The 141,380-nt window shown below is 40.3% G+C and overlaps 11 protein-coding genes and 6 non-coding genes across 21 annotated transcripts; 10 read left to right on the top strand and 7 right to left on the bottom strand.

The window, feature by feature from the left end:
* Positions 1-28,674: 28,674 nt before the first annotated feature.
* LOC141011766 (solute carrier family 35 member F2-like) lies at positions 28,675-36,252 on the bottom strand. Its single transcript, XM_073485036.1, has 9 exons — positions 36,020-36,252; positions 34,438-34,698; positions 33,115-33,290; positions 32,768-32,895; positions 32,405-32,564; positions 31,320-31,476; positions 31,175-31,227; positions 30,797-30,951; positions 28,675-28,950 (listed from the first exon to the last, which is right to left on the bottom strand). Exons 2-9 carry the CDS (start codon positions 34,536-34,538, stop codon positions 28,675-28,677), a joined length of 1,206 nt encoding a protein of 401 aa, XP_073341137.1. The 5' UTR covers positions 34,539-34,698; positions 36,020-36,252.
* Positions 36,253-37,760: 1,508 nt separating this feature from the next.
* On the top strand, positions 37,761-53,728 carry LOC140992245 (cullin-5-like). Its single transcript, XM_073462540.1, has 19 exons — positions 37,761-37,873; positions 40,343-40,452; positions 42,157-42,256; positions 42,946-43,122; positions 43,752-43,893; positions 44,470-44,615; positions 44,784-44,864; positions 44,987-45,080; positions 45,198-45,328; positions 45,638-45,745; positions 45,972-46,036; positions 46,164-46,296; positions 46,382-46,513; positions 46,739-46,862; positions 46,986-47,161; positions 47,598-47,759; positions 47,964-48,082; positions 48,334-48,457; positions 49,561-53,728. Exons 1-19 carry the CDS (start codon positions 37,850-37,852, stop codon positions 49,753-49,755), a joined length of 2,343 nt encoding a protein of 780 aa, XP_073318641.1. The 5' UTR covers positions 37,761-37,849; the 3' UTR covers positions 49,756-53,728.
* A 67-nt stretch (positions 53,729-53,795) lies between these two features.
* On the bottom strand, positions 53,796-79,440 carry capn5a (calpain 5a). Its single transcript, XM_073462553.1, has 13 exons — positions 78,755-79,440; positions 74,130-74,289; positions 68,497-68,628; positions 59,824-60,032; positions 59,318-59,510; positions 59,013-59,206; positions 57,974-58,051; positions 57,493-57,688; positions 57,264-57,386; positions 56,823-57,019; positions 56,451-56,572; positions 55,616-55,752; positions 53,796-55,529 (listed from the first exon to the last, which is right to left on the bottom strand). Exons 2-13 carry the CDS (start codon positions 74,283-74,285, stop codon positions 55,353-55,355), a joined length of 1,914 nt encoding a protein of 637 aa, XP_073318654.1. The 5' UTR covers positions 74,286-74,289; positions 78,755-79,440; the 3' UTR covers positions 53,796-55,352.
* Positions 61,807-65,583, top strand: ompa (olfactory marker protein a). Its single transcript, XM_073462564.1, has 2 exons — positions 61,807-61,904; positions 64,407-65,583. The coding sequence occupies exons 1-2, from the start codon at positions 61,836-61,838 to the stop codon at positions 64,836-64,838; spliced, it is 501 nt and encodes a 166-aa protein (XP_073318665.1). The 5' UTR covers positions 61,807-61,835; the 3' UTR covers positions 64,839-65,583.
* Positions 79,441-84,391: 4,951 nt separating the features above from the next.
* dcun1d5 (DCN1, defective in cullin neddylation 1, domain containing 5 (S. cerevisiae)) lies at positions 84,392-90,620 on the bottom strand. The gene is made up of 10 exons (XM_073486069.1): positions 90,542-90,620; positions 88,776-88,822; positions 88,552-88,594; positions 88,314-88,416; positions 87,388-87,550; positions 87,084-87,175; positions 86,745-86,853; positions 86,366-86,470; positions 86,067-86,169; positions 84,392-84,510 (listed from the first exon to the last, which is right to left on the bottom strand). The coding sequence occupies exons 4-10, from the start codon at positions 88,382-88,384 to the stop codon at positions 84,455-84,457; spliced, it is 699 nt and encodes a 232-aa protein (XP_073342170.1). The 5' UTR covers positions 88,385-88,416; positions 88,552-88,594; positions 88,776-88,822; positions 90,542-90,620; the 3' UTR covers positions 84,392-84,454.
* A 1,526-nt stretch (positions 90,621-92,146) lies between these two features.
* On the top strand, positions 92,147-97,414 carry rps3 (ribosomal protein S3). The gene is made up of 7 exons (XM_073484349.1): positions 92,147-92,221; positions 93,510-93,640; positions 93,863-93,956; positions 94,598-94,692; positions 95,677-95,864; positions 95,993-96,196; positions 97,340-97,414. The coding sequence occupies exons 1-6, from the start codon at positions 92,192-92,194 to the stop codon at positions 96,190-96,192; spliced, it is 738 nt and encodes a 245-aa protein (XP_073340450.1). The 5' UTR covers positions 92,147-92,191; the 3' UTR covers positions 96,193-96,196; positions 97,340-97,414.
* Positions 93,163-93,310, top strand: LOC140992386 (small nucleolar RNA SNORD15). The gene has a single exon (XR_012178036.1). It is a non-coding gene; the product is annotated as a small nucleolar RNA SNORD15 (small nucleolar RNA).
* On the top strand, positions 94,219-94,368 carry LOC140992393 (small nucleolar RNA SNORD15). The gene has a single exon (XR_012178038.1). It is a non-coding gene; the product is annotated as a small nucleolar RNA SNORD15 (small nucleolar RNA).
* Positions 95,255-95,402, top strand: LOC140992379 (small nucleolar RNA SNORD15). Its single transcript, XR_012178035.1, has one exon. It is a non-coding gene; the product is annotated as a small nucleolar RNA SNORD15 (small nucleolar RNA).
* LOC140992371 (small nucleolar RNA SNORD15) lies at positions 96,747-96,896 on the top strand. Its single transcript, XR_012178034.1, has one exon. It is a non-coding gene; the product is annotated as a small nucleolar RNA SNORD15 (small nucleolar RNA).
* Positions 97,415-98,913: 1,499 nt separating the features above from the next.
* Positions 98,914-103,093, top strand: kctd14 (potassium channel tetramerization domain containing 14). Its single transcript, XM_073491850.1, has 4 exons — positions 98,914-99,028; positions 101,582-101,806; positions 101,934-102,068; positions 102,417-103,093. The coding sequence occupies exons 1-4, from the start codon at positions 98,975-98,977 to the stop codon at positions 102,726-102,728; spliced, it is 726 nt and encodes a 241-aa protein (XP_073347951.1). The 5' UTR covers positions 98,914-98,974; the 3' UTR covers positions 102,729-103,093.
* Positions 103,094-107,299: 4,206 nt separating this feature from the next.
* On the top strand, positions 107,300-110,890 carry LOC141015936 (uncharacterized). Its single transcript, XM_073490162.1, has 3 exons — positions 107,300-107,384; positions 108,097-108,577; positions 109,826-110,890. Exons 1-3 carry the CDS (start codon positions 107,327-107,329, stop codon positions 110,172-110,174), a joined length of 888 nt encoding a protein of 295 aa, XP_073346263.1. The 5' UTR covers positions 107,300-107,326; the 3' UTR covers positions 110,175-110,890.
* A 439-nt stretch (positions 110,891-111,329) lies between these two features.
* Positions 111,330-120,713, top strand: ints4 (integrator complex subunit 4). Its single transcript, XM_073485121.1, has 24 exons — positions 111,330-111,465; positions 112,414-112,608; positions 112,861-112,978; positions 113,423-113,529; positions 113,650-113,764; positions 114,017-114,102; positions 114,232-114,282; positions 114,573-114,661; positions 115,036-115,156; positions 115,272-115,343; positions 115,444-115,618; positions 115,812-116,017; positions 116,436-116,578; positions 116,742-116,857; positions 117,177-117,310; positions 117,426-117,580; positions 117,865-117,958; positions 118,244-118,324; positions 118,443-118,573; positions 118,659-118,718; positions 119,015-119,174; positions 119,294-119,437; positions 120,007-120,127; positions 120,241-120,713. Exons 1-24 carry the CDS (start codon positions 111,412-111,414, stop codon positions 120,438-120,440), a joined length of 2,928 nt encoding a protein of 975 aa, XP_073341222.1. The 5' UTR covers positions 111,330-111,411; the 3' UTR covers positions 120,441-120,713.
* A 2-nt stretch (positions 120,714-120,715) lies between these two features.
* Positions 120,716-126,867, bottom strand: aamdc (adipogenesis associated, Mth938 domain containing). 4 transcript variants are annotated; one of them, XM_073485153.1, is made up of 5 exons: positions 126,768-126,867; positions 123,549-123,599; positions 122,657-122,822; positions 122,462-122,557; positions 120,716-121,333 (listed from the first exon to the last, which is right to left on the bottom strand). In XM_073485153.1, the coding sequence occupies exons 3-5, from the start codon at positions 122,786-122,788 to the stop codon at positions 121,193-121,195; spliced, it is 369 nt and encodes a 122-aa protein (XP_073341254.1). In that variant the 5' UTR covers positions 122,789-122,822; positions 123,549-123,599; positions 126,768-126,867; the 3' UTR covers positions 120,716-121,192. The 4 variants fall into 4 exon arrangements, with proteins under 4 accessions (XP_073341254.1, XP_073341262.1, XP_073341237.1 ...); XM_073485161.1 differs by having other exon boundaries at positions 122,657-122,775; positions 126,768-126,849; XM_073485136.1 differs by having other exon boundaries at positions 122,462-122,822; positions 126,768-126,849.
* LOC140992361 (U2 spliceosomal RNA) lies at positions 124,335-124,525 on the bottom strand. The gene has a single exon (XR_012178029.1). It is a non-coding gene; the product is annotated as a U2 spliceosomal RNA (small nuclear RNA).
* LOC140992462 (U1 spliceosomal RNA) lies at positions 126,266-126,430 on the bottom strand. Its single transcript, XR_012178053.1, has one exon. It is a non-coding gene; the product is annotated as a U1 spliceosomal RNA (small nuclear RNA).
* A 1,715-nt stretch (positions 126,868-128,582) lies between the features above and the next one.
* LOC140992304 (pannexin-1-like) lies at positions 128,583-138,451 on the bottom strand. Of its 2 annotated transcripts, none has more exons than XM_073462612.1 (8): positions 138,302-138,451; positions 134,870-135,089; positions 134,656-134,771; positions 133,092-133,279; positions 132,637-132,915; positions 132,287-132,509; positions 131,704-131,959; positions 128,583-130,709 (listed from the first exon to the last, which is right to left on the bottom strand). In XM_073462612.1, the coding sequence occupies exons 2-8, from the start codon at positions 135,048-135,050 to the stop codon at positions 130,624-130,626; spliced, it is 1,329 nt and encodes a 442-aa protein (XP_073318713.1). In that variant the 5' UTR covers positions 135,051-135,089; positions 138,302-138,451; the 3' UTR covers positions 128,583-130,623. The 2 variants fall into 2 exon arrangements, with proteins under 2 accessions (XP_073318713.1, XP_073318721.1); XM_073462620.1 differs by having other exon boundaries at positions 130,531-130,709; positions 134,870-135,069; positions 138,302-138,387.
* Between the last annotated feature and the right edge of the window lie 2,929 nt (positions 138,452-141,380).

Raw genomic sequence — 141,380 nt, 5'->3', positions numbered from 1 at the left:
CGCTCTCTCACTCTGATGGCAGCCGGGACAAGAACATCAAATATCTTCCTAAAGTTCAGAAATGACATTAATTGTCCTATCACTAAAGATTTGCATAAATACAGAAGTAAATCTGGGTTCAAGCTGTGAGTAGAAAGTAGCTTCCCCTCAATGTTGCATTAATTTAATCTAAGTTGATTAATTTATACACATTGATCCAACATGATAGAAAACATTTGCATTAAATGTGACACTTTACATTGAACTTGTGAAATAGAATTAGATGTAAAGTTTACATGTATTCAAAATACTTAAAGTCGACCTTTTAGGCTTTTTTTTAGTAAATAAAATCTTTAAGCAGCATTCAAGGATGAGATGTGTACCACTGTTTTCATTTGTTTTTGATGAAGCCGATGAGGATGACCACCAGTGAGACCAGGTAGAGTCCAGAGAACTGAGGAAAAGGATATATTTAATTATATGAACTGAGGTGATGCAGTCAGGGGGAAACACTTTATGTTTTACTTGCTGATTAATTTAATCGGTTGACATGTTTTTAAAAAAAATCTAAAATCTTAAAGTAGCAGTTCACTGAAAACTGAAAATTCAGTCATTGTGTACTCACCCCCAGCTGATGGAAAGTAGTAAAACATTTTTGAAGACGTGACGTCACAAACTGATTTGAAAAGACTTTATTTAAACCCTCGATGTGCAGTGGAACATGTGAACCCACTTCAGACGGGGTGAGCGCTAACGCTTTTTTTTTTTTTTTTGTTTGTTTTTAAACACTTTATTTGTAGTTTTTTCAATTATCATACAAAACAATCATATTCTGTTTTACAAATAACCACAGAAAAACAATCCCGACAACAGACATAGACTGAACAAATCCAAAATCAACATGACAAAATTCGTCACAGGAAAAAACAGGAGAGAAGAGCAAAAACAAAACAAAAGCAAAAAAAAAACAAAAAAAAACAAAAGAGAACACACAAGACTAAACAACCACAGCAAGTGCAGAGCGCTAACGCTTTTAGCTTAGCAGCTACGGTGAAGATTTCAACTTAAAGTGTCACTCTCGCCAAATGCAACCTAGGCTTTTTTTGTGAATGTACCCGAGTCAAACCTTCATGTAAAAGCATAATTCCGACAAAAAAGCCCCTTTTAAGATATAACGTATTTTTGTTTTCGGGTGAAAATCATTTTCAGTGGCATGTTAGGGGCAGCTGTATGGTAGCATCAAATGAGTTATTTTTAAAACACTAAGAAGACTCGACACAACATGAAACTTTGCTCGTAGCATCACCAGAGTCTCTACACATGAACAGGAGCATTGAGAACATTGTTTGTGTACACAGAGTTTACTAAAAAGAAGGTCTTTGAACAACTCACACTAGCAGTAGCTTGTTCCGCTCGCCACCGTCCTGCCAGTCGAGAAGCATCGATGTTTGTGATGTGCGTCAGTGTTGCAACATCGTCCTTCTCAGAACTCACTATCTGAAGATTTGTACCTGATAACAGAAGATTTCCTGAAAACATAGCGGTGCTGTCCAGTCAAAACCACTTATCTCCAAAATCTGAAGGTTTCATGAGCTAAGAAAGTTCATCAGTGACAAATAAAAAAACATCCTTCTCTCATGTTTTTCCTCACCCCTGGCCCTAATACTCCTCCATATAAAACAGCCTGTTTTCAGCTTTGTGGCGATGCATTTTTCAGGTGATTCAGTGACTTTGTTAAAGGTTTGTTTGGCTTCAGAAATACGAGAACCGTCTCAGCTCATAACGGAGCACTCCCTCCTTCAGTTTGATCAAACAAGCTTGGAGATTACGTGGTTTCGACTGTTCAGCGACGATATATTTCTTCTGACCTGTATTCAAACAGAAACATCCACCTGTAACATTTGAGCATCTTCAAGCTGTGGTACAATCTGACCAATCACAGCTCTGTTAACTGGTGTCAGAAGTCTGTGGTTAGTCATGTTTGGACAGGATGATAAAATAAATGAGCTGTTCTGAATTTTAATGTCTACAAGAAATACAGTTGTATAATTACACATTACTTTTGACAGCTGATGAAGCTCAGTGTTGCTGATGTTTTATTGATGCAGTAATTAAGCAAAGCAAACTAACACTTGTCACACATGTCTGATCACATGTTACAAGAAATAATGCAAATAATGAAACCTCTCAGGAGCCCTGGTGTAACAGCATGTCACTAGTTTGGGGACTTCTGTTTAGATGAAGTCACTTCACAACATGTGTCTAATCTGTTGAGGTTAGATTTCTTGGTACAGAGCCTAATGCGTCAACGTTTCCTATGATGATGAGATAAAGAAGTCACCTTCCTCCAATCATAAACGACAAGCTGCTGATGAGGGTTGATGTAATGTAGAGATAATCAGGTGAGAGGTGTCAGTGTTTGCTTGTCCTCAGAGCAGAATGGCTGCAGTCACAGAGCTCTCCTTCCTGCTGTTTGCTCTCATCAACAACATTCATGCAGAAGAACGTATCGTCGTCAGACAGGAACGGGACTCTTTCACCTTCAGCCTCCCTGAGGAGGCCAACTCCTGCCTGATCTCCAGATTTGTTGGTGAGGAGAAGCTCGTCCTGTGGAATACCTCTGCCCTCTGGTCCCAGAACTCCACAGTACCTGAAGACTTGAAACATCGACTGTCAGTTGTCAGCAGAGACAATACTTCTTCTTACAGGATCCAGAACCTGACCCACTCAGACTCCGGCCAGTACCAAGAGGAGTGTTGGGGCAATGTGACATATGAGAAAAACATCACTATCATTGTTTGTAGTACGATAAAATTTTACAGAAGTGTTTATGTGACAGTTGGAGAAACAGTGGACCTGCCATGTGAGGGAGCGGCTGACAATCTGGACATCCAGTGGCTCAAGAGTGAGTCTGAATATGGGAACATTTGGACAAGAGTTTTTGGGGACAGTGTAACATCGGTGATGGACAATGTTAAAGGAAGATCCCAAGTGGTGAAAACCTCATCAGAACTTCGTATTTACAACCTCACGTTAACACAGATCAGATGGTACAGCTGTCTGGTGATGAACCAACAGCAGTGTGTCAGCAGTCACATTGTAGAGTTATACCTACCATTGGAGAGGATCCTCCACACAGTGGGAGAGACAGCTGTGTTACAGTGCCCTGCCGCTGATTTCACTGTCGACCAGCCCCCACTTTGGACAATGAGTAATAGGATAACCTCCAGCTCTGTCTCAGAGGTGGGCAGAAACTACTCACTGGTGCTTTCATCGCTTCAGTTAAATCACACAGGTATATACTATTGTCGAATCTACAACCATGTTCAACGGTATCACCTGTTGGTGTGCCCCAAATCTGGCCCATCTGCTGTCGAGCTCTTCTCAGAAGGAGACAATGTCACTTTCAGATGCAGAGGTTGGGAAGAGGGTGAGTGGCACTACTGGTTCATCAAGTCAAACCAAACAGAAGGCAGACGCTTGATTGAATTTGATTTAGCATCTGATTCTGATCTGAAGAGCAGACTGAACAGATTTAAAGATGATGGCTTGTTGATTCTCTCTAATGTCTCACTGGAAGACACAGGAGAGTACTGGTGTGCTGTTATTGACCCAGTTGACCAGTGTGTGTCATCAGCCAAAACTCTTCTGAAGGTCAGAGAGCCCTCTGGGATGGACTTCACCCTCTACACGGTGAGGTCCTCACTGCTCCCTGGTCTGCTGGTGATCCTCTGTGTTGTTGTGGTCGCTGTGAACCAGAGGACCAGGAGAGGAGAGCAGCGTTCAGCTCAGACAGACAGTTAATAAACAAACTGTGTGTTCATACTTACTCATCATCATGGTTTATCACCTATTGTAGATGTAAGTACTCATTTCTCTTCATCTTTAATACAGGATGTTCTATATTATATTATATTATATTATGTTATATTGTGTTATGTTATATTATATTATATTATATTATATTATATTATATTATATTATGTTATATTGTATTATATTATATTATATTATATCATGTTATGTTATGTTATATTATATTATATTATGTTATATTATATTATATTATATATGTTGATTCATGCAAATTGAACATATGTGAATGTGAGAGAAAGATGGAGACAGATTATTGTTATTATTATTACTATTAATAGTAGTACCAGTAGTATTAGTATCTGATTGTTAGAAGTATTGTTGTTGTTGTTGTTGTTGTTGTTTAGAGGTGACATAAAATATAAAAATAAATAAAAAGAGGGGTAACACTTCATAATAACATCATTAAAAAGTGATTAAATTTATAGTTAATTAAACTTTAGTTAATAGTTATTTCACTGCTAACAAAACATGCTTTATTAACAACTGTAATGTTGATAAACATCAGTTGCAACTTTATAATGTCCATCCAAATAATGTTTACAGATGAACTGCACAGTATTTATTCACATTTACAAAGTATTATCAACATCAGTTGCCACGTAACAATAAACAAGTGCTTAATAAAGGGTTTGTAAAACATCTGATTGTTTGTCAACAGTGGAATAACTATTAACTTCACTTTAATTAACTATACATTTACCATTTATTAATCACGTTCATTACAAAGTGTTTCCAAAAAAGGTCGTCGCAATAAAGAAAACTAAATGTAATAATGTTATTGATATTGATAGCATGGGAATAAATAGCTAACAGTTATATTATTAATAATGATAATAATAGAAATACTGATGGTAGTTTTAAGGATGTCCCCTCAGTTTCTGTATTAGTTTGTGTACAGTGATGTATAATAATAATAATATGTATAATGTATATTAACATTATGTTTTTAAGTCATTTTTAACATGTATGCAAGTAATCTTTGAACATTTCACTGAAGGTATATTTTTTAATCTTTTTGCTTAAAATAAAATCTTGTTCTGATGATTGTGTGATTTTTGTTTTCAATCACATGTGAAGGAATCTGAGTTGGCTTTTATGCATATATATATAATAATAACTGTATCTTGTAGTGTTTTTAGTGCTATATAATTGTTATGATACCTTGGTCTATATCAGTCATCTGTATAAATAAACAATACATGTTGATACCCAGTTTCTACTGTGTTGATTGTTATTTCTGATTGTAATTATTATAAGTAACCCATCTCTCAGTGTGCAAAATATATCTTAAAGTCAGATTAACTCCAACGTTCACAAGTATAGTTTTTATCAGTGCCTGTAGTGTTTCGTACGGCAGCGTGTTGCCGCCACGCCACAAAAACACAAACAGTTCAGTATCATGTTATAACGTGAAAAGTTTATTGTTATAATAAAAATGTTCATGTTTTAACATGATGATGTAAAATATCTTTTATAATATGAAAATATCTTGTTACTACATGAAATGTTTTATAACAATAAGTTGTCACATTATAACAAGAAGTGTTTGCTGTTATAATGTGATCAGTTTGTATTTCACAATATGAAAATGTCTTGTTATTATGTAAAAACATCTTGTTATAGCATCAAACTTTTCACGTTATAACAAGATACTGAACTGTTTTTCTTTTTGTGGCGTGTCAGCAACACGTTTCTGTAGCTCTGAACTTTGTCTTTTGTATTTAAACTCTTTAAAAGTGTTCAGAAATAGCAGAATGGAAATATTCATCTGTAATATTTTATAATAACCATCATTAATAAATCAACTTTCATTCATAATTCTTTCACTGTTAACAAATAATGAACTGCTTCATAAACAATTTAATGACAAATTGTTGCAACTGATGTTTATAATAGTTTGTAAATGATTAATAAAGACTGTGTAGTTCATCTGTAAACATTATTTAGATGATATTATAAAGTTGCCTGATGAACCTCTACAGTTGTTTGATAAATGATGCATAAAGCATCTCATTGTTTATCAGCAGGGAAATAATTATTAACTAAGTTTTAATTAATTATACATTTACCATTCATTAATGATGGTTATTATAAAGTGTTACCTGTTGATCAAACAATCATTTATATGAAATAACTGATTAGAAATGACAAATATAATCAGGTTAAAAAGAGCTGTTATCATTTTAAATATAATTGGAACATTTAACTGTTTTTATTGTTTTTTTATATTTCATAAATTAAATTAAAAAAATTTAAAAAACGTATTTGCTGCATTTTATTACTCAGTATTCGTCCTTTTAATGTCCACAATAAATATTGTTTTCTAAATGCACAAAATAAAAGTGACAGAAGTTGTGTGAACAGGCCGGATAGCAGCTTCAGTCGAGGAAAAAGCTGAAAAAAAAGGAATTGTCTGAGTCACAATGTGAGGTCAGAGGTCAGCCTGATTCAGTGTGTTGCTGTTTGGCACTTCAGTGGATCTCTGATCAAATGCAGCAGAATAGAGTGGTGTAGCCAAGACGTGTGTTTGTAGGCTAAGGCTGAAGTTAGCATCACTCTGGTTCCCTCCACAAAAAGCCTACGGGATCTTTCAAATGGATTTTGAATTATTGCAGAAAATAATCTCTGTGACTCTGACAGGTTTTGTTAATCAAGATAATCTTCACAGATAAACACCACTTTTGTGATTTTTGAAGCGTAAGTTAAATCTCTAGCAGTAAAAAGCTAATGTTAGGCTACAAACGGACGACATCACGGTCACATGATCATGTTACGCGGGGTCGAGGTGTAGTCTGAACAAGCGAGTCTTGAGTCATTTGCGGAAGATGGCGATTGATTCTGCTGTCCTGACATTGGTCGGGAGGTAGTTCCACCACTGAGGCGCCAGAACAGAGAAGAGTCGTGACTTTGCTGGGCGATCTTTGTTTGCTCTCAGCGATGGCAGTACCAGCCGGCCAGCTGATGTAGTGGAGCAAAGTGCTCGCGTTGGGTCTTGTGGTCTGACCAGTGTTTGAAGGTAGATGGGTGCAGTTCCGTTGAGTGGCCAGCACCATCAACTTGAATCAGAGCCGGGCTGCAACAGGAAGCCAGTGGAGGTCACGGCGGAGGGGGTCACATGGGAGTACTTGGGTAGTTTGAAAACAAGGCGCGCTGCAGCTTTCTGGATACGTTGCAAATGTTTAGTTGCAGAGGCTGGAGTCCAGCCAAGAGAGAGTTGCAGTAGTCCAGGTGGGAGATGACCAGCACTTTGACCAGGAGTTGCGTTGCGTCCTTCGTGAGGAAAGACCGGATCCTGCGGCTGTTGAAGAAGACAAGTCTGCAGGATTGGGCCACAGCAGTGATGTTGGGGGTTCGGGATAGTCTGTCGTCGAGGATTACGCCCAGGTTCCTCGCAGTCAATGATGGCGATACTGTGATGTCCTCGACAGTGACTGACAGGTCCATGGCAGGGCAGTCTTTCCCCGGGATGAAGAGGAGTTCAGTTTTATGAAGGTTGAGCTTGAGGTGGAGATGTCTGCCAGATATTCCAAGATGTGCGTTGGGGAAAAAGAGAAGAACAGTTGGGTGTTGTCAGCATAACAGTGGTAAGAGAATCCATGTGATGTGATTGCAGAGCCTAGTGATCTGGTGTATAGTGAAAACAGAAGTGGTCCTAGTACTGAGCCTTGAGGGACACCAGTTGCCAGAAAGCAGGGTTTGGACAAGGAGCCATTCCTTATGACCTGAAAGGTGCGATTTGTCAGGTATGATGTGAACCAGGTTAGAGTCAGCGATGCCAAGTTCAGCCAGAGTGGAGAGGAGGATTTGGTGGCTGACTGTGTCAAACGCAGAAGATGGGTCGAGGAGAATGAGGACGGATGGGTGGGACGAGGCTCTGGCGACACGGAGGGACTCAGTCACTGTGAGGAGGGCCGTCTCAGTGGAGTGAGCAGTCCTGAAGCCTGACTGATTGGGGTCAAGGAGGTTGTTTTGTGAAAGATACCAATTAAAAAAACCCCACATAGACTTTTAGACGAGGGAACCAAAGTGCAGAAATGCAAACTGATTTCCAGGTTTTAGGACTACAGACTACACCACTCTATAGAGTCTCTTTAGGTTTGTATAGCCTACATAACAAAACACAAAACAAAGGAACAAATGTTTTCTGTTTGTGACGCAGACTAAGTGAAATAACTGCAGCTCATTTATGGAAATGAAATGTGACACTGCTGCCCTGAGGAATGACAGCAAGCTGACTTTCTGCAACAGCCATCTGACACTCAATATACAAACTGCGTAGAAACAGTGTTTGTGATGTGCGGCAGTGTTGCAACATCGTCCTTCTCAGAACTCACTATTTGAAGACTTGTACCTGATAACAGAAGATTTCCTGAAAACATAGCGTGGCTGTACTTATCTCCAAAATCTGAAGGTTTCATGAGCTAAGAAAGTTCATCAGTGACAAATAAAACAACATCGTTCTCTCATGTTTTTCCTCACCCCTGGCCCTAATACTCCTCCGTATAAAACAGCCATGTTTTCAGCTTTGTGGCGACACATTACTTTTGACCGCTGATGAAGCTCAGTGTTGCTGATGTTTTATTGATGCAGTAATTAAGCAAAGCAAACTAACACGTGTCACACATGTCTGATTACATGTTACAAGAAATAATGCAAATAATGAAACCTCTCAGGAGCCATGGTGTAACAGCATGTCACTAGTTTGGGGACTTCTGTTTGGATGAATCTTGCAGTAAACTCAAGTTAACACCTTTAATGTGTCTAAAAGTCATTTCACAACATGTGTCTAATCTGTTGAGGTTGGATTTCTTGGTACAGAGCCTAATGCGTCAACGTTTCCTATGATGATGAGATAAAGAAGTCACGTTCCTCCAATCACAAACGACAAGCTGCTGATGAGGGTTGATGTAGAGGTTATAGGGTGAGAGGTGTCAGTGTTTGCTCGTCCTCAGAGCAGAATGGCTGCAGTCACAGAGCTCTCCTTCCTGCTGTTTGCTCTCATCAACAACATTCATGCACAAGAACGTATCGTCATCAAACAGGAACGGGACTCTTACACCTTCAGCCTCCCCGAGGAGGACAACTCCTGCCTGATCTCCAGATTTGTTGGTGAGGAGAAGCTCGTCCTGTGGAATACCTCTGCCCTCTGGTCCCAGAACTCCACAGTACCTGAAGACTTGAAACATCGACTGTCAGTTGTCAGCAGAGACAATACTTCTCCTTACAGGATCCAGAACCTGACCCACTCAGACTCCGGCCAGTACCAAGTGGAGTGTTGGGGCAACGTGACATATGAGAATAACATCACTATTATTGTTTGTAGTACAATAAATGAAGACGATTATATTCGTGTGACAGTTGGAGAAACAGTGGACCTGCCATGTAAGGGAGCGGCTGACAATCTGGACATCCAGTGGCTCAAGAGTGAGTCTGGATATGTGGACGACATTTGGACAAGAGTTTTTGGGGACAGTGTAACATCGGTGATGGACAATGTTAAAGGAAGATCCCAAGTGGTGAAAAAATCCGTGTATCATTCGTTCATTCGTTTTTCAAAATAAAACCAAAAATAAGAAAACGAAAAAACAATTCCTTTTCTCAGTATTCGTTTCCTAAACTAAAATGAAAAAACGGATAACGACTCGTTTTTTTCAGTTTTCGATTTTATGCTCAAATGAATAATGGAAAAAACGGATAACGAGCGTTTCCCGTTTCATGTTGCAAGCATTTGACTGCGGTCAAGCCAGCCGTGGTTCGCGTTCGCTTGGTCAAATCAGCCGCACGTTGTTTTCTAGTGCGCGAATATACGGACATTTACGGTAATCGTAAAGACACCGCTCTAAAGAGCTGCTGGTAGTGACAGTGGGGCGGACTGAAGTCACACAGTCAGACCCGTGAAAATTACGATACTTTTTCAGTAATTATTCCTGGTAATATACTGAAGGTATCACGGAGGTTTGCGTACGGATTTCAAAGTAAAGGACGAAAGTCAAAACGTAAGGATATTTCACCCAACTTTTACGTGGAATAAAAAGCTTATTTTCCATCAGCATACTGCTGAACTTAGTACTCCCCAGACTACCTTCATGCATAATATCAAGTACTTTTACTGTGTACTTTTTGAGTAATCCTCTGTCAAAGTCCTTAACAGAGGACGAGAATAAGGACAATTTGCCCAACTTTGACAGGGAATAAAAAGGTTATTTTCCATAAGTAGTCTATGATTCTTATACCGCTGAACTTAGTACTTCCTAGACTACTTGCATGCATGATATCAAGTACTTTTACTGTGTACTTTTTGAGTAATCCTCTGTCAAAGTCCTTAACAGAGGACAAGAATAAGGACAATTTGCCCAACTTTGACAGGGAATAAAAAGGTTATTTTACATAAGTAGTCTATGATCCTTATACTGCTGAACTTAGTACTCCCCAGACTACTTGCATGCATAATATCAAGTACTTTTACTGTGTACTTTTTGAGTAATCCTCTGTCAAAGTCCTTAACAGAGGACATGATGAGCACAAGGGTAAGACAGTGCTGCTAGCAAGACTAGTTGAGAGCAAGCTGGGTCCTGTGGAGTACCAAAGATTTCAAACAAATGTTTCTGGCTTTTGATGTTGAACTTACTTAGGGTTGCTTTGGTGTTACAAAAAACACACACAAACACAAGCATCTCTTAAATTAGAATGATCTATTTCACATCTATAATACTACTTACATGTTAACCTTTTTATTCCACATCAAAGTTGGGTGAAATGTGCTCATCATGTCCTCTGTTAAGGACTTTGACAGGGGATTACTCAAAAAGTACACAGTAAAAGTACTTGATATTATGCATGAAGGTAGTCTGGGGAGTACTAAGTTCAGTAGTATGCTGATGGAAAATAAGCTTTTTATTCCACGTAAAAGTTGGGTGAAATATCCTTACGTTTTGACTTTCGTCCTTTACTTTGAAATCCGTACGCAAACCTCCGTGATACCTTCAGTATATTACCAGGAATAATTACTGAAAAAGTATCGTAATTTTCACGGGTCTGACTGTGTGACTTCAGTCCGCCCCACTGTCACTACCAGCAGCTCTTTAGAGCGGTGTCTTTACGATTACCGTAAATGTCCGTATATTCGCGCACTAGAAAACAACGTGCGGCTGATTTGACCAAGCGAACGCGAACCACGGCTGGCTTGACCGCAGTCAAATGCTTGCAACATGAAACGGGAAACGCTCGTTATCCGTTTTTTCCATTATTCATTTGAGCATAAAATCGAAAACTGAAAAAAACGAGTCGTTATCCGTTTTTTCATTTTAGTTTAGGAAACGAATACTGAGAAAAGGAATTGTTTTTTCGTTTTCTTATTTTTGGTTTTATTTTGAAAAACGAATGAACGAATGATACACGGATTTGAAAACCTCATCAGGACTTCGTATTTACAACCTCACATTAACACGGTTCAGATTTTACAGCTGTCTGGTGATGAACCAACAGCAGTGTGTCAGCAGTCACCCTGTAGTGTTAGACCTACCATTGGAGATTATCCTCCACACAGTGGGAGAGACAGCTGTGTTACAGTGCCCTGCCGCTGATTTCACTGACGACCAGCCCCCACTTTGGAAAACAAGTAATAGGATAACCTCCAACTCTGTCTCAGAGGTGGGCAGAAACTACTCACTGGTGCTTTCATCGCTTCAGTTAAATCACTCAGGTATATACGAGTGTGAAATCTACAACCATGTTCAACGGTATGACCTGTTCGTGTGCCCCAAACCTGGCCCACCTGCTGTCGAGCTCTTCTCAGAAGGAGACAATGTCACTTTCAGATGCAGAGGTTGGGAAGAGGGTGAGTGGCACTACTGGTTCATCAAGTCAAACCAAACAGAAGGCAGACACTTGAGTGAATTTGATTTAGCATCTGATTCTGATCTGAAGACCAGACTGAACAGATTTAAAGATGATGGCTTGTTGATTCTCTCTAATGTCTCACTGGAAGACACAGGAGAGTACTGGTGTGTTGTTCTTGACCCAGATGACCAGTGTTTGTCATCAACCAAAACTCTTCTGAAGTTCAGAGAGCCCTCTGGGATGGACTTCACCCTCTACACGGTGAGGTCCTCACTGCTCCCTGGTCTGCTGGTGATCCTCTGTGTTGTTGTGGTCGCTGTGAACCAGAGGACCAGGAGAGGAGAGCAGCGTTCAGCTCAGACAGACAGTTAATAAACAAACTGTGTGTTCATACTTACACATCATCATGGTTTATCACCTATTGTAGATGTAAGTACTCATTTCTCTTCATCTTTAATACAGGATGTTCTATATTATATTATATTATATTATATTATATTATGTTATATTATATTATGTTATGTTATGTTATGTTATATTATATTATATTATATTAAATAATATTATATTATATTATATATCTTGATGGTGGCCAATTCATGCAAAATTGAACATATGTGAACTTGAGAGAAAGATGGAGACAGATTATTGTTATTATTATTACTATTAATAGTAGTACCAGTAGTATTAGTATCTGATTGTTAGAAGTATTGTTGTTGTTGTTGTTGTTGTTGTTTAGAGGTGACATAAAATATGAAAATAAATAAAAAAGAGGGGTAAGACTTCATAATAACATCATTAAAAATTGATTAAATTTATAGTTAATTAAACTTTAGTTAATAGTTATTTCACTGGTAACAAAACATGCTTTATTAACAACTGTAAATGTTGATAAACATCAGTTATAACTTTATAATGTCCATCCAAATAATGTTTACAGATGAACTACACAGTTTTTATTAACATTTACAAAGTATTATCAACATCAGTTGACACTTAACAATAAACAAGAGCTTAATAAAGGGTTTGTAAAACATCTGATTGTTTGTCAACAGTGGAATAACTATTAACTTAACTTTAATTAACTATACATTTACCATTTATTAATCACGTTCATTACAAAGTGTTTCCAAAAGAGGTCGTCGCAATAAAGAAAACTAAATGTAATAATGTTATTGATATTGATAACATGGGAATAAATAGCTAACAGTTATAATATTAATAATGATAATAATAGAAATACTGATGGTAGTTTTAAGGATGTCCCCTCAGTTTCTGTATTAGTTTGTGTACAGTGATGTTTAATAATAATAATAATAATATGTATAATGTATATTAACATTATGTTTTTAAGTCATTTTTAACATGTATGCAAGTAATCTATGAACATTTCACTGAAGGTATATTTTTTAATCTTTTTGCTTAAAATAAAATCTTGTTCTGATGATTATTTGATTTTTGTTTCAATTACATGTGAAGGAATCTGAGTTGGCTTTTATGCATATATATATATAATAACTGTATCTTGTAGTGTTGTTAGTGCTATATAATTGTTATGATACCTTGGTCTATGTCAGTCATCTGTATAAATACACAATACATGTTGATACCCAGTTTTTACTGTGTTGGTTGTTATTTCTGATTGTAATTATTATAAGTAACCCATCTCTCAGTGTGCAAAATATATCTTAAAGTCAGATTAACTCCAACAAGTATAGTTTTTATCAGTGCCTGTAGTGTTTCGTACGGCAGCGTGTTGCCGCCACGCCACAAAAACACAAACAGTTCAGTATCATGTTATAACGTGAAAAGTTCATTGTTATAATAAAAATGTTCATGTTTTAACATAATAATGTAAAATATCTTTTATAATGTGAAAATATCTTGTTACTACATGAAATGTTTTATAACAATAAGTTGTCACATTATAACAGAAGTGTTTGCTGTTATAATGTGATCAGTTTGTATTTCACAATATGAAAATGTCTTGTTATTATGTAAAAACATCTTGTTATAGCATCAAACTTTTCACGTTACAACAAGATACTGAACTGTTTTTCTTTTTGTGGAGTGTCAGCAACACGTTTCTGTAGCTCTGAACTTTGTCTTTTGTATTTAAACTCTTTAAAAGTGTTCAGAAATAGCAGAATGGAAATATTCATCTGTAATATTTTATAATAACCATCATTAATAAATCAACTTTCATTCATAATTATTTCACTGTGAACAAATAATGAACTGCTTCATAAACAATTTAATGACAAATTGTTGCAACTGATGTTTATAATAGTTTGTAAATGATTAATAAAGACTGTGTAGTTCATCTGTAAACATTATTTAGATGATATTATAAAGTTGCCTGATGAACCTCTACAGTTGTTTGATAAATGATGCATAAAGCATCTCATTGTTTATCAGCAGGGAAATAATTATTAACTAAGTTTTAATTAACTATACATTTACCATTCATTAATGATGGTTATTATAAAGTGTTACCTGTTGATCAAACAATCATTTATATGAAATAACTGATTAGAAATGACAAATATAATCAGGTTTAAAAGAGCTGTTATCATTTTAAATATACTTGGAACATTTTACTGTTTTTATTGTTTTTATTATACTTGATAAATTAAATTTAAAAAATTTACAAAACGTATTTGCTGCATTTTATTACTCAGTATTCGTCCTTTTAATGTCCACAATAAATATTGTTTTCTAAATGCACAAAATAAAAGTGACAGAAGTTGTGTGAACAGGCCGGATAGCAGCTTCAGTCGAGGAAAAAGCTGAAAAAAAAGGAATTGTCTGAGTCACAATGTGAGGTCAGAGGTCAGCCTGATTCAGTGTGTTGCTGTTTGGCACTTCAGTGGGTCTCTGATCAAATGCAGCAGAATAGAGTGGTGTAGCCATGAGGTGTGTTTGTAGGCTAACGCTGAAGTTAGCATCGCTCTGGTTCCCTCCACAAAAAGCCTACGGGATCTTTCAAATGGATTTTTGATTATTGCAGAAAATAATCTCTGTGACTCTGACAGGTTTTGTTCATCAAGATAATCTTCACAGATGAACACCACTTTTGTGATTTTTGAAGCGCAAATTAAATCTCTAGCAGTAAAAAGCTAATGTTAGGCTACAAACAGACGACATCACGGTCACGTGACTTAAACGTCACGACCACTGAGCATCTTACTGCACAATTACTATGCAGGTTTTCTATAAACTGATCAATGTACAAGTTGTAAAGTCAGAGTTAGAATAGTGTGTAACTAAAGTGGGCCTGTGAAGACGGACTAGTGAGTAGACGAGTCTCGCTGTGATGACGTTTAATGTCCCCGACAACCTCTGTAGTCTCGTTCAGACACTTGTTAGTAACCGCCGTTGTTAACACACGTAAGAGCTTTATAACTAAATTGTGGCACATTTAATGATGTATTTTATGTTGTACAACAAAAAGTGTAAATATCTTCAGCCTCCAGTAACCACACACCTTATTTCAGGCAACCAATTAAAAAACCCCACATAGACTTTTAGACGAGGGAACCAAAGTGCAAACTGGTTTCCAGGTTTTAGGACTGCAGACTACACCACTCTATAGAGTCTCTTTAGGTACTCTGAGGGAAATTCTCTAAAGTCCCTTTTATTATTTTGATGTGTTATTGTTGCTTATGTAACTTAACAAATATAGATATGTGTAGACTTAGACTTTTCTTTATTGTCATTCAAAAGTACCCCTCACAGTGCAGATCAGAACGATATTTTGTTGCATTTGGCTCAGTATAGCGCAGGATAATGACAGCAGCCAGTATTTACAATAAATAAATAAAATAAAAACTGTAGTCATAAATACTATAATATAAAACATAAAAATATATATTGCACAATGTGTATTATTATATTGCAGTCAAGTGAAGCAGTCCTGAGTGGGTGTGTGAGGGAGGATTTTAGTTTGTGTTCAGCAGTCTTATTGCTGTTGTAGAACCTGGCTGTTCTGCTTCGAAGGCTGCAGAACCTCTTTCCAGAGTCCAGCAGCGAGAACAGTCCATGGTGGGGGTGGGAGGTGTCTCTGCTGATGTTATGAAGCCCTGATCGGGCAGCGTTTCTTTGCAGTGACTTGGATGGGAGGAAGAGAAGTCCCGATGATTTCCTCTACTGTCCTCACCACCCTGCAGGGTCTTCCTGTCAGAGCACTGCAGGCTCCTGACCAGACAGGGATGCAGCTGGTCAGTATGCTCTCTATAGTGCCTCTGTAGAAGGTGGTCAGAATTGGAGGGGGGAGGTGTGCTCTCTTCATCAAACTTCACAATGTGGTTAGTGGTGGACCTGGCACTACAGTTTTGCGGGGTGAGGACGCAGTCTTGAGGGGAGCCGGTGCTGAGGGAGATGACACTGGAGGTGTTGTTGCCCACCTGCACATGCTGGGGTCTGTTTGAGAGGAAGTCAAGCAGCCAGTTACACAGGGGGCTGCTGAAGCCAAGGGGGGGCAGTTTGCTCACCAGATGCTGCAGGATGATGGTATTGAATGTCGAGCTGAAGTCCAGAAACAACATTCGCACGTGTGTTCCTCCCTTCCAGATGTTCTAGGGTGAAAACTTGTGCCTGTGGGCCTCCTGCATGGTTTCTGTCTAGTGACAGTTATATGGTCGCAGAGCATGTATGGTATAAGGCTGTGAAAACTAACCTAAGTAGGAACTCGGTTAAGGAGTTCATCCTGAAGGTGTTCGTGTCACTTCTTCTGTGTATCTTTGTTCTGACAATGGTTGATGTATGACACATAAACTATGGAACGTACATGTATGCTAAGATTATGTTTAACCTAATCTGGATGTGGAGATGTTGGAGTGTTATTTTAAGTGAGCTCACTTGTAACCTTGTGACTGCTGCAATTGTGTGTATGGGTTCTACTATTATAAAGGATGAGGAGAGACTGCCTCTCTTCAGTCATTATCTACAGTTGAAACCAGAAGTTTACATACACTGTATAAAAAGACACATAACCAACATAACACAGAAATGTGCGTATCAACCCCAGAACAAAAGCAAAAGACCTTGTGAAGATGCTGAAGCTGTCAAGAGAGTGTCATTATCCACAGTGAAACGAGTCCTGTACCGACATGGGCTGAAAGGCCACTCAGCGAGGAAGAAGCCATTACTCCAAAATCAACATTAAAAAGCCAGTTTGCAAATGCACACAGGGACAAAGACCTTAATTTTTGGAGACATGTCCTGTGGTCTGATGAAACTAAAATTGAACTGTTTGCCCATAATGAACATTGTTACATTTGGAGGGAAAAGGCCTGAGAACACCATCCCAACTGTGGAGTACGGGGGTGGCAGCATCATGTTGTGGGGGCGTTTTGCTGCAGGAGGGACATACTAATGAAATTTATGTAAACTTCTGATTTTGAAGAAGGTAATAAAAAATTGTCTTAAAAATGATCTCTCTCATTATTCTGGCATTCAGCAAATAGAAATAATTTTGTTAATCCTTCTGGTAAACTTCTGGTTTCGACTGTATGTGCCGCTGATGTGTGACTCTTGCTTGCAAGTAATAAAGAACTTCTAGAAAAGAAATATTGTGTCAAACTTAGTGTTTGACCAACTCTCATCTGCACTAGACAAGCGACTGATTTTCAGTTGCCACAACAGTTCGTACAGCCTACATAACAAAACACAAAACAAAGGAACAAATGTTTTCTGTTTGTGACGCAGACTAAGTGAAATAACTGCAGCTCATTTATGGAAATGAAATGTGACACTGCTGCCCTGAGGAATGACAGTAAGCTGACTTTCTGCAACAGCCATCTGACGCTCAGTATACAAACTGGGTAGAAACAGTGTTTGTGATGTGCGTCAGTGTTGCAACATCGTCCTTCTCAGAACTCACTATCTGAAGACTTGTACCTGATAACAGAAGATTTCCTGAAAACATAGCGTGGCTGTACTTATCTCCAAAATCTGAACGTTTCATGAGCTAAGAAAGTTCATCAGTGACAAATAAAAAACATCCTTCTCTCATGTTTTTCCTCACCCCTGGCCCTAATACTCCTCCGTATAAAACAGCCATGTTTTCAGTTTTGTGGCGATGCATTTTTCAGGTGATTCAATGACTTTGTTAAAGGTTTGTTTGGCTTCAGAAATACGAGAACCGTCTCAGCTCATAACAGAGCACTTGTTACACTATGTTAGACGAGGTGAGGACCCAAATGCAGACAACACACAGGAGGCAGGAAATAGGGGAACCAAAAGTGAGCTTTGATAAAATAAAGCTGAAAATACAAAACACAAGAAATCTATAAAAACCAAAGATGAGTCACTAGGACCAAAAAACAAAGTAGCAACTAAAAAGCTTAAACAAAGTGCAACAGAAAAGCAAAGTTCAAATCAAACGAGAAACAAGAAACCAAACTCAGAAACCAAAACGGGAGGCAACACATGGGAAGACGGACCAAGACAGAGTAACATTTAACAACACGGAAGGCAAAGATTTACACAGGACACAGAACACGGATATATTTCTTCCAACACGTGTCACACATGTCTGATTACATGTTACAAGAAATAATGCAAATAATGAAACCTCTCAGGAGCCATGGTGTAACAGCATGTCACTAGTTTGGGGACTTCTGTTTAGATGAATCTTGCAGTAAACTCAAGTTAACACCTTTAATGTGTCTAAAAGTCACTTCACAACATGTGTCTAATCTGTTGAGGTTGGATTTCTTGGTAGAGAGCCTAATGCGTCAACGTTTCCTATGATGATGAGATAAACAAGTCACGTTCCTCCAATCACAAACGACAAGCTGCTGATGAGGGTTGATGTAGAGGTTATAGGGTGAGAGGTGTCAGTGTTTGCTCGTCCTCAGAACAGAATGGCTGCAGTCACAGAGCTCTCCTTCCTGCTGTTTGCTCTCATCAACAACATTCATGCAGAAGAACGTATCGTCATCGCAGAGGTACGGGACTCTTACACCTTCAGCCTCCCCGAGGAGACCAACTCCTGCCTGATCTCCAGATTTGTTGGTGAGGAGAAGCTCGTCCTGTGGAATACCTCTGCCCTCTGGTCCCAGAACTCCACAGTACCTGAAGACTTGAAACATCGACTGTCAGTTGTCAGCAGAGACAATACTTCTTCTTACAGGATCCAGAACCTGACCCACTCAGACTCCGGCCAGTACCAAGAGGAGTGTTGGGGCAACGTGACATATGAGAAAAACATCACTATTATTGTTTGTAGTGCAATAAATAAAGACGATTATATTCCTGTGATAGTTGGAGAAACAGTGGACCTGCCATGTGAGGGAGCGGCTGACAATCTGGACATCCAGTGGCTCAAGAGTGAGTCTGAATATGTGGACAACATTTGGACAAGACTTTTTGGGGACAGTGTAACATCGGTGATGGACAATGTTAAAGGAAGATCCCAAGTGGTGAAAACCTCATCAGGACTTCGTATTTACAACCTCACATTAACACAGATCAGATTGTACAGCTGTCTGGTGATGAACCAACAGCAGTGTGTCAGCAGTCACATTGTAGAGTTACACCTACCATTGGAGATTATCCTCCACACAGTGGGAGAGACAGCTGTGTTACAGTGCCCTGCCGCTGATTTCACTGACGACCAGCCCCCACTTTGGACAACGAGTAATAGGATAACCTCCAGCTCTGTCTCAGAGGGGCGCAGAAACTACTCACTGGTGCTTTCATCGCTTCAGTTAAATCACACAGGTTCATACAGGTGTGAAATCTACAACCATGTTCAACGGTATGACCTGTTCGTGTGCCCCAAATCTGGCCCACCTGCTGTCGAGCTCTTCTCAGAAGGAGACAATGTCACTTTCAGATGCAGAGGTTGGGAAGAGGGTAGGTGGCACTTCTGGTTCATCAAGTCAAACCAAACAGAAGGCAGACTCTTGAGTGAATTTAATTTAGCATCTGATTCTGATCTGAAGAGCAGACTGAACATATTTAAAGATGATGGCTTGTTGATTCTCTCTAATGTCTCACTGGAAGACACAGGAGAGTACTGGTGTGCTGTTCTTGAATCAGATTACCAGTGTTTGTCATCAGCCAAAACTCTTCTGAAGGTCAGAGAGCCCTCTGGGATGGACTTCACCCTCTACATGGTGAGGTCCTCACTGCTCCCTGGTCTGCTGGTGATCCTCTGTGTTGTTGTGGTCGCTGTGAACCAGAGGACCAGGAGAGGAGAGCAGCGTTCAGCTCAGACAGACAGTTAATAAACAAACTGTGTGTTCATACTTACTCATCATCATGGTTTATCACCTATTGTAGATGTAAGTACTCATTTCTCTTCATCTTTAATACAGGATGTTCTATATTATGTTATATTATATTATATTATATTATATTATATTATATTATATTATGTTATATTATATTATATTGTGTTATATTATATTATATTATATTGTGTTATGTTATGTTGTATTATATTATGTTATATTGCATTGTATTATATTATAATATATTATATTATGTTATGTTGTGTTGTGTTGTGTTGTGTTATGTTATGTTATGTTATGTTATGTTATGTTATATTATATTATATTATAATATATTATGTTATGTTATGTTATGTTATGTTATGTTATGTTATATTATATTATATTATATTATATTATATTATATTATAATATATTATATTATATTATGTTATGTTATGTTATGTTATGTTGTGTTGTGTTGTGTTATGTTATATTATATTATATTAAATCATATTATATTATGTTGTGTTATATTATATATGTTGATTCATGCAAATTGAACATATGTGAACTTGAGAGAAAGATGGAGACAGATTATTGTTATTATTATTCCTATTAATAGTAGTACCAGTAGTATTAGTATCTGATTGTTAGAAGTATTGTTGTTGTTGTTGTTGTTGTTTAGAGGTGACATAAAATATGAAAATAAATAAAAAGAGGGGTAACACTTCATAATAACATCATTAAAAAGTGATTAAATTTATAGTTAATTAAACTTTAGTTAATAGTTATTTCACTGCTAACAAAACATGCTTTATTAACAACTGTAAATGTTGATAAACATCAGTTGTAACTTTATAATGTCCATCCAAATAATGTTTACAGATGAACTACACAGTATTTATTAACATTTACAAAGTATTATCAACATCAGTTGCCACGTAACAATAAACAAGTGCTTAATAAAGGGTTTGTAAAACATCTGATTGTTTGTCAACAGTGGAATAACTATTAACTTCACTTTAATTAACGATACATTTACCATTTATTAATCACGTTCATTACAAAGTGTTTCCAAAAAAGGTCGTCGCAATAAAGAAAACTAAATGTAATAATGTTATTGATATTGATAGCATGGGAATAAATAGCTAACAGTTATATTATTAATAATGATAATAATAGAAATACTGATGGTAGTTTTAAGGATGTCCCCTCAGTTTCTGTATTAGTTTGTGTACAGTGATGTATAATAATAATAATATGTATAATGTATATTAACATTATGTTTTTAAGTCATTTTTAACATGTATGCAAGTAATCTTTGAACATTTCACTGAAGGTATATTTTTTAATCTTTTTGCTTAAAATAAAATCTTGTTCTGATGATTGTGTGATTTTTGTTTTCAATCACATGTGAAGGAATCTGAGTTGGCTTTTATGCATATATATATAATAATAACTGTATCTTGTAGTGTTTTTAGTGCTATATAATTGTTATGATACCTTGGTCTATATCAGTCATCTGTATAAATAAACAATACATGTTGATACCCAGTTTCTACTGTGTTGATTGTTATTTCTGATTGTAATTATTATAAGTAACCCATCTCTCAGTGTGCAAAATATATCTTAAAGTCAGATTAACTCCAACGTTCACAAGTATAGTTTTTATCAGTGCCTGTAGTGTTTCGTACGGCAGCGTGTTGCCGCCACGCCACAAAAACACAAACAGTTCAGTATCATGTTATAACGTGAAAAGTTTATTGTTATAATAAAAATGTTCATGTTTTAACATGATGATGTAAAATATCTTTTATAATGTGAAAATATCTTGTTACTACATGAAATGTTTTATAACAATAAGTTGTCACATTATAACAGAAGTGTTTGCTGTTATAATGTGATCAGTTTGTATTTCACAATATGAAAATGTCTTGTTATTATGTAAAAACATCTTGTTATAGCATCAAACTTTTCACGTTATAACAAGATACTGAACTGTTTTTCTTTTTGTGGCGTGTCAGCAACACGTTTCTGTAGCTCTGAACTTTGTCTTTTGTATTTAAACTCTTTAAAAGTGTTCAGAAATAGCAGAATGGAAATATTCATCTGTAATATTTTATAATAACCATCATTAATAAATCAACTTTCATTCATAATTATTTCACTGTAAACAAATAATGAACTGCTTCATAAACAATTTAATGACAAATTGTTGCAACTGATGTTTATAATAGTTTGTAAATGATTAATAAAGACTGTGTATTTCATCTGTAAACATTATTTAGATGATATTATAAAGTTGCCTGATGAACCTCTACAGTTGTTTGATAACTGATGCATAAAGCATCTCATTGTTTATCAGCAGGGAAATAATTATTAACTAAGTTTTAATTAATTATACATTTACCATTCATTAATGATGGTTATTATAAAGTGTTACCTGTTGATCAAACAATCATTTATATGAAATAACAGATTAGAAATGACAAAAAAAGTATCTTGCTGCATTTTATTACTCAGTATTCGTCCTTTTTAATGTCCACAAGAAATATTGTTTCTAATTGCTCCAAACAAAAGTGACAGAAGTTGTGTGAACAGGCCGGATAGCAGCTTCAGTCGAGGGAAAAGCAGGAAATATCAGTAAACTGGATTATAGCTCCCAAACTTTTATTTTAAGCGTCAACATTTCAGCTTTAACATCCATCTCATCAGGACGGCTTAAATCCCTCCATCACTAACATCTGCTGTGATAAACATACAGGTCCTGATGAGTAAAACACTTTGAAAACCAATATATAACAGAATATTATAGTGATTATTTTCTAAGGGAACTGTCTGTCTGAGTGTGTTTATTTCTCCTCATTAATCTGGGTGCATCTTGTGTTTACTCTCTAATGAGGTTTGTGGATATGATGGGGACACATAAGAACACAAGCAGATGAGCTGCATCTGTTATCAGTCATCTAAACATATGAATATCTACAGTCAGTGCACTTAAAGGATGTGAGCCCATGGCAGCATCCACACACCAGTCAGTGATCCACAGACTGGTTTCACCTCGGACCAGTTTGAACTGGTTGCACAGACTTGTTTGCTGCTCAAAGCCATTCTGTTTTTTGGACCCCGCATCCTCCGGGACAGAGCAGCAGCAGCAGCCCGGCACAGCCGAGGCTCTCATCCACCGGAGGAAGCGAGATTCCTCGGTACAGAGAGAGACAGAGGCCTGGAGGAGGCAGCAGCTGCTCGGGGCACAGCGGAGCCTCTCAGCGGCTGAAGGCGCAGACAGTCCCCGACAGAGAGCGCGGACCTGCCGCCAGCATGACTGCAGACGTGGCGGTGTCTCTGGTGCTGCTCGCGGGGACGCACGAGCTCAGGCTGCTGTCCGAGGTGGGCGGGATCGAGCCTCGACTCGCGCTCACCTTCACGTACCTGGCAGCCGTGATCCACGGGCTCACCTTCAGCGGGGCCATCGGCGACCCCACCGGTGCGCTCGAGCACGCGTACCACGCGAGGCTCTCGGGCTCGTGCGCCCTGCGGCGGATCGCGTGCCAGTTCGCTGCGGCCGCTGCCGCGCGAGCCGCCGTGCCTGTGATCTGGGGTATGGGGTTGTCGGGACTGCACGCGCGCCACAAGCTCCTCGGTTACCGGTGCATCAGCCCCATTCACGCGCCACTGCCCAAGGCCGCCGCAGTGGAGCTCGCGTGCGCCTTTGCGGTTCAGACTGCTGTCACGCACACGCGATCGGTGGAGGAGAAATACCGCGTGCACGCGGTGGCTGCAGCGATCGCAACAGTGGTGTACGCAGGTATGACTGCTCTGTGTTGTTTGTGATGACGTCACGTGAATAATTAACAATAACCTTCATTAATAAATGTTATTGTAGAGTTAATTAAACGTCAGGAGGAGCTCCATGTAGTTTTAGAGAAGGAGTTAAAACTCAGAATTTTAATATTTACAATATTAATGAGGTAATAATACAAACTCAGAAAAATAAGGTCCCCACAACACTGAAGCTAGAAAGGTGGCAGGGTCCGCCACAGATAAACAAGGTAAAGCAGTATAAATTGTGTTGTCCTTTAAGGTCAGTTTGTTTATTCAGTTTGTTCGGTCATGAAAACAAAGAGAGTTTGATTATTTAGTTTGTTTAGGCAGAAAAAAAATCAGCCAATGAAGAACTTTCTCTTCTCATTAACATTTCTTCCCTAAAACTACATAATGCTCCTTTAACAAACAATTGAATGCTTCATAAAACATTTAATAAGCAACTGTTTATTGTAAAGTTGCAAATGATGTTAATAATACTTTGTAAATGTTATTAAACACTGTGCAGTGAGGTTATAAACATTATCTTGATGGCCATGAGAAAGTTGATGTTTAAAAAGATAAATAACTATTAACTAAAGTTTGATTTACTGTAAATTCACCATTCATTAATGATGATTTTTATAAAGTGGGACCTTGTTTTCATACTCTTCTTATACGGACACAGTCTGAGTCACAATGTGAGGTCAGAGGTCAGCCTGATTCAGTGTGTTGCTGTTTGGCACTTCAGTGGGTCTCTGATCAAATGCAGCAGAATAGAGTGGTGTAGCCATGACGTGTGTTTGTAGGCTAACGCTGAAGTTAGCATCGCTCTGGTTCCCTCCACAAAAAGCCTACGGGATCTTTCAACTGGATTTTGGATTATTGCAGAAAATAATCTCTGTGACTCTGACAGGTTTTGTTCATCAAGATAATCTTCACAGATAAACACCACTTTTGTGATTTTTAAAGAGCGTAAATTAAATCTCTAGCAGTAAAAAGCTAATGTTAGGCTACAAACAGACGACATCATGGTCACATAACCAAAGTCAGATCGGGGGGAAACCAGGAAGTCGGGATGAGGGGCAGTGGCCTATCAGGAGGCCTGCGGTGAAGGCGGAAACCCTCTGGGACTGCAGAAGCCCTCTGGAGTCTGTTGGCAACGGTGGCGATGGCTGGAACCCTCTGGAGGCCGGCGGTGATGGTGGAAGCACTCTGGACTCGACCGGACCGCTGACGGAGGAGCAGGAACAGGTGTCGGCCAGGCTGCCGACGGAGGAGCACAGGGGCTGGTCAGCCGGACCACTGCCAGGTGTCGGCCACATAGTCGAAGGAGAACCACTGGCAGATGTTGGCCGGGCCGCCGTTAATGGAGCTGGGGTGCTGGGCAGGCCTGGCTCCAGGGCACTGGGCAGCAGAACAGCTGGACCTGAACAGCAGATCAGGGGGCAAGGACGTGGATGGGGACATCATTTTCTTGGCGGGAGCACCTTGTAGGCCAGGCGGGTTCCCAAAAATGGGTCCACTTTGGACTTGTCTGGGGCTGAGGCATGGGCTTCAGCTTGGGCTGGTAGCTGGGCTGGGGCTGAGGCATGGGCTTGGGTTGGTGCGCTGGCAACTACCTGGGAGTCGCTGGTGTCCAGGTTCTCCAATAAAGCCCTTTGTGGTCTGACCAGTGTTTGGAGGTAGATGGGTGCAGTTCTGTTGATGGTCTTGAAGGCCAGTACCATCGTCTTGAATCGGATCCGGGCTGCAACAGGAAGCCAGAAGAGGTCACAGCGGAGGGGGGTCACATGGGAGTGTTTGGGTACATTGAAAACAAGGTGCGCTGCAGCGTTCTGGATATGCTGTACCGGTTAAGTCGCAGAGGCTGGGAGTCCAGCCAAGAGCTAGTTGTAGTAGTCCAGGTGGGAGATGACCAGCGCTTGGACCAGGAGTTGCATTGTGTCCTTTGTAAGGAAAGACCAGATCCTGCGGATGTTGTAGAGGGCATATCTGCAGGATTGGGCCACAGCAGTGATGTTGGGGGTGCGGGATAGTCTGTCCGTCATTCCTCCCAGTCGATGAAGACGATACTGTGACGTCCTCGACAGTGACTGACAGGTTCATGCAAGGGCAGTCTTTCCCCGGGATGAAGAGGAGTTCAGTTTTATGAAGGTTGAGCTTGAGGTGGAGATGTCTACCAGGCATTCCAAGATGTACGTTGGGGAAAAAGAGAAGAACAGTTGGGTGTCATCTGCATAACAGTGGTAAGAGAATCCATGTGATGTGATTGCAGAGCCTAGTGATCTGGTGTTGAGTGAGAACAGAAGTGGTCTTAGGACTGAGCCGTGAGGGACACCAGATTACAGAAAGCAGGGTTTGGACAAGGAGCCATTCCTTATGACCTGAAAGGTGCGATTTGTCAGGTATGATGTGAACCAGGTTAGAGCAGCGTCAGCGATGCCAAGTTCAGCCAGAGTGGAGAGGAGGATTTGGTGGCTGACTGTGTCAAATGCAGAAGATGGGTCGAGGAGAATGAGGACGGACGAGTGGGACGAGGCTCTGGTGGCACGGAGGGACCCATTCACTGTGAGGAGGGCCGTCTCAGTGGAGTGAGCAGTCCTGAAGCCTGACTGATTGGGGTCAAGGAGGTTGTTTTGTGAAAGATACCAATTAAAAAAAACCCACATAGACTTTTAGACGAGGGAACCAAAGTGCAGAAATGCAAACTGATTTCCAGGTTTTAGGACTACAGACTACACCACTCTATAAAATCTCTTTTGGTTTGTATAGCCTACATAACAAAACACAAAACAAAGGAACAAATGTTTTCTGTTTGTGACGCAGACTAAGTGAAATAACTGCAGCTCATTTATGGAAATAAAATGTGACACTGCTGCCCTGAGGAATGACAGCAAGCTGACTTTCTGCAACAGCCATCTGACACTCAGTATACAAACTGGGTAGAAACAGTGTTTGTGATGTGCTGCAGTGTTGCAACATCCTCCTTCTCAGAACTCACTATCTGAAGATTTGTACCTGATAACAGAAGATTTCCTGAAAACATAGCGTGGCTGTACTTATCTCCAAAATCTGAACGTTTCATGAGCTAAGAAAGTTCATCAGTGACAAATAAAAAAACATCCTTCTCTCATGTTTTTCCTCACCCCTGGCCCTAATGCTCCTCCGTATAAAACAGCCATGTTTTCAGCTTTGTGGCGATGCATTTTTCAGGTGATTCAATGACTTTGTTAAAGGTTTGTTTGGCTTCAGAAATATGAGAACCGTCTCAGCTCATAACGGAGCACTCCCTCCTTCAGTTTGATCAAACAAATCAAAAACACCCAAAAAATCTCAATCTCTCCACCTAAAGAAAGATTGATGTAAGAGCACGTTCAGCTTCGGTTGTAAACCAACAAACAGTGGCTCCAGTTTTGGTCCATCAAGGCCCCATATTGTCCAGAGTGAGATTTACATGTCTGTTTTTATTATAAAGCAAGTCAATAGGCAGAGGTGTGAGGTAACAAAGTACAAATACTTAGTTACTCCACTTAAGTAGATGTTTCAGGTATCTGTACGTCGCTTGAGCATTCATTTTTCTGACAATTTCTGACTTCTCCTCTCTACATCTGAACACAAATATCTGAACTTTCTCCTGCTCACATTTTCAAAACAGGCTCGTTGCTTTAGTTTGATGCCTTTGAGGTGAATTATGGATTATTTTTATTTGGCGTCATCGCACGCCGCCTTCACAACATCACAAGACTGATTCAACTTCTCAGTGCACATCACACACAGCAGACGCAGCGAGACGAAACAAAGATGTAAGAAGAAGTAAACAGACAGAGAGGGAGGCTGGAATGGGGAGAAAAGGCTTGTTAGTGTCTCATATCTGCAGACATTTTCTTATTTTCTCTCTTTGTAGCTGCTCGGGACGCTTTACCAACCCAAAATGTGGCTATTTGACGTCCTGGGAATGAGACTCAACTATCAACTATGTTTGTGGTGCATTCAGGAACCGCTGGGACACATCCTACTGACTCTACCTTTAACTTTAATAGTCTTTGAATTATATTAGTATGACGTGAGCTTCAGTTAGCTTTGACCACAAATGTCCTTCAGAGGGAGACTTTTACTTTGATACTCTGAGTACATTCCACAGCCAGTACTCTATTACTTTCTCTACTTGAGTATGTAGTGAAACATGGCAACACTAAAATGACCCACCAGTCAAGCAGAAACACAGCAACCTCTGCATCCGTCTTCAGCCTTTCAGCTCTCGGAGGTCTCTCCACCTTTGAAAAGCCTCGCCGATGTTGACATGGGTCTTCGCCCTTGAGTTGTCACAGTCCTTCTTTTTTTCAGCGCACACAGAACAGACAGCTAGCGGACCACAAGGTGATAAACACTGAATTTGACATAAAGTGTATTGGATTAGCATTAATGACTACACCTTTAAAGAGAAAGGAGCTAAAACGGAGGGTGAATAGAGGTGCTGCAGTAATGGACAGTTTGAGAAGAATGATGTGTTTTTAAGCATGTACACTTCATTAATACAAGTGTGTGTGTGTGTGTGTGTGTGTGTGTGTGTGTGTGTGTGTGTGTTAAAGTTAATTAATTTATACACATTGATTCAACATGATAGAAAACATTTGCATTAAATGTGACACTTTACATTGAACTTGTGAAATAGAATTAGATGTAAAGTTTACATGTATTCAAAATACTTAAAGTCGACCTTTTAGGCTTTTTTTTAGTGAATAAAATCTTTAAGCAGCGTTCAAGGATGAGATGTGTACCACTGTTTTCATTTATTTTATTGTATTTTCTCTTTTATTTCACTTCTTTTCTTGATACTTTCTGTGTGGACTCTTCTTCTATATTGCCTGTATGCTGTTGCATAAAAGCAAAACTCAATAAATAAATGTGTTTACAAAAAAGACGTATCAACAGGTTTCTGTGCTGTAGCTCACATTTTAGTGCTGCGACCAACAGCATCACTGAGGCTGCTCTTCCTCCTCTCCTCTTCCTCCTGCTCTCCATCCTCAGTGGTGATCCTCACAGCCACTTCCTGCTTGGTGATGTCATCCTGAGTGGCCACAGGATGGTTGTAGTGATCTTCCTCACAGATGGAAGAGGAAGAAGAGGAGGAGGAGTCCGTGTGGTCAACAGGTGTTGGCACGACGTTGAAGGTGATGAAGCCGATGAGGATGACCACCAGTGAGACCAGGTAGAGTCCAGAGAACTGAGGAAAAGGATATATTTAATTATATGAACTGAGGTGATGCAGTCAGGGGGAAACACTTTATGTTTTACTTGCTGATTAATTTAATCGGTTGACATGTTTTTTTTTAATCTAAAATCTTAAAGTAGCAGTTCACTGAAAACTGAAAATTCAGTCATTGTGTACTCACCCCCAGCTGATGGAAAGTAGTAAAACATTTTTGAAGACGTGACGTCACAAACTGATTTGAAAAGACTTTATTTAAACCCTCGATGTGCAGTGGAACATGTGAACCCACGTCAGACGGGGTGAGCGCTAACGCTTTTAGCTTTGCAGCTACGGTGAAGATTTCAGCTTAAAAAACAGTGTAAATCTCGGGATCCCGGCTTCCAGAGACACTTTCAGTTGTTTTTTCCGTTTTTACAACAAGTCTCCAGCTACTTCAGTTGCCATTTTTGCTGTGAAGCTCCAGAAAAATTCTGTGAATTATGAAACTTCACCTGACTTTCCATCAGCATGAGGGTGAGGAGATGATGACTGGATTTACATTTTTGTGTGAACTGCTCCTTTAAATCATGACTAGTTGATTTTTTTTGGCCACTCAGGGGCAGCAGAAACGAGCTGTAAACACACGTTGACATATCATCACCTTTTAAGTCGAAAACCTGATGAGTTTAAATCTAATATTCACTCACTTTTAACTCAGTGTTTGGTCTCGACAAACTCCTGAGGCAAACATCTGGCTCTTTAGCTGCCAAATTTCTCTGAATGAAAACAGCTGCCAGGCAAAGAGAACCAAAACAGTAAAGTCCTGGACCGGATAGATTATATAAAGCTCCTTAAAGCAGATTATTCAATGTGGGTTCATCTTTGAAGAACACCTTTCACATAAATACTGTAATGTGATACCTAGTTAATATCGCGTGGGTGGTTCTCTTTCTTTGTTCAACAACCACTAATTTCAAAGAAAATGGATCCGAAATCCAGAATTTCTCTGGTTTGACGTTGTTGGAACCATTGAGGATGAAGTAAGTACACAACTCAACAGAATATATAACAAAGGTCCGGTTGTTTTCAGACATTTTAATGTAGAAATGTTACGTATTATATCTTGGACACCTGGACAGGCTTTATGACATCAGAACTAGTTTGGAGCCAATCAGGGTCCAATATGCAGCTCACACCACTGTGGCGTGGACACTTGAAACCTCCAGTACACAAACACTGAGAACTGACTTTACAGTAATGTAGGAGACATCTGTTGTCCAGTAGTCAAACTTTTTAAATGAATGACATTTGCATATTCATGAAGGAAGTTTATTGTATCTTTATTCTCCAGATGAAGTCAAACAGACAAATAAAGTAGCATAAGATGAAGAAACTTGTAGTATTTCACTTGAGTAAATGAATTTAATTCGATTTCTGTCAGGAAATCATAAGGAAAACCAGAGTAAATGATTTTTTTTGTGTCATTCTCAGATTCAGAACATGATGAAATATCCAGTTTTGGTTGTTTAAAGGTCATTTAAAGAACTTTGGACTCACGTGTTTATTATAAACTGTTTATATGCAGGCAGCTGTGTTAAAACACATGCCACTGACATTACACTTTAACCCTCATTATTGTTCATTAACGCTGCTGCGTCACTATAACGTTAGGCAGGTCACCGTGACCCAGAAACTGGGGCAGGATGAAGCACTATGAGTTGGAGAGGATGAGACTGGTGATATTCCAATAATGAAAACTATTTCATGAAAACCATCATTTTATAAAACCAGCTGTGTTCGTCAGTCTCTCTTTGCTTTATCCTACCTGTGACCCTGTGTGTGTGTGTGCGTGTGTGTGTGTGTGTGTGTGTCCACTCACACTGTACTGGAAGAGGAAGACCCCACAGAAGAGGCTGAAGAGGTCGGCGGTGAGAAGCGAGAGGTTGACGGAGGTGGCGCTGCTCAGCTTCACCACGATGGGCATACAGCTGTACAGAGCGTACATACACAACGCGTAGGCAGCAAACAGGAGCCCTGAGAGGACAAACACACAGCTGTTAGCTCAAAGTCTAATTCAAACGTTAAAGGAACAGTTCAACATTAAAAATATGATTATTCACCATCTTAACCAGCATCAGTTTGATAAACAGTCTTCTTTAGCACAGGACAGACTTCTGCACAGCAAAGTTTTTGTTGTAGAATGAAATAAATCAGAAGAGGTGAAATCACAATGTTTCTCTGCAGGATGGATACTGACCGACTTGCCAGCTCCACTGGATCTTAGCAACTTCATTACGCTCCAGGACAACCCTGAGCGAAGGAACGTGAATACATCAGATCAATTAAAATGTTGAATGAGTCATACCACTGATCAAACACACAAACATGCACACTTAACATACATCTGTATGGTGCTGATGATTGTGCCGAACAGGCCGACCATGCCGAGGAACTCCACCCGGCTCAGGTTCTTCACCGTGTACTCCTGACACACGTTAGAGACGGCGTACAGCGTCGCACTGATCAGCACCAAACCGTCACCTAACAGGACGTTTGAGGCTGAGGAGAGAAGAGACGAGTCATTACCGCGGTCCAACATCGACCTGATGGTGTTACAAAATCAGTTTGTTCCTCTGGACATCATGCATCAATACACTGATTGGCTGAAGGGACAGATGACTATAACATTTATTTAGTCCTGAAGAGAAAAAAATCTGACATCGGTTCATATTGAATGCTGGTGTTTGCAGCCTGAGCACATATTAAACTGCTAGGAGTGAAATTTTTGAGTTAAGTGACAGATCAAAGTAAAACTGTCACTTTCATGCCTACTAACTTAATAATATAAAATCTGTTTAGTCAAATGTCTCTTTATATTTGCGAGAGCTTAAGGGGTTATTAAGACAATATATCCATTGTCATGATTAAAATAACATAACATTCAAGAATGAATCTTAAATTCATTTAGTTTGCAATCAATTTTCATGGATATTAGTTGTTGTTGTTCCTACAATTATTTCATCCCCATGTAAATATGTTATATTATTGTACATTTCTTGTGTTAAAGCAGGGCAGGGCATTCAGAATAACTATATTAACTATATAGAAATAGCCAATCTTATGTATTTAATATGGGTCATATAGAGGCATCAATATTAAATGGAGTCTGTTTCATAACCAGTTAGAAGTTCCTTGTAGGTTTAGTTGCTTCTGGATATTTTAAGGATTTCACAAAAAAAATAAAACAACCTGAGCAGAAGTGAGTGATATCAAAAATACACATCAAGTAAAGATAAAGGTTGGGCAAATCCTTCAAACCAAAAAAGGATAAAGATTTTTACTTAAATCTTTCACTTAAGTCCAAAAACTCACTTAAATTTCGCTGCGTCTGATAATTTCTGGTCATCATAGAATAAATGGCTAAACACATTATAACCTGGGGCATCGATGAACTCTGAGTAAACACTTATAGGAGGGAAGATCTTACTGGAGCCCTGATCTCGTCCAGCCAGCAGGTCGGCCCCCACCATGGCCCCCACCCCTAGGAGACAGATGCAGACGGCTACAAAGTGGAGCGGCCTGTAGCGGGTCTTCAAAACCCACCAGGACAGTAACATCAGGACCGGGATCACAAAGCAGTCCAGCAGCTGGTGACACAGGAAGACAGACAAGAACACACTTGAATATAACAGCAATCTCTTCTCGTCGACTTCGTGTAAATACAGAAGTTTTATCAAATCCAAGTTGAATCTACCTAAAATTTCTAGTTTTTTAAAACATGAGTTCTTGTAACTTGAAGTCTTGAAATAAGATGAACGTTCACAAAACACAACCTTTAAATGACACGCACCTGTACGCTGGTGAGGGTGGTGTACTGGTACGCTTTAACAACAGTGTAGTTGGCCTCGACGTCCACCAGTCCCAGCAGGAGGTACTTCCACCATCTCCTCTTCAGAATCTGTAAAATATTTCCATCCCCTGCGTTTTAAAGGGAAACACCCCTGAACTTCAGTACTGACATTCGTTTGTTTCACCACCAAGTCTGAGGACAGTCTGACACTGAATCACTGCTGATCCACCAGCTTTAACTGTTCCACTGATTTAAACATTTAAACACTAAGTCATATGTGCTCTATCTAAAAAAATACAGCTCCTTTGTTACAGGTATTATTCTCAGGTGTTCAGAGGTGGTGTTACCTGTCCTGCAGAGCAGCATGGTGGTGTAGGTGACACACAGCAGGGTGTAGTTAAAGAGGCTCTGCATCATCGGCGTGTTCACACCGAAGCTTGTGGCGAGGTACTGAGAGGTGATGGCCGTCCCACAGATGAGCCCCGCCAGGCCCTGACCCATCGCCAACGTCCTCGCTAACTGCCTGAGAGACAGACGGACATCTTTAAGTCTACCGTATGGTTTTATGGATATTTAAACATTTTTAAGAACAAATTAGTTTTATTCTTATCTGCTTCTTTTTTTCAGAGATGAGAAGATTGATACCACTTCAATGATGTTGACACGACGGTGAATAAGAGTGTTTCCCACAATGTTCAACTCCTCCTTTACATTCCTGTTGTTTTGTTATATCAGTTTTATTATAAACATTAATATATATTAATATAAACACATTACAGACAATGAAAACTGCACTGAAAACAAATAACCGCTCAATAAGCAGGGATCCACTAGCCCACTTTTCCATACTTTCTTTCTTCTTGTACAGGAAAATATTTTGTTTATCAACATTATTGCCACGAGCAATACTGGAAGTATTAAATGTGCAGTGAGGAAGACAGAATCTGTCTTTACTTCGTTCGTGCTCTTCATTTTGTCCTTTACAGTTTACAGATCACTGAAGCTCGACTTTGTCATGTCACACTCACACAAATATCACATCAAGGAGTGTTTGCTTTTAGAAAGAATGAATAACTTTAGCCTGACTGCATTTTAAATGTCTGTTTAAAAAGTGGCAGAAGAAGTACTCAGATCTTCTACTGAGGAAAAGAAGCACCACCACAGTGCAGATAATATAGTCTGTTCCTAGAGAAAAAGTCATGTTTAACTCTCTCTGTGCTTTCTGGGTTGAGTCTATATTGTTCTTAGCGAGTTTTAATCGCTTTGTATTATATTTGGCTCCATAAAGCACATTGTAACTGTGTAAAGTTTTACTCTTATCAATAAAAATCAATTATACTTAAATAAATGAGCAGAATATCTCGTCTCAAAATAATGTGATGTAGAACGTACCATTTCAAAAATATAAATATTATATTATATCATATTATTTTATATTATTGTGATGTAATTACCAACGCATTCATGAGTAGATCACTTTCATGATTGGTAATGGTGGTTTTAATTATTTTACACACTGCAGGGTTGCTTGTGAATTATAATTATTATATTGTCATTATTTGAAAAGGACTTTTCCACCAGACTGCTGACTACATCTCTGCTCCACAGATACATATAAACTTGTGTAGTAACTTCCCTCTAACATGCTTCTCTTCCTCTCGTCCACTCACCAGGTCAAAACTTCCTTCAGGTTGAATTTCCTGACCCTCATCAGGAGTCCACTCTTCTGGTTGTCGTCTCTGGATGCCTCCTCAGACTGTTTAGTATCCATGTTGCTGCGCTGATGGAGGACTCCTCTCTGAGTTTTCACTGTCAGGAGCTTTTAAATCCTTGACTTTCACTGTGCCAGAGCTGAATGATTAACTGACTCAGAGGGCAAAGATCACTCGTTCACTTATCTCCGTGAGTGTGTTGAAGACAGCCTGCAGCACCTTGAGATAAGACATGATGATGAAAGATACATTTAAAGAAGTCATCACCGCGCTTCCTCTTGTTTTCACTCTCAGCTGTTATCTGCTGATGAGATAACGACTCGTGTTGGAGGAAAAGTACTTCAGTTGATCACGGTGATTTTTATGGAAATGGCACTGGTGTACATTAACTCAAGTACTTTGTCTACGTACTTCCATGTTATACTATTTTACACTTAAGTAAGTAAAACCAAAGATGGGGAACATTAATATTTGAAAGAATGAATGAGCAGATAATATTTAAATATAATATAAATTGTTGGGAAAGTGGTATAAACTATGATTATTGAGCTCACTTAAGTTCTTAGGAGAATAACTCCCAAACTCCAGCTTGTATTGAAATCATAACTCAAAATTTTACATCCTGAGCGACAGGATTAATTGCTGAGCGCGCTGGCACTTTCTACTTTCCTCCAGACATTTAGGCTCAAATTTAACATGGGAGAATATGAATATGAATATGAGAATATGAGGGTTGGTGGTGCTCTTGCCGCTTAAAAGTCCATACAGCCAAAAGTGTAAGTCTGTTTGCTTCAATAATTAAATGCTTACGACGAGCACAAAATGTCCGGTTGCCCTTTATTTTAGAGTACACTAATAATATGTAATAAGCTGCACTTTGTTGTCAGATTAGACAAAAACTAGAAATATTATGGGCTTTATTATGCAGTAAACATACACAGTTATACCCTAAGTAATCTTATAAAGACAGAATAAACCATTATTTGTACCAAATAAGGCAAAAACTAGAAATATGATGATACAGATGTAATAAACCATTATTTGTGCCAAATTAGAAATAATATGGTCTTTATTAGACGGCAAACAAAGACTTCTAGACTTTCCTAATTTTATTGGACCGACTGGCTCCAGTTATGACATGAAAAAATGTATCCACCAATTTACAGACCCTTGTTTTACAATGTAAGCTTCAGAAAAAGTCTTTCTGGGCCCCAGTGCATCACGTGACGATGTAACGACACGGTTTGGCCACTTCAAAGGTTTGTTTTACCTTGAAATCAGGTCCGATGTCCCTGTGGATTAAACTGTCCACTTTATTTTCAGATGCTAATCAATCAGGGAGCAGTGAAATGATCATTTGTCTGACGTTCCCACATTTGAGCTTCCCACCCTGAGTGTGATGTCACAGGAAATGTGTTAATGTGGTCTGTTGTGTTTGAGACCCACTATCTGTGTCAATCAACCCCAAAATAGGAAATAGGAAAATATAGTTAAAACACAGCCCTCCCAGCTTCCGAAGCAAAGTTCAGGTGAAACTCACGGCTTTCCAGACCGCTTCAGGCTCCTGCGGTGGCTCGTCTCGATGGTTTGGCTCATCTTGTGCGTCTTTATTGCTCGTCTTTGTGATTCTTCCTTTTAACTCGTCCATTACCCTCAGGATGATAAAGAGTAGTTGGGTAGTTTTGTGTCTCTTTGTCATAGTTTTGTGTCTCTTTGTGGGTTTTTTGTGTGTCTGTGGAAGTTTTTTTTGTGCCTTTTTGATGTTTTTTGTATCCTTGTGGAGATTTTTTGTGTCATTGTGGAGGTTTTGAGTCTCTTTGTGGAGGTTTTGAGTCTCTTTGTGGAGGGTTTGAGTGTCATTGTGGAGGTTTTTTGTCTCTTTGTGGAGGTTTTTGTGTCATTGTGGAGGTTTTGAGTCTCTTTGTGGAGGGTTTGAGTGTCTTTGTCTGTCATTCTGTGATCCTGATAATATAAACACATCTTCACACACACTTTCACTGAGAAGTTGTTTCCGGTCATTAGCACAGGAAACAACCTCCCCCTAGAGATATTACCGTTCTTCTGTGATGATAATTGTGTTGACGATGAGGATTGTGGTGAAATTCTTGATTACGTTTCCAAACGCAATGTGTTTAAACTCCCACTGAAGATATCAGCAGTAAACGTCTCTGCGACGATGAAATAAGTAAGATAAAGTTCAACCAAAAAGGAAAAATTCAGTCTTTATCTACTCACCCCCATGCTGATGGAAAGTCAGGTGAAGTTTTGTTGTCCGCAAAACATTTCTGGAGCGTCAAAGCAAGACTGTTGCAGCATTCTCCTAAAAAACTGAAGTAAAATAAACCAACAGAAAATAATATAAAATGGCTCCTTACAGCTTGTCCAGAAGCCCAGAGACAAAACAAAAGTGATTTGAAAAGAAATCATTCACAACCTTTTTTAAGCCAAAATCCTCAATGTAGCTGCTACGATGAAAGCATCGGGTGTTGGTGACGTGTGTAGTTCACACAAGACTAGATGATATTTTACTTAACTTAAGACAAACTGTTGACTTGGAAACTTATCTTTTAAATTAAAAAGATACATTTCAGTGATTTTATCTAATTTGCTGGCGTATTTTACTGGTTTTAATTTGTTGTTTATTATTTTGGATTTTAATGTTGTTCTTGTATATTTGATAACTTTGGTATTTTCTATGTAAATCACCTTGTACTTTGGTTTGATTGGTCGATTAATTGATTGATTGAAATATTTATTTCAAATATGTTAAGAACAAGAAAGGACAGACAAGAAAAACAGTTCAAAAACAAATAACACAAAATAAATAAAAAGCTTAGTGGACAGAAAAAAATATATATTTACAGACAATGAAAAGCATAAAGAAAAAGAAAATGTCAAAGACTTAGTGACATTGTTTACATATTCGAAAAGGAGTAAGTATAATGTTATTTAATCCTGTCTCTTCTCCATAAGTCATTGAATGATAATCAACAAGCTTACTTAATGGTCTAAAGCTATACTCTAATTAATTTTCCTGAACTTGTCTAAATATATAACAGATTATCTTAAACATTTGTCACGCAAAAATATAAATTAATTACTGATATACTATCCTTATCAAAAATATGAATTAATTATTTACATATTTCTGTAAATCTTACTGACCATTTATATTTTTGTATGAGTATAATATATATAATATACAGTATGTCATCATTATTATTATTATTATTATTATTATTATTATTATTATTATAAAAATGATGGTTTTTAGCCACAAAACAGTGATTCTCAGGGTGCATGATGACCTCATCATGAGCCAGCTGTAGCACGTCTCGCGAGATTCTGCGAGGTGATAAGTTGAAGAAACATGGCGACGTCTAATTTGTTAAAGGTAAGAAGCGCTTGAATTTACCGAATTTCCGACATTTGTTCGCAGATGTGAGTCCTCCACTCGCAAACACAACGCGGCCTCGTGTTTCCTCTGCGAGGGGACACGTGTTTGTGCGTTAACAGTGTAAATACATTCAATAAATGCACAAATAGCAGCGCCTGAAGTCACAGCTGCCACCGTTGTCGTTGTTGAAGTCCGGTGAAACCCCGAACCCAGTCCTGGATCCAGAGCACGGGGTCGGTCCGGAGGGTAAACGAACCCGGACACATGATCCCGTCCTCGTCCTCCCCCGCGACTGTAAAGTTATCTCTCCTAGCTAACTGCTGCTAACGTGTTAGCTCCTGTGTTTTGGCTAGCGAGCCCAGACGGTAAACCGATCTCCTCCAGACGAACCTGCCGAACATACTTGTACCGAGTCCACAAGGCCCCGTTAGGTGTCATCTGTCCGAGCGGCAGAGCAGTTCACGACTCTGCTGTCCGGACGGTTCAGGTCGTGGTTGAACGTAATTAGCCGGTGAGATAACTAGCTTACAGTCAGGTAGCTTTTTATGCTAGCAGGTGAAGTAGCTTTGACAGGCGGCCCGCCCCCCACCTGGACCCGGCTCACCTGGACCCGGCTCACCTGGACCCGCCCCCCACCTGGACCCGGCTCACCTGGACCCGGCTCACCTGGACCCGCCCCCCACCTGGACCCGGCCCACCTGGACCCGGCCCACCTGGACCCGGCTCACCTGGACCCGGCTCACCTGGACCCGGCTCACCTGGACCCGGCCCACCTGGACCCGGCTCACCTGTCAGCCAGCTTCAGGAGGTGGACACAGACCCACAGTGTGAAGAAGAAGGAGAAGAAGCTTTAAAGTAAAAGCTAAAACGAAAATAATCACTAGTTCTGGACACTTTGTTAGGAAGCAAACATGTGTATCGCCTCACAGAGAGGACACACAATCTGTAGTATCAGTACACACAACTGATCCAGCTTGTTTTTGTGGATGTACAATGTTCAGGCTGAGCCTTCGGGCCTGGTCACAGGTGCAGGCAGTTCAAAATAAATCAGGAAACCGCTATAGAAGTGTACATCAGCGAGCCAGACAGTCATTCTTGTGAGGATATTCACGATTATCTCAATTCTCTTCCCATCCCTGAAGCTACACAACAACATATCAAGGTTTTAACTATCATTTTGACCATTCTTGTAGCTGTTGAGCTTGACAATCTGAACTCTAATGGCATGTACCCCTCATACATAACTCATTATTATCAACATTTTAGTCCAAAGTCGAAGCCCAAAGTATTTTGGTACATTGAAGCACATTTGGCAGCGATTACGGCCTTCGAGCCTTACGAGCGCCCCTGCAGATCCTTCAGGTTCTGTCAGGCTGAATAGGCGTGGGGTGAACCTTCAGCCCAGTCTGAGGACCAGTTTTTATTATGGATATCTTTGTACTTTCCTGTGTTCAACTTTCCCTCAACCCCGAGCAGTCTCCCAGTTCCTGCTGCTGAATAACACCTGCAAAGCACGACGCTGCCACCACCTTGCGTCACTGTTGGGATGATTTGCACAGATAATGAGCGGCGCATGGTTTTCTCCAGACACGATGCTTAGAATAGGGCGACATAATTCAATCTTGGTTTTATTAGATGAGAGAACCTCACGATCTGATCTGTGCCTCAAAACGATCCTGTCGCAGGCAGCTCCTTTGACCTCACGACTTTGTTTTTGCATTTTTAACTCTGAGACCTTATAAAACAGGTGTGTGCCTTTCCAAATCATGTCCAATCAGGATCTAAAGGTTTTTTTTACTCACTTGCCACTGTGGCAGCTGTGGCTTCACAAATGTTGAACACTGAGTCAGAATTGCTTTTAAATTTCATAATATACAATGACCTAAATTTCGGTATCTGTCCACAGCTGACATTTACCCTGTATTCGGTGACGGGTGCTATTTTCTTTCCCTGTGTCCAGTCAGTTAAATTTACTACAGGTGGAGTCAAATCAAGGTGTATAAACATCTCAGAGATGAGAAGAGAACTGGGAGGCACCTGAGCTCGATTTCAAGTGTCCGAGCACAGCGTCTGTATCTGAGAGCAATTGAAAACTTTTTAAAGTAAACACATTTCTCTTCTGTCTCTCACGTAATCCAAGCAGTCATTTGATGCAAAGCTCCCATTTAAACCACTTTACCAGAACTGATAGAGACTGGTACAACTTGATAATAGAAGCTATGTTAAGTGTGATATAATTGCTTAAGTTGATGTGAAACTATTTAAAGCTTTTCTGTTGTGGTAACATTTAAAATCTCATTAGCCGACTTGATCCCAGCTGTTGGTCGGACTTCGTTCTTTATGTTCGTCTTTTTGTTTCTCCTGGTCTTCTCTTACTTCCTCTCCTCAAACACCTCCTGTGTCATTGCTGTTTTTCATCCGTCCTCTTCTTCCTCCCACTCCTCCCATCCCGTCCCTCTCCTCCAGAACAAGGGGTCCCTGCAGTTTGAGGACAAGTGGGATCTGATGCGGCCCATCGTTCTCAAGCTGCTCAGACAGGAGGCCGTCACCAAGCAACAGTGGTTCGACTTGTTCTCGTAAGAGATGCTCTCTGCGCTGTCCCTCAGTTCTTTCTTGTCTATTTTCAGGAAGTGGTCCAATGCCGGATAACCACAGCTGCTACAGCACCACTGAACCATTGAACAGTTGCTTTACTCTGAAGGCAGAATGGCGCAACAAGCTGCTCACAGGAGACTATTTTGGTGCATTTCAGCCACACATGCTGCAGACGGGCTTAGATTTTACCAACAGGTGTTGTGCTTCACATAATCCACACAGAATTCCAGACACTTGTAGGTAAACTTGTTCTGGGATGTGTCCAACTCGTAAACTGGGACGGAAAAGTGTTTTGTTTCTGTAGATTAACTGCCACAAATTGATGTACAACCGCGTCTCAGAATAGAAAGCTGCTTCTGCAGCCAAATATTAAGAGTCTCACTTCAAAAACGCCTTGGAGAAGCAATTCTGTCAAAACTGCGTGGTGTAGCGTGGCTGTGTGTGTGTGACTGGTCGCTCACATGTGATTCATGTAAAAAGGAGTGAAGCTTAAGAATATTTTAAATTCTAACGACTGCTGGAAAAACGCGATGTGCAGTGCAAGAGCCGAGCACGTGCCAGCCGGACTGTGCCACAAGAAAATAATGGTTTTGCTGGCGACGCTTTTCTAGCGATGCATCTCGGCGTTGATCGGCACTGAGGGCGGCCATTTTCCCTTTTCTTTGTTACTATTTGATTTATTTCCCCATTAAATAAGATCAGTTGTGGTTTAACAAGTGAGGAATTTGATTTTAAAATGTGTGTACAAGTGAGAAGTGATGTTCCTTTTTTTATTGAGCACAAAGCTGTGATGGAGTTTAGCAGGTGTGAGGAGGATTACATCACGTTGCTGCTATGAAGCATCACAACAATTATTCAAATCGGTGTTCTCAGGACAGAGGGTGCCATGTGCTGTAATCATTGTACAGCCCCTGAGGCAAAATTGTGATTTAAAAAATAAAACCGACTTGACTTTACTGACAAACTTTAAATAACAAAGAGGAAACATGTGGAGAGTCAGAATGGTCAAGAAGAGGAAGTTAGTGATTGTTCTTTTTGGGTCTGAGAAACAGGATGGGAAGAGGAACATGGTTTTGGCGAATGATGATCAAAATAAATGAATGAAACATGGCGAGTTTCTTTCAGTCAGGAGGAGTCTCACACATGTCGGGACAAAACCAGGCAGGTTTCGAAAGTGTATCCACATCGGTGCCAGGCAGCAGTTGGCGGTTTTGGTGTGTTGCCTGACAAACTAAGTTACACGAGTGAGTGAGCAGCTCAGTCTGTCTGTTTCCAGTCTTCTCTCAGTGATCGTGACGTTGGGTTTAAATTTTAACGATGGACACTTCACTTCGTCCTTCTTCTGCTCACACGCTGTCCTCCTCAGTGCCTCGATTCTCTAAAATTTACATTTTGAAACTATTTTAAGCCTCCAGACACTTGAATTCAATTTTGTTTCTAAGAAATATCGCAGGAAATACTGAACTCCATTTGTTGCCAGGCAACATGGGCTTTTTGAAAATGGTGGGAAGTACCAGAACCTCCCCGAGCCTTTTCAGTGGCCGCACTGCACCATCACCTCACTGAAATGAACTGTACTGTAGAGCAGAAATCAGATGCGCTGTTTCAGACTTTGTCATTCACATATAATAAGGAACCTGAATGAACTGTGCTGATATCTCATTTCCTCGTCTTCTGCCCTCCAGAGATGTGCATGCTGTGTGTCTATGGGATGATAAAGGACCTGCAAAAATCCACCAAGCCCTCAAAGAGGACATCTTAGACTTCATTAAACAAGCGCAGGCTGTAAGTAGTGTGTGTGTATGAGTGTGAGACGCTTTCAAACATGCAACCTTTTACCTTAATCTGATTACAGTTTTAAATGTTGGTCTCATGTCTGAATCAGCATCCTGGAGGCACAGCTGCCCTCTGAGATCATTCTAATGTTTTAGGTGTTTTTATATTCGTTTTGAAGTATCACTTTGGAAAAGCCGATGGAAATGGCAACATTTATGCCTTTTTTGAAAAAGAGTTAAAGCTCTTAATGGGAGATGGAGACACCTTTTCTGAATACGTTCTGACGTAGCACATTTAACTCGCATGACTGATCAGCTGTTTCCTGCTCCAACAAAAGCTTCTATTGAGGTAACAACAAAAAATAGCAGCAGATTACATCAGAAATGTCGTATACTTTTATTTTTAACGTTTTCTACATTTTCAGTGTTTGAGATTGGTGCTCTTTTGATTACGACATCTTGTTGCGCCCTCTTCTTCTGCCACCTACGACTTTTCTCACTGAACCAACTCCTAATAATCTCACATCGGTCATGAAATGAAACGAGCATTCATTTCTTTTGCCAGTTTTCTTGAAATTCAGTTCAGATCTGTTATAAATATAGATAGAATCTGGCTACAGACACATGTACAAATTTTCATCATAGTGCTTGACAAGTATTTCTTTGTTGACCTGTCTCTCGTCTAACTTTTGCTTGCAGCGGGTGCTGAGCCACCAGGACGACACAGCGTTGCTAAAGGCCTACATTGTGGAGTGGAGGAAGTTCTTCACGCAGTGCGACATCCTGCCCAAACCCTTCTGTCAGCTGGAGATCACACTGATGGGCAAACAGGGCAGCAACAAGAAGACAAACATGGAGGACAGCATCGTACGCAAGGTGAGAGGAGGAAGTGGGAAAAAAAGTACACAGAAGGAGGACGAATGAGGAGGGATGATGAGATGAAATGAGAGACATAAGATGGAGGAGGACAGTAGATGCACCTGCATCTACTGTCCTCCTCCATCTTGTTGGACAACAACATTTAGCAGAGTAGTTGAGAGAAGGAAGAGGAGAGGTGGGACACAACAAGAACAAATGACCTAAAGTCATAAGCAACTTAAAGAAGTTAACAAGACAGGAGAACATATCAAACGACAGGAGGCAGAAGAGATGAAGAGATTGTGAGATGGAGAGGAGGAAACTGAGGAAAACATTAAATTCATAAATTATCAGTGCTGAAGTGAGTCAACACTGGAAAGTTCCCCGGAGTTTGAGGTCAGTTAGCCTAAAAATCCTCCTATTGGAGAACAACTTAGTGTGATTCATGTCACTAACTCAACAGGAAAATGATTTCATGTTAAGAAAACCTTCTGTGGATTTGACTCAGCGGGCAGATGGAAGAAGTTTTGTTAAAATGATTTTGTAAATAAATTTCACTCAAGTATTCTTGGATGGCAGGAAGTTTAACATGATAATTGATCAACTTGATGCACGTTTATTACCATCCTTTATCTTAAATCTTCTAGCTGATGTTGGACACGTGGAACGAGTCGATCTTTTCCAACATTAAGAGTCGCCTGCAGGACAGCGCCATGAAGCTGGTGCACGCCGAGAGGCAGGGCGAGGCCTTTGACTCGCAGCTCGTTATAGGTGTACGAGAGTCGTACGGTAAGACAGAAAGAAAACACGAACGAACATGAATTGGTTAAGTGATTTAAAATGTTTGAATTTTTGAAATTAAACTCGTACTTCTGCACTTCAGCTGTAAATATTCAGGTTCAAATTCAAATTAATCAACTATTTTGCTAACTGATTAATTTGTTTGAGTTATTTTTTAAGAAAGAAGTCAAAACTCTCTGATTGCAGCTGCTTAAACGTGAATATTTTCTGTTTTCTTTCCTCCTCTGTGTCAGTAAACTGAATATTTTTGGGTTGTGGACAATTGAGGTCGCCATCTTGGGCTTTGAGAAACACTGATCAACACTTGTTGTTACCTTTTTCTGACATTTTCTAGACCAAACAACAAAAATTGGTCAACAAAATGAACATTAGGATAATCAACAATGACAATAACATTTAGTTCTAGCCCAACGTGTCAAGGTGTTTAATAAATACTGTGAGTGTATCAAAACATTTTCTTGTAGACACCGAAAGTAAAAATATGAACCTGAAAATGAGCGTAATGTGGGACCTTTTCGATGAAGCACCACAGTTAACGACCGCTTGCGTCTCATTCTCCGTCAGTGAACCTGTGTTCGAACCCAGAAGACAAGCTGCAGATCTACAGGGATAACTTCGAGAAGGCGTACCTGGACTCCACAGAGAGGTTTTACAGAACACAGGCACCGTCCTACCTGCAACAGAACGGCGTCCAGAACTACATGAAATATGTGAGCAGCAAGAATAGTGATTATTAAAGTATACGGTTTCTTTAGATGTAAAAACGATGCAACTGAGGATTTTTCTGATGAACGGAGGACTGCTGTTAATGTTCTCAGTGCTCAGTGTTTGGATTCGATTCTTATAATCTGTGTTTTGTGTTAATGTTTTCCCTGCAGGCAGATGCAAAGCTGAGAGAAGAAGAGAAAAGAGCACTTAGATATTTAGAGACGCGTCGTGAATGTAACTCTGTCCAAGCAGTAAGTGTCACCATTTAACCAAAACACATCCTGAGACAAAGACTCACTTTAACATTATTTGATGTGTTGTCTTATGTCAGAGTTGTCTTAATGGTGACTCTCTGTTTTCTGTCTTCTCACAGCTTATGGAGTGTTGTGTGAACGCTCTGGTGACCTCGTTCAAAGAAACCATCCTCGCTGAATGTCCAGGGATGATCAAACGCAACGAGACAGACAGTGAGTACCGCTGCACTCCACCTCAGCTACCCACCTGTACAGTCCATGAGTCTGGAAGTGCAGGAGGTTTTGTCCTGTGTGTCACTGATCGTCTTCTCTTTCTTTTCCCCGGAGCAGGGCTGCACTTGATGTTTTCACTGATGGACAAGGTTCCCAGTGGGATCGAGCCAATGCTCAAAGACCTGGAGGATCATATCATCAATGCTGGACTGGCAGACATGGTGGCTGCTGCTGAGACGATCACGAGTGTACGTGCACAAACACACACTTCAACAATTATTTAACACACATCCTCAACCTCGTGTTCAGTTCATGCATGTGGTCATGATAAAACCCAACCTTTTATTTATTTATCATACAAACAGGGAGGGAGTAAAGGAATAAAGAGGTGTTTCAATTCTTGTTGCACTTTCTTTTGGTGTCGAAAGTAATTTTAAGCAACATATTCTCCAAAACACGCAGTGAACAGATGGCTAACAGACCAGAGTTAATATTGGAGAGCATCTTTCACAATGTGTATAATGGGTTCATGTGTGTGTTTGTGTGTGTTTGTGCAGGACTCTGAGAAGTATGTGGAGCAGTTGTTGACTTTGTTTAACCGCTTCAGTAAACTGGTTAAAGAGGCCTTCCAGGACGACCCTCGCTTCCTCACTGCAAGAGATAAGGTATGTTTTAGTCCAAAGAGCTGCACAAACTAACAAAATATAATCTGACACCTTAAAGGTTTTCACAACCAGCTAAATTAAATCATTAATATGATTAAAATGTTTTATATCTCCTCTGTGCCAAAAGCTTATAAGTCTATCAGACATTATTTGCACAAAGTTGAGACTTGTGCTCTGTTCTGATTGGTCGTGATCACCTGTACTCGTTCTCTGTTCCCCTCCGCAGGCTTACAAGGCTGTTGTCAACGACGCCACGATCTTCAAACTGGAGCTGCCGCTGAAACAGAAAGGGTGAGGAGGTGGAACTGACTGTTCTGTCCTTGTAACGCAGGATTGTCTTTTCTGTTTGGTTGAAACTCATCCTGTGTATGTAAATGTGTGTGTGTGTGTGTGTGTGTGTGTGTGTCCTTCCAAACAGTGTGGGTATGAAGACTCAGCCCGAGTCAAAGTGTCCTGAGCTGCTGGCGAACTACTGTGACATGCTGCTGAGGAAAACTCCTCTCAGCAAGAAGCTCAACTCAGAGGAGATCGAGCTCAAACTCAAAGAAGTGGTGAGTCTCTGTCCTGTTTGACGGCTGATTCATCTTCTCCTTCTCTTCTCACTCTGATTGCTTCTTTTATCTTTTCTCCTTGCAGCTCTTGGTGTTGAAGTACGTCCAGAATAAAGACGTGTTCATGCGTTACCACAAAGCTCACCTGACCAGGCGTCTGATTCTGGACATCTCAGCCGACAGTGAGATTGAAGAGAACATGGTGGAGTGGCTCAGAGTGAGTTACACTTATTCTTAAATTACATTCAGACAGACAGTAAATCACAGAGTAAGAGCAAAATTCCTCTAAACTTTGGTGAAAACAGAAATTTATACAAAACAAGTAGTATAGTTATGTTATATAGTTAGTATACTTTTGTTTTTCCATTTAAAATGTATGAAAATAACATGGATACACAGTGAATGAATGTTTCCTGAATGTTTCGTGTGTGTGTGTTTGTAGGAAGTAGGAATGCCTGCTGATTACGTGAACAAGCTGGCCCGGATGTTTCAGGACATCAAGGTTTCAGAGGACCTCAATCAGGTCTTCAAGGAGATGCACAAACACAACAAGCTGGCTCTTCCAGGTAAATTAATTAAATAGTAAACCTCTTTTTCAGTTAAAGTACATACACTGTTTTTCTACCCCTAACATAATTGTTTGTCCTGCTGAAGGAACATTTTAAAGCTGCTGTTTATCCCCCCTGCAGCGGACAGTGTGAACATTAAGATCCTCAATGCCGGAGCCTGGTCACGGAGCAGCGAGAAGGTTTTTGTCTCGCTGCCCACCGAGCTGGAGGACCTGATCCCCGAGGTGGAAGACTTCTACAAGAGGAATCACAGCGGCCGCAAACTCCACTGGCATCACCTCATGTCCAACGGCATCGTGAGTGAGCTGTGAAAGTAGAAAATGCACGAAGAGCCAGTTGTTGTTGTTTTACTTCTTGTATGATGGAATAGTTTTGTTCCTTTCGTTCCTGATCTTTTTCTTCTTTCCTGATCTTTATCTTCTCATCCTCTTCCCCATTTTTCTTCTCACTTCTTTACTGGTTTTTTTTCTTCTGGTCTCTTTAGTCTTTTTCTCATCATCTCATTAGTTTTTCCAAAACTGTTTGACCATCCGATGCTCGTCCAATTCAGATGAGTATACTGGCAGCGTCATAGTGAAGCTGAACTTATTGAATTGAAGAAACAGATCAGAGGGAGCCGGCAGTAATTTTAGCTGCAGGCTGAAAGAGCATCACTGTGTTAGGATCTTGCCAGTAAGAGGCCTCTTCTCATCTCCTCTGCCTTCTCCTGTGTTTGTCCTCCTCTCTGCTCAGATCACCTTTAAGAACGAGGTCGGTCAGTACGATCTGGAGGTGACGACGTTCCAGCTCGCCGTGTTGTTTGCCTGGAACCAGCGACCCCGAGAGAGGATCAGCTTCGAGAACCTCAAACTGGCCACAGAGCTGCCGGACGCAGAGCTACGCCGCACACTCTGGGTCAGACCAACGAAACATTTTGAATTATGGTTCACTGACTTGTAGATTTTAAGGATATGAAGCATTTGAAGATGACATCACAATAAGCAGAAAATACCAGCGTAGGCACTCGCAGATCATTTCAAGTTCTACTGCAGAGCTCAAAGATTTAAAGACAGATGATGTTTGAAATGTTTAAGTTAACTTCCTCTCCTCTCTGTTCAGTCTCTGGTCGCCTTCCCCAAACTGAAGAGACAAGTGTTGTCTTACGACCCTCCAGTCAGCTCGCCCAAAGACTTCACAGACAGCACGCTCTTCTACGTCAACCAGGAGTTCTCACTCATGTATGTTACGGTGTAAATGTATTTCCTGTCTCTCGGATTTTCTTTTCACCCACAGCAAGTTACATTAATTCTCTTAAATACGTTTGTTACTCAGAAGTGTGTAATTTTTGCTCATTGATCCCTGATAATATGTTAAAACTGATGTATACCACTGATATTATGTTAACAGCCTCCTCACCACATACGACTGTTGATCTTAAAACATTTGGGATATTGATCGTCTGTGTCTTTGTGTCTGGTAATTTTCTCAGCAAAAACTCCAAAGTCCAGAAGCGGGGAAAGATCAATCTGATTGGTCGGCTGCAGCTGACCACCGAGCGAATGAGAGAAGAGGAGAACGAAGGAATCGTTCAGCTCAGAATACTCAGGACTCAGGTACGGAAATAACATCAACTGCATGTTGGGCAGCCCAGGAGTGGAGGAGGGTGATCTGTAGCTGAAGTCTTTTTATCCCCCTTATCTCATCATTTCTGTCTTACTTTTTTTATTCAACTTTATATCTTTAAGTTACACAAAGACACATCGCAGTTATTAAATATTTTTAATATACATTCTACTAAACTTCATCCTCTCATCACCTCTATCTGTGGCTCAGTACCATCCACTCCAGAAGCAGCGTTTTTAAGACCATTAGTTGGATAAAAAAAATGAAATAAAATAGAAAACAACAGACAGGCACAACAAACCAAAAAACATCAACAGAAACAGAAAAATTATAATGTTTCTGTGCATCTTTGTTGCTAAAGTTAAAGATTGTAAAGTCGGGAGCCAGACTGTAGCCTCGACACAGAAAATAACAATAACACACTAAATACTCTGAGCAAAGGCACATCAGTGAAGGATTTATACTTGAAATAAAATAAATAAATAAAAATGTAAATAAACAATTTCTAGTAAACCAACTCCGACCAGTAGACGTGGGTTTGATTAAGTTAAAGCTTGAAAGAAGGTAAAGGCATCTGCATTGATATTAGAATAAATATGGGTAAATCCTTCCTCTGATGATTATAAATGACCTGTAACAGCAAACGAGACCATCAGCAAAAAGACCGCTATTTTTATATAGTTATTATTAACGCCTGTGCTCGGGTCCGATCACATGTACCACATATAAATACATTACCTCATCACGATCCATCCTGTGGTCCCTCTGTCACTGGCTTTCAAAACAAATGTACGTGATGCCGGCACGAGATAGGAAAGATCTTTACAATAGCAGGTGGCGTACCGCTTTTGTCCAGAGGGGCCACTTGAATCAACAAAAACAGTAGAGTCTGTGGAGCAGCGGACCTTTCAAAGACTTTGTTAAAGACCTCCAACTGCTTTTAAACTCATAAAGGATCAATAAATCTGTCAAATCTGGAGCCTTCCTAGTGTGTATGAAATTTCAAAATAAAAGACAGTAAAATGAAACCATCCACGATACAGTTTGTTGAGCTTGTAAAGATGTAACATACGTTTTGTTTTTCCTCGTCCAGGAGGCCATCATCCAAATCATGAAGATGAGGAAGAGGATCAGCAACGCCCAGCTGCAGACGGAGCTGGTGGAGATCCTGAAGAACATGTTTCTGCCCCAGAAGAAGATGATCAAGGAGCAGATCGAGTGGCTCATCGAGCACAAGTACATAAAGAGGGACGAGACGGACATCAACACCTTCATCTACATGGCATAGAGCGCTTTCCCGCTCTTGTTTTTTTACTCCTGACCTGCGACAGGTGCTTAAAAACCTGCGAGAGGAGACGGACGAGGACAAAAAGATGTGTTTGAAGAAGAGGAGAGAGGAGGATGAGCGTTTAACAGGAAGTGTGGATATTTTTGTCTTTATTGAGACGTCGAGTCTGTCGAGTCTGTCTGTCTCTGCTGCCCTCTAGTGTCGATCAGAGGAGAGGCACTGCAGCGCGCCGTCTGCCAGCAGCTCAGAAGAAAAACAAAATTAGTGACAATATCAAATTAAATACTTCCTGCCTTACTTTCATCAGCAACAGACTGCAGCGGAGGAGGAGAAGTGAGGGGAGAAGGGGGGACAAGCTGATATCAATCCTTTGCTTTCACTTAATGCCACAGCAGCCATGTTAGCGGCGGCCATTTTGCATCCCTCCTCTAGTACATTTGTCTTATTTCTGAACTGGGAATGCAAAAAACAAGCCGCGAGTGAAAGCTGCGAACACGGGTGGAGAGATCAGTCGGAACTACCGAGGAGTATTTTGCCAAATTGTGTGTGTGTGTGTGTGTGCTTGGGAGCATGGTGTGTATCTGGTATTTTAGATATGTGTGTGTGTGTGTGTGTGTGTGTGCGCACTTTGAACAGCATGCTGCTTTATGATTTTTGTTTGTTGTTTTGGTTCAGTGGAGGATCTGTCACACTTTGTGGTTGTGTCTGGAAAGGTTTAAGACTATTTAAATGCTGTTTTCCTTTTTATCTCCTGTGGCAGGTAAAGTTTGTCGACATGTGAACGAGTGTTGTCTGGAGACCCTCGTCTGTGTTGGGGAACGATGATACTGCAAACTATTTATTGGTGTGTAAAGCTCTGAACATTGTGAGATTAAATACCAGCAGAATGTGTCGAAGAGGGACAAGTCTAGAATAGTGACAGGTGAGACGGATACTAATACTGAATTTTCACCTCGTTAATCCACTTAGTGTCCTTCTTTGCACGATGTGAGCAGAGGAGAACAACAGAAATGTATTTCATTAATGTTTAAAATGAATCAGCTGCTGTTTTTAGGGGTCTTTTCTCCCCGAGGAGACGCTGTCTGAGCTGTAGTCGACTTCATATAGCCATCATGTTGTGTGTTTGAGTGTGTGTGTGTTGCTCTCTTCTCCCTCAAAGATCCAACAGACAACAGAAATGTCACCATGTCACACTTCTCAATCAGAGCAGTCGATCAAAAGACCATTAATGACCAAATATTTTGATAATCAATTAATCGTTTTTAGTAGTTTTCAAGCAAAAATGTCAAACATTTGCTGGTTCCAGCTTCATGAATTTGAGGGTTTTCCGTTTGTCCTTGTCATTAATGACAATAAATAAAAAGTCTTTGGGGTTTTTGGGTTGAAAAAACAAATTACCGATAACCGTTAGTTGCAGCCCGTAGACACTAAAAATATTTAAGTTTTTAAATATTAATTCCTACAGCAGCTCTCCCACATGTTGAGCGCTGACAGTGGAAACGATCTGCTGCAGAAACATTTCTGTAATGAACTAGAGTCAAAACAATATCAGACCAGATACGTCCATTTAAAATCATTGATTTGTTTTGTTGTGATGAGTTTCCTGTTGAGCAGTGAGGAAGAGGAGAGACGACAGCGAATGTGTGATTGATTTTTTTTTTTGTATTTATTCTGTATTTATAACGAATGTTACTTTTTGTCAGTTGAAATGTTTTTGTTTCGTTTTTGGAGAGATTGTTTTTCTTTAGTGTTCATTCATCGAGCTGACACAGTATTTATTTACCGCAACTAAGTTTCGACTTTACTTTGAAGAAAAAAGACATTTTTAGTTTTAATTAAATTAATTTTCCACTTCTAATGATTTGAGTCATACCTGCAGAAATAGATTTTCTTCCTCTGTGACTGCAGAGATGTTGGTGATAATCAGATTTACATTTTACACACTTCTGTTTTTTTTCTTTAAATATCTGCCTTGTTGTACCCGAGATGAAACAATCACGTTATGCAGTTTTATCTCTATGCACAGACCTGGATCAGTCGCTATTTGGAGATAAGTTGCTGTTTTTCAACTTTTAAACGTCCTTGAGTACATGAAGTGAAATGAGTCCCAGTAAATCAGGACTTTTTGAATGTCAGTACTTCGTGTTTTTTCTCTGTGATGAACAGCTTTAACACAGTGAGCTCCTCCTCACTTGATTTTCCCCAACAAATACTCAAAATACTTTGCGTTTGAACTATCCTATCCTCGTGTCTTTGTTGAGACAGTGAAGTGAAAAATCCACCACGAAGCAGTGACTGAATGTTCTGCCTGCTTTGTTGTTTGGTGTATTGTTGAGATTAGTCAGCTGGCCGGTTTTATATTCCCTTACATCAAAATGATTGAAAGCAGCAGAATTAAAGTGCAAGGCATTCTGGGAAATGTAGGTTTTGACCAACATAGGACGGCATAGGTTGAGGTAAACTAGGAACCAGAAAAATTAAATATTTTGAGGTGGCTTTTTCCCTCAGAGGCTCATGTGTCAGTCAGAACACCTGGGACAGATGTTTCCAGATGTTTCGAGGTTTATTATTAATTTGATACGAGATGGGTTCAGCACTTTGTGGAGCTCTGGCAATCACAGAAATGTAGTAAGTGAGGTGAAAAATCTCTGCATGATAACTTTAAGTCTGTAAATCAATTTTTTTTTTAGTCGATTTTGGAAAAGAAACATCTGAAAAAAGTTATGTAAAGTTCGAGGCTACACAAAGAAGTCTGAAGACAGATTCAAAGTAGAAAACTCAAATTAGTATAGTAATAAGTCTATAAATTCAGACTTTCAATGACCAATGTTTAAACAGACTAAATTTAAATTAGCTCACTGAGCTGTTAGCACGGCTGTAGACGTGTTTCCTAAACTTGAATTTCTCTTGCAGACGTTTTTCACAGCTTCACACTGAGTCATCAGCACCTGAAAGTATTTCTGACTGTCAGCTCACAAGCTCTGAATCTTGTTTAAACTTTCTTGAGGCGATAATTGTCGAGCTTCCTGAGCTAATTTTTGTAAATCATGGACTTCAAAATGTATTTTACCCCCTGAGCACCTTTAACTTGTGCATGTGCACCTCTACAGTCTGATGTCGTCCGATACAACAGCCCCCGCCAGTCTATATTCACATAACAAACAACAAAAAACTGAGAACAGCTGACCTTAAAGGCATCATAAAAGCAGACTTTGTGGTACAACAGTTGATTTGGATTGCATTAGATTATACAAGTCTACCTAATTAAGTAGACGGAGTACCATGTGTCCAAGTAATGGGTTCATTCTTTTCAGATATTGACTAATTTAACATGTCGCTATTTTTTATTAATAGTTTGGTGATCATAATATTCAAGTCGAACACTCTGAGTCTGAGCCGACTGCAGAGCTTTAACAACCTGAACAGAAAATATATTTGACATTTTTCAACGTGCAGAGGTGTCATTTCCCTCCATGATAACTTGTGTTGAAGTACCGGCACTGTTCTCATTTTACTGCCCTTTTTATGAGACATATTTTAAATCACGACAAACAGAACACGATGTTATATTCTGTCCAATCACTAATCAGGTGAGCTGGTGAGATTTTCTCAGTCGTGTAATCCTGGTCAGACGTCTGGTTTAACCTCAGAGGCGCTCAAAGTGTTGCGGACAGTGTTTGTCGTGGTTTTATCATTTTGAACCTGCCCATCAGCCCGGCCTGCACAGGTGGGCACATTTACCTGTAGCCTTCTACAACGACAAACTTGAACTAACCACAATCAGTCACAGCCTAAACCAGCTGAATGTTTGCCACTGCATCGAGTTTTAAAGACATTAAACTTTGTGTTGCTGGAGTGGGAGGAGAGTGAGTCGACTACTTTCATGTGCTGCGTTGTTTCGCTTGTTTCAGATATTTTTTAAAGTTGAATAATTTATTTCCTGGCAAAATAAAGACAATTGTAAAGACAGAGATTTTTGTTTTCTCTTTTCTTCACTTCCTGACCTACTGAAAGCAGATAAAAACTCAGTAGCGGTTGGATTTTGTTTTTGACACGTCATGCTACAAGGCAAGGCAACTTTATTTGTAAAGGCACCTTTAAACAAGGCAATACAAAGTGCTTTACAGAAGACATGACAGACACTGAGACAACATACAGAGGAAGGCGATATAAAAAGATACATAAATAGGATTTTAAAAGTGAATTTAAAAAAAGTGAAAAATAAGCTACACTAGAATACCGTATTTCCTCAAATAGTGGCTGGGGCCTTTATTTATCTTGACTGCAGAAGGTAAAAATGATCAGTATATTTGGTGATATTTAAATATGAAGCCTTGGTTTGATTCACTCCAGTTTGCTCTGTTAAAGTTTCTACAATCTCAACACTTCCTGTATATATTTCAAATTAAAAGCCTTCTTGTATTTCACTGGACTGAAAACTCTTAACTCCTCATTGACTTGCACATTTCCCATTTGGCACTTGAAATGTAGCTACTGCCATCTTGTGGCGTTTGTACTTGTTACTACAAAACGCCTACAATTTGGCTGAGACATCAACATACACACACTTACATTGAATAAAACAGGACAATAATACTGTTGATGAGTAATCCAGAACAACAAAGTGCTGAAAATAACATGTTGATCAAATTAAGGAGATGAAAATAGTTGGCACTCACATGACGGTCACCCACCAGGAGTTTACCCAGTCTTTTCCCTGGCCTGTATTTGTGGACGGCCTTTGTTTATTCCTGTCGACAACGTCCCCCGGTCATTATTCGAGACCTGGCTTTATTTGACTTTTTTTTTTTTTTTTGAGGAAATACGGTAAAACAGATTAAACAGTAGAATAACAATTATACAAAGTAGTGGTTGATAGACATAACATTAGCTCGATCAGAGGGAAAAGGTTACCTAAAGAACTGTAAACAATATTTATAAGCTAGCTTAAAATCATTTGAAATTTCTCTCTCAGACACGTTTTCAGGATATTCAGATAATCAGATACAGGCACTGTAAATCATTATGTAAACAGACATTTATGGGCATCAAACTAAAACACAACCAGAGAATCAGGTTTCTTGTGTTCTTCTTACTTCTATGAAGTAAACTTTCAAAAGTAAACCCTCTTTTCCTGACAAATATTTGCACTTACAGCCAAAATTAGCGGTAAACTGGTAATTTGGTAAACTTTAAAAGGCATATTTCGTAACATTTATGCATTAAAATGTCAAAAAACGACTAGACCTTTGTTATATATTGTTGAGCTGTGTACTGGCATTATCCTAAACATTCCCAGCAATGTTCAAACCAAAGAATTTTGTAATTTTATGCAAGATAACGGTAATTTGGTTGCTCCTCCTGTAGCTGCTATAAGTCCTGTGTAAACATCAGACGATACATCACAGAGTGAGGAAGTTGAAGTCAACAGTGAAGACAACAAATCCAACGATCCCACACGACTTTACGACGCCATCAAACGCCGTCTTTTTACACTGTTTCGATTGAGAGACCCCGAGTGGCAGAAATTACATACTGTGTGTTTAATGAAAGCGCGACAGATCTGACAGCTGATTGGACGGGTTTCCAGGTTCGTCTCAGATGTTGGTGAGCACCGTGCTAGTGACTATGGCGACGGTGATGGTTCCGGGGAGGTCGTTGTCACGGCGATCGCCCTTGTCCCTCAGGTGAAGCGTCTGCTGGAATTCACCTTGTTCCCCCGGCAACGTCACCTGACCCATGAAGGAATCCTTCAGCACGTTGTGGTTGTAGATCTGAGAGACGCAGCGAGAAAGACGAATTCACTGTAAACAAAATTCACACATGTACACGATTTGATGTCCAAAGAACGCACACAAACCTCGATGCTGATTGGCTGGTTGGCTTTCTTCCTGTAGAAGAGCCCCTTGGTGTCGAAGGCGGGGCTGCGAGTGTTTTCGTAGACCGGAGAGCGAACCTTCTGTCCTTCACATCGGATTATCACGTAGGGGTCCGACACTGGACACGCACACACACACACAAACAAACCTGATTAATGTATGTACTACCTAAGTTCAGGAGATGATGTTTAATTAGGTCTTTGTTTAATTATTATCAGTCCTCTCCATAATGACTTTGCTGTAGCACAGACACGTCTTGTTTTGAATTCTAAAACAAAAATGTATCAAAATAAGCTTTCAATTTCTATCGTGCATCAGCAGTTCTCCTAGTATTTTCTTCGCTAGCCTCGCCTACTTGCACACGTCCAAAGATAAAAACAAAACTTCACAGACGACACAGTTAGCTTAGCCACCAGGATAAAGTCACTTTGTTGTTATAAAATACCCCCATCTTCTTAAAGTGTTTATGACATTTGTCAGGACGTAAAACCAACGATCTGTTGATCCTTACGAATACAACAGTGGCAGAACCGTCAGTGCAGCAACACACTTTAAATTGAATTGAATTGAATTGTGGATTTGGAGAATGATGACCTCATACTATAACATTCCTCTAGCTAACATACTGCATATAACAGCAGCTGCATGTTAACATGATTGTAAAATTAAAATTTGAAACAATTCAAACATCCACTAAATACTTAAAAAAGACGATACAGCAGAAATACTTTGACTCAACAAGACGTTTTATCTTGAAATCACTAAATATGAAAACAAACCAACTCAGACTACGGACTTAATATAACTAAACTCTACCTCCATCAGAGTCTTGTCCTGCGAGTCCGGTAGCCTGCAGAACGTGGACCTGAGTGACCAGAGAGGGATAACCACACAACCCAGACCAGCAGGTCTGTGGAGGCTCATCAAGAGTCAACTCCCTACAGAGACAAACAGAGAGAGAGACAGACAGAGAGAGACAGACACAGACAGACAGAGACAGACAGAGAGAGACAGACAGAGAGAGACAGAGAGAGACAGACAGACAGACAGACAGAGACAGAGACAGACAGACAGAGGGAGAGGGAAACTTGTATTTTATTAAAGAGCAACTTCAAGTTGGCAACGTCAGTGAATCGATGTGTTGGAAATGTTCCTTTTCAGACTAAAACACGCTCAGTGTGTTCCTACTTGCAGTCGGCGGGCACGTCTGTGAAGATGCGGAGCAGGAATTCTCCCTCCAGGCCGGGGTCGAAGGTCGTGGGGATGATGACGTAGCGGCCCTGTGGCAGGTCGGTGCGTAGGAACACAGACCTCGAGTTGATGTAGGTGCTCCCACCAACCTTCTGCTGCCTGACATGCATACGGTAGATCCTGTTGAACTCCACCTGAACACACAGAGACAGCAGCAGTTTTTTACTCCCTCTATTAATTACAGGTGTACAGCATATGGATTAAAGTGAAATGATAAATGTCTGTCATATCTGCCTGTTTATGTTTAAAAACATGAATTGCAAGCAAGCTCCTCAAGATACTTTTATCCACTCATATTCAACATGGCGTCTAACTAAGCTGAAATAAACTATTTGGCCGAACAGTTGCATTGAAACAGGCACTTTGTAAACAGCTGACCCTGTGTATGTCGAAGCCGATTGCCAAGTTTTCTCCTTGTCCTCCTCTCAGCGTGGCTCTGCGGTCTTTCTGCTGCAGACAGATCAGCACCTCGTCCTCCGGCTTCTTCACGTCAAACACGTACTACAACAGAGAGAAGAAACACAGTCAGTACTGGTAGAGTTCATTCTTTAACTTGTTGCTTTTGCACAGGAGATCATCTTGACAAACATTTAAGAGAATATAAGACCTGTGGGTTCTGGAGGAAGGAGTGCTTGTTGTTGATGCAGCCCCCGGCTCGGTTGAGAAGCGGGTCGTCGTTGCGGCGCCAGGAGCCCTGCATCACGGCCTCCTCCCAGGTCTTATGGAAACTCAGGTAGGACGTGTTGATGAGACGACACAGGATGAGGTCTGTGAAGTTAGCGATGAAGTCGTCAAACGTCATCCTGCACGAAGAGAGAGACAGAGGGGAGGATCAGTGGAGCTTCTAGTTTACTTACAGTAACAGTCGTGTACAGAGTGATTAGGTATTCTTATAATGTAGGAAATATTTAAACAATATGATATGCTTGGAAATTACTTTTTTTTAATTTAAATTATCGATTAAATCAACAAAGACAGATGAGATTAAACAAACGTCACAATATCTGTGAGAATTACTGTAGGTTTCTGGCTGCTACATGCAGACACCTCATGTTTCCAACAGGAGGCAGCGCTGCACTAAAACTCACCAGAACTCTCCGTCGTCCTGCACAGTGACGCCGATCCTCTCCCTCTCACTCTTACTGACCTTCTGCCACTCTTCAGAGCTGCAGACAGGCAGAAAAACGTCAGTAATCTTCTCCTGATAATTAAACACTGACATGAATGTGATAAAAAGTAAACATGACAACGCCACAGAAAAAACAAGACCAAACCGACACGTTAACTTCAGTGTGTTTCCGCACTGAGCAGAATTAGAGGGTCAGACACAGTTTGTAGTCTCCTCACTGGTCACCGTTTATATTATTCATTTTGCATTTATAAGATTTTAATCCATTAGCTTGTATAACTAGAACAATGCCTTATTCAGGTTGAATGGTTGCATAATCTAACAATAAATGTTTATTATTAAAACTTAGAAGTCTTCATCTTATATTTACTACCAATTAATGCTTATAATAAGGACATTAATATAAAGGGTTACCAGATTACCTAACTGGGACTACAAGTGCTCAGTTCATAGGTTTTCTTCACAGATGTACTTAAAAACTATTGTATTCTTCACTCAATTTCTTTTATTTAATTACTAGCTCCTTTACAGATTAAGATTTTTAAATGAAATTATGTGATAATATTATAATCTTGTTATTGTTAAAGGTTAAACTAGTGGTTCAAACCTTTTCTGCTTGTGACGCCCTACAAACTAAAGCAGCGTCTAGTTGGTACCTTGTTACATTTCAGAAACTTTTTAGAGGGTTAAAAAATGTTCAAGACCCAAAGCGCTATAATTATCCATGTATAACCTGTTGTTATAGTGCTGACTTATCATTTTCAGGGTTTTTTTATTCTTGGTTTTCTGTGTCAGTTTGGTTAGGTTTAGGATAACAGCATGGTTTGGAGTTAAAGCAGACCACTTCACAACGTTAACCACGTGTGAGAAAGGAAAACTTCTCCAATGTGATTTAATTTCTGGTCTCTTTCCTCAATCGCAAAGCTGCAACATCAAAAAAACGTGAATGGTCAGCTGCAATTCTCACTGTCTTCCCTGTTAAACCTCCTCTTCCTCACCTGTCGCTCCAGGGTCCGTTCCACTCTTTCTGTCCCCAGGGGTTTCTCATGCGGATCATGGTCAGTTTGTCTGACTTGAAGTAAGCCAGCAGGCCGTGGCCCAGCCTCACCCTGCGGACGTCTGTCACCGCGTAGGCGTGGCCCTTCACCAGGCCGCAGTCCAGCCTGGCCTCCATGTCGGCCGCACTGGTCGCCTGGAACGACACGGCGAGCGTTCAGTCAGTCTGTATATTATTCACTCATTACTAAATTAATTCATTCAATCACTCAGCTGCAGTGAGCGTTCATGTTTGTCCTCTCCTCACCCGGATCGAGCAGCTGATGAGGCCTCCTCTGTTGTGGACTTTCAGGACTCTCTCAAACAGCTCGTTGCGTTTCTCTTCATCGTCTTTGAACCCGTTCTCCGTCAGGTCCATTGGCTCCGACACGCCGCCGGTGAAATCTACGAGAGCGTCGGCCGTGTTGCCCCCGTCCAGCGCCTCATAGCATCCGCTCATCCTAGAAACACAAGCAAGCATGCATTAGCGCTCAAAAATAAAATTTTAATTAATTCTTTCCTGGATTTCTACTCTCAAATGTAGGAAAATCTGTGACAGAAAATAACCCCTGTGACAATCAAACAAACATTATAAATCTGAGAAATACTCTCTCGTTTCTACACTTCAAATCTTAATCCATGTAACATAGACTCAGGATCTTCACAGTTAATAGTTCTCCCCATGGTGATGAAACTGAACTGAGAGTCCACACACACACACACACACACACACACACACACACACACACACACACACACACACTAAGTGCTCACTTGGCGTAGGCCTTCTCCACCAGCGCGCTCCAGAACTCGTTGCTGTCGTTGGAGTGGCAGTAAATCAGCTCTCCGTTCGCCGTCGGCAGTCGGTCATCGATCACCACGTCCACCCACTCACCGAACCGCCAGAACCGGAAGTGGAAGATCCCAGCGTAGGACTCGGGCTTTTCTTTATCCCACTCCTGGTCCTTCCAGTCTGGAATCACCTTGAAAAACAACAGAAAGAAACCAGGGTACAAAGTTAGATTTGTGTTTGGATTTCTGTGCCGTCTTGTGGGATCAGACAGACACGGACTCTGACTCCAGAGTCAAAACGATGTTTAGAGCTGGAAAATTTTCACATTTTACTGAATGAAGTGTGTTTTACGATGAGTTAACGAGGCAATTAAGCTCATCTTAGTTCAGTAACAGAGTAGAAACTTGAATTCAGACAGTGTATAGTTGTATTTTTCTGTTCTCCATTTTGTGAGTTTATTTGTTGACTTATTAGACTAAGTAGCGAACTCGCCGGTCTAACATCTCCCAGCTGAGACCAGGGGGCCTGTCAGACTGTCACCTCTTGAGGAACAAAGTGGTATTAGGAGACAGAACGGGCTGGTTAGCTCACTGACATCAGTACACTGCAACACAGTACGGAGATGTGACGTCAACACTTGTTTTTTCTGTTCATAATGTTAGTTCAGTTTGTGGCGGTTAAAAACTGCAGTAAATTCAACTAAAAATAAGCTCCTCCATACGGTGACAACTAATAAATCATGTTAAAATGGATTTTTCTTTCTTTCTGCTTAATAACAACATATTTTCATTGGTGCATTACATCATTAAATAGGCACAACAAACAGGCACATATCTAGTATATCCAATAAAACAACATCTAGTTAAGATATACTCAAGTACAAACCACCATGACTAAAACTCACCAGACAATAAAGCCCATCTGTTAATATTTTACACAATAAACTCAGAAATATACAGCTGTCCACTTGTTAGCTCCTTGAAAGTTGAAAAACATCATCGGGTCATCCACTCGTTTCCCCTTAATTAACCTTCAGCATCTATAATTAACACGAGCAACTGAGGATTTAAAAAGTTTTTAACAAGGGAACGCCATCCACCCATATCCTGTGCTGAGATCCCTGATGACGACACACACACACACACACACACACACACACACACACATCGTAATGATCCTCAGTGATGTGAGTGAAGTAAATAAATAACTGATCCATTCAGCCAAGACCAGTCGAGCTCCCTGAAGCCCTCGGGAAACTCCCAGAGTTCTCTCTCGTACGTCATCACCGCCTCCTGTTGCCTAGCACTCTCACACATCACCCACCTCCTTATTGCCTTAAAAAAAAAAAAAAAGGCTTAGAGAGTATTTTCATTTGATATTCAGACATTTCAAATCAGGTGTGAAATGTCTGGGGAGAAATGATTCTGAGGAGATGTGGCAGGTTTTTGTTTTGTTTTTTAATTTCAACCTGATTTCAAAACTCTGGAAAATATAAAATAATGAAAACAATGACTGCTCCTGGTTTCAGTAATGCTCCACGATGGTGCAAATGCTTCACATTACAAAAACATGAAAGGTTTGCTGCAGAAATGTCACATATCCGGCTTTAAAGGACAGAAATAAGGATAGCACGGTTAGAAAACTAATTATTCTGACTGTTGCTGTTTTCACATTGATCTCATCCACCCTCTCTCATTTTATGTGGCATGCCGATCAATGAGTCCTAACGAAACTACCCTGTGGGCAGGAGGGGGGGAGGGGAGGTCGGGGACGAAAGTGAGAAACTGCTGCTACACTGTGATGGAAAGAGTTGGAAAGGGGAGGGGAGAGAGAGACAGAGAGAGAGAGAGAGAGAGACAGAGAGAGAGAGAGAGAGAGAGAGAGAGAGAGGTGATATCAGAAATTCTTCCCGAGCTCTTCCTATCACTGCATCCATCCACACAGGCTGCCCTCTCCTGCTCCTTTACCCAGGATTACAACCTCAAAGTCAGACATGGACGCTACCAAGGCTCCCTCCAACGCTCTGGTGCTGGAATTTAAAGAAGACCCTGCACTGACAGAGGTGAGCGTCTCACTTTTAAATGACAATTTCTCACCTCCAGTGGCTACAAATCCTTTAATCACAAGATGTGTGATTGTGTTTTAATTACATCAACAACAATGTGAAATGGAGCATTTCCCTTCAGTCAGTGTTGCAGTTTTGACTGTTGGTGAAATGTTAAACACAGATTTCGTGCATGCTTTTAAACAACATCAGCTATTCACAGGACTCGACTAGGTACAAAAGTTCAAACTTTTCTCCCGAGTCTTTAAAACATCTGTCCTTAAAGGAACAATTAACCCAAAAATTCAATTGCATTATCTTCTCTCCTCCATGCTGATGGAAAGTCAGGTGGAGTTTCATAGTCCACAAAACATTTCTGGAGCTTCACAGCAAAACAGCGCTGCAGCATCGTCCAAAACAACTGACGTAGCTGAAGACTCGTTTTAAAATGTAAACAAAAAACACTAAATGTCTCCATACAGCTCGTCCAGCATGATCCAAGTCTCCAGAAGCCCTGAGATCCCAAAATGATTCACGAAGATGTTATTTACACTCTTTTTAAAGCAGAAAACTTCACTGTAGCTGCTAAGCTAAAAGCTTCTTGCGTGCACATATCTGAAGTGGGTGCACGAGCTCGACTGGATGTCGCAGGTTTAAAAAAAAACAACTACATTTTTCAATCAATTTAGGATTTCTGAGCTTCCAAAGACGTCGATAAAGCCGGACAAGCTTAACGGAGCCTTTTTATGTTTGGGGTTTTTTTCCGCTGTTTTCTTGCTGTTTTGCTCCAGAAATGTTTTGAGGACTACGAACCTTCATCTGACTTTCCATCAACATGGAGCTGAGGAGATAACAACTGACTTTGGATTTTTTGGGGAACTTTTCCTTTAAAGTTGTGTTGCTGCCTGGTCCTGTGAATGTTCTGGCTGTAGTGATCAATAGTCCGACCCATCAGAAGAGCTCAAACTTGGCTCTGTGCCTCGAAAACACTTTTCTTTCTGTCTGCGTGATGCAACCGAGGTGAGCAGCTCCTGAGCTTCTGTGACTGTGATCAAATGTAAACGTGCACCTGAGCTGTGCTGAGAGACGTCTGGCTTAGAGCTACAACAGTTAGTGAATCAAAAGAAAATGAATCAGTAATTATTTTGATTATCAATTCATCGTTTAAGTCACTTTTCAAGCAAAAATGCCAGATACTTTCTTGTAGCAGCTTCTTGAATCCATCAATATTCTGCTTTTCCTCAGTGGTAAATTACATATTGTTTGAACTGTTGACAGATACACATTTGAGTGATCAATTTAAAAAAAAGCTTTCCTGTTTCACATCACAACAAAATTAATATCTTCAGGTTTTGGCCTGTTGGTTGGACATAACAAGACATGTGAAAAGGTCATCCTGGGCTCTGGGTACTGATATCTGTCCTGACATTTAATATCATTTCCTACTTCAGTACTTTGGTTTCGCGCAAAGCCGCCTGCTCAACTACATTACATGACAAGAATACACAGATCAGCCACATCTTTAAAACGTGAAAAAATACTGATGAAAACCCCGAGAGGAACATGACACAGAATTCAAGGCGCCGACTTGGTCTCCAAACAGAGAGGCGTGGGGATGACGTGTTTTTGTAGGCTAACCCTGAAGTTAGCATCGCCCTGGTTCCTTCGACAAAAAGACTTTGGGATTTTTGAATTGTTAAAATTATCTGTGACAAACACAAGTTAATGACTCTGACAGGTTTTGTTCATTCACCACTTTTGTGATTTTTGAAGCGTAAATTAAACCACACACCTTATTTCAGACATTTAACTGAAAACCCACAGACTTTGAGACGAGGGAACCAGATGTGCAAAAATGTGAACTGATTTCCAGCTTTTAGGACTCATTATTACACCACTCTGTACGCCAGATCCCAAATCAATTAAACATCCACGGGAGGTTCTGGGACAAGTCCAATCCGGGGAGGCCTCACCTCACAACCTACAGGAGGGTTTGCTGCCAACGCCCTGGTGTCCAACACAACAGGACCCCCCAGAGGTCCTGTGTCCAGGCCTCAACGGGTCAAGTCTGAACCACAGTGAGGCCTCCATGGACTAAACTTGTTCTGGCACGTCCCACAGATCCTCCGACATACATCAGAGGACGTTGTCATCAGTTTTTACCTCATGTAGTGTTTGTGTTGTGCAACGTACTGTAACAACTCTGTAGTTCTGCATGTTTGCAGGTATGACAGGCCGATAAGATGCTTTAATCATGCTCACACGTCAAACCTTTGACCAAGTAGTTTTTCATTTTGTTTTATGAAAGTGCAAAAATAAACTGGAAAATATTGACAAAATCCAATATTGTGCATCCCTAGAAAATATATTTCCAGAGTAAATCTCTTCACAGCTCATCAGTACCCAGTTCAAAGCCTCCTGTGGTTGCTTCACAATTACAGGATAAAAAGGTTTTGGGTGGATCATCACATTCTCTCTTCTTAACTTTCTTCCTGTGTTTCTCTTTTATCTCCTCTGCAGATGATGCGTCTTCGTGTGTCATCTTTGCAGAAGTCAGGACAGAAGCGTCAGGAAGGCGAGCGTCTGCTTCTTCCCCACGAGGCCGTCTATCGGCTGGACTTCCCCAATCAGGAGCTGAACTTCTCCCGCTGGTACTTCTCCCTCAGCGGCTACGGTCGCGTCACCATCACCGGCATCTGCCAGCTCTGGACCCCCGACCTCACCCACCTGATGACGCGTCAGCTGCTGGAGCCCATCGGAACATTCTGGCGAAACGCCGGCGACCCGGAGGATTCGCCGCTCAAATGGCTGGAGGCGGACATGCAGGAGTTCGGCGAAAGGATTGCTGAGCTGGCCAAGGTCAGGAAGGTCATGTACTTCCTGTTTGCCTTCAAGGAAGGAGCAGAGGCGGGAAATCTGAGCTGCTCGGTGGAGTTCACAGTCGACAAATAACTCCTCACTTTTTACCAGTAGAGTCGTGTTAGAGTTCTGGAAAAGCATCACACTATTTTGTTCATGTTTGACCTTCACACAGTAGAGCTGAATGAAAACTTTGCAACCTTTTTCATGCACCCGAAGAAATCCATCAGCTTATATTCTCCCTCAAACACTCATTATTTCTCCTCACTCATTAACCTCAACACGATTGTAGATGTCAGCAGGTCATTCAGATCAAGCTTTGACAAAAGTATTTTTCACAAAACAAAGTTCAAAAATATAAATCCAGGGCCGAAAAATAAGAGAAGTATAAATGCACTTTATTTAAACTTAATATGGAACTAAACTTGTAAGTTTCCTGGTGCTATTTAAAAGATCAATGTATCATCAATATAAATCAATTAATTTGTAATTCATAAAAACTACAACACAATATTATTTGTTGCCGATGTTGAATTGTCATAATCAATAACCGAAATTTGTATAACTCCTGATGAAATCATCGACTTTTGAATATAATACTGTAAATAAAACACGCCTTTTCTGATCAGCTGAATATTAATATGTGACTAATTAATGATTGATGAGTGACTTGTTCTTTGTTACTGTCTTTGCTGTTGTTGTTTTGTTTCTGAAAAACAGTTAGACGCAGAACGAGTAGCAGTGAGTGGAATATCTAATATTCACATTGCATGACCGTCGGCCTGACACAAAACAGAGATCAATGGAGTGACATCTATTAAACATCGACTGAAAGCTGTCTGTGTGGTCTCATTGGTCTGATTGTTATTGGTGTTACTGGACAGAGAGAGGAGGGAGGGAGGAGGGAGGAGGGAGGGAGGAGAGAGGAGGGAGGGACAAGAGGACAGGAGTCAAGTCAGGTTTATAAATAGTTGGGATGGATCGCTTATGGACCTAGCAGATTATATTCAGCATTTTCCAAATATCGGTATAAGCGTTTTTTGTGCCCAATTGCAGATAAAATGTATTAATCCAAAAAATGCAAAACTTCGGCTTTGATGCAGCGTCTGCAAAGTAGCTAGTAACTGAAGGGGATAGTTCACTTATCCCTCGTCAGTGTGCTACCTGCAGCAGATGAAACAGCACTGACAGCAAGATGTATTTTATCCACCTTCAAAAACATATATCTTTTTAAGCGTACACTGTATTTTGAAACTTTTTGCTGCTTTACGTTCCCGTTAGACAGCCCTTTCCTTTGGGACTATATTCCCTCAACTTCACAACGTCCGTATTCCTACACACAAGCACATCTGTGCCTGCCGCGCACTGTATTACTCCGCAGATCAGCTGTTTGGGTCGGACTTTTAGCTGCTGTCTGACTCGCTCTGTGATTTACATAAAATTTTGCATTTCTCTGTGTGTTTCTCTGTCTTCTTGTGTTTCAGTTGGACGAACTGAAGGGAAACATTCCTCCATGTCGTGTTTACAGTATCTGGTCATGAGTTACAATAGTTCCCGATCCCATTTAGTTTCCAGTCAAATCTTCCATCAGACTGGAGCCAAATCCTGGCAGTAACACGGTGTTGTCATGTTTCTCTACTGCAAGTTGTTTTACGCTGAAACTGAACTTTTACTGTGGTCAGTTAGAGAGCCAGACGTGCTCTGAGGACAGAAACAGGTACAACATCATTGCAGGTTTTTTGTTTACAGTCAAAAAATATATTTGGGATTTGCAGTTGAAAGCCTTGGATGTAAATGGACCTCGAGTTAAGTTGGCAAATAAAACAAACTGTGGATGAATTTTAACTCAAAATTACAGACTTTATATTGAAATCTGTTTTATAAAACAGAGCAGGTTGGAACACTTCTTACTTTCAGCACATCAAAGAAAATGATGCATGATTTACTACATCAGGAATTCATTTCATCAACATTACTAAATAAGTCACACATGATCTATAAGTAGTTAAGAGATGAGGGATGACTGGGTCACTTTGGAAAAACAAAATGTTGTGATAATCGTCATCACACTGCTCGTGTAGTTTGCCTTCACACACCAGAGGCTTAATAAGTGTTTTAGGACCAGTGTTTGTTCTTGGACCACTGACGGGTGTCAAGACAACTGGCTGCTCCACTGAGGCAACAACACCTCAAACAGGCTTCAGTTTCCCTTCAGCTGATGGAAAACTGAGAGCTGCAGCGGACCTCCGAGACCAGACAGGAGGAACGAGGTAACCAACAGTGGAAAAAACACAAGTACACACACAGACACACACACACAACTATGACTCCACGAATTCTTATCATGTGTGGCTGAAAGACCTTCAGGTCAGAGATCCTGTTTAATCACTGTAAACCTTCCTATACCAGCCGGCCATTATAGACTACACAAAAATACACTCAGTACGTTTTTATGCTGTTTTAGCTCCTGAGGATTAAATACTGCAGTGTTTGTGTAAAACCCTTTCCAATAAAAAAACTACAATTTCACATCATTTTGGGCGGCTATTATATCTTTGTACAAAAAAATCAGAAAGCAATACATTCATTTGACTTGTTGAGTAAAACAGCTTAGGTAATGTGACTGAGCCTTATAATGATCAGGGAAACCCTGGACTGTAACACAAGTGTTTAAGTATTCATTCTAGATTAAACTGTCAAATCGAACCAAAATCGTCTTTAAACTTCATAATATGATTGGAGACCAATTTATAAAGTTGTATATATTAACACATGATTTAAAATTCAGTTCCAGCTGACAGAAGATCCATTCATACATGTGTCACTTCTGATTAACAGGGTTGTTAATGAAGGTAACTGGTGCCACCTTATGGATGAAAGATGTTATTTCCTGGATGCTGCAGCATCCAGCTCAAGTCCTTTAACAGATGGATTCCTTTAGTTTGTCATAAAATAATTTAAAGGATGTTTAATGTCTCTCTGTGTTGTCACTTGTCAACCTGTCAGGGCTCAGTTTGTGATTAACGAATACACTGATTGTGAAATTCTGGGCAGATTCTGATCCTGATGTTTAAATAACCGACAGCTGATGCAGATTTATATGTTTTTGTTGTCGTTAGTTTTGTTTGTTGTTATTTATTCCCCATTATTCATTATTAAAAAAATAACTGAAGGGTTTTAAAGTCATTCAGTCGTTAATAACACACATTTCATCATACAAATTTATGAAAACAACCTTTAAGATAACTCTTCACATGCTGAAGAACCCTTTAAGAAATGTGTGTGTGTGTGTGTGTGTGTGTGTGTGTGTGTGTGTGGGGTGATGGTTATCTTCACTTCACTTGGATTACATCAAGTGCCACAGTACACATAACTCTAAAGTAAACACACACCCAGTTGCACAAATCTAACAGCCATATACTTGATTGCACACATGACTACACCCATAAATACACACACAGTGTGTGCATACATCCCACTCTATCAGCTGTGACTAAGCCAGAAGTCTTTCGCTGACGTGTGGTGCTTAGCAGAGTCATGAAATATTACTTGATTGAGCTAATTTCGTGCAACATTGTGTGATTTTGTGTTCTGGTGTTGTGATGGATTTTTATGTAAATATCAAGTATTGTGTGTTACGCAGTCAACAGGAAGAAAAGCATTTTCTTTGATAAAAACTGGATTACAAAACCAACTGTACAGTAAAAACAGATAATGAAATATGAAAACTGTGCCTGTGTCGTTGTCTCACCTTCTGCCATAGCGCCTCTCTGGAGGCCAGACTGGAGCAGGCGGCTACGAACCAGCAGTTTCCCAGCTGGCCTTGGTGCAGGTCGTGGGCACTGATGCCGTCCACAAACAGATGAGGGTCGCCGCATAACTCCTAGAAGGACAAAGACGATTTCAATCAGTGTTTGTCTTTTTTTAAACGGATTTATCAATTGTTATTATTTATCATATGAATTTCATTCACGATGGGATGATGCAATTTCAAATCGTTTCAATACAGAGCATGAAACTGATGCACTGCTCAGAGAGTTTATAGCTACAGAGTGGTGTAGGAATGAGTCCTAAAACCCAGAAATCAGCTCGCATTTTTGCACATCCGGTTCCTTCATCTCAAAGTCAATGAGGTGTTTGATTTGGTTTTCAGTTAGTCTGTCTGAAATAAGGTGTGTGGTTACCACAGGCTGAAGATATTTGCACGATTTGTTCTACAACATAAAATACATCATCCAATGTGCCACAATTTAATTATAAAGCTCTTACGTGTGTTAACAACGGCGGTTGCTAACAAGTGTCTGAATGAGACTACAGAGGTTGTCGGGGACATTAAACGTCATCACAGCGAGACTCATCTACTCACTAGTCCGTCTTTACAGGCCCACTTTAGCTACAAACTATTCTAACTCTGATTGTGCAACTTGTACATTGATCAGTTTATAGAAAACATGATATCAAGGATGATACGGTAGATTTCGGTAATAAAATTACAGCTGCTAATATGAAGCCAAATTTTCTTTAATTGACTTTACAAGTGCAGCATCTAGACACTCTGCTACAGAAAAACACAGAGAAGAAGGAGAAGGAGAACAACCCTTGACAGGACCATAATAGATTAAAGCTGAGCAGGTCTCTAATTATATCATGGCCCAGTTCACTTTTTCAGTCCTTTTCTACTGAATACTGTATTTCTGCTGTGGCGTCTCTACTGCTGCTGCACTGGAGCTGTTCACTGACCAACAGGAGAAGGAGGTGGTCATACTACATGCATGTGAAGCAGGGCGTGAGCCAGAGCACTCAGTCAACCATCCTAAAGGTAAATACAGGGTAAAAAGTAGAAATCGCTTCTGAACGATCAAAGCAAAACAAACCACAGAGTGTGTGAGAGGGAGAAAATCGGGACGGGAGCCAAATGAGAGAGCTGGGATAAACCAGTGGTACGCACACCCAGTAAGATCACCAACCCTATAGAGACCGTACATGTGGATTACATAAAGCTCACATATTAACAGAGTCTATCTTAAAAAATGACACATAACATGATAATAACGAGCTTTAGAGTTAGCTGTATCCCCTTATTTCCAGTGTTTGTGCTACGCTAAGCTAGTATAGCTTCATATCATTCGTCTCATTGAACTCTACACCAGAAAATTAATAGATGTATTTTATCAGAATAGAATTAATTTAAGTAGATGTTACATCGCTGTTTTTTAAAAACTGCATTTTGAAAAACAGTTTCAGTTTCATCTTGAGCGTGTTTTTTTTCTCATTGTGAAGTCACATGACAAACTGAGCGAGGTACGTACGTATATGAAGAAACCAGAAAGAATCTCAAATGCCCCTCGCTGTGAGCGCACTCTTTAAATTAGAAGCTGCTATTTTTAAGTAGACATACTGTATGTGACCACACATACAGTACCATAAGTGTAGTCATCTGTTCAACCAAAAACACACACACACACACACACACACACACACACACACACACACACACACACACACACACACACACACACACACACCAGGGTTTCTGAGTGTCCTGGAAGATTTCCCAGAAAAATGGGAGAAATTCTGGTCAAATGTTATCTGTGTTTATCAGCTTAAAAAATATTTACAGAGACTGCTAATGCCGAATACAACCAACCCAAAGTGCTGGTATCTGACAACCTGGGAATTAGACTCAACAATCATTTATCTTCCTCCAGATGAGCTGATACTCCATCTTTTTAAAACATTTCAAATCCTGCTTAGAGGGATTTCTTTCACCGGACATTAAGGCCGAAGACATTTAAGTGTGTCGGACTTCTACAGAAAACACAGCAATTACTGGATAATGGAAACCCTGACACACACACACACACACACACACACACACACACAATGGTCAACAACAGTCTAAATAGCCATTACCCCACAACTCTGTAGAGATCCTGTCTCATGACTCAGTGTTGTGAAACATCAAAACACTCAGATTTCAATAGTCAGGCTCATCTTTGAGGGCTTTCCCAAAATGAACATGGATTTATAAACCCACAGGAATTTTGTTTTCACATTTCACAGTGAACACAGTATGTGTAATTGTTTTTGTAAAACACAACTACCAGTACTGTTACATACTCACAGGGGGTCGTGGAGGCATTAAAGGAGCAGGCTTGTCCAATCCCTCTACAGGACGGATCAAGCTTGGTGGGCAAAGTGGAAACAGCAGCTCTTAAAGCAATCTGCCGTACAGTTAGGGCTCCATGGTGGGACTGATCCATCCAACAACTGTCAAGTGTGACTAAACATTTTCCTTGTTATTATGTTATTATCCTTACTAATTATGTGCTAGTGCACCTAAATGATAATGATGATGATAATGTCATTCAAAACACAACATTAACCACTTTATGCATCTCAAGCAGATAATATAGCTACCTGATAACAAAAAGTCAATGTGTGAATGCAACAAAGCGGCATTAAAGTTTGAATCAGATGAACGGCTTCCTAGCAAGATATTAAAAAACTGTAAATCCATCCAACCCCCCACAAATGTAGCTACATTAAATAACTGCATTTCTCATTTTAACTGGTGAATGCGACGGTCAACTAATCCTAACCCAGCTAAAACAAGAGGCTGCTAGTTGAATGTGTTGTATGCTGTTCTTTGCTTATGCATTTTGTCAACATCACTGTCAAAACTCATCAAATTTGAACTTGAATATGCAGCAAAATGCTCCCACTTCAGAAGGAAAACAGTCCTGCAACCCCAGCAGGCTGAGGTGGACAAACACAGTAGCGTTCAGGAAAAAAAGCATCTAATTTTGATTTGCTTTATCCATTCAAATATGTCCTAATACCAACATTTAGTTCTGGACATCTCTAACTACTACCATTTTCAGACCATGTCCTGAGCTTGGACTCATCAGGATGAACAATCAGTCATTGACACTGATCCAAAGATGTATTGAAAGATGTTAATTACAGTTTTAAGTTCTTGTAAAACATGTCTTCACCCTGCGGTCTCATTAGGAACCTCAAAGTTTAGAGAGAAACAATATGAATGTTTCCTCTCCCTCCACTCCCTGCACAAATCAATAATATCGATCCACTGGAGTGCTTTAAAATTCCTGTTTAATTATTTAACAGCTCAGATCGTCAATGATTGACAGTAAAAGCATTTATACACTTCAGGCCCGAGCTGGGCGTGTTTTTATCGTGGCTATACTGGAGGAAGACTGGAAAAATGTTCTCATCGTCATCAGTCATGTTTGAAATCAAATTACTTTCAATTCACTCAAGAAATAAACTGAAATTCACACAATACAAAACTCCAGTCTTCATTTCAAACTTTATCCGAGTCTGCTTCGATCTCACTGCAGTTTTTGTTCTGAAAAACAGTTAATTTGATGTCATCTGTCTAAATTAACTGGACTAAACTGGGAAGCCTTCAAAAGTTCAATTTAAAGTGAATTAACAGGATTTGAGGCCGGGTAACTGCTACAGACAGACATTTTTTACACACAACAAATTCATGCTCCTGCTCTCAGGTATGAAACTGAATGACGCAAAGAAGAAGAATCTTCTGTGAATCAGTTATAGGCCTATTTTTGTGCTTTTAATCTCCGTGTGTGTCTGTGTGTGTATTTCAAAGACGTCAGTGTACAGTGTAAAAAGCCGCAGATAGAAGCTGTAAAGTTATTAAGCAATAATTTCATTATGAGCATCATATTTCCCGCTCGTCTAAACTCAACAAATAAATCAGCTGCAGTGGTAACTGCATAGAAACATTCCTACAAACAAATATGCTTCAGTGAAATGCAGATGGTGACTCAAAGTCTCTGGAGGAAAGTAAAGTTGAATTAAACAAGTTCAGTGTTTAATCTAGACGGAGTTCATCTGTTGGGATGTTTGTGTTAAATCACATTTACCTACTCGCTCAAAATCATTCATAACATTAAGATAAAAACAGAAAGAGGGAAATATTAATATTAGTTTTGTCAGTATGACACAGACATTTTCCTCGGTACCTCAAGAAAGAGTCATGATAGCTGCTCAAGTTCAATGGAAGACTAGAAACAGTTATATAATGGTTTGTGATTAATGCGTCAGTTCCAGACACAACCTGACTGTTTACAGTTCCAGACAAAGTTTTGGCCCGAGCCACAAAGCTCAGCTTCAGAGGTCCAAACTGAACCACTGCTGGTTTACAAGAATTACAGGAAGGCTGGACGCCATGAAACAGACAAAACTGAAACAAAACAAACTGTTACTGAAAAGCCTCTGTTAAACTGAGCCGGGCTGCTCCGTACAAACTGGACTTGGATGGAAAGAAAAACATAAAATATATCAGTTAATGATAATCTTTATTGCTCAGGTGTGTTGGTCACCTTTGAGTTTTTGCAAGAGGGCTGATAACATTTAGTTGTTGCACAGAGTATTTCACAACACTGCATTAACTCTAAATAAATGAATCATAAATTATTAATTTATATCAGATATCTACGTGAATGATCCAGTTACTTCTGGTGCTGGTACAAAGTGTTAGGACAACAATATCATCACATCCATTATCTCATCCCTTAAAAACCTGTTGTTGTTTCCTACAACTAGGGTTTTTTCTTACATTTGAAGCTTTGAGGTTTTCAAATGAAGCTCTGAATGTCTGTCATCATATTTAATGGCTTCAAAATCCTTTACTAAATACATAAAAAATCGTCGATAAAGTGATTCATCAGACTAAATGACTTATGATACATTCACATGGATTCAGGCGGACAGTAAACCGGATAGCATTTTAGTGGAAGAGAGCAGGACGATAAAATTTGGTGAGGTTGGCCACGAATACCAGCAACAGTAATGGATTTTAAAGTTTTTGTCCTATGAGACAAATGTTACGTTGCTCCCTCACACAAGGAGAAAAAACATGGGCGTTTTGAACATTAACATAGCAACATGTCGTCATGCTTGTTTCGTTCCAGTTTACCTTCAGTCACTCACTACCAGAGAGACATCTTAACATGTTATCCTACCCTATATTTCCTCAAATATTTGTTCAAGGAGCAAACACTACATGCACACGTGCACACACACACACACCAGTATTTGGATGTTGGAGTGGGACTTCAGTGGGGTGAATTCCACACATTCCTCTTCCTATTCAGTCCACGCCACCTCTTCTCTCTTTATGTGCAAGCTCTCCTTTGTATTTGTCTCATGACCACCATCCCCCTTTCCCACCTTCTGTCCCCCGTCTGTTTCTTGTCTCTCTCCAGAAGAAGGATCAGCTGATCTGTTCAGTGTAGTGCCTTCATCTCTGATGCTGACATTAGTAACTTTTTTACGTCTATTCTCCACTTTGTCGGCTGGTAATTCTTCTTATTTTGAGTCTGTTTTTCTCACCTTCGGTCTTTTCCAGGTGACCCTGCCGATGCGGTTGCTCTGGTAGAACAGAGACTGGTCGGTTGTTGGGAACAGAGGGTCTTCAAACAGATGTCCATTCTGCTGACACTGTCTCCTCAGAGCTGAGAACGACTGACCCTCGTAGGGAACCGCCATCACCCTGCACACACAGACACACACAGGTGTGGATATTTAAGAAAATCACTGAATCACCCACGATACTTAACGTAGGAACCTTGAGCTACGTGATTCAAGGAGCCATAATGACCAAATGCTAATATATTTTTATATTTATAAAAACATCAAAAGGCTCCTTCTGTAAGTGTAGCTATACTTTAAACAATGTTATACAGCAGAACTGAAAATAAAGGCAGGGCTGAGATAAAAATGAGGATAAATCAAACTGTTCCAAGAGAACACAGTGGACGTCGCTCTCTTGATGTTGCTCACATCGTAGTGTGGATTAATAAGAAGGATATCCTCCTCTTTCAAAAACTTTAAACAGTTTTAACACACACACACACACACACACACACACACACACACAGACACACAGTTTAATATTCATTACTTAAACTATCTCACCAGTCATGTGACAGGATGACAAACAGAAACTGAACAAACAGAAACTGTCAGACAGTCATGTTTGACTACGGATCAGCAGCAAAGCAAACACATGATGGAAGTGTGTGTGTGTGTGTGTGTGTGTGTAGCAGTATTAGGTGCCTGATCTGGTGAGTAAAGTCCTAACAGCAGTTTCCTGTCTGCCAAATACTGTGAGACAGCAACAGAAAGAGGAAGAGTGCTGTTGAGTGTGTGTTTGGGAGGAAGGAACTTACGTATTTTAAATATGTGTAATCTGTTTATCTAGATTTATACCGACTCCCTGACGTCAGGTAATATTGCCTGCCTGTGATCTACACATCTCATCTGTCAGCTCCATTAAGGTTCATTTTTGTGGGCAGATATTTGACAGCTTTACTTGAGGAGAAATTACTCCTCATTGAACCTAATAGTATAACATTTATATATCTAAATGGCAGACATTATGGACTTCGTTTTAGAGCTGTAGATGCTGGCTGCATTATTGTTTATTAGTTTACTTCTTAGCGCAGCAATGTGCATTAAATATTCATTGTGTTTTAAAAGCTGCCTTTTCAGGCTGCAAGAATATTGTAGATGTTGAACAGCAGATAAACACGACTGCTAAACAACAAAACGGAGCAGCAGAAGTAGTTTTATTAGAGCATCAACGTATTGTATTAAATTAAAGTTCACTCACTTCAGTCAAAATGTGTTTGTTTTCTTGTTCCTACAGTTTAATAGTTGAGTTTCAGATACTTGCATATTCGTAGCTCAAGGATTTTAATGAAGAAGAAGAAGTGCATGTAATTTTAAGGATTTTAAAAAAAAAATCAGAAAGAGATTTATTTAATTTGCTCACAACCTGTCTGGCGTGGATCTTCTGTTATGCATGTGTACTTTTGTTTTAAAAATTTGACTTCAACTAAAGGCAATGGCAGGAAACTCTTGTTTTAGTCATACTATATCTATATTTAACTAACACACAACATATTATCTTAAAAATGATTTTACTCTGCGTGCTGCAGGGCAAAAATGGTTTGAAAAACCCTCGTTCAACCACAATAATAATCACAATCATAACGTCTCTTTTATTTTTCACATAAACAATTTATGATCCTGAAATAATAATAACAATCTGCACAATGCTTTCGATACAGTATCTGAGGAAAGAGGAATTAAACGAGCGCCATCACACATAATCATGAAACAGACAGGGAAGTAGGGAGTATTTTTACTTTTCATACTTTGAGTACATTTAGCTGATAATGTATGATACTTTCATACATTTACTTAAATAAGATTTTGAATACAGAACTTTTACTTGTACTTCAGTATTTTCACAGTATGATTTGAGTACTTTTACTTCATTAAGGATCTGAACACTTCTTCCACTACTGACTGCCTGGATGCAGGTTACCATGGAGACCGTTCATGGGGCACATCAGGCCAGTCAGTAATCATATCAGTGTCAATTAAAGGCTCTTAACACAGAGAGGATACTGAACAGAGCAGATTAAAGAGTGTGTGTGTGTTTCTGACAGGGAAGACCTCGTAGAAAACTAATAAGTAGTTCACATTAAACTTGTTCACACGGAGCTCTGTGAATAATCCACCTCCATCGTAGTGGGGACAAGTATCTCAAAACCTGAACAAATAAAACAAACTATCTGCTCGGGATGAAAATGAAAAAAGTGTCAACACTCTACGGGAAATGAAGAAAAACTGAATTGTTTATGAGGCGTGTGACGTCAACACATGAGGTAAGAAACTGTAGTTGTAAAAGGAGCGGTTTGCCCAAAAGTGAAAATTTGGTCATGCACTTTGATGGAAGTTGCAGGTTTGTATCCCTATTTGTTACCCCGCAGTGGCTGCAGAAAGACTGGATTTTTATTAGGATCTGCGTCAGTCTCTCAGTCAAAGACACCAGCCACCCAAATATGGATTTTTTTCCATCAAGATGCATGCATTACTCCCTGAGAAATTAACAAAAATGTGGAAAAACGCCCTATCTTGCGATGATAAAGAAAGTGAGAAAAAAAATCAAGGACCCATCCCTTTATCCAGATTCACACCAAAACTTGATGAGGTCTGTTCTGGGCCGAGACCCATCCTCCATCCAAGTTTGGTGGAGATCCGTTCAGTAGTATTTGAGTAAACCTGCTGACAAACCAAACAAACAAACAGACAGGGGTGAAAACATTGATGACTGAGGTTTCATTTTTGGATGAACTGTTCCTTTAAGGAAGGCAGGCGGCTGTTGAAGTCACCTGTTCACATCAGTCTGCTGTCAACAACTGAGTTTCTTTCTCACTGATTCACTTCTCTTATTTCTTTCCCAAAGTCTTTAAATGTGCAGCTCACTTCAGAATATCTTCATGTGACTCCACTGTTTCTTAATGTGAAAACAACTGACACCTGAGTTACAGACTTTAAGACCACCAGTGTTATCTGCAGGCACACAGAGGGTTCGATTATGGCGCAGGAACTAGAGGAAAACCAGCCAAACATGGGTGGGGCTCCATGTGGGCACCAATAGACATGCCACCGCAGATAACTGAACAATAGCTCAATGCAGATGTTAATAAAACATGTGGACATTTCAGAAGACGCGTGACATGAACAGCATGAACATTTCCATGTATCCGAATGCAGCTTTGCCAAACAGTCTCTTATCTCAGGATCCTTAAATGAACCTAAAGACACACTCTGTAAAAGAGCTTCAAGCCTTTTCTGCTGTGAAGAAACCCAGAGTAAAGTCACAAACACCACAGGAAGTTGGAAAAATTGGCCTTCAAAGTAAAAGCGCAGTGTCTGTCACAGAAAACAGTACTGCGAAATTCACAGTTGGCGCCTCATCAGTTATTCTTTGCATTTACAACTGCCTCTTATTTTCATTTTGCAGCATCTGCACCAAACTCCTTTAAAGGACCATTCAAGTTCAATTTTGTGTAATTAAAGGTGCAACAAGTAATACTTTTCGCTAAAAACACACACAAAAACATGTTAAAATTATCACCAGAATATGAAGATATAATAGTTCATCATTATGACTTCTATGCATTGTGTTGTAGCAGTGTCTTTCTTTACAGCTTTATTTGATAGGACAGCTTGAGAGATGACAGGAAGTGGGATGAGCCTAATGGGGAAGATGTGCAGCAAAGGTCCACGGGTTGGACTCGAACCTGGGCCGCTGCAGCGAGGACACAGCCTCTGTGAGTGGGACACTCTCCCGGTGCTCTGAGCTCCCAACCTGAACTGCTAGCTGCAAGGCTAATTGAGCTAATTAGGTAACAGTAGATACAGTCTGCAGCAGTCAGCTGTTATTATGGTGATATGCTGCCCCCATTTTTTTGCTTCAGTATGAATTTGATAGGATGCCATTTCTTATAAATTGCACTTTTAAATTCAGATGCAATATTAAAGTTTGTCCAGTGGCCACAGACACATTTCAAACAAGTCCTATTTATTGACAGACAGATAAAATATTGCAGTGTACACAAGCATGTGTGTGTGTGACTTGGAGTAAATATCAAGATTTTAAATGTTTCCAGAGAAACAAAATCCCCAAAACCTGGACTTATTTAACCCCAGGATTCACCAACACTCAAGTCTCAGACGTGTTAACAAAACTGCGTGTTTTATTTTGAAGGCAGGCGCCGGAAGTGTGTTTGTTAACGCATTCCCATTTTTTTGTTTTATTTATTTATTTATTTATTTTGGTGGAAGATTTGTCATCCTGCATGAAGCCGAGAGAAACGAAACTGTGAACTATCTAATAATGTCCTGAATTACTTTAATACTTCTCCTGTATCCTGCGCTGTTAGCTACATGCTAACGCTGTTAGCAAGAAAAGTTCTTTAAATGTGTTTACGTGCACTTTTTGTCAAAGTTTTAAGATTCCCATTCAACTTTTCTGATGTAAGGTTGGTTAAGCAGACGCTTTAATAGCGTTCAACACTTCAGTTTCCAGTCAAACCTCAGGTAAGTCGAGATTTAAAGCCTCTTTAACGCTCAGTTAGCTTCAACTAATTAGACTGTACCTGGTTGAACGTCCGCTCCCTCACAGCCTCTCTCTCTCGTCTCCGGGGTGTTTTCGGTGTTTTTGTTTTATTCCCTCTCTCTGTTGTCAGGTCGGTGGTGTGCGGATGTTTCCAGCTGGAGTTCAGACAGCTAACAACACTCAAAGAAACCCACAGTGAGTCAGGAGGAGCCTCCTGCCCGGGGCTCAAACCGACAACCCGCCTACACTCATCTGAAGGCTGCAGCGAGGAGCTCTGCTGCGTTCAGGCGCGGCACGGACAAATTGGAACCATCGACTTGAAGCGCACTTGAACCCTGAACGAAGCCATAGTTTTATCGTCATTATTATATTATATTATATATATTTTAACGGTATTACAACTACATTAATCCACAATAAACAATTTACACGTAAACAACATTTTATCGTAACAAATCCAGAGTGAGAACATGACGCTGGAAATTCCTACAGCTAGGAATGCATCTTGTTGTGTTATCATGTTTACATGTGTTTATCATGAAAAAACAGAAATACATTACTGGTCAGTAATTTTATCATTTTAACGAAATACTACAGCTTATACATAAATGTCGCTTTGTCAAATTCTTCCTTAATTTGGAAAAAAAAAAACATATCATATCACTTCATATTATCACTTCCAAATGCCCAACAAAAAGAGGTTGTATATCTGGTTCTGCTGTGTTGATTCTGATCATTTGTTTTGATTAGCACTACTTTTCAAAACCTGGTGCCTTCATTACCCACAATGCAACTTACCCACTTAGTGACATCACTGGAGGTGATTTAACAGATTACATGCAGCTTCCTCTGGAGCCACAAAACACTTCTTACTACTTTTTTTTAATCATATTCAGAAGTATTCCTCGAGACCTGTAAACACACTTTGATGTGTACAATTATTGGAGTTAGCTTTTAAATACTAGCCCAAGTGGTATGTTTAAATGTCTGCCTTTCTACTTGACAGTGGACAGAATTATACCTGAAGGATTTTTTTTCTTGGTTTATGTATTTACGTATATTTTTTAATTGTGTCTGTGTCTTATAATAAACTGAGCGTAACTGAGAACTCACAAAGTCGTTGTGTGTCAACAGTTGATTCGGACTCTTTGGGCGTTCACACAACCACTGAAATTTTTCCAAATGATGTGCTGTTCAATATACTGTGACCTGCTTTAATTTAACTATGGATACCACAGACATATCATATTAATGTGTAATTAAAAGTAGGTTTCCCTCGAGAAATCTGCAAATACAGGAAATACAGCACATAAGGATTTCACTGTAATCCTGTAAATAAAGGAACACCCTTAACATTTTATAACATGGAAGGAATTTACTGTAACAGGTTGTAAAGTTCCCCTCAAAGTGTTTGTCATACACCACTGACCTCTGGTGGGCGCTGTAGTAAATACAGGGTTAACTGAGCTAGGCTGCAAAATGTGGAAACCAGAACCAGTGAAACAAATTTCTAAACCAGTGTTTTTCACTCAGTGACGTAGGGACCCCCTGTCAGGCATGTTTTAGATGTTTCCCTGCTCCAACACACCAGATTCAAATGAATGGATTGTTATCAGGCTTTAGCAGAGCTTGATGAAGTGAAGAAGTGTGAGACGAGGGGGGCTTAGTGGTTTGCAATCTGCACCCTCACGACAAGATGGCACTAAATCCCACACACTGAGGAAAGAGGACTTGAGACGTGTGATTGAGACCATAAACTCCTTAGAAAACTGTTTACTGACGTGATAAGTCAAGTAAGGAGTAGGGTCATGTTCTCATAGGAATCTATAAAATCTGACATAGACCCGTCATGGTGGCTATGTCCACTTCTTTCATCCAGTCTATGGGATGTATGAGACTGATAGTTTTAGCCAGCAGGGCTCAAGGACACATAGATTACTTACTGGAGCTTTAACAGATGAGGAAAGCAGCATATTTATGATGTGATCAAGCTGTCTGCCCTCCTCAGGCTTTACTGATCACAGCGTTTAACTTTACTCTTAAGTTTTCAAGCTGTTGTACAAAGAGCAGGTGGCTTAATAAAACAATGCCACTGTCACTGTGATGCTATTAATCTTTAACATCATTAGAGGAGAAGACATCCTCAGTGTCATGTGAGAAACTGCACTTTACACTTTACCAGAGGAGACTGTCACACAACATCAGACGATGTGTTCACACTAAAAGGAGAACACGGCTGCATTCAGAAGGATTTATACAAGCTGTCACAGGTAAATATCATCGACTCAGACTATCCAAGGATTATTATTATGACTGTTGGTTCACATGTAAAAGATGAAGCTGAGGATCTCTCATATTTTCTGTTACTTTACTACAGATTATGCATTAAACAGCAAAGCTTTGCTGTTAGGTTTGACTGCGAACTGATTCACAACTAACTTCAAAAATGTTTTATGCCATGATTGACAATGATACTGAGATATTTACAGACAGACAAACATTGCTCAATATTTTCAAACAATGGAAATTTAAGTTAATTTGACATTTTTATATAAACTGACAGATTCCCACCCTTCTAACAGTGGACAGACTTTTTTGGCCACTTGAGGGCGGCTGAACAAGCAGAAGCTGGAACATATCAGGTGAAGTCTAGTAGTTGTGGGTTGTGTTTTACATTTTAAAAAAGTCTCCAGCTACTTCAGTTGTTGAGGAGAATACTGTAACAGCGTTTTGTTGATTGTCTGCTGGAATATATATGCTTATTTATTTATTTTAATGTGTTAACTGTTCATGTCAGAGTATAGATCACAGCAGGTTTAAACACAAGTTTCTTTTTTCTGTTGTCACCTGCAGCCCTGCTGAGAGACACAGACTTTTGTCATTTACTGCCCTTGAACCATAAAAACACATCTGACTTTTATTTCCTGTGCAGGTTTAAAATGCTAACCAGGTGGTTAACTCTCACAGCTCTTCTTGCCGCCTCAGCGACTCCAGAAAGAGCAGCTTTTACCGTCGCACCAACCTGCAGGGTCAAAGGTCATCCAGAGTTAGAGCTGACTTTAAACTGTGGAGACGAAGAGAACGCAGGTCAGTAAAGAAGATCATCACACCTCCACACCTGAGCTATTCAATCTACTGTATTTCACCTGAATAATCCACTGATTACTGCTTCAGGAGGAGTCCTGGGAAAGCTCTCATCAGTCAGCTTTATTTTGTCTTTTTATGAGATTTATTACAGCAAGATAAACATAGATTACCACCAGACTTATCCTTTATTTCAGTTTCTCTATGGCTGTCACACAACATCACACCATCACATCAGACTCTGACTCCTCACCTGTAGCTGCTCCTCCTTTCATGTGCAGGTGTGGTCCAGTACTGGCACACCCCCTTTGGAGACCTCCAGAGTCCTGGTTCCCACAGTAAACTGGACCCCGTCTTTATGCACCATGACGGGAGCCTGGTTCTCCACAACACCAGCGCTCTCCACAGCGGCCTGTACTACTGCCTCCTGCAGCACACAGAGGGAACGACGCTGTGGCCCTACCAGCTCCACGTTAGTCATGACAACCAGGAATACAGCGAGTATGAGCAGCACAGCAGCTGTGGTGCGTTCAGGTTCAGGAGGGATGTTGGGTCTGATGCAGAGAGGCAGGAAGGCGTCTCAGACGGGCAGTTTGCAGGAGCTGTGGCGGCTTCAGTGCTGCTGACGTTTGTGTTTGGCTTCAGCGCTGGAGCTCTGAGCAGGACTCATGTTCTCAGGTGCGTTCAGGGACCTCACATCCAAATATTTATTCATACTGGCATCAGATTCCCAAAACATTTCTGCTAAATCATACTGCAAAAGTTTTGTCAGTAAATGCTCAAAACAAGATGTTATTAGTTTAAGTCAGTTTTTTTTTTGTGTCTGCTGCTGGAGACACTCACCCTAACCCTTTCTGTGTCAACTGTCAACTATTAAAGTAAGCTTTGATAAACGATTCGTCGGTTAAAGTCAAAATTCTCTGATTTCAGCTTCTTAAATGTAAATATTTTCAGTTTTCGGAAATATCTTTGGGTTGTGGACAAAAACAATACATTTGAGGACGTCATCTTGCCTTTTTTTTCACTATTTTCTGACAATTTATAGACCAAAAACTCCTTACAGTGCACATAAAACAGAGCAGACAGAGAAGTCGTGAAACTGATTTAAATCTAAAGTATCTCAGTAAGAAACATGCTCTCTCTTAACTTACTCTCGGTTTTTCCTCTCAGGTGTTTAGGGGCAGTCACCACAAAGTTGCCTTCACCATGGAAACAACGATGCCGAGCTGACACGCCAGACCATGCCTCCAGGGTCACCATGACAACCCCGCCGGCCATGTACGACAACCAGACCTTTGAGATGGAACAGGTGGAGATTTCATCGACAAACTCACCTCCACCTGCAAAACCTCAGAGAAGCTTCAGGGACAAACGACAGAATGAGCAGGAAACCACCGCTTATCTGGAGGGATGTGACTACAAACAGGAGGCGGAGAGAGAAGAGGAGGAGAGAGGAAAGGAGGAGGTGGCAGGAGGAAGTCTGGAGGAGGGGAAAAAAGGAAGTGATGGAGAGGAGGAGGAGGAGGAAAGAGGAGTCTATCTATTAGGAGAAGATGGAGGGAGTCAAACTGAAACAGATGATGAGGAGAGCGGTGAGGAAGGAGAGAAGGAAAATGTAGAGAGCAGGGAGGAAATGACAGAAGAGAAAGAGGAGAAAAAGGTGGAGGAGGCAGGAGAGCAGGAGAATAAAAACAAGGAGGGAGAGGGGAGCAGAGGAAGTGAGGAGGAGGTGGAGAAAGGGAGAGATGAGGAGAGGGAAGAGGAGGGATGGAGAGGGGAGAAAGAGGAAGATGGGGAGACAGAAAGTAAACAGGAAGACCCAGAACCAGCGTCCTCCCCTCCCCGGCCGCGTCGTCGCAGCCGCGTCATCCGCCTGTACCAGTATGACGACGACGGGCAGCGATACGGCCACCTTCCAGACCCCGCCCCTGACGAGCCAAGCCCCGCCCCCCGGCTCAAACAGCGCTCCCTCTCTCTGACACGCCTCAGCGCCATCATGACTGCCGCCTCAGCGGGGCCGCTGGACACAGAAGAGACAGGAGGGGAGGAGCGGCCACACTTCCACATGGAGATATGACACATTGTAGAGGGTGGACAAAATAATAATAATCATGTCAGGAGTTTAAAGGGACGTTCCACCTGACAAAACACTCGGAACAAGTTCCTGTGATACAATGTGAACTTCAGTGTTTGCTGAATGAAACAGAGGCTGTACGAATCAGTTAGAAGCAGCCTGTCATACTTTTATTTCCTTTTTATTACTGTGAAAACATCTACAAACAAGACACAAAATGGGAAAAAATAATTATCAAGAAAACATAAATTCCACAGCTCTTCTCTCAGTTCATTTTTTTTTGTTTTGTTTTCTTATTTTAAGAACTCTTCCTCCACATTATTCTTTTCTCCAAATTAACACTATAAAAACTCGACTCGGTGAGAGAAAGGCCTCCTGACCACAGGAGGCTGACGATGCACAGAGACGACCTCTGAAGGGATGTGGGTGTACAAAGAGTCCACAGGGACGATCTGTAGTCCATTTGTGTCGGTTGGATGTGAAACTGCAGTTTTTCCTTTGTATGAAACGATAAAGAGATTCCTCCTGTGTTTGTGGCTTCAGTTTTCTCTCCCTCCTTCTCCTTTTTGGTGTTGTCGTCTGCTACGATGCTGACCAAGTTTTCTGCCATTCCACGAACTCGTCTAGCAGCACTGGCCCTGCAAACAAAACCACAGGGACGGAAATGATATTAATACACTTAACTACAGTAACTCAATCGGTGCTGTGTTAGAAAATTGGATCCAGATTGGATTAGGGATGCTAGACATTGGATTTGGCCAGTATTTTCCAGGTCATTGCTGATGCCAATACTGATACATGCACATGTTTTTTCCACCTAATTGCAAAGATCATCAAGTCTCTCCTGAGGTGGAATTAACATATTATGCCTAATCTTACTGTGATGGCATTAACAACAATAACAATGCCCTTCAAAATGTTCAAAACGATCAATATCCTGCAGCCCTGATCCTAATAACGGTTACTCCAAAAGTGAAACATCAAAATAATAGTTGTCACATCCGTCTCTATAATGCTTTTTTCCCTTTGAAAGTAAAAGTTTGTCAATTATTCACAATAAATACATTTATTTATTCTCACAGCACTTGAACACAATGAACATGTCTCTAAATATGAGAGTGTTTCCACATCTGCAGATTTATTTGGGAAAAGTATACAAGCAACTGCTTTATAATTTATAGACTTGGACAATCAATTTTGGTAACTTATTCTTATTTCAGCACTTACGTCTGTTTTATTTATTCGTTCAAAGGTAAGTGGCAGTGATGACCCTCAGAGGGAACATAGAGATTAGAGTCTAAATGGAGGAAGCTATCATATTAGCTGTGTTGCCTCATCCAGTGTCATATAACCGTTGCTCTGCTCGATGAGAAGCAACATCCTGAGATTTTCTCTCTGTAGTGGAAGGAGCCACAACAAACTAGTGCCAGATTTCTCCAGCTAGACAGACGCATCCTACCTGGTTAGAACCCAACAGCGGTGTGTATACAATATGTATGATTATTTTATCCCCTTTGAGAGACAGAGCGATGGTGGGAACGTCTGTCTCGTTTCATCACTGAATATTGAACGACTTTGTGCGGTCGCTGCATTAATGATGTTTAATTTAGTAACAGAGAGGTGATTGTGGTGAGCAGTTAGTCGTCAACTTCTAAATTTATATTTAGATCATCGATTAATCAGTTTGAGTCGTTGAAGAAAGTTCATCTGATTCCAGCTTTTTAAATGTGAATATTTTCTAGTTTCCTTCATCTGGAAACTGAATATCTCGACATTTGAGGACGTCATCTTGGGCATTGGGAAATACTGATCTAAATTTTTTACCATTTTATAGACCAAATTATTAAAATCGATTAATCGAGAAAATATGTAATGAATCAACAATGAAAATAATAGTTTGTTTCAGTTAGCAGTGGAGATTTGCTGGATGTGGGTTATTGAAAAGGAGACTGAGCCTTTTCTCAACCTGCTTCATGTCGTCTTCACCATCTATAATCATCGCAGCATTGGACACGTGAAGATGAAAACACAAGGAGCCCATGTTGACTAAACACAGTTCCTGTGACAGCGACGCATGTAGCCGCCAGGTACAATGTAAGAATAAATCCAGCTAAAGTCACCGGGTCACGCCCTTAGTTTCTACTGAAGGCTCAGAGTGTGAATGTAGGTGACAGTGAGCTGCTGGTTTACTCACAAGCTCCGTCTTCATCGTAGTTACTGAGGTCTGTGTTGATGGTCCTGCTGAACTCCAGAACGTTATACCACTGGTCCTTATTCATCCCCTTGTACTTCGACTGCTGTGAGAGAGACAAACAGGAGAAGAGTGAGGGGTGAGGAGAAAAAGATGGAAATGCATCTGTACACTTGTTTTGCTTTTAGAGAAAAATGTGTTAGTGATCTATAAGATCAACTTAAGTGCTTGTACAACATTAATTACTGCAAAGCACTTTTCACTGGCCTGCCCATACAACCACATGAGACCAACGGATTTACCTCCAAGAACTGTTGGAAGACGGGGAAAAGAGGCCAAGTTCTCCCGAGCAGCAGGGCCAGCATGGATTTAGCCGTGTCCATGTCCAAACTCCTCTGGTCCTTATCCTGATCACACAACAGAAGCACAAAGACAACAACAGTGAGCGGGAGGCAACAGAACTGTTGAGACCATTTCAGTCTGTTTTGATCCAGTTACTCCTGCTGATGGTGACTTTTCCACAGAGCTCTGTGGTAATATTTAATCTGACTGTTAAACAAGGCTGCACATTCCTTCCATTAAAATCTCAACTCATCTCTGCTGCAAAGTTAAACCACAGTGGGTGTACTCTACACAACACAAAAAAAAAAAAAATACACAAACAAAACACATCAGACTCACTCTGGAGAAGTCAAAGGCATATCTGTAGATGTTTTTGAAGACCACAGAGTCATTGAGCTGATTGCGCAGGTAATCCAGTTTGCTCTGTAACCTCTCTGTGCAGTCACACCTGCAAGTAGTTGAAAGACAACATGCCAAACAGTTTTTCTTACAGGTCTAGTGAGAATAAAAGATGCCCGAGTGTCAAAGTACAAGAGAGCTTAAAGCTTTTGTCTGTACACAGAGTCTATGGTATATTCATGTGTTCATAAACTAATCAAGATGATGAGAACAAGACGAAGTCTGATTAGTAAATTCTGTTTTAAGCACCACAAAACTGAAAAATTTTAGTTTTCTTACTGTAATAACGTCATTCCCCTGAGCCACTCGTCTTTTGTGAAGAATCCCATATTTGCTGCTTCTAGATGCCAGGCTATAACTAACATGATAATCTGCAAGAAAGAGAGGAAATACATTTTTTTAAAAACAACATTGTTGGATGTGAACAGAAAACTGTGTACTCTCTCTCCAGAAAGTTTTCTTGAATTATAAAAAAGGCCACAGTCTGTCTGTGGCAGTGGAAATGAAGGAAAGAAGGAAAACTAGTTGTTTGATAAATCCACGCCCAGGTCATGAATAGGCTGAGGGAAAGTGACAGACTCACATTCTCTGGTTCCACACCGATGTCTTCACAGAACTTCTCCATGGCCTCCGGACCGACCACTTTGTCGGGGCCGGCATACTCGTGGAACCAGGCCAGGCACTTCTTATTGGAGAACAGCTTCTCAGAGATCGGCCTGGCCCCACGGATCTGAGGTCGGGTGAAACTACAACGCAGACCACAGGTTTAGGGATTAAATAAACTTATAATATAATGGTAAGAAAAAATTATTAATTTAAGTGATGCAGGTTTAATGTAAATATATCAAAAACAACTGAAGTAGCTGGGGACTTTAAAATGTATGTGGACTACGAAACTTCACCTGACTCGCCATCAGCATGAGGGTGGTGAGATAATGACTGAATTTTCATTTTAAGGGTCAACTTTTCCTTTAACTTTTTAATATGTCTCACATGGTCAGGACACACTTCTGAACATGAAACACATGCGCATGTAATCACATAAAACCCAAACAGCATTAAAGCTCTGCTCCTCCTCCTGAAGCAGCGCTGATTAAGAGGACAAGTATGTGCTGAGTGCTGTGTTTCCCCAAGTGCGTAGAAAGAACATAACTCTGAAGACACACACACACACACACACACACACACACACACACACACACACACACACACACACACACACACACACACACACACACACACACGGGGGTTCAGTCTGCCTCCTGCCAGGTGAAAGACAACCCTGCCAGTCCTTTTTCTGGCTGCTGCAGGGTTCAGCCAGTGGTCCTCTTCCCCAACAGAGAGCCTCTAACTCACCAGCTACGCACCAGAGGTTTCACAAACATGCTACAAAACACACCCAACTCAGTAATACACTGAAAAAATGCCTGGGGACATGTCATGCACTACTGGTAGATGACCAGAGAGGACAGACATACAAAGTTATGGTGTGAGTGAACGTGTGTTTACCTTGTGATTTTACACTTGTGCTCATTATCATCTGCATTAGGGAGCTTCCTCTTCTTCTTCACCACAGGCATCACTGAACCTTTAGTGGGCTTCACTAGCTGGGCTACAGAAGAAGAGATTCTTTTAAAATCACATGTTGGCAGGGTGTATTCAGATAACAAATCCACCTACAGATGACAATACAAGCCAACAATCAATAATCCATTTCAGGATAACGTGTGCAGGATGGAGGTCATACCTGTGTACTTCTGGCTGCCCTGTCCATTCAAATCTAAGAGATTCTGGAATAAAGGAAATCACAACGTCATAAAAACATCCATGCACACTTTTATAAAACTTTAATCAAGTCAAAGGCGAGATATTAAGACCGAGATAACATTGTGCTGCAAAGTGTAGAAGTATTATCGCTGTGTAAATGTTGGACTGCATTAGCTACATTTAAAAATTAACATGACTACTCACAAGCTTGTCCAGTGTTTCTGATACAGTGCAGATGTCTGCCGAATGACCTGGATTGGATTGAAGTAAACACATCATAATTAACACGAGAAAGATATCATTAGTACTCAGAGAATGTCAAACATGCATGATAGACATTACTTACTTCATTATTTATTTTTTTTATTAACCCTAACAGCATCTAGTTGAAACTCAAATTATTATCAACTGCATTACAACAATTATTTTATCCTCCATCATTTACTTCACGATTGTGATGTGATGTGCAGTAAAAACACACAGTTCACTTCACAAAGTCATTTGCCAGGAATAAATGCTTTCACTGACGTGGTTAGCAGATGCAGCTTATTACCGGATGAAGCTGCACTGCGTTGCGTTGCGTTGTGTTGTGAACCCGGCCTTATTTTGCCCTTATGGAGTCTTGTATTATGAAAACCCCACTGTGCCAAAACAGTGGCCTCTTTTAAATGAAGAAGGGGGCTGAGTTTGTTCATGGAGCACTGAAGTGTGTCTGAACACCACATTTGTGAGGTCGGCTGCTAATGTTGACTCATAAAGTCTTAGTCGGCTTTCCAGATCATCACAAAAGGTGATTCCATTTCTTTGTGGACCTGGTTATAAACAGGAAATGGTCTTCCCCAACGTGTCGGCAAGTGTGAGCACACGGTTACCTGAACCACTTGAAACATTAAAATTTCCCTTCAGTGGAACTATGGTACATGAGCCAAAACCATGAAGATGAGACTCAGTATATGTGGACAGGTGTCCTAAAAAAAACATGTGTCACAAACTTCTAAGAGTAGAGTTAAAATTCAACTACAATATCACCTGTAGAGATTAAAAGTGAATATCGGAAATTGGTATTTAGAGTATCACTGTATGAAGGAGGCTTAACAGACTTAGAGACTTTGAGCACGACTCATAATTTACCAAATGTCAGTGTTTTTTCCCATCATCTGAGTTATGTTGACAAAAAATGTAAGAATACCACGTTAATAGTATGGTTTAAAACTAACTAAGAAGATACCAATAATAAAGCATTAGTGCAATTAATTTGTATGTAATAATATAATAATAATATTGCGTCATCAATGTATTTTTCTCCTGTGCTCACACTTAATAGCAGTGATTAATATAAAGGCTAACATTACCTGAGTAACTCAGTATTACTCAGAGAAAACATAGTTTAAAACACTTTTTATTTACAAACATTTCTGATCAAATTAAATAATAATGAAATATGGAAATAAACCCACTACCGTAGGACGTATTTTCAACAAAAATCAGTAGAGATGGACAGGCTGAGCCAACAAATCATCACATTTGAGAAACAAATATGAAACTGTGTTCTGGCTCCTGTTGTAACCTGCTGTCTTTAAATAAAAACAGCTTCAGGACTCGTCCGTGGACGCTAGCTGAAGGCTAACGAGCTTAGGATGACTAATATTTAAAATCGCGACCAGACCTCGCGCCTCGTGTCGATTAAACGTCACAGACACTTTAATTACAACATAAAAACAAACATTATTAGTTTAAAAATCTTCTGCTATTCAGTCTTTGCTGCCGGGAGACTTCTTTTGTTTGCTAGCTAACATTAGCGCAGCACCGCGGGTGTCACAGCTACACTTGCTAACGTTAGCTATTTTGTCAACACACATGTCAAAGACCTGTCAAATCCACCTGAACCCAGTTCCAACAACGTATAAACGAGTTGCTTGTTTACATAATCAACACCACGGAAAGTCCTTCAAAATACTACAAACACTTACTTTTTACAGTTAGCGGCTGGCTGACAAATCAGTCCGACTTCTGCTTCACCGGGGTTTTAGGCTGTCGCCGGCGTTTCCGGGGAGCGGACGATACCACCGCTTTATGGGGGGTGTAATGCGAATTAAACGTTCCCGCGTCAAGGAAAATGTTTTCATAAAAGCGTTTTTACAACGGCATATTTGAAGACAGACTATATGGTCGTATATAAATAGCACATATTTTATTTTAGTCAACAATGAAAAAAGCAAGGAAAACAGCTGACTATAAGGTCTACCCTACTGGACCGCAAAGGGAGAAACGTCCGTATTTTTAAAGGAACAATCCTTTATTTTTGGCACTCACATGTAGCTAATCCAGAGGCAGTCACACTCACTGACCCAGGAGACCCATGGTGACTTGACTTTTCACTCCAGGATGTAAGCTCTCATCAGTGTCACGTCACTGTATCCATTAAGTCTCTTTTATTTTTCGGATGACATGGTTGTTTTTTTTGCGGTTGTATTATTTTCACAGGAAACATCTGCAATTGCATCCTCTGAAACAACCTCAGAGGCACAGCTGTGTGTCTTTCCTCTATTCAAGTGAGCCCTACAACAAACCCCAGCGTGTCATCCTTTGCTGGGAAGGTGTCTGAAATAGCAGTCTCAGAAAATGTGTCCAGATATTCCTTCTCAATCAGTTGATGTGAGATTTAGGACACTGCAAGTGAGGGACAGGAGCCACCCTGAGAGCAGCAGGTGCTGTATTCTGGCTGTGGCTGGCTCCATCCCAGTTACATTCCTCCTGTATCTCCCCCTCCTGTTCATCTCCATCTGGGGACTGGTGTGTGTCAGCTTGGGCTAAAAGCTGCAGAGGCAGGAGAGCTTACAGATGTGATACCTCCTCGTCTTTCCCTTGTTTTTCTTTTTCATTCCTACACTTGATTGTGACCATTTACTCGACATCAAACCTGCAGCGCACACAGGACTGTGAGGAACAGGTTAAATCAAACTGTAGTTAATTAGGTTTCATACATGAACTATATTCAATTTTAACTTGGTAAGTATCTGGTATCAAATACCATCAGCATAAGCATAAGACAAAACAAATAATTTCTAGATAACTGACTTTATTTCTTAATCTAGCGATGGCAATGAAATCACCTTCATCTATGTATTTATTGTGTTTAGTGTTTTTTTATAACCTTGAACTCCTCCTTTGATTTGATTTGATTTATTTATTTTTGTTATTATTAAAAAAGAACAGCAGATGTTTTAAACATAAATGGACTTGCTGTCTGCTGAAGCAGCTGTAGTGCAGTGTCGATGTTTCGCCAGTAGATGGCAGTAACAGTTTTGTGGTGGCGCTGCAGCAACACACAGCAGTCTGAAGTATCGTGTGATATTTCCTAAGCCTGTCACTCCTTAAATATTTTTAAAGTTATTATTAAAAAAGGAAACATTGTAAATAATTTGACATTTTTTCCTCTGGTTGATATTTAGCTAACCTACTGCTGAAATCTAAAAAGTACGTTTTTGCGGCTCTAAATAAAAAAAAACTACAAATCCCAACGACAGCCTGGACTCGGCGTCACCGGAAGTGATGCTTTTTGGTATAAATGCATTTCCGCCTCCGTTGAGGGTCCTTTCCTGTCTACGGCCTGTCTGAAGATGGCGGTGCAAATCTCCAAGAAGAGGAAGGTTAGCGCTGTTTTATCACCGTTTTACTCGCACAGACAGCAAGATGATGTACAAATGAGGTCGTGTCGGTTGGGATACAACTGTTTCGTGTTCCCTCCGGTGTTAGTCGAGCTTATTCACCTCTGATCGGGAGAGGATTGATCCAGATGCTGCCGGCGCCGCGTCCTCCTCATTTGGCTAGCTAACATGGCTCTGCCCGCAGCCGCCGGGCATGGACCCACCGGCATGAGCCCAGCACTCGTATTAAACCCGGTCCGGTTGAGAGTGCGGCTGTAGTGGACCTCAATTATCGTGAAATATATTTGCTATTGAACTTTAAGGTCTCATATTCTGGTTTAGCTGGTGCGTTAGCTTCATGACTGGGGCCAGTGGAGAGCTAGCTAACAGATGAACCGTCAGAAATAAAGTGTGTAGTGTGAAATGTAGAGTGAAATCAGTAAATTTGGATCAGAACATAATGGCTGAACAGTGCAGTTATTTTAAATTGCTGTTAATGACTGACAGTAGCATCTAATTTAGATTATAGAGTCAGATTCAGGAGATAAATCCAGTTTAAAACGGATGTGACAAGAAGTGTCTCTCAAACAGTGACCCCTAAACTGACACAAATAAAACCATTAACTCTCATTTAATAAGATTTTGACCCAAAGTCCTGCAGCTTAAAGTTTTGCTGTTATTTGTTTTATTGCAGAAAGTTTGAAACTGAAAAAAAAAAAATCAGTCTGTCAGTGGTATGGATGGAGCTAGTGAAATTTAACTTTTTATATCTAGACCTGACAGATATTGCAGATATTTTGGGTATAGGGATTGTTCAAGTGTGCATCTATGAAAACTGTAGAAAAGCTGTTCGGGCAAAATTAGAATTACTAAATTGGCAATAAAGTTGTCCTTGATTGATTAAAAAAATCCTACTATTGGTACCTTTTTTTTAGTTTTTGTCCCTTCAGTGATGAGACGATGACGAGTCGGAACAGGACTCAGTCTGGTTCTGGTGGTTTCTGGTTCAGGTTCACGTTCTGTGGTTCTGCTCCAGTTCCTCAGAGCAGCGAGTCTTTCGGTTGAAGACATCGAGGCATTTGTCTGAGAAGGGTTGAAGTAGCATCTGCTGAAAGTACCGTTGTAGGAGAGTTTATGGTCTCTGCTTTCATGGGACTTGCTGAACTTTGTTTTTAATCACAGAAATATACAGTCTGTATCAAATGATTCCCTACATATTCTAATAAATATTGACTCCAGTGTTTTTCTTTTTTGATGGTTTAGTGATTAACGTTTCTCTCTACTTTCTTAGTTCGTCTCAGACGGTATCTTCAAGGCCGAGCTGAACGAGTTCCTGACTCGCGAGCTTGCTGAGGATGGCTACTCTGGTGTGGAGGTGCGTGTGACTCCAACCAGGACAGAGATCATCATCCTGGCCACAAGGTGAGTGTCCAGACGCTACTATGACAAATGTGCATGGGTTTGTTTTTGTTTAGCATTTATAGTGAGCTGTTACAATGTTAAGTTACAGAACAAGACCTGTCCACAACATTCAACACTGTCATACGAAAAAACTGAACTGAAAGTGACTGAACTTTTCTTATGCTGCTGAACTACTTTTGTGCCCGTGGTCACAGTGTAACCCTAACTCTCAACTGTCTCTAGGACCCAGAATGTTCTGGGAGAGAAAGGTCGTCGCATCAGAGAGCTGACCGCTGTGGTCCAGAAGAGGTTCGGCTTCCCTGAGGGCAGCGTCGAGGTAAGAAAAAACAGGGTTATTACAAGAGGAAAAGTGCTTACTACAACAAATGCATCATATTGCTGTGAAAACAGAATTTAAACAGTTTGTTGAGGGAAATAAGTTCTTACTCAACTTTTTCCTTCAAAATTGGAAAAAGGGTACCAACAGTAAACACAACAAGCTTGTGCACAGGAGCCACAGTATTTAACTGATGTTAAAACATCCTGTTTGTGTTTTAATATTAAATAATTCAGGCGCACAGGCTTCAGTCTTGTCCTCCCTTCGGTGATGATACGATGACGAGACAGAACAGGACTCAGTCTGGTTCTGTGGGTTACTGGTTCGGGTCCACGTTCTGTGGTCCTGCTCCAGTTCCCCAGATCAGGGAGTCCTTTTCACATGAAGACACAGAGGCATTTGTCTGAGAAGGGTTGAAGCATCAGGAGTGTTTCGCATTTCCAAAAAAAAAAGGATCTAGACCAGATTAATGACGTAGACAGGAGTGAGATTTTCTGTCCACTGCTGCTGTTTTATGAAAACATGATGTATGTAGAGCCAATTTATTTATCTGCATATAACGTAATAAAATGTCTTTGCAATAGTTGTTACTTTCCGTTGGCAGCATGCAGTTGTTGACTGAACGTTCTCCTCTCTTTTAGCTGTATGCTGAGAAAGTTGCCACTCGTGGTCTGTGCGCCATCGCTCAGGCTGAGTCTCTGCGCTACAAGCTGCTGGGAGGTCTGGCTGTGCGTAGGTAAGCACTGCTGTTCAAGAACTGGGAGGATTTACTGTCGGTTCATTCAAAGCTTCAGTTGAGGTTTTTGAAAGAAACTTCAGATAAATCCTCAATGTCTATAGTACTAGAGCCAAAGTAGATTTTTCTTGTCTTTGTATAAATGTAGTTCAGCCTTTGAATGGTGATTGAGTATTAAAATGTTCTGTACAGCCCCATGATTTTCTCTTCTGTTGGCTGAGCTGATCATACCTTTTTGTTTTTTTTGAATTAATCTTTGCTCAAATGTAGCTTTAATGTTTTAAGGAGTTGCGTCATATTTAGAGCGAGTGCACGGTAACTCTGATATGAAGCAGCTTGTAGTTCGGTTTCCCATGCTGGTAGTGAATTGGATGATTGATATTAATGTAAACCAAATTTTGGTTCATGGATTATAATGTGATGTAACAAAGTAGGTTTGTGTGTCCTCAAATTCAGCACATCGTTTTACGTTTTGTTTTCATAGCTGTATGAAGAGGAAATACAATTGAATCCTAATAATTTTTGAGTTGTAATGAGCCTCGTGTTCGTTCAATTTTTGTCCCTTCAGTGATGAGACGATGACGAGTCGGAACAGGACTCAGTCTGGTTCTGGTGGTTTCTGGTTCAGGTTCACGTTCTGTGGTTCTGCTCCAGTTCCTCAGAGCAGCGAGTCTTTCGGTTGAAGACATCGAGGCATTTGTCTGAGAAGGGTTGAAGTAGCATCTGCTGAAAGTACTGTTGTAGATGTTATGGTCTCTGCTTTCATGAGATTAGCTGCCTATTTTTTTTTTTTTTTAATCACAGAAATATACGGTCTATCAACCACAATATAGCTCAGTATTCCTTGTGCCTAAACCCAGCAGAAACTGCCATCTTTGCAGTAAATTTTAAAACTTTGAGATTTTTGAGACACTTGTTCATTCTTACCAAAAGAACAGGAAAGTTTCTGTCTATTCACACTGTTCTTACCCTCTTTTCTCTCAGGGCCTGCTACGGTGTTCTGAGGTTCATCATGGAGAGCGGTGCCAAGGGTTGTGAGGTCGTGGTGTCCGGCAAGCTGAGGGGTCAGAGGGCCAAGTCCATGAAGTTTGTGGACGGTCTGATGATCCACAGCGGAGACCCCGTCAACTACTACGTCGACACAGCTGTCCGCCACGTCCTGCTGAGGCAGGGTGAGTACAGCTCGACCAGGGACACAGCAGCAACATTAAAGAAACAGTTAGATTCCAGCTGTACTTCATTTGTTTTTGCTGGTACTAGTAATGCATGTTTTATTCATGTCATTGTCGGTCATCATCAGGTGTGCTGGGCATCAAGGTGAAGATCATGCTGCCCTGGGACCCCACCGGTAAGATCGGCCCCAAGAAGCCCCTGCCCGACCACGTCAGCATCGTGGAGCCCAAGGAGGAGGCCGCGCCCACCACACCCATTTCTGAGCAGAAGGGGGCCAAGCCAGACGTGCCCGTCATGCCCCAGGGAACACCTGTACCCACCGCATAAGAAGGTCAGAGACGGCAGGGTCCCATCAGCCGGTTTACTCTTTACTGTTTGTTACCTTTGAGTAGTGACTGGTTTCAAGTGTTCTGTTGGGATAATGGACACCACAGAATCAGCATCTTTAACACAATTAGGGACCCGCGGTTTGTTTTCTTTTAAAGAAAAAATTGCAATTGCAAAAATGTGTTACTGTTAATTTCTTAGGATGGACACAACCAGTGCCCCAAAATGACTCAGGATACACGATGCAGCAATCATGAGTACACTTTGAATGTAAACACAATGGCTCAATATCAGAGGACAGGTATAATCTTGAAGTATTTTAATCTATATATTACAAACTGAGCGATCCAGCTGTCTTCAGTACAGTTAACGTTTTTGTCATGATTGTAGTGAACCTGATTTTTATAATGTGGAAACATCTGATTCAGTGATAACACACTGTAGGCCTTGATTGTGACGTAGGCGTTGGCTTTTTAGGTGAACGAAATATGCTTAAAACGTCACTTTAATTTGACCATATCCAGGCAGTACACAAAAAAATTCTGTTTTAGTCCCTTCGGTGATGATACGATGACGAGTCGGAACAGGTCTCATTCTGGTTCTGGTGGTTTCTGGTTCAGATTCACGTTCTGTGGTTCTGTCCCAGTTCCTCAGAGCAGCGAGCCCTTTTTGGTTGAAGACATTGAGGCATTTGTCTGAGAAGGATTGAAGCTGTTTTTAAGAATAACTGAGGAGGAGTGAGTGTAGGTTAATAACGCCAACAAACCGAGCAAACCAAAATAAACCGGAAAGTATTTGCTTTCACAGGATTTACTTGCCAACAAAGACACTGTTGGACACAGGATTCCTTTAGATCTAGAATAAATTGATTGATAAAAAAATCTAAGGATTAAAAGAATAAATTTATACTATATATTAATCAGTTTAAGCCTGAAATGAACGAGAATTGGTACAAACCTGTAAAGTGTCAAGATCAATTATAACTGATGGCCCGTTAACATAAGTTTGAATGTTATAAAAATCATCAGTCATGAGACAACTAATATTTGAAGCATTGATGGTTTTGACTAAAACCATTCATTGTTTTTAACATGAAGTCATACGTGTTTGATGCTGGTTTTAATTGATTGAATTTGTCTTTTTTCAGGTTTTCCAGTTCGATCAGATGGAAGCAAGACCTTCGGTTTTTTGTGTACAAAAACAATAAAATCTGGAAAATACACTTCACATGTTGTGGTCACTTTGTTGCACTGTTCAGTCTTGATAAGTTTGGGGAATTACAGTTCACTGGTCACGCAAATGTTTGAATGTGAAGCTCCTCAAGTATTTAATTCTTTTAACGGGTCAGAAATGTTTTTATCAACAAGGTATCGTTTGCTATCCACATCTAGAGGTAACCGAAGAGCTGTAGAACATAATATACAGAACACAAGATCATAATCTGACACGCTCCTTAAATTTCTAAGTCTTTTAAACACCGGTTTGGTCAAAAAAGATTGCATAAGAGTTTTATTTCCTTGTGTTTGCTCTGGGAAGATTGAGTCAGACCAGAACTATCTGACAGGAGGAAACAAGATGTCTCACTCTGTTCTGATCCCTGGCACCAGAAACAGACTGCTGAAGTGAAGTTTATAAAAAAAATCCCATTTTTAATTTGAGTGTTGGGTAAATCGTGTTGGACCTATGACCTCTTGGTTAATTTATAAGTTTCTGATTGAAATATAAGAACACCATTTGTTCCATCTTTCAAAATCAATGTAAACTACCTCCACAGCGTTCATATTTGAATGCATCATAAAATACAACATAATCACACGGAGCAGTCAAAACAAAAGTTTGAAACCACGTGTTTTACATCAAACCATGGAAGTTAAGTAGATAATTATCAGTCTGCACAGGTGTATTTTAGTTTGTGAAGCAGTTGGGGCAGGCACAGTTTTGATGGTATTTGAACTTCACTTGAGTATTTCCATTTTCTGCTACTTTATACTTCTACTCCATTACAGTTTGGAGGTAAATATTGTACTTTTTCACTCCCCTACATTTATTTGATTACTTGAATACTTTGCAGATAACATGCAGCATCAGAGCAGAAGTAGAACATTTATTTTTAAATACATTTTTTACTGTTGATACTCGAGTACGTTTAAAATCAGATACTTTAGGATGTTTATTCAAGTACTACTCATGGGTGACTTTTACTCTTACCACAGTAGTATGTTAAAAAGATATCTTTACTTTTACTTAAGTATGACTTTTGGGTACTGCCCACAGTATGCATTTTATACATACATGTGGGTATGAATTATATACTTCTACTTTTAATACTTAAGTACTCACTAATAAAAATGTGTATATTAATATATATATTTGTAACTATAGTTACATTTGTGTGTAAATGTATACAAAGACAAAAATGTAACTATATGTTTAGTTTTACTTGCACCTTCGGTACTTTAGTGCCAGAATTACTTTTAAGACTTGAGTACATATAAAATCAGATACTTTAAGACTTTTACTCGAGTACTGTTCCTCTGGGTGACTTTTACTTCAGCCGAAGTAATATTTTAATACATTATCTTTATTTTACTCGATTTGGTAATGAGAGCAGAGTTTCCCAAATGTTGACAGACCAAAGTCATAGATTTTACTCCAGAGTGACTCATCTTCTCAGCACTACAGCACCTGCAGGTCCGGGTTAGGCCACGCCCCCTGGCTCCTACCTGTTGAGCGGTGTAAGAAGAAGAAGAAATCTCCCACCTGAACAGACCCTGAAGTCAAGATGAGTCTGCCGGACTACAAATCACCTGAAAAACAGTCTTCAGGTGCAGCTCCAGTAAGAAACACTGACTTTTAACATCACAGGTTAAGATTTAGTGAAGCAGCGAGCGTCAAACTCACCTGTTACCTGCCTGAACAGGTGATGGAGGCGCAGAGAGGCTACACACCACTGAGGATAACACACCTTTGTTCTTGTTTCCATACTGAGCTCATTTCTTCCTGCAGGTTTTCTTTTCTTTCAGTCATTTTAAGGTCTGAACGAGTTGAAACAGCCGCCATGTTCTGCAGGAACGTAAACGATGAGGAAACTCGAGAAGTAACGAACCGAGACAGAAGTAAAAGTTTATTAACCCTTAAATGTGTCTCACAGGGAAATACACGATTTACTCAACTAAATTAAATGTAGTGGAGTAAAAAGTACAATAATCACTGAGTGGTAGTGGAGAAGAAGTACTCAAATATAAACTCAAATATGTACTTAAGTGCCATATTGAGTAAATTAACGTTACTTTGAGCGTTACAAAAAGTTCCTAAAAGATAGATTTTGTTAAATTTAATTTGATAAAGTATCTGGTATTAAATGTACTCAAGTATCAACAGTTATTTTCTGGCAATAAATGTACTTAAGTATTATAATTACAAATAAAAGTAACGTATACATATATTTAAATGTATGTACATAATCTGTACTCTGTGTAGTAAAAGTACCTCAAAGTCATACTTGAGTAAAAGTAAAGATACCGTGTTTAAAATATTACTTTGGTTAAGGTGAAAGTCAGCCATTCAAATATTACTTACTTACTCAAAGTATCTGGTATTAAATGTACTCAAGTATTCAAAGTTTACAAGCATACAAAAATGTACTTAGTTACTTTCCAGTATGGTAAAAAGTAATTAAAAGTCATACTTTAATAAGTATGCAGATATTGTATTACATTGGGAAAGTATCTGATAATAAATGTACTCAAGTATCAAAAGTACAAGTAACTTATACATATAAAGTATTTACATGTATGGAAACATTGTACACTACAGGTCGACCGATTATTGGATCCGATATTCAGATTTTTTAAAATCCGACTGTCGATAAAGACAGTTTATTAAAAATGTTCTACTTTGGCTCTGATGCAGCATGTAATCCTCAAAGTAACTAGTAACTAAAGTTATGATATGAATGTAGTGGAGTAAAAAGTATAATATTGCCTTTAAAATGTAGTGGAGTGAGCAATCCAAAATGGAAATACTCAAGTACAAGTACCTCAAAATTGTACTTTAGTACAGCACTTGAGTAAATGTACTTAGTTACTTTCCACCACTACAGTTATTGATCATAGATCTGCTGTAACTGGACTGGTTTTCTGAGAGACAGTGGAGGCACGAGGTCTTATCAACCTGAGCAAATCAATATGGAGGTGACTCACGCTGACGCCCTTTACTGAACACACAGTGTGTGTGTGTGTGTGTGTGTGTGTGTGTGTGTGTGTGTGTGTTAAAGTAATTAAGGAGCTGTAAGTGAGGACAAGAACAGCTGTTTTCACTGTCATTTAATCTACAGTATCATGTTCACTGTGGTTTATTCTAGAGCTGCAGCGATCAGTCGACTCATTGATGAGTTGATTTTGTTTCATTCCAGTAATTTTTCAGGCATCAGTGTCAAACATGTTCTGGTTCCAGCATTTATGACGGTAAATGAAGAAACCTGTAGAAACTATTTGAAGACGTCTCTTTGAGCTCTGGGAGGTAAACGTATTTTTTTCATAATGATCCGTCAGATGTGGTTATTAAACACATATTTTACACATATATATTAAATTATTATGATTTATGCATCATTTTTCACATTATAAACTCTTAAAAAATGTTTCATATCGGCCCGTTTCAGACAACATATGTGCCAGTACTGATTAATCTGTGATAGGCCAGTATCGGCCGATAATATTGGCCTACTGATATGTCTGTGGTGCCCTGCATAAGTTTTATAGACCAAACAATGAATAAAAAAACGATCATTATAGTTTATACGATGACAAAAGTTATAGTAAATGCAAATCACATGTTCCCAAACCACAAAGTCACTTCTCACTTATTCAGCATCCACTGTAAATTAAACCCGGACTACACTGGGTTTTCAATGTTAGCTGTTGTTTTAGTCTTCTATAACGTTAAACTAAATATCTTTTGAGTTTTGGACTGTTTTGGACTCAGTTTGTCATTTCGGAAGTGGTGAGAGGGCGTTTTTTTCTATTTTTTGACAAAGAATAAACAGCTAATCAAGAAAAATAATGGATAATGAACTTGCCATCAATCTGCAGTAAGCTAGTCTGGAAAATGTCACCTGTAAAGTGGATGCTGTGCACTCATCTTTACCAATATCTTTAAAATGACAGAATCTGTCAGAAACAAGAATTAAACTCAACCCGAGTCTCACTGTTAAAAGTACAGTGTTTGGGTAGTGTAGCTGATTCCTGCTTGAGAGGCTGCTCAAACATTACTTTTCTTTTCAATGCAGTTATTTTGATTTACTTATGAATGAGATATATGTTCTCAGGACACAAAACAAAAAGGGAGAAATAAACCTGAAGTAAATGAGTAATCTTTGTCCCCTCAGCCCTCTCCGGTCGTGCAGTTAAACGTCGGGGGTCACCCGTTCAGCACCTTTCTGAGCACGCTCAGGAAACACCCCGACTCCAAGCTGGCCGAGCTGTTCAGCGGTCAGCCCAAACTACGCACCGACACGCAGGGACGATACTTCATCGACCGCGATGGTTCGCACTTCGGAGCCGTCCTGGAGTTCCTGAGATCCGACTGTGTGCCCACAGAGAACATCCAGGAGGTTTGAGACCTGCTGTTTCATCAGTCGACTGCTTTAAAGACATCATGAAGGATGTGAACGGCTCCTGTCACCTCAGAAACAGACGCGATCAGTCCGCCTGTTGAAGTGTGTGTGTGTGTTTCTGCAGGTCCACAGGGAGGCGGTGTACTACAACATCAAACAGCTGATCAAACGTCTGGAGGAAACTCCTCGGCTGTTTGGAGAGCTGGTGGGAAGGCAGCAGTTCCTCTCCAGAGTCCCTCACTACAAAGAAAACATCGAGGTCAGAAACACTCACTGACGGAGGGACAACACAACATGAATTGTTCCTTTACGTGTTGAGAAAATCCTCCTTCTTCTTCTTCTTCAGCTAGATAAACTCGTTAAACTCCCCTTTGATTAGCTGGAAAATGCTTCGTCACAAAGCTGAGAACAGGCTGTTTCATTACTGTAGATTAAACTGCCAACAGTATATTAAGGAGTTAAAATGAGCTCCAGCTGAATCATCTACAGCAGTGAAGTCACACATTCACATTAATGACAGGAAACATTTTTTCTGCAACTTGAGTCCTTTAACTTTTCATACGTGAAGCACATTTTGCTGATAAATGCAGGTAAATATTTCTTCCAGGTGCTGATTCGTATCGCCAGAGCCGAGGCCATCGCCGCCCGCCACTCCACCATCATGATCTGCGTGCTGCGGACGGAGGAGGATTTGGGTTTCTATGACAACGCCATCAACAGCCTGGAGGCGGACAAGGAGTCGGTGGTGACGTTCGGACCCTGGAAGGCCTTCCCGTCCGTTAAAGACCTGCTGGACTGCGTGAAGACGGACATCGAGAGTCAGGGCTACAGGGTGAGCATCGAGCCGCACGTCATGGAGAAGAGCTTCCTGTCCAGGAGCTACGACTACTTCTACAAACTCATGTTCACCTGGTGGTGACGAGAAGACGGCAACCAAACTGTACATACAAACAACAGACAGTATTTGTTCAAAGTTGCTGCAGTTTCTCCTAAATGTGTGTAAGTCATGCTGCATGTTTATTCACCCATTTAAAGAAAACGGGGTCTTGATTTTGAACATTTTAGACACAAGGGGTCAGTAAAGTATCTGTAAATAATTAATTTCAAACGTACGGTGGTGTAAGATCAAGTGTTTATGTATCCTTACTCTCTAACAACAAAGACCTTTTATCTAATGATTAATTTAGGTGCTCGTGTATATGAGTATTGTTTCATATCCAGTGTAATGTCAGTGAAATCATGTACTGCTGCTCAGTTTTAATAAACAACAACATCTGAACAATCTGACTGTCTATTTAGGTATTTTGTCTTCCTGGTGTGGCTGCTCGCCTGGTGATGCCTGACCAGCTACAGATCGACCACCTTTCTTATAAGCTTTAAATCATTAACAGTCCAACAAGAGACTTATAGGAACGACCCCATAAAACAAAACTCCTTAAAAGTTTGCTCTCAGGTGTTTTCTATATTAAAAGGCACTAAAAACTACCTGGACACCCTGATATGCTCTAGAGTATAGTCTCTCTAGGATATTTCTATATTAATCATCACCTCGCGTCTTTTCAACACCTGCTGCAGACATCTCGGCTCCAAGCTTCACACCTTTTCTGCTTCCTACAGTTGCAACACTTCTTAAGAGCTCGTGTTTGAGCAGAAACCCAGTCATGCTGCGTTTGACAGTCTGATTATTAAACCATATGCTAAAGGCACTGTGTCTAATTTCAGGCTTATCTTTCAAAGATACTTCACCCCAAAAAACTTCATCACACCAATTCTTACAATGTCAGAGGTCGTAAACTCAACACCTGCTGCCTTAACCACACTTCTAGGGGTCATGGAGCAGCCAAGTCTCCAGGATGTGATGTTTGCAGTCAACGTTTCGGCAAACCACAGGTACGTCCAAGGTCGAGATGTGTCCCAAACGTGGAATATCACGTTCAAAGTAAATGCTTACTAGCTGACTTTCACATATTGCAGCCAACAAGGCAACGAGTCGCACCTGAGGACGTTTCCATTTGTTCTTGTGGCGACCAGAACAGGTAATTTAATCCAAACCAGGATGTTTTCCAAACACTAACCAAGTTTTTTTTCGTTGTGAGAAAACAAATAGAAAATTCATCCTAAACAAACGTGAAGTTGAAACATAAAGAAAGTCAGGTAGAGTCTCTCTCATCTCTCCACCACCCAGAAAACTGCTGCAATTCTGCAAACCTGAGAAGCCCCAACGTTTGACATGTGAGGGATGTTAGGGAATGTGTTTCATCTAGAAAATATAAGATTTACTAGTAATCTAGTACTTTGTGGGGGTCTAAGATTACTAGGTTTGAGGGGCAGAGATAAATAAATAAATAATGAGAGAGAAAGAGGGAGACGGACTTTTGGAGGCTCGTTTCCACCAGTTGAAGAGAAAAAAAAGATGAAAACTAAACTTGATGAAAAAATATTTCCATTGTCAGTCAAAATTATGATAATAAAAGTCAAAATTATAAGAAAAAGGGCAAAATTATTAGGTAAAAAGTTTAAATTATAGGATAAATTGTCAAATTATGATGTACAAAGTCAAAATTATGGTAATAAGGGGCAAAATTATGAGAATAAAAGTTAAAATGATGAGGTAAAAAGTTTAAATTATTGGATAAAATGTCATAGTTCTGTGGGAATATACATATATATATTTTTAATAAAGGCTACATTTTCATCAACTTCTTGTCTTTCACTGGCAGAAAATGTCTTCCATCACATCCTCGTCCTCTGAACTGCCCAGGTGTGGTGTTCAGGTTTGATTCTGTAGGAAAACATGTTTCATTCAGCTAATTTGTGTCATTAACATCAAGAAAACTCATTACATTGAAAAATGCATTATTTGTGATTACAGTGATGCTTGTTGGTAATGTTTTAATGATGTTACTGATGTATATTATTCAGCTGAGCTCCCTCATAACTCGAACCAGGCTTGTAACTAACTCAGATTTAAGTGTCACCGTCAATATGTTGCATGATTTTTTCTTTTTCTTCTGTGTATTTGTTCTGTTGGACAACTTTTGATTAATTATTATATATATAATAAGAAGCAGTTTGTTTTGTGTGTGCTTAACGAGCTACAGGGGAATGGACACATTAACATGAACACGTGTAATACATAATGTAATACAAATAAACAGCTTCAACTCTGTAAGTCCAGAGTTTGTAGAGTTAAATCTGCTGATGTTATTCAGGCGGTTGCATATCGAGTTTGCACCTCGTAAGAGTAGTTAGGTGTGAAATCCTTCACAGTGCTGTGTTGTGTTTTAGCACCAGTGATGTTCAGTTGTCGAGGATAACACTGCGTCACAAACACAACACTGGGAAATCCATGACCCAGATGAAAAGAAAGAAAAAGGTCATCGAACACAAAAGCTGAACCAGCATGTTGAGAGCGGAGCAGCGTTCACCACACAGCCGGGCAGGGTGTCAACCCTCCGCGTCACAGCGCTTCCTGTGTGCTCACACTGTGAACAACAACAAAACACAGTGGGCACGAATACAGCAGCACAAAAACACCACAAGCTGTGAGTGAATTTCAGGAATAGTTTATATATTATATTCTAATATTAGAGTTTAGGAATCACCGAGTAAAGCAGACTAAAACATTTAAGTTGTTAAAACGTTAACGTTCACACAACTTAAATTTAATAGTCTGCTTTACTCAATAATTCAGAGGTTATCGGTTTCCTGACTTTTTTTAGTGTCAGGTCAACTTTAAGATATACAGAGTCTGAGCAAACACCAGCGAGAAGACGCTCTTTCTATACAGTTTTTATTCTTACTGCTTTTAACTGGGTCGCATTCTGACGTATCGAGGTCAGATGAGTCATTCTGGAGCGCTCATGATTTGAGTTTAATAAACATATATACAAATAAAATAAATTAATATACATATTTTCAAACTTCAACAGAGCTGTTTGGTGAAATAAAGTTAAAAACAGCCCAAATCACCTGGACGGATTTGAAACATGACTTTGGTTCTCGAGTGCTTTTCCTTCCTCTGTACGGAGAAACGTGGACCTGCGACCTCTTCTACAGTATTTTCACCACAACGTGTCACAATCACATTTCCTCTTAAAACCCCCACAGGGACAAAAAAGTGCCCACCGCTGCGTTTCACACCTTCTGTCACATTATAAGAAAAGTGACTCTGATACGTGACAATAAGACATGAAGGTCAGAAGGTGGATGTGTCTTTCTTTAACTTGTATTTATTCTGACTGATGTTGTTTTATAGTTTTTTATTGCAATATATATAAACATGTATATGTACATCATGTGCACATATTTATCCAGTATTTATTCTTTTTCTTTGACTTTTAAGGTGCATTGTTGACGGTACAGAGATGATGAGAGAGACACGTATCAAACCGCCAGGGTCATTTATGAAACACCAAACTGAAGTGAAAACACCCAGTGATAAAGTCAAAAGCAACATTTGTCTTAAAAATGTAAATAGTAACAGTTCTTGCATGTCGTTGAGTCTCTTTCTCTATATTTTATATTTTATATTTGTCTGTTTTCAGTCCAATCATCTTGTAGAAATTAGCATCAGTATCTTTAAAAACAAGTTTGTGGACATTAATTCACATTCCTTTTAAATATAATGAAATATAACATTTGAATTACTTGAGTAAGCTTCTTTTAAAATGTAAATTTAAAGGACAAGTTCACCCAAAACCGAAAACATTATCAGTCATCATCTCCTCCCCCTCCACGCTGATGGAAAGTCAGTCATTTCTGGAGTTTCACAGCAAAACAGCGTCGCAGCGTTCTCCTGAACAACTGAAGCAGCTGGAGACTTGTTTTAAAACGTAAAAAACAACCAAAAAAACGTAAAATGGCTCCATACAGCTCGTCTGTCAAGTCTACAGGAGGCCCAGGATCACAAACTGATTTGATTTACGCCCTTTCTTTCGGCTGAAATCTTCACTGTACCGAAATACGCATATATTACTCTTATGTACCTATTTGTTTACAGTTATTATGTCAACTGTGAGTCGAGGGTGTAAATGACGTCTTGTCAAATCATTTTGGGATCTCAGGGCCTCGAGGTTTTAAAACAAGTCTCCAGCTACGTCAGTTCTTTAAGAGGATGCTGCAACTCTGTTTTGCCGTGAAGCTCCAGAAATGTCTTGTGGACTACGAAAGTTCACCTGACTTTCCATAAACATGGAGGTGAGGAGATAACTTTACTTTACTGCATTAAAACAATCACAGCGGTGTCGAGATGATGCTGTAATTTGCTGGATGTAACTTTTTTGCATTAATCGAACAGCAGATTAAATTGCAGGTCTCATCACTTCATCCTCTAATGAGCCATTAAATCTTTATATCAAAACAATGTTCAGTGTTTGTGTCTCTCAGTGGGGATGGAGGCTGATGTGTGTGTGTCCTGTTCAGTTCAGTTAACACAGGAAATGAAGACAGTCGCCTAAAGAGCGGCAGCAGCATCACAGAGACACACAGAGAGCTGCTGCAGAGGTGAAAACAGACATGACGACCCTGAAAGACCTGACGAGAGTTCTGCTGCTCACCTGTCTGCTTCCAACAGGTACGATTTATTTTGATCTGTTTATGGCTGGATCTGATTGGGTCAGAGGTGGAAGAAGTACTCTGGTTCTTTTCTTGAGCAAAAGTACTGAAACGATAATGTAAAATAGTAAATAATGTCACCAGATGATCAGATAAATAGATCAGCCTTCTTGAGTAAACTTATATACTTAAGTATCAATAGTAAAAGTGCTGGTTCTGCAGAAAAGAGGGACACAATGACAACATTAATGACAAAAATTCACTCTTACCATTCACTCTTACCTCTTACCTTGCGATGCCTACATGACACTACACTGTCCCAGTCGAATAAACCGATAAATAAATAAATAAATGATCTCTTTACTTCAGCTCAAGTATGACTTGAGCAATAAAACCTAGAGGGTTATAAAAACTCAAGCCGACCTTAAAGTGATCCACTTAATTCCTTTCTTATTCGTTGTTTGAGGTTTAGCTGCAGACTTCTTTGAAATGATTAAAATGAAACTGAGAGGGGAAAGTCCCTCTCTGATTCATCCTTGATCACAAAGGATTAAAAAGAGTATCAGTGCTTTTGCTCCCAACATCTAAAAGATGCAGATTTCCATGTAACATCAGTAAACTGTGGATTTATCTGAATTATAAAAAATGAAGATGAGTTTATAGATTAATCATCATTTGGATGTTTGAAATCTCTCTCCACGGGCTGCTGACAGAGACTTTTGTGTTTCCAGGTGTGATGTGTAAAAAAGACTCAGTGTTTGTGTACAGTAGACTTGGAGGTGACACCCTGCTGCCCTGCGCCGGCCTGGTCTCAAACCCAGACTGCTCCCTCGTCTCCTGGACCTTCTTCAAAGGCGGCCAGGTCCGGTTCACCGAGGAGGTGAGCAGGGGGAAGGTGAGGATGGACTCAGACAAATCCAGCCGCCTGTCCGTCACATCCAACTGCTCTCTCACACTCCGTGACCTCAGGGTCGACGACGCCGGCTCCTACGTCTGCCTGCAGGATGGAAAGTCTGTCACTGACGTTTACCTCTCCCTCCTCACCATCACCTCACAGTCCACCATCACCGACCTGCAGCCTGGAGGAAACCTCGCCCTCAACTGCGTCCTGTTCACCTACTACGACGCCGGCAGCTGCAGGTCGTACTCCAGTGTGTTCAACCTCAGCTGGGCGGCTGCAGACGGGACCACGCTGCAGCCCGAAGACAGCAGGTGCATTTATTTTGTTGTTTATTTTTTATTATTACAAATACCTGTTTTTATAATAAAAATAAACAACAACATCAATAATAATAATAATGTAATTGTGTCATTATGGTTCGATGTGTGGTACAGGTGACTATTTCTTCATTTCAGAGCAGTTATAATTCTGACAGAAAACACAAATGAACAATAACAAAGGAACCTAAATGTAACAGATATTTTGATTTTAAAATGTAATTAAAAAGCATGAAAATAAATTAATTCATTTGCTAGTTTTGGTAGATATCTGGCATAAATAGGCTTCCGTACATTATTATTAAGTACTAACTTGAGTTTTTGAAGCTGATATTATTCTTTCTTTCTCTTAGTGTCAACAAATTCGATAAAACCCCAAAACCATCAGTATTTCTGGTTGCACGGACAATATTTCTGATTAGAGATTCCAGTTGAACTGTTTTCCACTGACACCAAATGAAGTGATGTGATAAGATGTGTGTTTAAAAGCATTAAATCAGGATTGAACTTTCTTGTCATGTGCGAAGTGGTTCTGCCCGCTGCTAGGCAGCTAATCTGCCATAAATAACATATATAGATTTATTCATTCATTCATTCACTCCACCTGTTCCCACATTGTATCCTGGGAACAGTATTTGTGTTTCTGGTTCAGTGGAAAGCTGCTTCACTCCTCTCTGCAAACACAACTCTTTGTTTCGAGCCTTTCGACCATCGAGGCGTTCAACAATCCTTAAAACCTTTAAGATCTCCAACAAAAAAGTTTTATCGTCCACAGACCAGTTTTGTTTTGTGACCGCCGTGTTTCCGTCCCTCTCAAAAGCAAAGAGGAGATTTAATTTTCTAAAATAGCTGCTAAGTTAAGCTTTTATCAAACAAACAGGAGGAAAAAGTACATTTGTGTGGGACTATTTCTAGCAGCGGATTAATCCACATTTGGTGCTTTGTGAGTATTGGTGGCAGCAGGACGGTGTGTGTGGGAGTCAAAGTAAACTTCAGTGTGTGTTCATGGGAATGAAGGAACAACAGTGTGGCTCACTGATGTGTTTTTAAACAACCATGGATCGTTTGGGCGCAGATGAAGAAGACATGACGCTTTACTTGTTAGTCAGAATCATTCTACAGTTTGGGATTTGTTGATGTTACTGAGTATTACCCGACCTGTCCTTTTACTACTAAGTACTCGACGACAGCAATAAAGAAAATATATGAAACATTAATTGATGACTGTGTGATCTGGTGCAGGTACGAGCTGATTGGTCGCTCTCGCTGCAACATCACCCTGGTGACAAACCTCCAGAGGGAAGACAACAGCAGGAAGTGGAGGTGTCAGGTGACCACCGAGGGAAACATCAGGGCGGTGTTTCTGGACTTCACATCCAGCTTTTTGTTTCAAGATGCTCCCACTGCTCCCACTGCTCCGACCCCTTCGACTGACGTTACCTGTCCCGTCCACCTGCCCATCAGCCGCATCATGCTCTGCGTGGCTCTGCCCATCATGGTGATCATAGTGGGAGTCTTCACAAAGAGAGGAGACCGGAGGAGGGTCAAAACATCTGCAGCTGGCATCGAGCTCCAGGAAGTTAACTGTTGATCACCTGACTGTTGGTCACTGTGTCTGTTCATGTAATATATATCAGGGTTTGAAAAGACTTTCAGATTAAACAAGCTCTCCTCTGTGTGTAATTTACTGAAAATATCTTTCAGAAATATTTGACTCTATTTAACAGAATTGCCAGCAGTTGTGTTAGTAGCATGTAGCAGAAGTAGGAGTGGTGATGAGCTGGAGTACTTTTAATTCACCGGTTAAAACTAGAAACAACGCTCTCCTCCTTTATTGGTTTAAAAAAATATATGAAACTGTGACCTTTGTGAATCAATAGGATTAGACGTAAACACTTTGACACGTAGTCAGAATACAAGTTGTGTGGCAATATTTATAATCAGTTGAGTTTTTGAATTTTGTTTTGCATTGTTTGTACATTTGAATGATCTGTATTCTCATAAACAGCCTTTAAATTTTACCTGTAAAATCTACAGTGTTTTTTTAAACGTACTTGTGTTTTTTTAATCCACTGCTTTACGATACTGACAATAACTGAGCTAACACAAGTAGTTACTTTGGCCGATATTTTGATAACTGATTACTTGTTCATGTACTTTTTCTCTTGCTAAACCACCAACCAATCGCTGGTTGCAGCTTCTCAATGTGAAGATTTGCTGTTTTTCTCTTTCTTAACATCACAGTAACCTGAAGTATCTCGGGGTTTTGGACTGCTGGTTGAACAAAATAAACCTCTGAAAACATTACTTTGGTCTCTGGGAACCTGGAATGGACATTTTTCACTTTTTTATGACATTTTTTGACCAAACAACTAATCAATTAATAGGGGAAATAATTACAAATTATAAAAACAGTCCTTATATGCAGCTCTAATACAAAAAATAGCCTATTTTAACACTTAGATGCCCACATGTGCACGGATAGGGGTATAAATTGCTGTATTTGCCCCTCCTGTGCATACTGGCTCCCCCACTTAGGTGATTTCAGTGACAAAATCCACAGAATGAGGACAAAATGTGAACATATCCTTTAAATCCTGCTATAGCTAACGCATTTACAACCTATTAATTAAAATTATGCTGCTTATTTTTAATTACCTGTGTTCATAATGCTGATAAATGTAGTAAAAATGCCACCTGGATAAAAAGTAACGCTATTTACAAAACGCATTTCGCTTTTCTTTCCGTAGCTACGGGACGTCGGAGGGGACACACTGTGTTGCTGCTGAATGAGAAAGCTAAGCTAAGCTAAGCTCCTTTCTCTGAACATGGCAGCACATCTGAAAAAGCGAGTTTATGAGGAGTTTTCTAAAGTCGTGCAGGTGAGTTCATTAAACCTTTTTCATCGCCGTAAACTCCCAAAACGAGATGAGAGCCGATAATTGTGTCTGACAGCTAACTAGCATGTTAGCTAATGCTAAGTGGCTAACTAGCGTAAACCAACAACAAACAGCCGCTAACAGTCACAATCACAGTCTGTAAACACAATACAAGCTGCTGTTTGACAGTTATGATCTAAGTCAGACTTTAAGCTGTTGTTTGTGCGACTAAATTAACCTGAACAACCTTTTTAGCTAACGTTTATTAAATGTGAACTGACTATTAAGTGGAAGATAACATAGCTAACGTCACTTATGGAGTAAAAAGTTGCTTCTAACATTATTTTTCTTGCTAGTTATGTGTTTTTGTTACACAGTTTATATTGACAGCTGCTGCAGACTGCTGCTGTTTTCTCTCTTTTTCCAGGAATTAATGTCAATATCCAACTATAACAGATCTGCTTTACATAAATATCTTCAACAGCTGACTGCATCTAATAGCATCTGTTATACAGCAACACCTAACATAACGTTACTGTATTTATAAGAGTTATGTCAGCATATTACATGTCATTACTATTAAAGTGTGATACTATTATGTTTAGGTTTGTATTAATGTATCAATGCTATGTCATTATCTTGATATGAGACTATAAATCATCCTAGATTTTGGATATGTCATAAGTGTTTTCTTCTCCTGTTTAATATTCAATACCTGTGAAAACTTGATCAAGAAAGCGCAGATTCATGAGTTAAACAACAGAAAATAGTGACTGTTTTTTGGATAAACATCCCCTTCTTTGTAAAACCTTCACATGTGACAGAGAAATGCTGTATAAACAAGGAAAGTTGAAGGTTTTGTCTGACACAAACAGAGATTTCACACCATGAGCAGTGACGGCAGTGAATGTAGAAATTATTTTTTAAGTTCAAGCTATTTTATGCTGACAGATCCCTCAGGAAGAAGCTCCAGCCAAGAAGCTGCGTCTGTCGAAACCCAGTAAGTCTGCGGCTCTGCACATCGACCTTTGTAAGGCCACCAACTCTACTGATGCTCTGCAGTACCTGCTTCACTTTGCACGCAAGCCTGTGGAGACGGAGAGCGTGGAGGGAGTGGTCAGGATCCTGTTGGAGCACTACTACAAGGTAAAGAACTGTGGGTCACAACCAGGAACATGTGTGAATAATCTGTGACTATTAAGAACTTGTAATCCCTTCAAACTCACTAGAAATAGCTCTGCTGTGCTCCTGTGGTGCCTTTTATTGATGTTCAATTTTGCATTAAAGGGATAAAACCATGATCTGCAGCTGGAAACACAATGTAAAGTGTCTCAAGGTTGTGTTGTGTTAAAGAAATGAACACATGATGCCACTGCTGACTGTGTTTTACTCTCCCAGGAGACAGATAACTCTGTGAGACTGAAGATTGCCTCTCTGCTGGGTCTGCTGTCCAAAACGCAGGGCTTCAGCCCCGACTGCATCGTAGACGACGCCATCAACACACTCAACAATGAGAGTAAGACACATTCACACATCTTAAGCTTTGATATTCTACCTACTAAACTCCTACACATTATTGCAACTTTGTTATTTGATTTTCTTGACATAAACTGTGATATTCCTGTTCTTCACTGAGCCCTGCCTGCACAGTATTTGTTATTAATAATCCCTCACTTATTATCGTCCATATGCACTGAGCAGAGTTTCGTCTTTTAACGGGACAATTTAATGAGACATTTTAGCTTGTAATTAGGAAACTTTATGAGAGTTTTCGGGCTGAGGAGAGCTTAAATGACAAGCAGTCCCTTTTAGTTTTCTAATTGAAGATTATATGGAAATATATTTGACAATGTTTCTATTAAATGAATCACAAGTTTCTCAAAACACTTGAAATTGAATTGTATAAATGTAAAACAAAGTGTCTGTGTTTGCTCCGTTCTGTTTCTCTCTGTGTCTGCAGAGTCCCATCAGGTTCTCGCTCAGCTGCTGGACACTCTGCTGGTCATCGGTACACAACTACCTGAGAGTCCTGCAGTCAGACAGAGGCTCATCGAGGTGGCCTGCAAGGTGACAAGCACTTAATCTACACACAGTACATATCATCAAGTGTTCTGTGCAGATTCAACATTACTTTCTGCACAAAGCAACAAAACCATTCTATGTTATTTGTCTCTTTCTCCCTCTCAGCACTTGTCTGATATGTATTTCGGGGTGAGGAACAAGTGTCTGCAGCTTCTAGGATGTCTCGGCATGGTGGACTCTCCCCTGAGCAAAGACAATGAGGGTCTGGGCACATCGTTAGGTTTGTGCCTCAGTATATTTAGTTAACTGAACTAGTAGTTCAGTAGTAGTACTAGTAGTTTATTCATAAAAAACAGTCTTTAGGAAAACGTATTCTGTGATACCAGTTTATTTTTTGCAGAATTTAAAGTTTTCAGAAAATTGTACAAGCTTTAAAATGTCTGCTATTACACAAGTATTTGAAATTGGCTCTTGAAAATTCACATTTCAGGGTGATGATTGTGCTTTGAGTTGTTGTACTGTGTCTCTACAGGAGCAGTGAGGGAAGTCCAGAGTATAATCAGCGACTACTTTGGAGACCAGGACCCCAGAGTCCGCACTGCAGCCCTCAAAGCCATGGTAGGACACCGCTAACACCTGCACTCATCATTAATAAAAACTAACCGGCAACACACTGTATTTGAGAAAAGCAGTGATGATTCTTTTTATATATCTCAGCTCATTCTGTGTGTTCTGTTTGTTTTTCAGCTGCAGCTGCATGAGAGAGGAATGAAGATTCATGAGATCATTTATGAACAGGTAACAGAAACGTTTATCTTTACTGAAACCTGTCAAAACATTGAAAATCCTGGAGTTAACAGACCGTCCTCACAGTGGACATTTAGACTTATGTTGTGTTGAGTTTTACTGTGGTTGTTGTGAAGGTCAGAGCTAAAGCTATGTCAAGACAAATGTCTCTGTGGGAGGATAATAATAAAGTAAAGATAAAAGTGAAAAGTGTTTCAAGAACTGTTAATAATATTAATCATTCCCTGATCACAGCTACAGTGGCTGTAAATGTGTAAACATGTATATTTATGTGTCTTTAGGCCTGCAGGCTGCTGTCAGATGATTATGAGCAGGTCCGTTCTGCGGCGGTGCAGATGGTTTGGGTGCTCAGCCAGCTGTACCCAGAAAGGTGAGAAGATGCTTCAGAATGACTGTCTGTCAGTGTAGCCGTAGCATTAGCTCCACTGTCTGTGTCGACATTACAACCTTTACAGCCTTAAGGAGGGAAAAGTTCTCAGAGCTGGATTACGATAGCTGTCGTATCCTAATAAAGGCTAAAAATAAAATAAATAATCTTAAAACTGTAGTGAAACTGATGCTAATGCTCCAGTTTATTGTTTTGATAATATAGCTGATTTTTTTAATTTAGCTGGTTTGTTACTTGAAGGTTGAAGGCTGCAAAAAACAAGTGGTACTTCCCAGTTTACATTCCCATGAACTCTTTACTGACTGCACCAGTGGCCTTGCCTGACTTGTAGTTCACTGTTCTGTGTGTCTAATCAGCATTGTGCCGATCCCGTCCTCCAATGAGGAGATCCGGCTGGTTGATGATGTATTTGGGAAGATCAGTCACATGGTCAGCGATGGCTCCTGGATGGTCCGGGTGCAGGCCGCCAAAACACTGGTGAGGGAACAGGACAACACACGGTTATTTCCATCCCTATACACAGTTTATAAGTGTCGCAAATGTTCTGTAAATGTGAGAACATTCAAAAGTGAAACTTGTTGAATGTTTTCAGGGTTCGATGCTGCAGGTCAGTCCTCACTTTCTGGAACAAACTTTGGATAAGAAGCTGATGTCTGATCTCAGGGTGAGTGATTTAAGTTCTTTCACAAGATATCTGCTGTTTTTATTTTAAAAGAAATTTTGACTCACCGCCTTTTCCGCCTCCTCTTCTTCTCGGTGTCCAGAGGAAACGTACGGCTCACGAACGGGCCAAAGACCTCTTTGCTTCTGGAGAGTTCTCCTCTGGCAGGAAGTGGGCCGACGACGCCCCGAAGGAGAAACTTGACACAAACACCGTCAACCTGATTGCCTCAGGGGCCTGCGGTGCCTTCGTTCATGGCCTGGAGGACGAGATGTTTGGTACGTGAAACATGGTGCCCAAAAGATGTTTCTGATGTATTTTGATATAAACAATGATTTTGTTGATTTACAGAAAATCAGAGAGTAGAATTTTGTCACATGTCCCTTCTTCAGTAGTCCATTTTATTGATTTTACTTCATTGCTTTACATATTTCACGCTCTCTGATTTGAGTCTTTTTAATGTTATTTCAGAGGTCCGTATTGCGGCAGTGGAGGCGCTCTCCAAGCTCGCTCAGTCGTCTGCGAGCTTCGCCGAAAAGTGTTTGGACTTCCTGGTCGACATGTTCAACGACGAGATCGAGGAAGTGAGGCTGCAGTCCATCCACGTGCTGAGAGAAATCTCCACACATATAACACTCAGAGAGGACCAGCTGGACACGGTGCTGGCTGTGTTAGAGGTATGTACACACACACACACACACACACACACACACACACACACACACACACTGGTGAAACAGCCATTCTCTAAAGCCTTGAAAGTTTTTGTCTCGACAAGTATTTTCTTATTAGTTAGTCAATATTCGTTATTCAAGCTTGACATACGCACACATTGATCAATCAAACAATCAATCAACCACGCAGTATCGTCCTAAAATACTTGACAACAGGATAAAACATACAGCAGAAAGATTAAATAAAGAAAATTACAATAAAACATCCACATGTTTGAAAAGGTGATGGACCTGACTAAATTCTAAGTTCTCTTATGTGCTGTAATAAAGTGTATAAAAGTACGTTTTCATTCTTGATTTAAAGATTTCAACTGAATGTTTTTCTCAAACTTTTATTGATGAAGTCACTGTCGATCTCTAGGACTCGTCTCGTGACATCAGAGAAGCTCTCCATGAATTAATCTGTTACACCAACGTCTCCACTAAAGAGTGCGTCCAGCTCGCGCTGCTGGAGCTGCTGAAGAACCTCAACAAATATCCGACCGACCGCAACTCTGTCTGGAAGTAAGACTCATCATCCATCCAAGTTTCGTGGAAATCTGTTCTGTAGCTTTTGTGTAATCCTGAATGCAGACAAACTCTGTCCTTATTAAAGCATTAAACTCATTGACAGACAGTTAGAGTCCTGAATGAGTTGTCCTGTCCTGAGTTTTATTTTCTCTCTCAGGTGTCTGAAGTTCATGGGTTCCCGTCACCCGACGCTGGTGTTGCCACTGGTTCCTGAGTTGCTCAGCACACACCCGTACTTCGACACACCGGAGCCTGACATGGACGATCCGGCTTGTATCCTTCACACACCTGAAGACCTTAAAACACACCTGCGTTAATGCAGACGAGCCACATCGACCTCATTCTGCTCAGTTCAATTCTCAAATCAGACGTCATGATTTGACTGTTTTGCTATTTTTCTTTACCTAATTCAACAATTTTCAGCGGCTGGCGGCGTGTTAAAATGTTAAAATGACGGCAGCTTTACTTCACAGTGTGTTTACGGGCTGTTAGTTACAGTTAACATCAGACAGACACAGGTCTGTTTGTCGTCTGCTGCTCTGGACTTGTGAACTTTATGTTTTTATCTCTTGACTCCGGTTGTTGATCTCAGACATCGCCGTTCTGGTGTTGGTGTTTAACGCTGCCAAGTCGTGTCCGACCATGCCGGCGCTGTTCTCCGACCACACCTTCAGACACTACGCCTACCTGAGGGACAGTCTGTCACACCTCGTACCACCACTGAGAGTGAGACCTGAAACAGTCATATTACTGCAGTCGATGTCCAGCGCCATGAGCAAAACTAAACTTCACTATTTAAAGACAGTCAGTGGCTCACTCCAACGGTTCTCCTGTCTTTTAGTTGCCTGGCAGCGGTTTGGACGTGGTGGACTCGCGTTGCGGTTCTGGTTCTGTGGAATCAGCTCAGCTGTTCCTTCAGCAGAGTCTGATCAGGGTCAGCACCATCCAGAACCTGGAGGCGCCCGGAGCCCAGGACCTTCTGGACTTCACCATACGGTAATGAGACTGAGATGAGCACAGAAGCACACAGGACGCCCTCATAATGTTGTTTGTTTTCGACTGTGGCCGTCGTGTTGGTGTCCTGATGTCCTGACTGACTTCAGAGATGGAGGAAGAAATATATATATATATATATATATATATATATATATATATATATATATATATATATATATATATATATATATATATATATAGTGAATATTGGACTGTTAACATGTTTTTAATTGATGGATGATGAGGAGTGTGTTTATGTATTTTTCCTCCCGTCTGTCTGTCAGAGACCTGCGGCGGCTCGGCGAGCTGCAGACCGAACTTGCTGGAGCTGCTGATTTCTGTGCGACGTACCTGCGCTGCCAGCTGCTGCTCATGAAGGTACGAGTGTGTGTGTGATTTTGTTTATTATGCTTTGACTAATATTTCTGTGGGAAGCTTTTTGTTACTTCTTTTAGTATGTGTTTAAAGGGACAGTTCCCCCCAAAATCAAAATCACCTCTTACCTGTGGTGTTATTTATCCATCTGAGCAACTCAGCAACTCACACCAAAACAATCTAGATGGATAAACAGTTTTGATTTTGTGGTGAATTGTCCCTTTACAGAAATGGACTGGTGTTTTTAAGTAAGGACTTTGATGTTTTACCTTCACCATGTCTCTTCAGGCTCTGCAGGAGAAGCTGTGGAACATGGCCGTCCCTCTCTGCCTCAAACAAAACGTCACGGCCACAGCAGCAGCTCAGCAGGTCAGCACACACACACACACACACACACACACACACACGTTGGTATAACCACACCTGTGAGATCATTTCAGGTGATTTTTGTGTGTTTAGATGTGTGTGTTGTTGTTGTTGTTTGCAGATCTTAGAGGAAACCTACAAGCTGGAGTTTCTTTACAGCGGTCTGGACAGCAGACAGGTGGCCACCATACATCATGTTCGCCTCCAGGCCAAAGCTCTGCAGCTCATCCTGACTGCTCGCACCAGGCAAGGGTCAGTATACACAAACACATATCTTATATATTTAAGACTTCATGTGGACTTCATCTGTGAGCTGATGTTTGTCTTTTCTCTTCAGGTTGGATCCTCTCATCAGCAGCTGTGAGAAGTTTCTGCAGGACATTGAGTCTTTTCAGAGGTGAGATCTTTGTCTCTTGGTGTGCCACGCTTTATTTTATATAACCATAACACGACTCGTCTGGTTAATACTCATAAGGCAAGTTTATCTGTCAAGCACCTTTCAATTAGGATCCAACAATTATAGATGTTGGTGGTACTGAGGCAAAATCCCCTGAACACTCCAGGTGTATAAAATCAATCATGTTTATTTAGAGGTTTGATTGTATTTTGTCACAGCAAGATTTCTTTGTAGGCTTTTGTTTTCAGTTGCTGTCCACTCACTGTTCCTTCTTTCCATGTTTTCTGCCCCCTCAGGTTGTTCCTGACAGAGCTGCCCCACCTCCAGGACAGTTTTGTGGACAAGCTGTTGGAGCTGATGCCCCGTCTGTCGTCCTGTAAACCAGTAGAGCTGGTGAAGATCCTCCAGACGACGCTGAGACAGAGCGGCCTGCTGCAGCTCAGACTCCCTGAACAGGTAGTCGCTCAGATCATAAAGGAAATCTGCAGAAAAACTGAGAATGTTTGTTTCTACTCAGCAGCAGTGATGAGCCGGGTGGTAACCTGAGTACTTTTTGTTTCCCTGCCGGTTTACAGATCCATCGGGCGACAGCCACCATCATAGAGCCGACGGGGGAGTCTGACAACCCGCTGAGGTTCACGTCTGGCCTGGTGGTGGCGCTCGACATCGATGCAACACTGGAGCACGTCCAGGATCCTCAGAACACTGTGAAAGTTCAGGTCAGTTTGATGTAAAACTAAATGACGTCCTCAGATCCTCAGCTGACGAATGGCCTTTTGGTCAGCTGCAGAGTTCTAGTCGACAAACCTTTCATACAAAAAACCCTGTGGGGTTGATTTTGTTTTCATTCATCATTAAGAATTTATTTAAAAGTTTAGTGTCGAATGTTCAGTGTTCACACACATGAAATGAAACATACTAGTTTTAAAGACACACAAAAAACATTTTTATTATGTAATAATATACGACAAAGTAGAAAACAAAGTTTTAAAACTCCTTTGTTTACTAAAACTTTGGCCACAGTTTTGCTTTACTCGTACAGACACCTGAATGCTGAATTTAAGAACTTAACTCAAAATATTTTCGATAGTAAAAGATGAGTTTTGTTGAAGCCGTCTGCTCGAGTCCTCTGGAAAACCCAGAACTCAGTCTCACCACTAAACCTCACTAACCAGATTGATATTTTTGCAGCAGACTTGTTAACAGCTACATGTCTGTTCATTAAACCCTTCAACTACTTGTTAATTCACTGATTATGAACACCTGCTGCCTCCTGTTGTCTCTGCAGGTTTTGTATCCAGACGGCCAGAGTCACGTGATCCATCCTAAACCTGCAGACTTCAGGAAGCCTGGACCCGACAGACACAGACTCATCACACAGGTTTACCTCTCACACACCGCATGGACAGGTCAGTAAAACACACGCAGGGAGATACAGACCCCAAACTGTTAAACTTTGCCTTCATTGTATTCAGTGTAATTCTGTTTCTTTCACTGACTGTTTTCTCGTCTCTTCCTTCAGAGCCGTCTCAGATCGAGGTGCGCCTCCTGCTGGCCTACAGCTCCTCCTCCACCTCCCTCTCCTCCTCCTCCTCTGCCTCCAAGCTGGGATGGAGCGACAGCATCGACAGCCTCCCGCCACCAGAGGCGGCCGTAGAAGGAACCATCCCCTTCAGCAAGTCCGTCAAAGTCTTCATCATGCCTAAACCTGCCCGACGCTAACGAAAGGACAGACGGACTCTTTTCAGCTTCACATACAAAACTTTCTCAGCTTGTTTTTCTTTACTCGATCAGGACTGAAAGAGGTCGATAGCTCTCATCATCAGTGATAGATGTGTCAGTACATAAACTATTTGCTTTCTCTTTTAATCACAGTTGCATAAAAATAATTAAGTTAATTAAGTACCAAGAGTATTGTTCTTTCTCGTGGTGTTTCATCTGTACCAGAATATTTTTGTATCTACGGTTGTTTCTTATAAAGACGAACACACGTGATGAATGATTCATTTTCTGAGTTTAATTTCTAGAGCAAACAAGCAGAAAAACATTTTTACGTCATCAAAAATATACTGTACATTTATTAACTTATTATCAACAGCAGTCTTTTACCTACAAGTAAAAAAGCGGTGAGTTTGATTCCACAACGTTTCATCCTCAATTTAATTGTTTAATAACATAAAGTGCACAGATTTGATCTTCATCCTACCGAGGCCTTCTGAAGCGCTTTTCTCTTTGAGTTCACTGATTTATAGACTTAAAAACATTTCTATTGGCTCTTCTGAAGCCAAACCTGTGCTGGTATGAAGGCCTGTCCACTTCAAACTGATTTCAAACTGCTCTGTAGTCATGCTGAGAAAAGCTGAGAGCCAGAAGAGCAAAACAGAGACTGTGAGCGAAGGTGAACTACGGGCTGTTCTTTGTGTTGTGTAGCTCGTCTCTGTTGGTGCAGCAAGGCAGGAAGTGACCGTCATCCATCAGCAGGTGGAGTGGAAGACCCCGCCCACCTTGGCGCCCTGGCTGGCCAGTTTGTTGTACTCAGCCACGGCCCTCTCTGTCTGCAGGACTTTGACGTCGACGCCTCTCTGCTTCGCAAAGTCCACAGTGGTGGAGGGAACCTGAGAGAAGAGACGACGGTGGTGGAGGGAACGACAGCACAGACCAGAACACAGGGAAAAGATAAGCTCCTAAATCAATCAGGGCTACAACTAATGATTATTATTTTTTTTATTGATTAATCATGTCGGCTAAAAAAATTCCAAAAATGTGAAAAAATGCTCATCACAATTTCCCAGAGCTCAAAGTTGTAACAGTCACAGTTTAAGACTTGCTATCTTTCTTTGTTTTGGGCTGATTTTCAGAATCCCTCTGGACTGACTGCAGATGAGATTAGATTCAGATAGATTCAGATCACCTGTGTGCAGGTGGAGAGACTGACTCCTGATTGAGGAGTGGAAGCAGCTTGGGGCGTTCCCCTCCCAGCCAATCAGGGTGTGACGATGCCCTTTTTGCGAAGGCTTAAAGGAGGTGGGGATGACATCCAGGTGGCCCTCACCCTCATTCTGGATCTGTCCCTGACTCACTGAGAACCTCATCCCATTAGACTGCAGCCAGAAGCTCTGGTCTGTTCAGGCCCTGCTGTGTGTTCTTGGCTGCTCCACGTCCTTCTAGTGAGGAAACTGTGTTTATTCTTGAACCCCTTGAACCCCTAAAGCCCCCTATACACCTTCAGTTTGACATTTTATTTCACTGGGGCTTGTAGGAGCACATTTCAGTTTGATTGTCCCTGAAGAGGCATTTGTTTATTGGTTTACTGTCCAAGTAGCTGGTTGGGTTGGGCGGCCTGTAAGCATTATACTGCCAGTACCGCCACAAAGTGACGTCTTCACACTGCTTTTTTATTCCAAACAACAGTCAAAAACCCAAAGACTCTTGGGGGGTCCGGAGACTGACAATTTGACAGACCAACAGAGCATCACCTACTGTGGTCGTGGGGGGGCAGTGCAGCAGTGTAGCTGACAGTTCAAGTGAGACACAACCTAAGGGTTATGCAAGTTGGTGAGACGTTTTAAACATCTGTATGATGTGACTGTGCACAGAGACAGTTATTACAGAACAGGTCGGAGGAGACTGGACGTTGGCGCCCTCCAATGGTTGTATTGCTAAACACACATGCTGACCTGAAGAAGTAAATGGGCTTAATTTTATTCAGCTGAGTGAGCTGGACTCGTTGTAGGTGTGTTTACCTGCAGAGCCTCGCTCATGCCTCTGCCGATCACCAGCAGGTCGATCCCCTTCTTCAGAACCTCCTCCAGATCAGCAGGCTGGACTCCAGGATGATGCTGAGGAGGGGAAGGGACAAATAACATGAGGACTGTCATCACTGTTATAAGTCCTGTTGTTTCTGTTCGTATTGTGTTTCCAGTTCTGGTTCCACTCACGTCGGTCCCGGTCTCTCTCCAGTCCCAGGCCCGGCTGCCTCCAGGCCAGACTTTACAGTCCTTGTAGCTGGAGGAGCAGCCCTTCACCTTCATGTGGCCCCAGGAGAGGGAGGCGATCTCTGGAGAGGACATGTTCTCTGATGATGATGATGATGATGATGATGATCTTTAAAGGAACAGTTCACCCAAAAATGAAAATTCAGTCATCATCTCCTCACCTCCATGTTGATGGAAGGTCAGGTGAAGTTTGTAGACAACAAAACATTTCTGGAGCTTCACAGCAAAAACAACCGAAAAAAGAAAACACAAAATGGCTCCATACAGCTCGTCCAGCGTCATCGAAGTCTCTTGATTTGAATAAAACTTTATTTACACCCTCGACATGCAGTCGAGCTCGTGCACCCACTTCGGACAGGGTGCACACCAACCCCCCAGGAGGAGCTCCAGGCTTTGAAGCCAAACCGTTTATCACATCATCACATGATGCACTGCGGCCCAAAAAGGTTTTTTCCCGTAAGCTTAGATTCACGCTGCAACACAGTTTTGCTGTGAAGCTCCAGAAATGTTTTGTGCCTACGAAACCTTTAACATGCTGCTCATTATACCTTAGAAGTAAAACAAAAAACAGCAGCTGAACATTGGTGTCCGTCAGCTGCAGAAACTTTCCTCTGCCAGTTCTGCTGTTATTCATATGATCTGCCTGAGAGCTATTTTTGTACCGCTCACAGACCAACTCACCAAACCAATAAAACACTCTGTGTCAGAATCTACCGTTACGTTTATGATCTTTACAGGTTTGAAAACAATTAGAAAAGGAGCTGCAGTGTCGCTGTCAGCAGTTTAATAAGCTTTTAGATTAAATCCTGAAGCAGAGGCCTGTACTGCTGCTTACCTTAACACGGTGTCAGCCGACTGAACACACCCCCCGATATGAGTCTTCCTCCTGTCGTTAAAGAGAAACACAACATCATGAACTTTCAGCAGTGATCCAGATTACACTTCTATGTCGATATGATTCAAAACCAAAGCACCGAAAACACACAACCCAAACCCTTTCTTTAATTTGTGTCACATCTAAAGCTCCAAATCCACAATATCAAACATGAAGTAGTTAAAACGAGGTTCAGTTTGTCCATCAACAGTATCAAAAGCACAATTTTTAATGCAAAACTTAACGTTGGTGACATAGTACGTCTTTCAATTGATCTGATTTTTGATTGAAATGTTTTATGGGATACGTAAAGAACAAGAAACGACAGACGAGAATAAAAGTTTAAAAACAAATAAAAAGCTAAAATTATATTTACAGACAGAAAAGCATAAAGCAAAATATATATATTTTTTTACATAATAGGAAGGAGTGAGAAGACGTATAAATGTACTTAATCCCACCTCTTCTCCATAAAGTCTGATAATAAACCAGCTTCCTGAAGAGTCTAAACCTTATTCTGATTAATTTTCCAAAACTTGTCTAAATAATAATAATCTTTAATCAGTACAGTACACACATACATATATACATATACAATATCTGATTATTCCTCACTTTTATTCTGAGTACTGTATCGTAGACAACTGGACGTGTTTCAGTTTCTTTAAGATGTTTCAGAACATCAAACATTTTACCGACAGCTGGTTAAATTAAGGTCATTTCTTGGTTTATCTTTCAACATTGAGAGGGGGGTGCACCGGTCCTGGAGGTTCTGCAATACCAGGTCGATGCGTGGAGTGGACGGAGCAAGCCCCTATTCCATCTCCCTGCTCCAAAAATCAATTTAATATATGGTCCCCGGGTAGGGGACGTATCAGATATTAAACTGATAAGAACAGATACTACACTTGATCTTAGCCAAAAGGCCGAGAAGCGATGGCGTCATGACGTCAGAGGGAAAGACGCCACTCTCCGAACCCTCCTCCTCACTGACGGGTCCAAACATTAAGTAATAATCTGAACACAGTCCGGGAAATTAAAGGTAAAGTCCGACAAACAGACGTATAAGAAATGTAACAAAAACGCTACAAATAAAGTTATTTTGAAGACATAATTAGACGAGATCAACCCATCCGGGTACTTTGCCCTTACGTCACGTCCCCGCCCCCTTTTGGGTGAAAACAATCCTGATTTAAATGGCGGCTCTGCTAAATTAACAGCATTAAATAAGAAAACCGTACGTTTGTTTTAGGTATTATGATCCGAAATGCGATGGTCTGTCAGGCAAGTAATCATATTATGATTGTTTAATAGAAAAAATAAAAGAAACAGTCTCCATCAAAGTGGACACACCTGACACACACAACTACCTTATCAAATGTCCAGGTCATTTTTCTGTCATTAAGACTTTTTATGTTGCTGTTTTAGAATCTGCCCAATGTGACTTTATTGATATCGGGATGTTTTAGTGTTTCATTTGATTGCTTGTGACAAATCTGAATTTTTATTTTGTGTTTCTGGTCCTGAAGAATAACACAAATCATGCACATGCATATATGCCTATGGGTGCCCATATATCCCTAACTAATTCAGAGTATTTATAATATAATAAGAGTAACAAAGAAGGGGGACAATCCATATCAATTTATAACATTATTCCGATTGAATATTGGGTTATTGTGAGCAATGCAGTCGGGTAACATCCAAACCTCACTCTGACCTGAATCTGGCGTATATTCCTCTATTTCATTTAATTTTTTAAGGGTCATATATGAAACTGAAAAGCAATCGTCTTTACTGCCTCCAAATTCATCCTGCATCTCAAACAGAACTATTGAGATGTAACGTCATTAGTTGTCAATCAATTCGAGTAAACATGTTAACCTCACCTGTCTATCCACATTTTTGTATTTGGTGTTTTTAGAATATTTCTGGTCCCCCCCCAAAAATGTGACATGCATATATGCAGCCATGGTCCAGTGTCCCTAACTAGTTTTGAGTAGCATATGTGGCGGACCCTGCCACCTTTCTAGCTTCAAACAGAGTTCTGGGAGCTTATTTTTCCTCTGAGAACAGCTTTTTTATTCACTTATGGTTCTGAGTTTGTATTATTACCTCATTAATATTGTAAATATTAAAACTCTGAGTTTGAATTTCTTCTCCAAAACTACACAGTGCCCATTTAAGCACAATATAACAACAACAAAAAAAAGCTTTCTCATGAAACGTTTAAAGATTTTAAGAAATGTCTGGAAATCCTACTGGATTTTAATGGACCATATAGAGAAAAAAAAATGTTTTAACAGGACAGTCGGAATCCTGATGATTGTTACATTTAAGTAGTCATCGTACACAAACACCAAAGATGTGACATGCATATATGCAGCCATGTTCCAGTATCCCTAACCAATTTTGAGTTGCATATGTGGCGGACCCTGCCACCTTTCTAGCTTCAAACAGAGTTCTGGGAGCTTATTTTTCCTCTGAGAACAGCTTTTTTTATGAGTTAGTATTATTACCTCATTAATAGTGTAAATATTAAAACTCTGAGTTTGAATTTTTTTCTCCAAAACTACAAAGTGCCCATTTAAGCACAATATAACAACAACAAAAAGTTTTCTCATGACACGTTTAAAGACTGTAAGAAATATTTATAATTATTTTCTTTTACATCATGTCGGGGGAAAGCGCGAACGCAGCCCCCCACTACCACAAATTGTGCAGTCGAGAGTCCCACATGTGGGGACTTCGTAGGATATCAGCCCAGCCGGGGTGCAATGGCTGGGCCTCGTCCTAAGCGAACCACCTTTGTGATCATGGTGTCACTCCTGCCAGGTAAGTATGATCTTTGGCTGGCTGAGACAACGAGGTGGTTCTGGGAGCAAGAAACCTCCATGATGGTTGTAACACCATAAAACTACAAGACCGTCAGAAATGACTGTGATTAACCCCCAAAGAATCACAACAGTCACATCGTTTGGGTTTTTCTCCTCTTCAGGATGTGTTTGGTGTAAAAAGCGCTGAAAAAACGAAAACATTAAAGACGATTTCCCGTCATGCACTACAAGTTATGCCCGTCTAACGCATGACGTTTCCATTAAAAAACATATCAACAAGTCATAGTACGGTCGATATTGTTAAATAAACAAGACAAAATACAACTATCTGCATCTCTCTTACCTTTTGAACAACTGTCGATCATTAACAAACAGTTAAAAGCAGATAAATCTGTGGTTAAGGTTTCAAAAGTTTACCATTTCCGCATTGGAGGCTGAGTAATAAACTGCGCATGCGCCAAAACCCCAACGCTGCACACGAGAAAGAAGAAACAGTTTTTAACCAACTTTAACTCGTCTATTTGATTTATTTCATTTCTGGATGTCTAGAATTTGTCTAAAAAAACCAAAACTATTTTCTACATACTTTTATGTTCAATCGGTACAATAAAACCAAACAGAGAGCCGAAGTCATGTCGGAAAATCAGACTACACAGCCAACAGTCGCGTTAAAGTGACGTCATCTCGTTGAACGCTCACCAAAACCCCGTAACTTAAACATTGTAGAGTTGCTCTTGTGTATAAGTTAACTCACATCACAGATGAACTACCATTTTAAATAACCGCAGTTGTCAATATGAGCAGATTTATTGTGATTTTCCATCTTTTTTAGCATCTTTTCTGAGCCCAGGTGGCGGCCATGTTGTGTCGGTGACGTGTATCGAGGGAGACGATGTAGTTCGCGGAGCGGTTTAACACAAAACTAGATATTTTACTTAAATTACTACAAACTGAGACTTTATTGACTTTGGGGGAAAAAATCATCCGTGAAATTGAGAAACGTCATATGTTTGATTCATGACACAATTAAATCGGGATCACGTTTTGAATTTTCTTCACCTGTTCTCACTGAGCTGTGGCGCCCTCTGCTGGACCATCCACGTCACTGCAGCCATGTTAGGTCACTGCACATTTCACCCAGTGGTAATTAAAATGCAACTTTGCGTAAACACCTATGAACACTCGATAATAAATGTTATGCATACGTCGAAACAATCACTAAACTACATATTCTGAATTGCTAGTTGGATTTGCAGATGTTGTTCCTCTACCTGTGTGGTTAAAACCTTGCAAAAGTAACATTAACAGGACTGACATGAGATGAGGACTCTTATGGTCAACAATAAGAATCATTACAACAAAAGCAATAAGTTGAATTTCTCCACGATCTGCTGGTCAACCAGCTGGATGTTGTGGTGGCAGGAGGTTTGGTACAGCAGCCCTGACATCCATCTACCTGACACACTGTCCAGCTCCTCCTGCAGGATCCAAAGGTGTTCCCAGATTATAAGGGTTTTATAAAAACATCTAGTACGTTCTGGGTCTGCCTCATGTACTGCTGCAAGTTAAAAGAGCCCAGAAGTGCACAGACAGGACAAATTGACCTCATCTGTGAGCAGCTGGTGGTTTGATCAGTCGTCATAGGTCGTCTTTGCATTCAACAACGTGTGTATGTCCAAAGGATTTTTCAAAATTCTTGGGTAACCTTTCTAATCAAGCCACGTTTTACATAAGAAATGTGGTTACCGCAGCTTTAAAGCTCATGTCAGTGGCTGTTGCATCGTAGCAAAATTATCACAGCTTTATCAGTGTTTACTCCAAAATGTTGTGATCCAGAAAAATGCCTGCAAAGACAACACCTGGTGCCACATGTGAACAGAAATGATGTGGAATAAGATTCAGGTTCAAGCCGGGCTTTGAAGTGTGTAAAAGTCATAAAGTGTCTTTGTCTTGATCTGAGTTGTTTGTATTTTTTGCCTGTGCCTCATATTTGTCCCTTTACGAGTAAACACCCAACATGGACTCATTTTGTCTTGTATTGTTGAAGGGGGACAGAGGATCTTCAGTGGGAGATGGTTGGTCAGTAGTTCATGTTATATAAAAGTGGTGTACATCAGCTTAAATGCACATGCACATATCAAACATCATCCAACAACAGTAATGTTTACTGCATTTATTTTTCAGACCATCTTAAAAATGTACAAATTAACATGCAGCATCGTCGTATGCAAAATGTGACCAACAGCAGTTTGAAACATCAAAATGTCAGTTCAGAAACACCAGACAACAAACTTTCAGTTTCTTTCCCAGATTTGACAATAATAAAGTGTCCCATTGCACAGACATGGAACCCCAATAACTTTAAACCACATCATATGACAGAGAAGCAGAAAAGTTCATTAAACATACACTCATGTAGTAAAGAGATCTTAACACAGCTATTTCATGACATTATGTCAGTGTTCCACTTAGTGCAGTACATATATACAGGCAGTGGAAGGCGCTCAAAACACAAGAAGTCCTGCGTAAACATTGACAATCACCTGTGATGTTGTGAGATGTTTTTATCCCTGAGATTCCCAAACAAGCAAGTTTGACTCCAGATTGTAAAACTTTATAATAACTCTGACAAAATGATTAAACCTAAAGCTCCAAACTGGACTTGAGTTATCACCTGTGATTTGTCGTTCGGAGAAATGATGCATTTATTAAATAAGGCAGTGAACATGTCGTACCGTTTTAATTAAAGCCATAAACGAAGCTTCCTGCTGTAGTTTGACATGTAAAACCTGTAAATTAACAGATCTACACTCAAGAGAACTATCCAGTCTACATAAACGAGACACATCCAGTTCTTACGGGCGAACACCAAACTATCAAGGAATTCATGTTACTGTCGTCTACAGAAACTGAGACCACTTCTCTAGAACAGACCAGAAAACTGTGCTGTGACATCTTTGACCAACAGGTTCATGTTTAGCTGCCTTGTCGGATCATTTCTAAACCAAACAGAACAGAATAATGATGCATGAATTCCTCTTTGAGTGGCATTCACCTTTAAAACCTTGACACCGACTATGTTTACATGCACACAATGTTCAGTTTCTTGCTCTTATTCCAGAAAAAAGACAATATTCCTACTTAGCTGTTTACACAGCTGATGAAAATGTACGTAAAAACATGCAGAAAAACAGTCGAGATGAACGCAGAGTACGGACTTAACGTTGAGCATAAATGAGCCTCGACTCAGAATATCCAAACAGAAGACGCTGTGTGACCAGAATCAAATCCATAACATTGACGTACGCAAAATAATAATGGAATATTACAGAACATGTAAACGTAGTCAGTGTCTTGAAATGCGATTGACAATCTCATAAAAATTACATTCTCCCAAAACAACAGTGCAAATAAATACATCACCTCTCTTTTTGATGAAAACCACAACTGCAAGTTTGACAATTTCATACTCAAATACAACAAATACACCTTGAATTTAAAGTTGAAATTGGTATAAAAAGGTGTCAGTTTTTATGATGCTTCCTAAATGAGAGGTGGAACGTACCCTAAATATCCTGCTGGATCAGGCAGCAAGCAACCTCTTGTACTGCAACAACAACATGTACTGCATACTAACAGATAGCTTAACACATGGGTTGTGAGTCGCTACACTCACCCCTGATGACTGTACAAACATGTACATATGTACCACATCCTGACCCGCCGATTTGTTTTCAAGAATTTTCTTCTTTTCGTATTTAAAAAACAAAACGAAGCCAACCTGCAATAGTCAGCGTGATGACATCATTTCCAATATTCATAGGGCAGAACAGCTGCTTCTTCGTCTGCATTCATCAGGGTGAAACATCAGTGTTTCAACCATCAACTCAAAACATAAATTTGGATTAGTCCTTAATGGTTCAGCAGCTTCAGTGAGTCCTGAAATCTGTACCAACATGAGTTTTTTACTCTCTTTTATCACCCAACGCTCACTTCGTCCTCTTTTTTACTTTCCGCAGTCCTGAACAGTCCAACCGACGACCTCATCCAAAGGCAGCAGCTAAAAACATCTGATTTGTAAATCCCACATTGATGAGAAGAGAAAGGCCACAAGTTGTAGATGCACCGTGGAGGAGAGGTGAAGTATTTCTTCCAGGTCTCCCCTCTGTCCTGGTCAACATCGCCGTGCCAGAAGCCAATCACAACGCTCTCTGCCGGACAGTCCTGTCCTCACTGCTTTTGATGCTTGTTGTATCGCTGTTTCCTGGCAGCAAAGGCGTGAGCTCTGAAAAGAAATAATTTTACATGTTACCGAATTATTATCTAGGATGTTGTGTGCAGGCTTAAATTTAAGGTTTGAGTCTCTTTATGTGGCCCAAAATGTCAAGTTTGTGTCAGAGGGCTTCATGATCTGTACAGCATTAACCTCTATCCTTAGTGAAATATGCAGCTGGAGCAAACAGTTGTTAGTTTAGCTTAGATTAGCAAAAAGACTTGGAAACAGAGGGAAACTTCTAGTCTGGTACTGTCCAGTGGTCTAAAAATGACAATTTGCTTGCTCAACCTCCACATAACGTTGTTTTTACACAACATGAGAGTGACAACTGGATATTTTCTTCTAAATATGTAAGAAAGCGAAAACATTTATCGCCTAAAAAGTTGAATTATAATTGTAAGTACAGTCGATGAAAAATGACACGCTACTTCACACTTCAAAAACTTACAATCACAAGACAACAACTTTTTGGACATAAGAGAAGTCCTTTTTTAAATCCTTAAAGTGAAACACAAAGTAAAACATAAAGAGAAACATCCCTTGTGTTCTTGGAAATAGCATGCACGCTCAGAAAACAGGTTCAGTTGGGTCGAGGTAATTGTCACGTTGGACTACACGCCTTCACCTCTAACTCTCTGTTTCCTGTCACTGCTCATCCCCCCACATCGTCTTTAAACAATGAGGTAAAATTAGTCAGTCAGAAGCAGAAGTCAACAGCTGGCACTGTATAAAAAGGTAATAAACTAAAGATGGTTATAACCTCTTCGACAGAATTTATATCATCACTGTGCTCTGAGAAGAATGTGCATTATTGTGCACACATATATGAATATTTGTGTCCTTTTTCATTCTCAGAGAAACTTGAATTACTTTATAGATGTGTATAAGGATAATACAACATATTATCATCAACAACAACAATTGTCAATTTCTCAATTTCAAATGTGATTTGTAATGTGTCACACAATACTCCAACTAACCACTAATGCCTCCCCGAACTCACCTTTCATCTCTGTTTCCATCTTGCCCTCGATATCTATAGTCGAGTTCGGATGGTTGCAGCTGTTCGTAGCTGCTCCTGCTGGGCTGCTGGCAGAGTCGGCTGCATTCGTTTTTACTCGATCCTGTTTCCCTGCAGCACCGGTCTGTTTGTTCCCATCCACATTGTCCATCTTCACCAGGCAGAGAGTCTGCAGCAGACCCATGGCGTCGAAGTTTTCTTCAGAGCACTCACCTCGTCTCTTCAACAACTCCAACACCTAACACCAGAAAACACAAAACAAAATTGGACAAAGAAAAAACATATATTCCTGTTTCTGTGCTAAATAAGTATGTGCATACGACACTACTACTGTGCTTTCATCACTTTGAGCGATACAGTGTTTAGCTTAGCAGTAAACTAGAGCATAAATTTCTCTTCTCATCTTTAGATTCATGTTTTTGTTTATGGTCCCTGGTTTAATAAACACTCATTAATTAAAAAAAGTGTTGGACAGTAAATATAGTTGACTGTATATTAAACAAGGAGGGATTTCAGACACAGTCATGCACACTGGCACACAAACACACAATCCATGCTAACACACCTTGATGTATTTGTAGGACTTCAGTTCGCTGATGTTCTCCTCCAGGAAGAGCAGGTACAGAGAGAGATCGTCCCATTGGCCGGCGGGGGTGGGCAGGACGCCCACAGTGGGCAGTGATTGGTAGGCTTCCAGGAAGTGGGCATATCCATGGCAGAAGAGGGGACGGAGACTGGCGTAGATCACCACGGGAATCAGTGCAATGAACAGGATCAAGTTGACCATGCTGCAAACAGTAAAACAGACAGACTGCAGTTTGACATGTAAACCTATATCTGATAAATCACACATCTGATGCATCTCAGTCTTTTTCTATCATAAATAAATGTTGTACTGAACAGACAGACATATACCTCAGCAGAGAGAAGACTCCCACGGCGATGAGCTTACACTGCACCTTGTCGGGGACGTCCGGGTCAGAGGCAAGCAGGCCGACACGCAACGTACAGCCGAACTCGTCCGTGACGGAGGCCAGGCGGAGGTAGTAGCCCAGGTAGACGCAGGCACACAACAAGGTGATGAGAGTCAGGCCGCGACACAGCAGGTAGTAAAACAGCAGCACCCGCGAGAAACGCTTGGTCGTCAGAAACTTCTCCACCAGCGGGTAATTGAAACAACCCTCAGTCGGGTCACTGGAGGAGGAGTTCAGACAGAAAGAACAGTGAAGAATGATGAAGGGAAGTAAACATATTATCTACCTCCCAGTTGTCGCTGGGTATTTCACACACTGTTGTCACACAACCTGGACCAGACCCGAACCCTTTTTCTCCGAGTTAATTCTAAGTTGATGTCAGGTGTCCTGCTGTACCTGTCTGGGGTGAGCAGTCCTACAGTGGCCAAGCGTTTGGCCAGAGTGACAGCGCGGTTGTAACACCGGTCCAACTCTTCCATGATGAAGCCGAGGTCCGACTGCAGGAGCGGCGCCGCAGAAAATCTCCAGAACAACGCCGGGGCGTACATCAGAACCGCCACCAGCAGCAGAATGTAGGGAAAGAACTGGCAGGTAGAGACAGCACAGGATAGCTTCTTCAATAACATGTTGATGAAGGTTCTCAGTCATCCAGGTCATGGTAAATCTAGGTGCTGTATCGTAGGCAACTGGACTTGTTGGAAAAATCAAGAAACTGTAACCAGAAGTCCAGTTGCCTACGATACAGCACCTAGATCTTCAATAACACAATAAAAACACTCGGGGCCAATCATAAAGATATAATCTCACAAAACAATGTCAGATGTGGGTGTGTCCACTCTTATCAATGATCCAACTTCAACTTAGAGTATAAAGTGGTGCAACACACCATCATTACTTGTCTGATGTCAGAGATTAATAGTAGAATATCAAGTCGGCTGCTTTATTAAGGCTTCTTTAACTGCAGTGACCTTCATGTATCTCTCAAAAAACATAAAACTCCTAAAAGGAGATTCATGATTTGAAGGAAGCAGATTATTTCACAAGTATCATAAATTACAGAACAAAGTTTTTTCGACGTAGCTGGACATCAGACCAAGCTGTAAATTATCTTTTATTTACTGCCGCAATGTTGCAATTCTAGTGATTGTGCTGCCAGTGTCACTACGGTTAGATCACTTATAAAGTGCAAGAGACCCATTATTGCTCTCTACTCTTAGCCTGAGCCTACAACATCTTACCACAAATATTCTCACCCACACCCTGCACACCTGTGCACAACTGAAATTTGACCTACTACTTTCAATGAAATGCACCAGACTTAGAAATCACACATTTTACAACTCACAATTCAAGGATTTTAAAGTTACTACGAGGAACTTTCCAGGTTTTGTTGATTCTATTCTGGACCCTTTTGACAAAGTGACAGAGAGACCGCAGGATGGATCGCGATGAGATAATGTGATTTTATAAGTGATATATGTGATCGGACCCGAGCACAGGTGTTAATAATAACTATATAAAAACAGCAGTCTTTTCGCTGATGGTCTTGTTTGATGTTACAGGTCATTTATAATCATCAGAGGAGTCACAAGACTGTTTCATTAACACACTGATGATGTAACTCACTGCTGTGTAAAGAAACCTGTACAGTCCTCTTAACTTCTATTTTAACAAGTTAAACAAGTGGATCCTGTTAAATGTTTTGGAAATTAATTTTTTATTATTTCCATGACAAGATCCTGACTTTATTTATAATATATCATTACTACACGGCACGATGACTCATGAAAATACTGTCTGTTGTTCCAGCAGTAGAGCCGTCTAAACACGCCTTATCACTCCAGTAGAAGGTGTGTTACAAAGCGTTTCCCCATATGGTATGTGCATAAACAAGTTTTAATCACCAACTAATGTCTAACAATTGCACCTCTGAATCGCATAATCCTGTGTGTGTGTGTACCTTGTGCAGCCACAGAGGCAGAGTGTGTGTGTGGACAGCAGCCCAGCAGTACGAGTCCACGTAAGCCGCCTGCCTCCAGGAGAAGTTAGTGGGAGCAAAGCAGCTGATCTGAGTACCTGCGAAAAACAGAAACATGAGAGTGAAACGTCCAAACTGATCTTTATTATTTTAACATTTCAATCTGCACCCTTCTCCTGACTCCATCTCAACTCACCGACTGAAACTTCTTGAGCGAAGGCCAGAGAGATGAGGAGGAGCGGCAGGCCCACAGCCACACAGGTCACCATCTTGTCCACAGCGAGCTCGGTTCGGACGCTGCGGTATCGAGCCTGGTTCGGATCCTTCAGCAGGAAATCGCTGAACACGTACTCGGTAGCCACGTGGGCGATGGCCATCTCGCCGCTCTTCTGTTACCTGCAGCACATAAATAACTCCTGTGGACACAAAATAATGAAACATATCTGGCTTCAGATGCTTAAATTAGAGCTGCAACAATTGATCTATTACCAGTATCAGATATTAAGTTAATTGCCAACTATTTTGATAATAGATTAATTGGTTTGGGTTTAAGAAAAAAAAGCTATTGTCTGGTTTCTTTCCTCCTTAATGACAGTAAACTGAATATCTTTGTGGACAAAACAAGACATATGAAGACATCATCTTTGGCTTTGAGAAACCCTGATCGACATTTTATGGTATGGTGGTGATGTTGGTTGATTGTGATGTTGTCTAGTGGTTTTCTGGGCTACTCATGGTATCATCATGTGCCTATCATACGACAGAACATCTGAGGACGTCATCTCGGGCTTAAGAAACACTGACATTTTATAGACCAAACAACTCATCAGTTCACAAAACATGTCTGGAGCTTCGCAGCAAAACAGCGTTGAAGGATTCTCCTAAACAACTGAAGTAGGTGTGGACTATTAAAACAGAAAAAAACAAAACAAAGGAACTAAGCAAATAGCTCCATGCAGCCCGTCCGGTGTAAACCAAGTCTCCAGAAGCCCTGAGATCCCAGATTGATTTGAAAAAACATCATTTACACCCTTGTTGAGCTTGTGCACCCACCACAGACGGGGTGTGCGCTGATGCTTTTAGCTTAGCAGCAACAGTGAACATTTAGCTTAAAACAGGCTGTAAATAACGGCTTTTTGAAATCAATTTGGGATCTTGTGGCCTCTGGAGACTTTGATTAGAAGAGACGAGCTGTATGGAGCAAGAGTATTTCCCCCGTTTTTAAAACAAGTCCCCAGCTACTTAAGTTGTTTAGCAGAATGCTGCAACGAACGCTGTTTTGCTGTGAAGCTCCAGAAATGTTTCACACAACTTTCCAAAAATCCACAAATAACAACACGTTATAGCCGTCGTACCTTACAATATGGCTCGTTCTAGACAGAGGCACCTTTATCATCGAAACAGGATGTCCCTAAAACTATAAGGAATAGGAATCTACAATATGCTGCACAGGTATATTTCCATAGGAGGGGAACAGCTCATTTCAAGTTGGAAAAAAACCCACAAAACCAGTCACAGTGTATCGTCCAGACAAGCACAGGACATGAGATTCAACATTGTGTGGTGATGTTGGTTAATTGTAACGCTGTCCTGTGGTCGTCTGGCCTACTCACCGTGTCATCATGTGCCTTTCATACGACCAGAGCATGTGTTTTTAAAGATGGTGTCTCTGTGTGTTTTTTTTCCTTTCTTCATGTTTCCATTGTTGTCTTCTGTTGGTCCAGCACCGACCATAAACAATATTTGGACGTGCCTGACTCGATGCATTGTTTATAAATTCAATAACTGGCAATCTTTTCGTTATTGGTTCTGTTTTCTGTTTTTGTTCACAAAAACATTCCTGTATTTACCTTTTCCCTCATGTATTATCACTCTAGGGTCACACGTATATTGTCAAAACACGGTTGCTCTAAACATGATACTTGTGACCTTTGCCAATCATATTTTTAACTTGACTCACACCTTCCTTAAATTTTCTTGTTTAACCATTTATAGTCAGCTTGTTTTGAGTGTTATGAACGGCTAAAAACAGGCTGTTCAGAAACGTGATAGGTCATGTTACTTCTCACCAGGAATGTTTGCAGCGACAGAAATATTTATGATGCTTATTTCTTGAAAATCTGGTTGCGTCTGTTTATATAACCTTTTTTTAATTCTTCCTTACATATAATTGCTCTAAAACTTGAAGCTACAATGGACAATACTGCTTCAGCCTTGCATAATGTAACCTCAGCTCAAAACTTGATTTTGAACTGATTTAAATTATGATAAATATTTTTTTCTGGTAGACTGATGGTTATTTTCCTTATTTGATGGTCAACACAACTGTGAATCATCGTTTACACGCCATTTTAGTCACCCCCACTGAGAAGCAACTCTTCTTTCTCTGAAAAGCTTAAAACCGTGAAACATATTTATTAAACCAAGCTGAAAACAACTCGTGACTGTCTTCCCACAACATCAACAGGCCGCTTTGTTCGGCTGGAGCAGAACTTCTGCTGTCGATAATGGCTCTTTTAGTTAACGCTATACATTTGCTTTTTACAGAAAAAAATATGTATTATTTCATGTTTATTGTTTAGGGACAAGTATGCAGCATAAAACAATCCACGCACTGCAAGTTTTATTGTTTTTATCAATGCTGTACAAGGTACTTGAGTAAAAATAAAGATATCGTGTTAACACATTACTTTGGTGAAAGTAAAAGTCAGCCATATTTAAAGTACTTGAGTACAAGAGATAAATTATCTGATAGTAAATGTACTACATTACTAGAATCACTGTTTCTTGTTTTTTTAAATACATTTTAAATGTGCTACTCTGATGAAGCATGTAATCTGCAAACTAGTAACTAAAGTTATCAAATAAATGAAGTTAAGTAAAAAGCACAATATTTGTCTCCAAAAATGTAGGAGTGGAAGTATAAAGTAGCAGAAAATGGAAATACTCAAGTAATGTGTTTTAGAAGAAGAAGAAGAAGAAGGAGAAGAAGAAGAAGGAGAAGAAGAAGGAGCAGAAGAAGAAGAAGGAGAAGAAGGAGCAGAAGAAGAAGAAGGAGAAGAAGAAGAAGGAGAAGGAGGAGAAGAAGAAGAAGGAGCAGAAGAAGAAGAAGGAGCAGATGAATAAGGAGAAGAAGAAGAAGAAGAAAGAGCAGAAGAAGGAGCAGAAGAAGAAGAAGGAGCAGATGAATAAGGAGCAGAAGAAGAAGCAGAAGAAGAAGAAGAAGAAGAAAGAGCAGAAGAAGAAAGAGCAGAAGAAGAAGGAGCAGAAGAAGAAGAAGGAGCAGAAGAAGAAGGAGCAGAAGGAGAAGAAGAAGGAGCAGAAGAAGAAGCAGAAGAAGAAGAAGGAGCAGAAGGAGAAGAAGAAGGAGCAGAAGAAGAAGAAGCAGAAGAAGAAGAAGGAGCAGGAAAAGAAGAAGCAGAAGAAGAAGAAGGAGCAGAAGAAGAAGAAGGAGCAGGAGAAACAGCGTAACGTTACTAATAGTAACGTTGACTTCACTTTAAAGCTGTCAGTAACTTACAAACATCGCAGTTGTTTGCAGAAGTCAGAAGAAACCACTACTAACTAATCAATGACACGTTAGCTCGTTGTGATTTACTGTAAAACGGGAAGATGAACTTGAACTCACCCTCCGGCGTGTTCCCGCTAATTCTCCTATCAAAGTGTCATGGCTGCGATAACACAGCCTCGGCTGCAGAAGGGTCGTTTGGTCGGTGTGTTGCAGGACTGGAGCTGAACGATGTGGCTGTCTGAACACTCAACAGATGAGACGACGAACACAACTTTCCAGTCTTCTTCCTGTAAAACCGAAAACTCCTTCCGGCCCTCTTTAACAACAGATGCATTCACGTGCAACCCGACAGCTCTGATTTTCCATCTGCGACGCTGCCTTCAAGTGCAGCTCGTACATTTGTACATTTAATCTTAACTAGGGTTGTGTTTGTTATACATGGAGGATAACTCTTCCCCCGTGATCAAATGCGGAACATCGCAAAATCAGGAAATCAACAAAATAACATAAGTTTATTGTCAGCTGTAACAAATAAACAAAAAAACAAAACAATAACATGTTAAAGACAAGAACATTGTGTACTCAATTTCCATGATTTAAAATACAGCCTCACAAGATGTGTTTAAAGACAGCGAGCTGTTCAAAATGTCAAGGTTTTGTTTTAATTTATCATTATACAGTACAGGGTTGCACAATGAAATGTAGCTGTAGCTCCCTCCACATTACACACACAGAAAACATATAAAGACATATTCAAATACTTAAGTTGGAATAGAATATAAACAATAAATTAGACAATATAAAAGCAACACTAAAAGAAGAAATAAACACTGAAACTAAAATTAAGTTGGTATCCCCACATGATAAAACTAAATGAAATGTGGGATTGCAAAACATCCAACAATAGCTGCAACCCAAAACTATTTTTTTCACTGTTACAATAGTTGTTTATTATGTTTCAAAATGTGACAAAGGGGTAAAATTAAACACAAAGAAATGCGATTTGAAGTGCAGTTCATGTCATTTGTGTTTGTTTTGGTTTTTTTAAGCTATTTTGGTTTGAGTTTCTAAATAGCAGTTCTGGTTTCCTCCCAGTGAGCTAGAAAATGTTCCAGTAGCAATACAGTCATGCTAAAGCTTTCTTTGTATTTCACATTTTAACTCTTTATTTTGTTATGTTCTTTGTGTCTTTGTATTTGGAAACATTCACCCCACATGTGTTATCATCCCTCCAGATAGATAGAAATGGGAATCGGGACCCCTCCATGGGGACACAAGAAGTTGCAAGATTATTTTATAGGATTAGAGAGAAGACAAATGCAGTTCTGAAACCCCAAATCTACTACTTTCCGTGACTTCTCTCAAATCTTTGCTTTTTTCTTTTCCCTTTATAATTGTTTATATTAAAAATCTGAGACAGAAACATCTTTTAAATAAACATATTTTATTTGCTTTTTAGGAATCATCACAAAACAAGGCAGTACAGTCAGATGATGTTTCCCACACACTTTACTGCTCACGACGAGATGACATTGATTAATTCTCAGGGATCATTTGGATAAAAAGGTTGCAGACCAATGTTATTTGTTATAAATACAGTCCTACAAAGAGCTCCACATCTGTTGCTATAAATACCCCTGGTCCACTGCTTTTCACTGTGGTTACCATCTTTAGCACTGGTGAATAACCCCACATGTATTTCTGAAGAATACACCAGTGAAATAGTAGTTTAGAAATCTGTGTGCCTCTGCAGTGACTTTGAAAATCATTATTTAACAGAGTACATGTCAAGGCTGAAAGAAGGGTACAGTATGTATAGAGGAAAGATTGATTGACTGAGAGGTTTATCAACCTATCACATCCAGCTGTAGTGCTTACCACTTGTTCGTCCACTTAATCTCCAAAGGCTGTGCCATGTTTACCAAAATCTTCCCCAATTTGATGGTTTTACTCTTCTAACTGGTAAATATGGTGGTGAGCTCTAAACTCAAATAGCTTAAAAAGACCAAACTGGCATCAAAATGTCTGTTCTTCTACTCTCTATGGTTGAGACTTTGTCTCTCCGTGGCAAACACTGATAGTTAGTTACAGGCAGCAGCTCCATGAAGATGACCTACGGGCAAGTCAGCACAAGTGGCTAAGCCTTGAAACAGGCTTTTGTACAACAGTCTGTTTGAGTTTAGGGAAGAGTTTCAATTACAGAAGAACAATGTTTTGTGTAAATTGTCAGCTGATGACTTAAGTTTGTCTGGCAAGTCTGATTGGTCACTGTCTGCTCCTTGTAAAGCTCCAAGACATGAATTTACTATTCAAGTGTTAAATATCAGCAGAAATTCTCCCAAAGGAAACATCATGAAAAATAAAAAATAAACAACTTTGTGCAGTGTTTATGTAATTGTAATGTTAAGTGCCGAGTGATGAATACTACTCAAAATTAGTTGAGGATATTGGGATATTTTAGTGTTTCACTTGAGTGTTTATTCTGTGACATCTGAGTTTTTATTGTGTGTTGTGAATATTCTTGGTCCCAAAAAATAATGCAACACATTTCATTTGCTTTTATTGCAGATCCATGCACACACATATATGCACCCATATACCAATATCCATAACTAACTCTGAGTGGTGTATTTCTACTGAGAAGGGTTTTCATTAAGTTTTCTATGAAGTCAAAATCATGATGTAAAAGTGTTAAAGTTCACCCAATAATTCAAATTCAGTCTTTATCTTCTCACCCTGATGCTGATGGAGAGCAGGTGAAGTTATTAAGTCCACAAAATTTAATTTCTGGAGCTGGAGATTTAATTTCTAAAACAAGATGCTCCTAAACAACTGAAGAAGCTGGGGACTTGTTTTTAAAATGTAAAAAACATCCAAAAAACTAAAACAACGACATAAACTGGATCCATACAGCTCATCCAGTGTAATCCAAGTCTCCAGAAGATCCCAAATTGATTTGAAAAGATGTTATTTACACCCTTGATGCGCAGTCGAGCTCGTGCACCCACTTCAGACAGGGTGTGCACTAACACTCTAGCAGCTAAAGTGAAGATTTCAGCTTAAATAAGGGTGTAAATAACATATTTCAAATCAATTTAGGATCTCTGGGCTTCTTGTGTTGTGTAAGATGAGCTGTATGGAGCTATTTCATGTTGGTTTTCTTTCTTTATTAGGTTTTTTATAATAAGTCTCCAGC

The sequence above is a fragment of the Pagrus major genome, chromosome 2, assembly GCF_040436345.1.
Source record: "Pagrus major chromosome 2, Pma_NU_1.0".
In the NCBI taxonomy this organism is placed as follows: Eukaryota; Metazoa; Chordata; class Actinopteri; order Spariformes; family Sparidae; genus Pagrus; species Pagrus major.
The sequence above is the reverse complement of the archived record's forward strand: the minus strand, read 5'-3'. Positions and strand labels throughout refer to the sequence as shown.

Coding starts and splice junctions, on each gene's coding strand:
- LOC141015936 (XM_073490162.1), top strand. CDS start 107,327: ATGACGACCCTGAAAGACCTGACGAGAGTTCTGCTGCTCACCTGTCTG. Junction 107,385..108,096: donor CACCTGTCTGCTTCCAACAG/GTACGATTTATT, acceptor TTGTGTTTCCAG/GTGTGATGTGTAAAAAAGAC. Junction 108,578..109,825: donor CTGCAGCCCGAAGACAGCAG/GTGCATTTATTT, acceptor GATCTGGTGCAG/GTACGAGCTGATTGGTCGCT.
- capn5a (XM_073462553.1), bottom strand. CDS start 74,285: ATGGCGGTTCCCTACGAGGGTCAGTCGTTCTCAGCTCTGAGGAGACAG. Junction 68,629..74,129: donor TCACCTGGAAAAGACCGAAG/GTGAGAAAAACA, acceptor TTGTCCTTCTAG/GAGTTATGCGGCGACCCTCA. Junction 57,020..57,263: donor TCGGCTTCGACATACACAGG/GTCAGCTGTTTA, acceptor CTGTGTGTTCAG/GTGGAGTTCAACAGGATCTA.
- aamdc (XM_073485136.1), bottom strand. CDS start 122,788: ATGTCCTCTCCAGAGATCGCCTCCCTCTCCTGGGGCCACATGAAGGTG. Junction 121,334..122,461: donor GCATGAGCGAGGCTCTGCAG/GTAAACACACCT, acceptor CTCTTCTCTCAG/GTTCCCTCCACCACTGTGGA.
- LOC140992304 (XM_073462612.1), bottom strand. CDS start 135,050: ATGGCCATCGCCCACGTGGCTACCGAGTACGTGTTCAGCGATTTCCTG. Junction 133,280..134,655: donor TGCCTCTGTGGCTGCACAAG/GTACACACACAC, acceptor TCTACCTGCCAG/TTCTTTCCCTACATTCTGCT. Junction 132,510..132,636: donor GGAGTCTTCTCTCTGCTGAG/GTATATGTCTGT, acceptor TACTGTTTGCAG/CATGGTCAACTTGATCCTGT.
- kctd14 (XM_073491850.1), top strand. CDS start 98,975: ATGAGTCTGCCGGACTACAAATCACCTGAAAAACAGTCTTCAGGTGCA. Junction 99,029..101,581: donor AGTCTTCAGGTGCAGCTCCA/GTAAGAAACACT, acceptor TTGTCCCCTCAG/CCCTCTCCGGTCGTGCAGTT. Junction 102,069..102,416: donor ACTACAAAGAAAACATCGAG/GTCAGAAACACT, acceptor TATTTCTTCCAG/GTGCTGATTCGTATCGCCAG.
- ompa (XM_073462564.1), top strand. CDS start 61,836: ATGGACGCTACCAAGGCTCCCTCCAACGCTCTGGTGCTGGAATTTAAA. Junction 61,905..64,406: donor AAGACCCTGCACTGACAGAG/GTGAGCGTCTCA, acceptor TCTCCTCTGCAG/ATGATGCGTCTTCGTGTGTC.
- dcun1d5 (XM_073486069.1), bottom strand. CDS start 88,384: ATGCCTGTGGTGAAGAAGAAGAGGAAGCTCCCTAATGCAGATGATAAT. Junction 87,551..88,313: donor CACAAGTGTAAAATCACAAG/GTAAACACACGT, acceptor TCTGCGTTGTAG/TTTCACCCGACCTCAGATCC. Junction 86,471..86,744: donor ATGCCTTTGACTTCTCCAGA/GTGAGTCTGATG, acceptor TTGTGTGATCAG/GATAAGGACCAGAGGAGTTT.
- LOC141011766 (XM_073485036.1), bottom strand. CDS start 34,538: ATGGATACTAAACAGTCTGAGGAGGCATCCAGAGACGACAACCAGAAG. Junction 33,291..34,437: donor CTGAAGGAAGTTTTGACCTG/GTGAGTGGACGA, acceptor TCTGTCTCTCAG/GCAGTTAGCGAGGACGTTGG. Junction 31,477..32,404: donor TGGACGAGATCAGGGCTCCA/GTAAGATCTTCC, acceptor TTCTCTCCTCAG/CCTCAAACGTCCTGTTAGGT.
- ints4 (XM_073485121.1), top strand. CDS start 111,412: ATGGCAGCACATCTGAAAAAGCGAGTTTATGAGGAGTTTTCTAAAGTC. Junction 113,530..113,649: donor TCATCGAGGTGGCCTGCAAG/GTGACAAGCACT, acceptor TCTCCCTCTCAG/CACTTGTCTGATATGTATTT. Junction 114,662..115,035: donor AGCCAGCTGTACCCAGAAAG/GTGAGAAGATGC, acceptor GTGTCTAATCAG/CATTGTGCCGATCCCGTCCT.
- LOC140992245 (XM_073462540.1), top strand. CDS start 37,850: ATGGCGACGTCTAATTTGTTAAAG. Junction 46,863..46,985: donor CAACAAGCTGGCTCTTCCAG/GTAAATTAATTA, acceptor TCCCCCCTGCAG/CGGACAGTGTGAACATTAAG. Junction 47,162..47,597: donor ACCTCATGTCCAACGGCATC/GTGAGTGAGCTG, acceptor CTCTCTGCTCAG/ATCACCTTTAAGAACGAGGT.
- rps3 (XM_073484349.1), top strand. CDS start 92,192: ATGGCGGTGCAAATCTCCAAGAAGAGGAAG. Junction 93,957..94,597: donor TCCCTGAGGGCAGCGTCGAG/GTAAGAAAAAAC, acceptor CCTCTCTTTTAG/CTGTATGCTGAGAAAGTTGC. Junction 94,693..95,676: donor GGAGGTCTGGCTGTGCGTAG/GTAAGCACTGCT, acceptor CTTTTCTCTCAG/GGCCTGCTACGGTGTTCTGA.